Source organism: Suncus etruscus, chromosome 17 (genome assembly GCF_024139225.1).
Source record: "Suncus etruscus isolate mSunEtr1 chromosome 17, mSunEtr1.pri.cur, whole genome shotgun sequence".
Classification (NCBI taxonomy): Eukaryota; Metazoa; Chordata; class Mammalia; order Eulipotyphla; family Soricidae; genus Suncus; species Suncus etruscus.
The window spans coordinates 1886185-2030363 of NC_064864.1; the positions used below are offsets into that span (position 1 = coordinate 1886185).

The 144179-nt window shown below is 43.3% G+C and overlaps 3 protein-coding genes across 4 annotated transcripts in view; 2 read left to right on the forward strand and 1 right to left on the reverse strand.

Moving 5' to 3' along the window:
• Positions 1-1111: 1111 nt before the first annotated feature.
• On the forward strand, positions 1112-92498 carry HERC4 (HECT and RLD domain containing E3 ubiquitin protein ligase 4). 2 transcript variants are annotated; one of them, XM_049790478.1, is made up of 24 exons: positions 1112-1407; positions 22007-22166; positions 35356-35432; positions 37514-37735; positions 40656-40747; positions 41620-41750; positions 44818-44978; positions 47603-47679; positions 47921-48045; positions 49405-49464; positions 49563-49674; positions 50160-50349; positions 51845-52017; positions 63281-63400; positions 69838-69861; positions 73225-73323; positions 76494-76661; positions 76866-77009; positions 80905-81071; positions 81891-81957; positions 85786-85868; positions 88580-88763; positions 89677-89779; positions 91264-92498. In XM_049790478.1, exons 1-24 carry the CDS (start codon positions 1182-1184, stop codon positions 91470-91472), a joined length of 3174 nt encoding a protein of 1057 aa, XP_049646435.1. In that variant the 5' UTR covers positions 1112-1181; the 3' UTR covers positions 91473-92498. The 2 variants fall into 2 exon arrangements, with proteins under 2 accessions (XP_049646435.1, XP_049646436.1); XM_049790479.1 differs by lacking the exon at positions 69838-69861.
• A 2535-nt stretch (positions 92499-95033) lies between these two features.
• SIRT1 (sirtuin 1) lies at positions 95034-120216 on the reverse strand. The gene is made up of 9 exons (XM_049764557.1): positions 119758-120216; positions 117983-118099; positions 113930-114171; positions 110893-111045; positions 104740-104887; positions 103721-103800; positions 102467-102653; positions 100498-101061; positions 95034-97119 (listed from the first exon to the last, which is right to left on the reverse strand). Exons 1-9 carry the CDS (start codon positions 120209-120211, stop codon positions 96773-96775), a joined length of 2292 nt encoding a protein of 763 aa, XP_049620514.1. The 5' UTR covers positions 120212-120216; the 3' UTR covers positions 95034-96772.
• A 21482-nt stretch (positions 120217-141698) lies between these two features.
• Positions 141699-144179, forward strand: part of DNAJC12 (DnaJ heat shock protein family (Hsp40) member C12) — a 20951-nt gene continuing 18470 nt past the window's right edge. Inside the window, exon 1 of the mRNA XM_049790505.1 lies at positions 141699-141837. Coding sequence (XP_049646462.1) covers positions 141760-141837 — 78 coding nt within the window. The 5' untranslated portion in view covers positions 141699-141759. The remainder of the gene's footprint in view (positions 141838-144179) is intronic.

Sequence of the window (144179 nt, forward strand, 5' to 3'; positions counted from 1 at the left end):
GGGGAGAGGGAACCCTGATCACTGCAGATGGCATCTTTTCTTTTGCATTCTGGTTAGGTCCCTTCGCTTTATCTGGTGGTGAGTGGTGTTGGGATTTGTTCAGATCTGATCTCCGGAGGTCTGTTTTCAGATCTTGGAAAGTGACTGACGAGTAGGCTGCTTTTTGTTTCCCCCTGTCCGAGGCCCTATTAGAAGCGTCGTTGAAGTTGTAGTTTCTATTCTTGGTTTTGTTTCTGTCACGTAAGAATTTCACTTTTCTGTCGATGTGGTATTTGAAAGTTGGGCGGTGTGATTTGAGGGAGAGTGCCAGGCTTTGGTTGGGGGCTACACCCCGGGATGCTCCAGCGACTCCTGCTCTATACTCTGGAATCACTCCCGGAGCTGGAGAGACAGACAGGACAGCGGGTTACGGCTGATCCTAACCTTGCACGTGGCCCACCCCAGGGCCCATATATCTCCGGTGCCTGGTGTCAACCCAGGCAGCTTTATGCAAAACAAACCTTCCCTGAAGGACTGTCTCTTAGGCACCCAAGATTGCTGGGTTTTTATATTTCTGTCACTGACTAAATGTTTCATTTTGTTTGCTTGGGGAGGGGAGGGTTAGTGGATGACGTGTTATTTCTTGCCCCTTGAAATTATTTAAAGTGAAAAGCGAAAAATAATACGATTTAACTTCCTGGCGGCACTTAAATATGTCTGTGACCAGTTAAGAAAAAGTCAAAGCAAAGAATCGCGGAGAATGGTCCAGATCTCAGGGTCTCCTCTGAATTATTTAAGCCATCGTGTAAAACATCCACCTCCATGTTTGCTTGTTTGTTTGCTTTTGTTCCGGGACCGTACCTGACTGCTCAGATCACTCCTGGCAGTGGTCAGTGAGTGTGCCAAGGCCACCAGACTCCTTGGGAAGGGAACCGGGACTTGCCCTGTGCTTAACCCTTGTACTATGTGTCTGTTCCCCTGGTCAGTTTTTGAAACTAAGTAGACAAGACACATTCTAAATTAGATTTAATGGTTACGGTGTAATTACCGGAGCATAGCTCTTGAAAGAGCCATGATGTATTTGTTTCTCTCTGGTGATACTAACTTTTTTCTTCTCCTCAGACATAGGAATACCTTCCAACTTTCCAGTGTTTGAGAAGAGAATCCTTTACTGAAGCTGGAAGACCAGGAGGATTACAAACATGTTGTGCTGGGGAAATGCATCTTTCGGACAACTAGGTTTGGGTGGAATCGATGACGAAATTGTACTAGAGCCCAGGAAAAGTGACTTTTTTATAAATAAAAAGGTCCGAGATGTAGGATGCGGACACAGACATACTGTATTTGTTCTGGATGATGGAACAGTATACACTTGTGGATGTAACGATCTAGGACAATTAGGTCATGAAAAGTCCAGGAAAAAACCTGGTAAGTTGACAATTGGTTTGCTACTTCTGTATGTATTTAAGTTGGGAATATCAAATAATTTTCTCTGTTCTGAACTTACATTTTTTTTTTCAAGTAAACATTAAAAAGAAGGCTGGCAATTAAGTATGTCTTACATTTGTATGCTAAGTACTTTATTTTGTGGTTTCTTTTAACTGCTGCTATTATAATGTCCTAATTGTGCGAGCTTTTGGTATCAACATATTATGGTGATGTAAATCAGAAAAAATTGTTTATGGTATATAGATTTTCTTTGGTGTAGAATATATAGGTTTTTGTAGTGAATAGATTCCTTTACACATTAAACTAATTACTGTTCAGTTACCTAGGGCAGATTTTAAATGCATGATTTACTGTATTTTCCTAATTCGGAAAGGAAAAGGGATGAAAATTCTTTACTCATGAGCTTAAAATAATCTTAAAATAATTTGAGCCACACCCAACATGTTCAGGGCTTACTTCTGGCTCTGTGTTCAGAGATCACCATTGGTGGGCTCTGGTGACCAGATGGGATACTGGTGATCAAATTTGGGTTGGCTGAAAATGCCTCACCTGCTGTACTTTCACTCTGGTCCCCCATAATCCTAAATCTTTTGCTGTTGTTGTTCACTTGTGGTATTTTAAAAACAGTTTTATTGGACTTAGTTGAATACAATCTCTTATTCTGCTGATCTTTTACTTTGATACTGTATCACTGGCTATTCAATGCTTTATGTAATTCCTGGTTTGACCCCTGACACTAAAAGGAAGATATAAATATAAGATGTTTTGATTCTGCAATAACATTCAAGCAAAATTTAAAATAATTTTTAAGGTAATGAAAATTTTGAGGGGATTTGGCCACATTTTATGTTCTCTTTATTGGGTAAATCTTTTTTTTATTGTATTAGTGACTTTATTGGAGATACAAGAGTTTTCACAAATATACTTGGCTACTGAACTTTTTCTTCTTTCTTTTTTCTTCTCTTCCATTATTATTTCTTATTTATTTTTTTAATTTTTATTTTGACCAAAGTGGGTAAATCTTTTTTTCAATTATAACTAAAAATTCTTATGGAAAAGCTGCTGCTGAGTAGATTTACAGTTCCTTTAACAAGAATGGCATTAAATATTTCCTGTGGCATTGTTTTTTAACCACTCTATTTAGTGTCTATAAGTCAGCTCCTGAGAGGTTGATGTAGGTTGATATATAAAAATAAGGTATAATGTATCTATATATATGAATGATATATGAATAATATAACATATTTTTATTTTATACCTTAGTGTTTTGTAGCATCTCACCACTGTGCCAACTCTCAACTTTTCTAACTTGTAAATAAATGTTGTGCAATTTTTATTTTTTCTTGTTAAGGTCTTAAATCTCTTTACTTCTGACTTAATTTGAAATTTAGTTTTATTAGATGAATGATGGGGGTTCTTAATACAGTAGCTTTGATTACTGCAGTACTCAAAAGCATCTTTCTTGTGCTCTACCAAGAATACTTTACGGAATCTTAGTAGATTTTCATCCTTTCAGGCACTGAGATTGTCATATTGGCAAAAATCAAGGTACAAGTTATTGATCATGTGTGTGACCACTATTCAGAGGCAGGAATGATCTTTTTGCTTAGCTTGGAATGCTGCCTCAGAATGAAATCTTCATGATATTGGGGCTGTTATTTTTATACTTCACATACCCCACAGAAAACAGCTGAACAACTCTTGTGTATTGCTTTAGTAATATCTAAGAGGCCATAGGGCAAGTTGAAAGTATAAAGCCAGCAGAGAAATTGCCATTATAGTTATTAAAATTCAGTATAGATTGAGGCCAGAGAGATAGCTGGAGGTTGGGCGTTTGCTTTGCACACAGGACCGTGGTTTGAATCCCAGCATCCCATATGGTCCCCCAAGCCTGAGCGTAGAGCCAGGAGGAACCCTGAGTGCTGCCGGGTGTGACCCAAAAACAAAAATAAAAAAACCAAATTTGCTACAGTTTAAGAATTTTTCGTGTTATCCAACACTTACTCTGCACTAGAACAGGCATAGGCACTGCATGTTAATACTATAATGATTATATTCCAGGGGCAGCTTTTAACATTATAGACGAGTTTCTGAGAAATTTAACTAGCTCTTCGGGGTCTTTTTTTGTTTTGTTTTGCTTTTTTTTTTGTTTGTTAGTTTTTGTTTTTGTTTTTGACCACACTTGGCAGTACTCAGGGTTTACTCCTGGCTCTGTGCTCAGAAATGACTCCTTGCAAGCTTGGGGGACCTTATGGAATGCTGGGGATCAAACCCGAGTCTGCCACATGCAAGGCAAATGCCCTTCCCGCTGTGCTACCTACCGCTCTGGCCCCATTATGGTGGTTTTGATATTGTGATGATTGCATTGTAACATCTATATTATCCTTTTGATTCATCTTGGAAGCGTTACTTGGTGATAAGATTGGAAGAGTTGGTTTACGTAGCTCATGTTTAACCGAGTCGATGTTACTGTTCCTGGGAGGACAGAACTGCTCTAGGGACCAGTAAGAAACCTTAAGCACAAATGGGGAGACTTTCTTTTGTTTGCTTTAGAGAAGAGACATTTCTGGGGTGGGGAGGGACACTGATTTTTTTTTTCCTCATTGTTAGCCAGGTTAGGTCATCATCTGTGATAAAGAAAAGTGAATAAAGGCAGATATGAGTAATTGGAGAATTAAAACAGTATACTATGTACTTATGAAATAGGTTATTGAAATGATGAAATGTACCATGAGTCACATCTAAAAATTTTGGGGAGAAAACGAAACTTTAAATTTGACTCAGTCACCGATCCTGTCACCAGAGGGATAAACCTGGAGCTGTAATAGCCTGTTTTTATTGGGGTTGTGATTCCGAGATTGTGTGAGCCTTTTTTTTCTCACAAGTCCACGTCCCGAGAGACTAAAGTGCCACCTTGAAGAGGGAAGAAAGGAAAAGTTCCAGCGGAGCTACTTGCTGTGAAAGTGGTTTCACGTTTGCTTGTATTGTCCCCTGGTGTTGCTGAGGGTTTCTCACACTTGAGGGTTTGTTCCCCTTGGTCCTTGGGGGAACTGTGCGGTGCCAGGGGACAGAAAAGGGTTGGGGCTTCCCCATACCAAGCCTGCCTCCCAGTCCTTTGAGCCATCCTCTTCCCAGCCCTGGGATTTGTATCTTTCTGTCTCTGTTTAGGTTTAAGATGCTTTAGTGAAAAATTTTCGTGATGAAAATGAAGGGTAAAGTTGTTAACTTTTTTTTTTTTAAAATAATTCCTCTCTCTCTATATGTTATACTTTTTTTTTTTTTTTTGGTTTTGGGGCCATATCCAGTGGCACTCAGGGATTGCTCCTGGCAGGCTTGGGGAACCAGATGGGGTGCCACAAATTAAACTTGGGTCCAAATTGAACCTGGTTCCGAAACAGGTCAGCCGTGTGCAAGGCAAACGCCCTACCGCTGTGCTATGGCTCCAGCCCTGAGTGAAATCTATTCTTTATGTTTACATAAAGTTTGAGTTTGGTTAATTTTCTAGACACACGTCATCTACAACATTGATTCAGACACAGTGAAGGGAGTGAACAATTGTTTTCTTACAGAGCTCAGTCTTTTTTAATTGTTTTAATATCTTTATTTATTTAAACACCTTGATTACAAACTTGATTGTGGTTGGGTTTCAGTCATGTAAAGAACACCTCCCTTCACCAGTGCAACATTCCCATCACCAATGTCCCAAATCTCCCTCCTCCCCCCAAACACCCCCACCCCCGCCTGTGCTCTAGACAGGCTTCCTACTTCCCTCATTCATTCACATTGTTAGGATAGTTCTCAGTGTAGTTATTTCTCTAACTACACTCACCATTCTTTGTGGTGAGCTTCATGTAGAGAGCTGGAACTTCTAGCCCTCTTCTCTTTTGTCTCTGAAAATTATTGCAAGAATGTCTTTCATTTTTCTTAAAACCCATAGATGAGACTATTCTGCATCTATCTCTCTCCCTCTGACTTATTTCACTCAGCATAATAGATTCCATGTACATCCACGTAGAGGATCTCTTTATCTCTCTTGACGGCTGCATAATATTCCATTGTGTATATGTACCACCGTTTCTTTAGTCACTCATCAGTTGAAGGGCATCTTGGTTGTTTCCAGAGTCTTGCTATGGTAAATAGTGCTGCAATGAATATAGATGTGAGGAAGGGATTTTTGTATTGTATTTTTGTGTTCTTAGGGTATATTCCTAGGAGTGGTATAGCTGGATCTTATGGGAGCTCAATTTCCAGTTTTTGGAGGAATCTCCATTGCTTTCCGTAAAGGTTGCATTCCCACCAGCAGTGGATAAGAGTTCCTTTCTCTCGACATCCCTGCCAGCACTGCTTGTTCTCATTCTTTGTGATGTGCGCCCAGAGCTCAGTCTTCTAAGCATATAAATACTGTGTAAAAGGAAGTAAAAGATAAAGGTAGCCATGAAAGAATGTCTCTAATAAATTGAGAATTCATTTGAAAGGGTTTTCAGCCACACTCAGTGGTGTTCAGGAGATACTCTTGGCTCTGCACACTGGCTGGAATTTGTCCTGGAGGTCTCAGGAGACCATATGGAATGCTGAGGTTCAAACCCTGGTCAGCTTTGTGCAAGACAAGTGCCCTACCTGCAGGGGTTTTCAAACTATGACCCTCGGGCCACATATTGTATTTATTCCCATTTTGTTTCTTCACTTCTAAATAAGATATACGCAGTGTGCATAGAAATTTGTCCCTAATTTTTGTTTTTACTATAATCTGGCCCTCCAACAGTCTGAAGGACAGTGAACTGGCCCCCTATTTTAAAAGTTTGAGGACCCCTGCTAGGTTTGCTCCAGCCCCCAAGAATGGTGGGTTGTTGTTTTGTTTTTTTGATTTTGGGGCCACAACAACAATTATTCCTGCCGCTGCTTGGGAATCTCTCTTGGCGGTGCTAAGAGAATCTAATGGGGTGCTGGGGATCAAATCCAGGTCAGCCACACGCAAGACACATGCAAGCCCTGCCCATTGTACTGTTTCTCTAGCCTCTAAAGAACGTTGTTCTTGAAAGTTGTGATAACCTACTGAAGGGTTAGTAGGTTAGCACTTTGTTTTAGTTTTAGTTTTTGGGTCACACCTGGCAGCGTTCAGGGGTTTCTCCTGGCTCTATGCTCAGAAATCACCACTGGCAGGCACAGGGGACCATATGGGATGCCGGGATTAGAACCACCGGACCATATGGGACACCGGGGGATCGAACCGCGGTTCGTCCTACACTAGCTAGCGTTTGCAAGGCAGACACCTTACCTCTAGCGTCACCTTCCCGGCCCCCAGGTTAGCACTTTTAATATTTAAGACTAGCTTTAAAAAAAGAACAGCTTGAGAAGAGTTTCTATTCTTGATATTTCTGAACAATATAGGTGTGTTTTAGCTGATTTCCATTATATCTTTTTTTGTTTTGTTTTGTTTTTGTTTTTGGGCCACACCCGGCATTGCTCAAGGGTTACTCCTGGCTGTCTGCTCAGAAATAGCTCCTGGCAGGCTCAGGGGACCCTATGGGACAGCGGGATTTGAACCAACCACCTTTGGTCCTGGATCGGTTGCTTGCAAGGCAAACACCACTGTGCTATCTCTCCGGGCCCCCATTATATCTTTATACTACGTACAGATTACGATAATTTTCATCTGCTTTCATACACATATATGCCTCTTGTTATCACTTCTAGCCCATTTTTACTTCCAGTGAAATGTAGTTCTCTTTTTCTTACGCGTGTATTTTTCCTTCATCGGAATTTTTTTGGAGGAAGGACTTACATATGGCCATCCTCAGTTCATGCCTGGGGATGCTGGAGGGACCAAATCTGATGCCCAGGGTTGAACCTGGGTCAGCCACTTGCCATCTAGGTCCTTTGACCTCTGTACTATCTCTAGACCCTATACAATTTTAAATCTTATTTTTATTTCACCTTTGGGCCACACTCCGCAATACTTAGGACTTGCTCCTGCCTCTGCACTCAGGGATCACTCCTGGGAGACCAGGTCGGTTGCTAGGGATCAAACACAGGTCAGCCACATGCAACGCAAACACCCTATCAGCTGTCTTGTTGCTTTACAGGACCTCATGAAAAAATATTTGATATAGTGTATATTTCCCCCCACAGTTGCGATGCTCAGGCTTTGCACTCGGGGATTACTTGTGGCAGTGCTCAGGAAACTGGGTGGGATGTTGGGGATAAAACCCAGGTCATCTGCTTGGATTGCAAATACTTAACCACTGTACTATTTATTGCTTTGGCTCCCACCCGACTTCATGAAAATATTGAATACTTCTGTTGGAATGTTTTTTTATTTGTTTGCTTGCTTTTGGGCCACACCTGGTGACATTCAGGGGTTACTACTCCTGACTGTGCTCAGAAATTGCTCCTGGCTCGGGGAACCAAATGGGACACTGGGGGTTGAAGCCAGGCCTGTTCTGGGGCAGCCACTTGCAAGGCAAACGCCCTACCACTGGGCTATCTCTCTGGCCCCCTGTTGACCCACAAAATTTGCGATGCACAGGCAGGGTTACTCATGGCTTTTTGCTCAGCAGTTACTCTTGATATGCTCAGGGAACTGTATGGCATGACGGGGATTGAACCCGGATGACTTTATGCAAAGCACGCCCCCTACCCGATTATTGCTCTGGTCCCTATAGGGCTCTCAGTTTCTTAATTCATAGCAAAAAGGTAAATACACTCGATTTGCTCTGCCAGTCCATCTAAGTGGGTTGTCTAAGGTCCTTGTTTCCAAATTGACATCAAAAGGTTTTAAGTAGCTAAAGGAAGTGTCTATAACATTGTAATTTACTTGCTGTTTATCTTGCTGAGACATTTACTGACTCCCCATGAGTATAGGTATAATTTGGTGACTAGTTCTAAATATATGGCTTGTACATCTATTTCTGTTTTTCATGTTAGAAACAATAATATTTTGTGATCAAAATTTATTTAAAAAAAGGGTAAATTCTAAGCATAACAGTTTAGGTTTTTGAGGTTTATGAAGTTCTTTTTCTGTTTGTTTCTTGTTCTTGTGTCATGCCCAGTGTCCTCAGGTTCTACATTCAGAAATCAACTCCTGGCAGCCTTGGGGGGGTGGGGGTTCCAATGCAAATGCCTTACCCTCTATGCTATTGCTCAGGCACCAAGGAGGTTCTTTTGCATTGGTGATCCTATTTAATCCTTAAGGATGACAGCTAGGGCAGATCTTGCAGTTCCCATTTTATAGATCAGGAAACAGGTTAAATGAGATTGAGACAAATAGTTATTAAGCTAGGAATGTTGAGATCATTGTAAATACTGTGATTTTACTTCTCCCCCACAGTTTCCCTCCCAGATATATTTAGAAGGTAGGTAAATATTTATTCATGAACAAAACTATATAAAAAAAAAACTGGTAGGAACCACATAAGATTGGGAGTACTATTTCCGAAATGTAGCATGTAACAAAACAAACTGAAGTTTCAGATATATGTAGGTTATTCTTAACTGAAGATCACTTGGTTAGCAAAGCTTGCAAAAGATAAAAGCCTTGAATAGTATGATAATATTTTTGGTAACTCAGATCCAACTCTTCTGTAAAAAATTTAAAGAATGAAATTTGATTCATTTTTTCTGTCTATAAAATAGAAATTTCTACTATTGGGCCATTGCTTGTGCCTGTTGACATTTCATTTTCTGAACCTGCTCCCTGTCTTCATAAAACAAAACCTTATGTACAAATTCCTTCTAGTTGAATTTTAAAACATAATATAGGACAAAAGTCTAACTATGAGAAATAAAATTATTCACTTAAGGCAGGGGTCTCAAACTCAATTTACCTGGGGGCTGCAGAAGGCAAAGTCGGGGTGAGGCAGGGCTGCATAAGGGATTTCGCTTACCAAATATTCGCAATAAAAAATCGCATTAGTAAGAAAAAAATCGCAAAAAATCGCATTAAACATTTGCATACCCCGAAAGGAACTGCTCGGGGTATGCGAATGTGTAATGTGATTTTTTTTTCTTACTAATGCGATTTTTGTTGCAGTTATTCAGTAAGCGAATAATCGTGAATACTGCAATATTTGAAGGCCAGCCTCGGGCCACAAAATGTTGTACGGAGGGCCGCGAGTTTGAGACCCCTGACTTAAGGGGACTGAAATGATCCAATTATCACACATTTCTTACTGAACAAAAAGCACCTAATACCAAAGTTTTATAACACATTTGAAAGGAAGAGAAGGCTATGGATGTTAAGACTTGGAAAAGAGGAATTTCTTGGGTCAGGAATGGCTTGCTTTGGACTCCTCACTTTGAGGAAGGTTAGTGCCCAAGAATCATTGTGTCAAGGGTAGGGAAAAAAGATCATAATGCAAACAGGTAACTACTGTCAGAGAGATGTGTAATAATACTTTACTTTGTGTAGGACCCTACATCTGAGGAATTTCAAGAGCATTACACAATAACTCATGGTTCCTTTCCAATGCTCGTGAAACAATTTGCAAGAATTATCCTCACCTTAGGGGATAAATTTACGGAGAAATGGCAGCACAAGTTGGTAAGTAGCTTGTCTCAAAAAGTAGGTGACTGGGGGCCGGGTAGGTGGCGCTGGAGGTAAGGTGTCTGCCTTGCAAGCGCTAGCCAAGGAAGGACCGCGGTTCGATCCCCCGGCGTCCCATATGGTCCCCCCAAGCCAGGGGCGATTTCTGAGCACATAGCCAGGAGTAACCCCTGAGCGTCAAACGGGTGTGGCCCAAAAACCAAAAACCAAAAAAAAAAAGTAGGTGACTGGTAAACTTCTATAACTTGAATCTGAAAATTTGTCTACCAGTCTTCTACCTTATTCACTAAGTTGTGCTTATGTTTAGAATTATTTTCAGTAATATAATCTGTTCAAGGCAGATCAAAATAGCAATGCACAAAGTATCGCTTTGCTATTCTACTTAATGGCTTATTCAAGTAAACATTTTATAAGATGGTCACATTTTGACGCCATTTTGGTATTTCCTAACAACCACAGGTAGTCTGAAGAATATCCAAACAATATTAAAGGATATTTAAGCAAAAACTTACTGTGGTAACTCCCAGTTTTTCTTTTCTCTGATATATATCATATTTTCCCCCCTTATCTGTTCTGTGCTGTGCAACTATCCATGCTTAGTAACTGCAGTACCCAGTTGATTTGGAGGCATTTGATCTTGTGTTATCATGTTGAACCTGGTCTGGCTTGTCTCTGCAGGTTGCATTGGTTTGGTGACGGCTTTAGAAAAACTGAACCTCAATTTAAGACAGTACTATCAGTAGAGGTTGTATCTTTGCAGACCAACAGAGACTTCTTTAAAGGCTTTAGGATGAACAGTTCTTCTCTTTGTGATTTGTATGTTAGCAGTTTTTACCTGATTGAAAGTGTGGCGCTTTCTTTCTTGGAAAGAGCAGAAGTGTGGCCTCTGTTGGTTGCACAGTTTGAGCAGTAACTAAAGGTTCTTGTTACAGACACTACCCTAGACAGTCTAGTAGTCTGTCTGGCATCTTACTAAGATGTCCTTAAGTTCCATGTCTGGATATATTATGCCAGTTTAGCACTGTGGTTCAGATTCATTTCGAGAAGACTCATACAAACATTTATGCCTTTAAACATGATCTTTCTTCCTATATAGGGTATTGAATTTTCTTTTGGGGGAGGACACATATCTGTCAGTGCTCAGGCCCAAGGATTACTCCTGGTTTTGCACTTAGGAATCACTCTAGCAGGCTCAGGAGGACCATATAAGATGCAAGGGATGGAGATCAGGTCGACTGCATGCAAGACAATGCCCTATCTGCTGTACTATTGCTCCAGCCCAAGGATATTGCATTTCTTCCTGGTCAAACATTGTTTTGTTATCAAGTCTGAAATAAAATTCACCGACCAGACCCTTTGCCTTCATTTCCAATTAGAAATGGTAGGTCTTTGTAAAGGAGGAAGGATAATTCAGAGTTAAAGAAATTACCTATAAAATCTTCAAAACAAATTGATCAAAGAGAGTCGATCAAGGAGAGATTAGGAAGACAGAATGAACTGACTCTACTAAGCAGATGAAAGTAATGAAGGCAAAGGGTCTTATCCTAGGTGGAATTAGAAATTAATGGAAATAAAGAATACAAAAAGATTGATACAGTTTTGTTCTCAAAGAAGAAATAAAAGTCTGGTCGGTGAATTTTATTTCAGACTTGATAACAAAACAATCTTTGACCAGGAAGAAATTCAATATCCTTGGGCTGGAGCAATAGTACAGCAGATAGGGCATTTGTTTTGCATACAGTCGACCAGATCTCCATCCCTTGCATCTTATGTGGTCCTCCCCAGCCTGCTAGAGTGATTCCTAAGTGCAAAACCAGGAGTAATCCTTGGGCCTGAGCACTGACAGATATGTATCCTCCCCCAAAAGAAAATTCAATACCCTATATAGGGAGAAAGATCATGTTTAAAGGCATAAATGTTTATATTCAGTTTTGTTTTATCTTTAGTTCTTATTAGGTCAACTTTCCAACTGTAATTTTCTCCCTGATTCCACAATTCATGTAGTTAATGATCTATTAACTATACTTTTGTGGATCGGGGAGACCATTCAGAGTTCCTGGGCATATAGCACTCTTTTTTTTTTTTTTTTTTTTTTTGTTTTTGGGTCACACCTGGCAGTGCTCAGGGGTTATTCCTGGCTCCAGGCTCAGAAATTGCTCCTGGCAGGCACAGGGGACCATATGGGGCGCCGGGATTCGAACCGATGACCTCCTGCATGAAAGGCAAACGCCTTACCTCCATGCTATCTCTCCGGCCCCGGCATATAGCACTCTTACAAATTTTTTTTTTTTTTTTTTTTTGGTTTTTGGGCCACACCCGGTAACGCTCAGGGGTTACTCCTGGCTATGTGCTCAGAAGTTGCTCCTGGCTTGGGGGACCATATGGGACACCGGGGGATCAAACCTCGGTCCGTCCAAGGCTAGCGCAGGCAAGGCAGGCGCCTTACCTTTAGCGCCACCGCCCGGCCCCGCACTCTTACAAATTTAAGGTAATCTAAATGATTGCCTTCTCTCCCTTTGTTTTATAAAGTTGAAGTTTTATATATAGATAAAATTAAAACATTTTCTTTCCACCTCTTATTTCTCTGGATTTTGTTTAATAGGTTTGCTAGTTTTTGCTTAACTGACACAAATATGTTGGTTAATTATGCCCAACTTGATGACTTCTAAGTTTTATTGGAAACAAAATTTATGAAGGCACAAGTGTGATCAGATTGAAGTTGCTTTGGGTTCTACTGACAGCTGAAATCATTGTAGTGATAAGTTCTGAGAAGTGCTGGGATGTATGTAGTCAAGAGCCTGTAAAAATGCGCCTCGGATAGTGGAGTTGCTTCTTTCCAGTTGCTCCTTTTCTAGGGAAACGGAGTGGGCCCCCGGTAATGTTGTAGGTTCTAAGGTGAAGAATTAGGATCATCTAAAAACAGTTGAAGGAATGGTTAGTCACCTTAACTGTAAGTTGTTAGAAGTTTATGATTTTCTCTACAGATGATCTGTGGGTTTTTTTGTTTGTTTGTTTGGGGACCATACCTGGTTCTGTTAGGGGCTTACTCCTGGCTCTGCACTCAGGAATTACTTCTGGCAGGCTCAGGGAACCATTTGGAAGCTGGGAATGGAAACCAGTCAGCCTCGCACAAGCAAACATCTCTCTGGATCCCTTGTTATATTTGAAAGATTTAGACAAATGTGTTTTTTGTGAACTTTTTATAAATATTTTTGGCATGGAAAACAGTTCTTTCATTTGAAAATAATAATGAATTAAAAAAAGCAGGAACTCCTAAATTTCAAAATCAGGTTTATATGTGATAGACTATCCAGTGGTCCTCAAACTACTATTGTATTTGTTCCCATTTTGCTTCTTCACTTCAAAATAAGATATATGCAGTGTGCATAGGAATTTGTTCGTAGTTTTTGTTTTTAGTATAGTCCTGCCCTCCAATGATCTGAGAAACAGTGAACTGTTGAACTGGACCCCTGTATAAAAAGTTTGAGGACCACTAAGACTGTTACTTCATTTTTATGAATTACCTTTTAAAACAAATGGTAGCTATAAGATAACTTGACAGGAATAATTTGAATATGAAAATATCATTGTCCAGTATGTTTGTCTGCTAGAAAACAGAATGAGAATATTGTAAACAAGCAACAAAAAAGAGCATTCTTTGCTGCTACATAGTTTTCTTTGTTTATAAGGTTCTCAGCATGTTGTTATGGATAATTATATCTTATTATCCGATTGAAACCCTGATTTTCACAAGACCCAATAGGCCATTGTGTATATTTTGTGACCAGTTGTTTAGACATAAAGCAGGTTTGTTTGTTTTTTAGTTTTTGTGCCACACCCGGCAGTGTATTACCCGGCTAGAGTTACTCCTAGCTCTGCGCTCAAATACTGCTCCTGGCTGGCACAGAGGACCATATGGGATGCTGCAGATCTAACTCAGGTTCCTCACGGGTCGGCCGAATGCAAGGGAAATGCCCTACTGCTGTGCTATCACTCTGGCCCCTAGAAGTAATGTTTAAAAGTGTTTGATCAGTGCTCATAGGTCTTTTCTTTGTCATTCTTGGACATACATATGACAGAGCTTCAGAATAGTATGTCTCTGATTTGTACATTCCTGGCTGAAGTTCAGCAAACAGTGCTCTGCTTTCTTGATTCAAGTATAAACATAAGTGTCCCTCTTGCTGTTGATTTCCTGTGTTTTCATTTTTATAATTGTCATTAATTATTTCACTTTCTAAAGTGCCCCTGGAGAGTTCTCAGCCACCAGCGTGCAGGGGTTAGGTTGGAAACCTCTGGCACACTCGCTGCCTTATTGAAAATGCCCTGGGGGAGTGGAAGCAGGAGTCTAGCGGATCCTATTGCATGTGGCCTACCCAGAAATGAGGAGGGGAGAGCGGGCTAGAGGGTATATAGAAATTTAAACCATGGCATTTATTTTAGTTTTTATCATAATTTTTGGGTCTTCCTAAGCAGCGCTTAGGGGTCTGTGGGCTGCTGCTACTGTGATGGTGTTGGGGTTATTCTTGCCTGTGCTATGGATCAGAGTTCTCTTCTGGAAACGACACCATTTTTTATTTTTTATTTTTTTTGGGTCACACCCGGCAGCGCTCAGGGGTTACTCCTGGCTCCATGCTCAGAAATCGCCCTTGGCAGGCACAGGCAGGCATATGGGATGCTGGGATTCGAACCACCGTCCTTCTGCATGAAAGGCAAATGCCTTATCTCCATGCTATCTCTCCGGCCCCTCGACACCATTTTTTTATAGAAGAGATTTGAGCGTTCTTTTCATTGGTTTAGGCCACCTGTGAGTGCCCTGGGGTTTCTCATCACCAGGACTTATCAGTTGGAAACCATGCAGTGAGCCCAGAGCCCAGGCCCCCTGAACGAGCTCTCTGGCCCTTCTTGACCATCCTAGATTTTATTATCTATCACTCCCATAGATGTAATGGGAGTAATAGATGACATATATGTTTGAGATAATATATAATTTATATGTAATTTGTACTATATTACATATAATAATATATATGTATTATGGTCAGAGATTTTATGACAATTTTTTTTGCCAGGCAAGTATGTTGCAGCCACTATGTTACATTTTTTAATTGAATCACCTTAAAACACACATAAGACTGTGTAACCATTATGGGCTGAACAAAGTTCCTGAGAATCTCACCATCAGTAACTGGAATCGATTGTGTTCCCATCTGAATGTAAATGGAAAAAAACTCTAATTTGTTTCTTTTTGCTTGTTTGCTTGTTTGGGGGCCACATCTAGTAGTTTTCAGAGATTACTCCTGGCTCTGCACTCAGGAATTACTCTTTGCACGCGTGGGGGTCCATATGGGATGCCCGATCTAACCCGGGTTGGCTGCTTGTAGCAGAAACTTCAAGCCCCAGTCCCCGGGGATTGGGGCTGACGCTGGTCTGGAAACAAAGGCCGACACAGGAAACAATCCACACACGGTTAAGGAGATAAAACAGGCTTTTAAACCTGCTCCTAGCGCGAAGACCCGCAAGCAGACAGTGTAGTCGTGGAAACCGAAACCAGGAGCAATTTTCCCATGAGATCTGGGGTCTCTATTGGGAAGCGCGATACCACACCCTGTGATGGAAAAGAGGTGGCCTATGAGAACATCCAGAGGAGGCTTCTAGCCGTTGGGGCTTCGGTCCAGGGAGTAACAAGCACCTCCCGAATAAGATGGAAACCGATCAACTCAGCAGTTGTTTGCAAAGCAAGCATCCTGCCTGCTGTACTATGATCATTCAGGCCTTAAAATCTGATATTTTAAGTGGATAAGATGATAGAATTTAAGTGGAATGAATCGTTAATATGTAGCATTTGGTTTCTTTTTTGTTTTTTGTTTTTTTTGTGTTTTGGTTTTTGGGCCACACCTGACATTGCTCAGGGGTTACTCCTGGCTGTCTGCTCAGAAATAGCTCCTGGCAGGCACAGGGGACCCTATGGGACACCGGGATTCGAACCAACCACCTTTGGTCCTGGATCGGCTGCTTGCAAGGCAAATGCCGCTGTGCTGTCTCTCCGGGCCCAGCATTTGGTTTCTATGTGTGTGTGTGTCCTGGGGCTCTAACCCACACCATATGAGCTTTGTGCCTGACCTCTCGGCCTCACACCTATGCCATCTTTTTTTTTTTTTCTTTTAATGAATATATTTCAGCACCATGATTACAAACGTGTGTAGTTGTGTTTCAGTTATAAAAAAGAACAACTTCCCCCCCAGTGCTATGCCGTCTTTGAAGAAGACAGGAAATTAGTGTGTGTTGCTGTCTGTAGCTTTTAGTGACCATGGCGAAGAACTCAGACATTTCTTTTTGTTCACAGTGACAGTAAAATAAATAGAAGATAATGTTTCGCCATTACTAGATAAATCAGGTGAATCTAGATCGTCTGATCTCTGTTGGTAGTGATTACTAATGATGTTAAAATTGATTGTGTAGACGTTAAACGATGAATCTGGAACTGACGCTCTAAAATTGTAGGCTGAGAGTTGATTTCTAATCCGGAACTTCCAAGAAACTCTTCCAGCTAGTGATTCAACAGGAACTTGAGCCTGAGAAAGCAGGTGATTCCCAGAATGGGGAATCAATACTCCGTCGAGGACATGCAGTAGAATTCTTAACTTAATCATGTTGGAAGTGAACAAAAGTCATTTGTATGCATGTAGAGGAAATAAACATTTAGAAATGAAAGCTATCATTAGGTTGAACATTTTAATTTATTCTGATACGGAGAAAGCAGGCTTACATCACACCATAGAAAATGGTCTCTCTTTGCTCAAGAAAATGATGCAGATTTTTTTTCTTGTTGTTGATCACATCCAGCTGCACTCAGGACTTGCGCTGCTCAGGTATCACTTCAGATGACGCTCCGGGGACCATGTCAGGGTACCAGGGGTTGAGCCCAAGGCGCCTGCAAACATCCTATCCGTTGATCTTAAGATAATTTTCATCACTTTATCTTGTCTTCGCGTTTTTGTGCCTCCTAAAATGAAATGTTCCCCCATCTTCCCCCGAAGTTAGATGTATGAGCATAAATACTGGTATGAAAATAATACTGTTTCTCTTAAACTTTGCTTTTGTTTCTGTTTTTATTTTTATTTTTTTCTTTTGTTTTGGTGCCATACCTATCAATTAGGCTCAGACTGCACTGAGGGATCACTCCTATTGGGTTTGGGGGACCATATGGAATGTTGGGCTCAGACAGACAACTGCAAGACAAGTACTCTACCTGCTGTACTCTTGCTCCAGCACCTCTTTCAGACTTTTATTTTATTTTTGGGTTTTGGGCTATGCCCGCCAGTGCTCAAGTGTTACTTCTTCCTCTGTGCTCAGAAGTTGCTCCTGGCAGGCTCAGGGGACCATATGGGGTGCTGGGGTTTGAACCTGGATCGACCTTGTGCAAGGCAAAAGCCCTATATTTTGTGCTATCACTCCGGCCCCCATCTTGAAGCATAAAGAAGAATTGACAGAACAGCACAGTAACCAACAGCTAACATTTTTTCCCATGTCTTTTTATCTGTATCAGTAGTTTTATAAAAAAGAATCAATTGCCTTATTTTTAAATTATAATGGACAGTGATGGCTATCTATAGTTATTAAGCCTTTTCTATCAAGATGGCTGTTATGAATTCTTAATTCTGATATATCTCTCCTCCTCCACCCCCTGTTTAGGGGCGACCACAGCCAACCTTATTCAGGGACTGTTTCTTTGTGTGCTTGAAAGGCAAATAGAGCTGATTGAAATATAATGGTGTGATGTAGTGTAGTTCAGTGGTAGAAAATGTGCTTCACATATATGAGGGCCTGGGTCCAATCTCTGACACCAAAAAGAAGTAAATATATAGGGGCCGGAGCGGTAGCATAGTGGTAGGGTGCTGGCCTTGCACTTGGCTGATGCAGGACGAACCTTGGTTCGATCCCCGGTGTCCCATATGGTCCCCCAAGCCAGGAACTTTTTTTGAGCACATTGCCAGGAGTAACCCCTGAATGTCACTGGGTGTAGCCCCAAACCCCCCCAATATATATATATATATATATGTATGTGTGTACGTACGTATACATACACACACACACACACACACACACACCCTATCAAGTGGGTTAGTACCTTTACAAAGTGAATACTTAAACTTAGCTCATGTCTTTCTCATATAGAGAGTCACTGAGCTGGGCCTTCTAGTAAATTTTGGTTTGCTGAGTATTTTTATTCCCCTTCCACACTTGCTTCATATGCTTCGTATTATTTATTGTCTTTTATTTGGCTCTTGAGACACACCGGCAGTGCTCAAGACTGCATCAGAGATCCCTCCTGATGGGGTGGGGGCCAGCGATCGGACCAGGGCCATCTGTGTACAAGGCAAGCATTCTCTCTGTCTCTCCTTGTTCTCTTTTAAGCCATGTTATTACTGGTATTAACCAGCATTGACTTAATATTTTGTTGTATCGTCGATCTAACTTTCTAGCAGAAATAACATGGGGGAATGGTTGAGGCTGGCCTGTTCTCATACTATTGCAAAGATATGTAGCTGTTTTGGGATTGAGGTGTTTTTTTTTTTTTTTTTTTTTGTATTGTTTTAATTTTGGATTTTGGGCCAGACTCGGTGGTGATATGGGGTTATTCTTGACTGCACTCAGGAATAACTCCAGGTGGGCTTAAGAACCATATAGGATGCCAGGGATTGAACTGCTCCCTGCCAGGCAAAAATGTCTTACCTGTTGTATTATCTCTCTGGCCTTGTTTCTTTAATAATCTATTTATGAAAGAGTTTTTTGTTTTCAATTAGGTATCATTTAATGGGACTAAAGTTCTAAAAGAACCAAAATGACTATCTAAAATTTTCTTATGTAGAAGCCAAAAAAAAAAAAAAACAAAAAACAAAAAAAAATTGGCGGCGAGGTGGCGCTAGAGGTAAGGTGTCTGCCTTGCAAGCGCTAGCCAAGGAAGGACTGTGGTTCGATTCCCTGCGTCCCATATGGTCCCCCCAAGCCAGGGGCAACCCCTGAGCATCAAATGGGTGTGGCCTGAAAAACCAAAAAAAAAATAAATAAATAAATAAAAAAAATAAAAAAACAGGGGCCCGGAGAGATAGCACAGGGCGTTTGCCTTGCAAGCAGCCGATCCAGGACCAAAGGTGGTTGGTTCGAATCCCGGTGTCCCATATGGTCCCCTGTGCCTGCCAGGAGCTATTTCTGAGCAGACAGCCAGGAGTAACCCCTGAGCACTGCCGGGTGTGGCCCAAAAAACATAAAAAAAAAAAATCAGAAAACAAATAAAATTTTATTATGTAGAAGCTTATATTGATTTCAAAGTAAAAACATTATTTATTTTAGTGTATTGCTTTCATCTATTTTTACAGTTTTTGTTTATGTTTTGAATAGACAATACATTTACATGGTTCAAAAGTAATATATATATATATATATATATATATATATATATATATATATATATATGTACTGAAGTTGTGATATATCTTACATTCCTATGTTACCCCACATTTCCTGACTTATTTTTGTATATATCTCAAGTCTTTTGGGGGGGGCGGCCCACACCTGGCGGTACTTCTGATTCTGCACTCAGAATCACTCCTGGCAGACTCAGAGCATCCATAGGTAGGTAATGTCCTGTTCCTGTCCATAACGATTATTTTTTTGTACTCCAATTAAGAGTCAGTATTGCTTTTTCACCAACAAAACATTCTCAGACTTTAGGAATTTTAGCCAGTGAAAGGTTATTTTGGTGTTTTATTAAATAAATGGAAGCCTTCTTATAAACTTTTTATTTGAAGTTTTAGATTCAGAGCTGTATTTTTTCAGTAAGTTGAGTATGACATATGATTGATTTCTTTTTTATTAATCATTGTTTCTGTGAATAGCATACATATTTGCCAAAATTTCTGCTTAATTGTTTTTATTTATTAATGAATCTTTAACAATTTTTTTGAGATAGAGTGTTTTTTTTTCTTGTTTCAGTTCTCATCGTCCAGTTATCTTTGTTTCTGCTGTAATAAAATTTGCATTTTTCTCAGGTGTTTACTTGTTTTTTCTTCCTCTTCCTTGTCAAGACTTAGCTTAACTGAGACTGTCGTCCAATGTCTATTAAGATTTTAGTATTGCATGTTCCTAAGGTACTTTTTAATCCATTTTTATATCTTATCTCACCTGTTTTTCTTGAACTATCTTGCCTGTAGAACCAGCTTGTCTTTTGACATCATGTGACCTGTTTTTCTGCTCTTTCTTTGGGGATAGTCTTAGAGAAGTACTGAATTTCCTGATGGCTTTTTTGAGAAGCAACACATCTTTTGGGGTTTCTTTGTAATTAAGATTTATTGGAATGTTTTCATGGAAACATGATGACCTAACTACAAGTAGTTTATTTTGTTCTTTAAGGGGGGACGGTGTTAGAAACAAGGTGTTATTTTGTTTGCCTTCTGTTGTTTTTATGTATTTCTTCTATAGAACTTTATGAAAGGGTATATTAAAGAGAAAAAGTGAGCTTCTACTGTTGACCAGCTTCAAGTGTTATTAAGCTCATAGTATAGAAGGTAAGTACTGAAATAGCTTATTGTTAGAGGTGTATGAATTCCCAGAGGCTCTCTGGAAATGGAGGATAGTCATCCAACAAATAATTTTTATTTCTCTTTATATAGGAATTTAAAGCTTCTTGATGTCATCTGTTTCATATTGAACATTTGTTTTTGTCTTTTAAGCTTTAAAGAACCCCTGATGATTTGGTTTTAATGACTCTTCAATAAGGCTTTCAGTGTATTGGATTGTTTTGTTTTGTTTTACACTAAGAAAATTTTGTTTTAAACAGTATTTTGGGCTGGAGTGATAGTACAATGGATAGGGCACTTGCCTTGCTGGTGCAGTTCAATTCCAGATAGCACATGAGGTCTCCTGGGCCCCGCCAGAAAAGATTCCTGAGCATAGAGCCAGGAGGATGAAGCCTGAGCATGGATGGATGTGGTCCAAAACCCAAAACCAAAACCAATCCAAAGAACAAAACACACAATGCTTTTAGGGCCGGGAGAATGAGTGGCTCAGCTGGTACACACATGCCTACTCTCTGTGAGACCGAGTTCAGTCTTGGGGGGTGGGGTGTTCCTTCGTGATTCCCAAGTGCTTACCACATCACAGAGCTGAGATAAAAAGAAAACTGTAGCAGATACTAGTAAGTAGTTGGCCCTCCGTACATTTTGTGGCCCTGCCCTAGAGGAATCTTTTTTTTTATTGTGTTTTGTTTTAGTTGTTTGGGTCAAACCCCAAATGTTCAAGGCTTACTACTGACTTTGCACTCAAGGATCACCCCGACTTTGCCTCCTGCGGCCCTCAGGTCAATTGAGTTTGAGACCCCTGCTACACCATGAGTTTTATAAAAAGAGTTTCACTCATTTTTTTTTTTTATTATTCATCATTTTCTTTACTGAGAATCTTATGAAGGGTCAGTATTTCACATTTATTTTTGGTTAAAACTTGATCACATTTTAACCACATAGGTGTGTTTTTACTTTGATGTTAAAACGGCAGCTTATAAACCAAAACCAATTTATTGTGGTCACATTGGCTTTCAGTTCTCTTCTCAGTATATCCAATTGATGCTTTGTTTATGAGATCTGAAAATGCTTTCTGTCAGAAATTTACAATTTAGATTTAAATAATTCCCGGTAGACGTTATGGTAACGGTCAAGTCTGATTTTTATACTCAAGGCAAAGTGCCCAGGTTATTTAAATATACTCTTTTCAGCCATACTATTCCTTTAGTGCCAGCTTTAAATGAGAAGTGCAAAATGTTCACGTTACTTGCTAATGTGAATCGCTTGTTCCTTATGGTATATGACTGTTTTTATGCCCTTGGGAGTTGGTATGAACCTGTCTGTTAGGTCTCTCAAAATAAGTGAAGCTATCTTGGTCTCTAGTATTTCCTTTGCCTTTTCTGGGTACAAAATGCAGACTGTAATTTTCTCTTGGGTGTTTGAAACTGGACCATAATGCCTTTCTTCTTGATTTCTGTAGAGCAGGTGGTTGCACTGGATGCTCAAAATATCGTAGCTGTTTCATGTGGAGAAGCTCACACGTTAGCACTAAATGACAAAGGCCAGGTGTATGCTTGGGGTCTGGATTCTGACGGACAACTTGGCCTGCTAGGATCTGAGGAATGTATCAGAGTGCCCAGGTAACAAAGGTGACCAAAAAGAGGTCCTGCTCTCTCTTTTATAATATACGTGTTGTCTAAGTTACTGTTTACTTTGAGTATGTAGTAGCTGACACTTCCTTATTTTTCTCTCGGGTCTGAACCTTTTGAGTTGAAAACCATTTTTATATGCTCCCTATTTCCCCCAAAATTGTCAAGAAGGGATGGAAAGTACATATTCTTGTGAAAAAACTTTAAGCGGGTTAAACTAATTCCACTAATTTCTAAAATGTTAAATATTTTTTAATTTCCCCCCCACCCCCCATTTTGGGCCACACTGGTGGTGCACAGGGGTTACCCCAGGCTCTGTACTCGGGAGTTAATTTTGCTGGTGCTCGGGGAACCATAGGAGATACCAGGGATTGAACCTGGGTTTGCTGCAAAGCAAGCATCCTACCCACTGTATAATCTCTCTGGTCCTAAAAGTAGTTCATTCTATCTTGAGTACCCAAATTTGGTTAAAACTAGGTTGTATGTCACCTGTTTTTTTTTTTTTTTTTTAAATCCTTCATTGGATAAAGTACAGAAGTCATGCATACTTAATGTTACAAGAATTAAGTCTTTGGACTGGAACGATAATACAGGGGTTAAAGTACTTGTCTTGGAAGTGGCAGGCCCCAGTTTGATCCCCAGCACTGCCAAAAGTGATGCCTGAGCACAGAGCAAGGAGTAAGTTCTGACCTCCACTGGGTGTAGCCCAAAAACAAAACAGCAACAACAGAAAATTAGTTCTGTGTTGTGGATGTAGTTGTTTAGCACTTAACTTTCATGTGTAAAGTGCTGTGTTTGATAACCTGGCATTGAAAAAAAAAAACAATTTACTCTCCTTTTACTTTTGTTATATAACAATGGCCAAACCACAGTTAAATTTGTTAGTAAAGAATGATCACAAAATTATTTCATTTCAGAATTCAGAAATGATGTTTCATCAATGCTGTAGTTTCACAGATTTACAGAGGGCTTAACTTTTAATATTATGAACTTTTATTTGTAGTATCAGGGGTAAGGTGCTGGCCTAGGTGCAGCCAACCCTGGCTTCATTCCTGTTATCCCTTAGAGTTCCCTGAGCAAATCAGGAGTAAGCCTTGAGCACCTCTGGGTGTGGCTCACACTCCCTAAAAATAAAACCATTAAGAACATAAACGGGGCCAGAGAGATAGCATGGAGCTAAGGCATTTGCCTTTCATGCAGAAGGTCATTGGTTCAAACCCCGACATCCCATATGGTCCCCTGTGCCTGCCAGGAGCCATTTCTGAGTGTGGAGCCAGGAATAATCCCTGAGTGCTGCCGGGTGTGACCCAAAAACCAAAAAAAAAACCAAAAACAAAACATAAACACATAGGCTAAAATATGACAAATTAGAGAAAGAAGTGTTTGTAGTAATTGTAGAATTTGTATTGTATTGTATTGTATTGAAATTGTATTGTAGTAATTTGTAGAAATATTTGTAGTGTTTATAGTAATGCACAACTCCGGTCCCCAAACTTATTTGACCTACTGATTCCTCTTTAACAAAACACTCAGTGTCCTTTGGAAATCTTTTTTTGTTTACTTGTCTTTATTTGTGGGCCATACCTGGCAGTGCTTTGGGGTTGCTCCTGGCTCTGTGCTCAGGAATTACTCCTGGTGGTGCTTGGGGGACCATATGGGATGCCGGGGATTGAACCTCAGTTGGCCATGTGCAAGGAAAACATCCTGCCTGGTGTACTATCATTCCGTCTCCTCCTTTGGAAATCTTTGAAAAGACGGGTGGACAGATAGACAGAGAGACAAAGCATTTCCCAGTTGTACTGAGGGTGCTATTGCCCATGGGGTCATTCCAATGTCCACCTAGAGGTAGCATCATCTGGTCTTAACGTTATGCTAAATCATACTTGCAAGATATCTTCGCCGTTATCTTGGCTGGGTATTTGTGAATCCAAGAACAGTCCCCAGAATGAGAAATTACTTCCCATCCCCTTGTCCCCTTTCGGGGGAAGACCTTGGTAATATTTATCCGCAGCAAGTAATAATCCACACAGACAAGAACGATAGGGTTTAAAAGATCGGGCAAGGAGAGCCAGAGAATCCTCCTGCAGCCAGCAGCTTTTCACAGAAGGACCTCTCACTCCTGTCCCTCAAGCTGTTTATTGCCAACTCCACAGCGCCCCACCTGGAAGGGTTAGGTGGGGCAAAAGTCACAGAACAATCCTAAGGAAACACTTTTATATACAATTCCAAGAATCATCTTATGGAAACTTTTTCATATGCTACAATACTTAATTTTTAAAATCATGCAGAGTCTAACTTTCTTAAACTTTTATTCTGTCTAGTGTTAGTTATAGGCACAAAAGAGACTTCTCTGTGGAACTAAGGTTTTAATCTAATTTTAGATTTCTTTCAGCTAGCATAGGATTTAACATTACAGTAAGAAAATGGAACAGGGCCCACACCTGACTGAACTCAGGACTGACTCCTGACTCTGCTCAGAGATCACGTCTATTGAGGACCATTTGGGGTGCCAGGGATCAAACACGGTTGGCCACGTGCAAGTCAAGTTCCCCACCTGCTGTACTATCGGTCTGTTGTCCTTTTATTTATTTTTTAATTTTACTTATTTCTTTATCTCGATGCTCAGGCACTCTTCCTGACTTTGTGCTCAGGAGTGACTCCTGGCAGTGCTCAGGGGGCCACAGGTGATGCCAGGGATTGAATCAGGGTCGGTTGCATGCAAGGCCAGCACTGAACCTCCTGTGCTCTCTCTCTGACCCTCTACTGTGCTTTTAATATCTCTTAAGGTTAGTGTTATTGCAAAAAAACAAAACAAAACAAAACAAACAACAACGTTTCCCTTAAGTTGTCTGATATTTTAGTTTTATTTCTTTTAGATAATCTGAAAGTAAAACCCTTATTGACTAGATAATACAAAGAATTTACAGAAAATAATTTTCACATTCTTTTGCTTTTATGTATTTCTCACAAGTAATTTAGAGTGACATTTTTTATTTTAGAAGTTTTGTGTTTTAGCATTCAGAAGAGACTCAACACTCAGATTTTATCACCAGCAAAAGGTTCCTTTATTTGTACTACACTGACTTCCCCCCATACTGTATTATTACAGTTCACATCTGATATAAAGGATTTTTGTTAGTAATCTGCAGATGATTAGTCAATTAAAATAAATGAAGTTTTTTAATTTTTTCGGTTTTTGGGTCACACTCGGCAGCGCTCAGGGGCCACTCCTGGCTCTACGTTCAGAGGCTCGGGGAACCATATGGGCTGCTGGGATTGGAACCACCGTCCTTCTCCATGCAAAGCAAACGCCCTATCACTGTGCTATCATCTCTCCAGACCTAAAATGAAAGAAGGTCATATCACATTTTCTTGAAAGGTCATTCAGTAGTAAATTATGTGTTTGTGGCTTTAACGTTTTCATGAGAGATTTTACTGAGCCCCCTTTGGTTTTAAACTGGTTTTGTATTTGTGATTCATTGTATTGCTTGTTGGTGCCCGAGACTGAACCCCATCCATATTCACACATGCAAAGCATTCTCTGATCCCTGAGCTTCACCCCAACCCTTACACATCTGTATTGGCTTTGAACTTTGTGCCAAGGCGTTTCTACAGTTCGGCCTTCTCAGGTGTTGTTTCTATTTCTTTTTAATAAGAAATAAATAGTACTTATTGGAGGAATTAGAACTTTCCTATAGGTTTATGACTCTTAATATTTTGGCGGCAGTCTAATTTCAAAAAGGAACTTAAGATTGTGACCATACTATTTAATTTATGTTTACTGAGAAATTTTTTTAAAAAGGATATCTCATTGAGACTCAGAGTTGAAATGAAGTTTAGTCTATCTATAATATTTAGGCCTGTGATCACTTAGCTATTCGGGTTACTTTTTTATTTCATTTTTTTCTGCAATTGCAACTAAAATTTAGAAATTTTTGTTTGTTTTGGGGCCTCACCCAGTGATTCTCAGGTTTTTCTTCTAGTTTAGCTCAGGAATTACTCCTTGGGTTTTATTGGGGGCTGGGGAGACCACACCCAGAGTTTAGGGGTTTACCCAGTGCTCAGGGGCTTATTCTGGCTCTGCACTCAGGGATCATTCCTAGCTGTGTTCAGGAGGCATATATGGTGTGCTGACCTGGGTCAGCTTCATGCCGGGCAAACGCCCATCCATGTGGCTCAGGAATTATTCCTGGTGGTGTTTAGGGGATCGTATGGAATGCCAAGGATTGAACCTGGGTCAGCTGTATGCAAAACAAACAATTTAATCCACTCTACTATTTTGCCCCAACTTTGTGTGTGTGTGTGTGTGTGTGTGTGTGTGTGTGTGTGTGTTTTTCCCAGTAGCCTACTTCTTAATCTCACTGAGACCCAATTTTCTTGTACAAACCTTTAGGTTTAAGTGGACAACACGATCTCCATAATTCATGAGACAACAAAATCACTGTGTGCATAATACAAATGGCAGTAATCTCAGTTGAAAATGAAAAGATTAGGGCCAGAGAGATAGCACAATGGTAGGTAGGGTTTTGCCTTGCATGCAGCCAACCCAGGACGGACCTGGGTTCGATCCCCAGCATCCCATATATGGATTTCCTGAGCCTGCCAGGAATGATTTCTGAGTGCAGAGCCAGGAGGAACCCCTGAGTGCCACCAGTGTTTCCCTCCCCCCCCCCAAAAAAAAAACAACAACAAAAAAGAAAATGAAGACATTGTAAGTGATCCCAGATGGGTTATTGGCTAAGGATTAAAATGTTTAGAATATTGGTTGAGAATGGGCAGAGGCCTCAGAATGCTGACTATACATGAGGGAAAGCAGAGGCAGCTCGTCAGTGCTTGCAGTCTTGAATTCTTAGTGTCACCTATCTTCTGGGCAAGGTTTTTCTTCTTGGAAAGAAGCCAGAAGGGAAGGCTTTGATGCCTTACATTACTTCTGAACGTTTCAGGAGTTGCTGAGGAAAGAGCCTGCAGCTGTGGCCACCCTTTTGAATTCATGGCTTTGAATAAAAAAAAGTAAAATAAGGGGCCAGAGAGATAGTATGGTGGTAAGGCAGTTGCCTTGCATGCTGAAGGACAGTGGTTCAAATCCTGGCATGCCATATGGTCCCCCGAGCTTGCCAGGAGCCATTTCTGAGCTTGGAGCCAGGAGTAACCCCTGAGCGCAGCTGGGTGTGACCCAAAAAACGGAAAAAAAAAAAAAAAGAGTAAAATAAAAATTAAGCCAATATGCTGCCAATATGCTAAAAATGGCAGAGCTAAGATGGGACTTTGCTGAAACGCTGGGCCACCAAGTAGATTTGAAACTGCTTACCTGTAGACTCCCCTTAAGCCCACAGTCAATGTTCTTCTGTCACCAGTCTTAACACTGAGGCTTCCAGTACTTAATGTTCTCTGTTGGTTAAACCTGAAAGCTGAATGGCACTGGATGTGGCATTTTTTCCCGGAGTGATTCTGGAAACACCGTTCCAGTGTCCTACACATAAGCTATTATTTTCCTTCTGCCACAGCCGTGCCTGTTTTCCAGCACTGGTCTGATTTTTGTGATATACAATTGGTCTTCCTGTCCTTTTCATGTTTGTAAAGGCCCTGAGAACGTGTCAGTGGAAATCTGTTTTCTGTGGACCACTTCTGTCTATGGCTGATGAGGAGGCCACATTCCTGGTGACTTTTGACCCAGTGGTTCAGTGCTCAAGGACCATCAGGGCTGCCCTCAGCACGTCGGGGCTACCATGCCATACTGAGCATTGAAATCAGGATCTTGTAATTCTGCCACATGTTCCACTGGTTGAGGCATGTCCCATGTCCAGAAAAAAAGGTTGTTTTTTTGTTTTGTTTTTGGCAGTGCTGGCAGTGCTCAGGACGGACTTACTCCTGGCTCTACGCCCAGGGATGACTCCGGGTGGACTTGGGGTACCATATAGTGCTGGGATCCAAACCTGGACTTGGCATGTGTAAGGCAAGCGTCTTACCTGCGAAACTACCTCTTCGTCCCAGAAATACTGTTTCTGAAAGGCTGCCAGTGATCTTTTTTCATTTGCATTTGAGTTCCAAGTCATTTCTAAGAGACGGAACTTTTTCTAGATGCTTAGAGATGTCATCAGACTTTCACAGACATTTAAAACAGGAGGAAACTATTAGTAAGCTGCTTTTTAAAATGTTAGTGTTTAGCCGAAGTGGCTCAGTATTGAGCACATACTTCTGAATTCAAATCTTGTCGCCAGGTGGGGAATACCAGTTCACTCCACGTTGGTGTGTATGGCTTTCACAAGAGTGGTTAGAAAAGTAAAGATTCACATAGGCTGTACTTTATTTCTTTGGGGGGGAAGGGCTTAGGGTTTGGGGCCCGAACCTGGTGGTGCTCAGTACTTGGGATCAAGCTTTAATTCTGTCTTAATCCCTGTATGGTCTTTTCAGCCTGACATTGTAGTTTGTTTGTTTGTTTCTCTCTTTATTTCTCTCTTTCTCTCTTTTTCTTGTTTTCTTCCTTCCTTCCTTCCTTCCTTCCTTCCTTCCTTCCTTCCTTCCTTCCTTCCTTCCTTCCTTCCTTCCTTCCTTCCTTCCTTCCTTCCTTCCTTCCTTCCCTCCCTCCCTCCCTCCCTCCCTCCCTCCCTCCCTCCCTCCTTCCTTCCTTCCTTCCTTCCCTCCTTCCCTCCTTCCCTCCTTCCCTCCTTCCCTCCTTCCCTCCTTCCCTCCTTCCTTCCTTCCTTCCTTCCTTCCTTCCTTCCTTCCTTCCTTCCTTCCTTCCTTCCTTCCTTCCTTCCTTCCTTCCTTCCTTCCTTCCCTCCTTCCCTCCCTCTCTCCCTCCCTTCTTCCTTCCTTCCTTCCTTCCTTCCTTCCTTCCTTCCTTCCTTCCTTCCTTCCTTCCTTCCTTCCTTCCTTCCTTCCTTCCTTCCTTCCTTCCTTCCTTCCCTCCCTCCCTTCTTCCTTCCTTCCTTCCCTTTTCTTTTTCTTCATTCCTCTTTCTTCCCTCCCTTCCTCTTTCTCTTCCTTTGTTCTTCCTTTCTTCCTACCTTTCTTCTTTTAATATTTTTATGAGACCATTGTGAATTACAAGTCCTTCATAGTTGTATTTCAGACATTGTAGTTTCTTGAGATCAGAATTCACTGTTAGACCAATGGATAAGGAATATTTGAAGTTCTTAATTGTTTGCTGATCTTTTTCCCCTGCTTTTAATTTTGTGGAATTATTACAGTGGGTTCTATAGGTTCATAGGTGGTGTGGGGATCAAACCAGTGTTGTCTGCATACTAGGCAAACATATCTCCTGTACCATCTCCCCTGCTAATTTCTCTGTTTTAAACATATTTTAATTTCTCCCTGGCATAAGCATCTCCAAGTTAAGAACATTTTAGATTAAAAAGGGAAACAGTTTTTTTAGAGTGGGCCATTCTTGGTAGTACTCGGGGCTTACCCCTGGCTCTGCTGTCAGGGATCACTCTGGCAGTGCTCAGGGGACCCTATGTGATGCCAGGGGTTGAACCCATATCAGTTGCATGTAAGACAAGTTCCCCTACCTGCTACACTATATGTTCCTGCCCCCAAAAGGCATTTCATAATAGTATAGGTTACATAAGCCATCAGTTTACATCTTTTAAAATTGAATAAAGAGGGCCCAGAGAGATAGCACAGTGGCGTTTGCCTTGCAAGCAGCCGATCCAGGACCAAAGGTGGTTGGTTCGAATCCCGGTGTCCCATGTGGTCCCCTGTGCCTGCCAGGAACTATTTCTGAGCAGACAGCCAGGAATAACCCCTGAGCACTGCTGGGTGTGGCCCAAAAACAAAAAACAAAAACAAAAAAAAATTGAGTAAAGAATGTGTTAATACATAACTCACTAAGAATGGTATGACTGAACTGGGAAATGGAATTGTTAATTGTGTTTAATTGCCCATATATGTATATCTATATATATTTTTTATTTTGTTTTGATTGTTTTTTGGGCCATACCCAATAGGCTTACTCCTGGCTCTGCACTCAGGAATCACTCCTGGCTGGCTCAGGAGACTATATGGGATGCTGAGGATTGAATTTAGGTCTGCTCTGTATTTGCTGTCCTATTGCTCCAGTCTGCCAAAGACAAACTTTTTGTTTGTTTGTTTGTTTGCTTTTACTTTTTTGAGTCACACCCATCAATGCTCAGGGGTTCCTCCTGGCTTTACGCTCAGAAATCGCTCCTGGCAGGCTTGGGGGACCATATGGGATGCCGGGATTCGAACCACCAATCTTCTGCATGCAAAGCAAATGCCTTACCTCCATGCTATCTCTCTGGCCCCTGCCAAAGACAACTTTTAAGCTACCTTTGAGGCATGATTGACATACTTTGAGAAGTATTTAATATATATGCTGATAATTTTTGAATTTTAAAATGTTTAAAAATTTTAATGGAATGAATGAAATATTTTTAACTTAAGTAATGTAAACTTTCCACTAGCCTCAGTTGGTTGTGTTTTTGCTCTTAATGCCTCGTAACTTTTAAAAATAGAAGAATATGGAAGCACACGTATTTAACGTTTTGGCAGACTTACGTAGGGAAAGGAGTATAAATTCTGTTTCTAAGTTTCTGCACTGGTGGTATTTTTGTTTGTTTGTTTCTGTCTTGTTCTTTTTTTTTTAATTCAAACATCTTAAAACTCAGTAAAGGGGGATGGAGTGATAGCACAGTGCGGTAGGGTGATTGCCTTGCACACAGTAACTCATGACAGACCTGGGTTCAATCCCTGGCATCTCAGGTGGTCCCCCAAGCCTGCCAGGAGTGATTTCTTTTTTTTTTTTTTTTTGGTTTTTGGGCCACACCCGGCGGTGCTCAGGGGTTACTCCTGGCTGTCTGCTCAGAAATAGCTCCTGGCAGGCACGGGGGACCATATGGGACACCGGGATTCGAACCAACCACCTTAGGTCCTGGATCGGCTGCTTGCAAGGCAAACACCGCTGTGCTATCTCTCTGGCCTCGAATTCTTTTCATTAAAATATTTTTGTGATATGTTACCATATAATGACTCTTTTGCACTGCCAGCTGGTCAAACACTATTGGGTAAGCCCCTAGTTGAGGAGCAGCAAAGGTAGGGTGCTTGCCAACACAGACCTGGGTTCAATTTCCGGCATCCTATATGGTCCCCTGAGCCTGCCAGGAGTGATTTTGTTTTTCTTTCTTTTTTTTTTTTGGCCCACACCTGGTGACACTTAGGGGTTACTCCTGGCTATGTGCTCAGAAATCCTGGCTTGAGGGACCAAATGGGACGCCAGGGGATCAAACTATGGTCCATCCTAGGCTAGTGTGGGCAAGGTAGACATCTTACTGCTTGTGCCACCACTCCGGTCCCAAGGAGTGATTTCTGAGCAAAGAACTATGAGTAATTTCTGATTGCCACCAGGTGTGGCCCAAAAAAACTTAACTCAATAAATAAATAAATAAATAAATAAATAAATAAATAAATAAATAAATAAATAAATGGAAGAAAATTAGGGCCAGAGAGATGCTTTGTTGCTGATTGACCTAGGTTTGACCCCCAGCATCCCATAAACTTCCCCGGAAGCCTCCAGCACTGATTATTGACAGGAAAGGCAGAAGAACAATTAAGCTTTGCCACGGTGGCCCATAAACAAGCAAACAAAATGTTTGGGGTTTTTTGACTGCATGACCGAGTTTAGGCTTTTACTCCCTGCTTTGTGGTCAGGAATCACTCCAGGCAGTCTCAGGGTGCTAAGGATTAAAATCAGGTCATTTGTGTACATGGCGAGTATATAGCTGCTGTCGTATCTCCAGCCCCAGTTTTTTTTTTTTTTTTTTTTTTTTTTTTGTGGTTTTTGGGTCACACCCGGCAGTGCTCAGGGGTTATTCCTGGCTCCAGGCTCAGAAATTGCTCCTGGCAGGCACGGGGGACCATATGGGGCGCCGGGATTCGAACCGATGACCTCCTGCATGAAAGGCAAACGCCTGGGGCCGGGCGGTGGCGCTAGAGGTAAGGTGCCTGCCTTACCTGCGCTAGCCTTGGACGGACCGCGGTTCGATCCCCCGGCATCCCATATGGTCCCCCAAGCCAGGAGCGACTTCTGAGCACATAGCCAGGAGTAACCCCTGAGCGTCACCGGGTGTGGCCCAAAAACCAAAAACCAAAAAAAAAAAAAAAAAAAAAAAGAAAGGCAAACGCCTTACCTCCATGCTATCTCTCCGGCCCCTCAGCCCCAGTTTTTTAAAAATTATTCAATACAGTTTATTGTTCAGCATACCTAATATGCATAAATAAGGTGATGCCAAATATTTGGTAACTTCTGTTGCTGTTATCTATATCCACGTATTATTTTATCCCCATTTTGCATTGCAAAGGTCTGATTTTGCAACGGCAGAGAAATAGTATATTTACTCTGTTGGAACATCTGAATGTGCATTGGATCCTGCTAACTTAAATTGTACTAAACTACAACCCCAAATTGTTGCGATTTATGAATAACATAAACCCACTAGATAGAGATAGTTTTTAATATAGCAGTATGGAATTAGAGTAACTCTCCTTTGTTTTGCTCAAAATTTGATTTTCTGAAGCTGCTTCCGGAAAAACTTGTGTAGTGACACTCTGGTCGGAACTTGCTTCGGACTCTCATTTGGCAGAATCAGGTCAGGTGGCAATTATCAGGTAAAGGGCAATAAAAGCATTCTATTTTCACCTCTCCCCTCCTCCCCATTTTTATTGAAGACACTCATTCAGGAAGAAGTTTTCAGGTAAAGGGATCTATATAGAAAAAAATTGGAAGATTAAACAGTTACTTGATTTTTACTGGTAAACTTATTATTTTTGTGTGTTTGTTTTCGGTTTTGAGACATAACTGATAATGCTCAGAGGTTACTCCTGATTCTGTACTCCAGAATTTGTCTGTGGGGCACAGTGGTACCAGGATGGCCGTGTTTTTGATCCCCACCGTCCCATATGGTCCCTGAGCCAGGAGCGATTTCTTTTTTGTTTGTTCGTTTGTTTTAAACTTTATTTTTATTTATTAATTGATGCATTGATTGGTGTTGGGCCATACCCAGCGGAGCTCAGGGTTACTTCTGGCTCTGCATTCAGAAATCGCCCCGGCAGGCTGGGGGAACCATATGGGATGCCAGGAATCGAACCGGTCCTTCCTGGGTAGGCCTCATGCAAGGTTAAAGCCCTACTGCAGTGCTATCTTTCTGGCCCCCGGGAGCAATTTCTGAGCACAGAGCCAAGAGTAACCCCTGAGCGCCACCAAGTATGGCCCAAAGAAAACAAAGTAAAAAAAAGAAAAAAAGAATTAGTCCTGGCAGTGCTCGGGGAACCCTCTGGGATACCTGTGGTCGCACCTGTGTCAGCTGTAGGCAGTGCAAGTCCCCCCACTGACTGTACTCTTGTGCCAGTCCTGATTTTTGTAATATTTAGCTAAAAATCAACCTCAGCCAGAGCACTAGTACAGAAGTTTTCCTTATCCACAGCCAACCTAGGCTCAATACCCGGCACCCAGTAGGGTCCCCCAAACCGTACCAGGAGTGATCCCTGGGCATAGAGACAGGTGTCAGCCCCTGAGCACCACTGGATGTGGCCCCCAAACTGAAAATAAGTGACTCAGTTTTTAAAAATGAGCCCTTTCAGGGGCTAGCCAACAAGTAGTCAGCAGGTAGGATGCTTTTCTTGTATGCGGCCAACCTAGGTTTGATACCCAGCACCAGACAGTCTTTTGAGCCCTCATGAGGGATCCCTAGTGAGAGTGCTAAGTGCAGAGGGAGGAGTAACTCCTGAGCATTCCTAGGTATGGCTCCGAAACTAAATAAATACATAATAAAAATTAGCCTACACAGTTGCATTGTGGTTCAGAAGAGAGAGAATGTGTGTAATTGCAAAAATGAGGACAAGGGCCAGAGCGGTGATACAGCAGGGAGGGCGTCTGCCTTGCACGCGGCCAACCTGGGTTCACTTCACTGGCATCCTATATGGTCCCCCACCCTCCTCCAGGAGCAGTTGCTGAGCTCAGAGCCAGGAGTCAGCCCTGAGCATCACTGGGTGTAGCCCAAAAACCAAACATAAAGAGACGGTAAGGGGCCGGAGCAGTGGTGCAAGCAGTAGAGCATTTGCCTTACACGCGCTAACCTAGGACGGACTACAGTTTGATCCCATATGGTCCCCCAAACCAGGAGCGATTTCTGATTGTAGAGCCGGGGCCGGGAGTAATCCCTGAGTATTACCGGGTGTGGCCCAAAAACCAAAAACAACAAAAAAAGAGGGCAAGACTAATGGCATAGGGGCCAGAGAGATAGCATGGAGATGGGGCATTTGCCTTGCATGCAGAAGGACGGTATCCCATTTGGTCCCCTGAGCCTGCCAGGAACGATTTCTGAGTGTAGAGCCTGGAGTAAACCCTGAGCGTTCCCGGGTGGACACAAAACCAAAAAAAAAAAAAAAACGAAACAAAACAAACTAATGGCATAAACTATAAGTACGTTAGTGATTGTAATTAATGTGACTTGATATTATTTGCCTAATAGGTAATATCACTGAGATGCAAAACAAAAACATAAACTCAAAAGCAATAGATTTTACAATTGGTGAACTAGTAGCTCCACATGCTGGCAATCTCCATTGACTCTTAAATAACTAATAACTAGTAATCTAGGCCAGGCATCAATTTTAGATCAATTAGATTATGTTTTCCAAATGATTTCCAAATTTCACACCTAAAATGTTTTTAATTTTTGATGATGAAGCCTTCTGCTGTGGGACCACTTTGAGGAGGACCTGATGTGAGGAGGAACTTAGTTTACTTTGCTTAAATATTGTCCTTTCAAAGTAATTTCTCTTTTTTTTTTTTTTTTGGTTTTTGGGCCACACCCGGCGGTGCTCAGGGGTTATTCCTGGCTGTCTGCTCAGAAATAGCTCCTGGCAGGCACGGGGGACCATATGGGACACCGGGATTCGAACCAACCACCTTTGGTCCTGGATCGGCTGCTTGCAAGGCAAATGCCGCTGTGCTATCTCTCCGGGCCCTCAAAGTAATTTCTCATCACACCTCTTAATTTTTTTCACACTTAGATGTTGTTTACTGATCTTAGCATACATTTTTGATATTTGGACTATATATTAAGAGCATGAATTATTAATGACCAGTAAGTAGTATAAATAATGTCTGTGATCCGTTTCTGAAGTATAATTAATTGAAGCTGATTTCTCTGTTTTCTAGAAATATAAAGGGTTTATCCGATATCCAGATAGTACAAGTTGCCTGTGGCTACTGTCATTCACTTGCACTTTCTAAAGGTAAGCTCTTGGGGGATAACCGTTCTGCTGGGTGATTGGTTTCTGGGGGGGTGGGAGGGGTTGAAGGCTGCCACCCGATGTTTGTCATGCTTGTGTTCAGACCGGCCCTGGAACGAAGGGGTCGGCAGCAAGGAGTGGCGCCCAGGAAATGAGATGGAGTCGCAGGAGGAAATGCCAGGGGAGTCAGCAGCCTCTTGGATCTTACTGAGCCGGCCCAGAAACTCCAGCTCTCTCTCTGCTGCTTTCCCTGCCACTTCGTTAGTCAGGCTTCACATTAATCACCTGAGGGGCAGGGTTGTTCTAATTAACTCAAAAGGTGAAAGGAAAACGAAAAAGGGACTTTACAAGTGTATGACAGCATAAGATGCTAATTATTTTCTTTTTTTTTTGGTTTTTGGGCCACACCCTGTGACGCTCAGGGGTTACTCCTGGCTATGCGCTCAGAAGTTGCTCCTGGCTTCTTGGGGGACCATATGGGACGCCGGGGGATCGAACCGCGGTCCGTCCTAGGCTAGCGCAGGCAAGGCAGGCACCTTACCTCCAGCGCCACCTGTACAAATTTTTTTTTTTTTTTTTTTTTTTTTTTTTGGTTTTTGGGCCACACCCTGTGACGCTCAGGGGTTACTCCTGGCTATGCGCTCAGAAGTTGCTCCTGGCTTAATTATTTTCTTTCTCTTTTTATTCTTATTTCTTGGTACTTTAATTGGGCAAAAATTTCTCCAGCTTTGTATTTAAGATTGTCTTGGGTTTTGTTTGGTTCTTTTCATTGTGTTTGGTCTTTCTTTCCTTTTTTTTTGGAGGGTGTAGACTTTTTGGGTAATTGGGGTACTCGGGGACTCTCCTGTCTCTGCTTAGGGATCACTCAATCCTGAGGGGATCTTATGGGTTGCTGGGGAAGTGACTGAGTTTAGCCACTTGCAAGACAAACAACTCAATCACGGTGCTATCTTAGGTTTGTAGGGCTTAAAAACAAACAAACAAAAAAAATATATCACCTTTTTTTTTCCAAATATATTTAAAATTAGCTTTTCAGTTCCCAGACACGCAGATTTTAAATGGAATTGTGTTGTCTTTATATACAAATCAGTTTGTGAACAGAGAGTAATAGAAACCAGGTTAGATGGTGGGAAGATTTATTTGCCATATTTTATTTAGAAAGAAAACTCCCTAGATGCAGCCTGAGGGATGACTAGAGTCAAACTCAACACGAAGCGGGCCCGGATTCAGCCCCTGCTACTGCATGGTCCCCGGAGCACTACCGGGAGTGACTTCAAAATAACACTGAGTTTGGAGTAGCCCCTGGGCACTCTTGTGTGTGGCCAAAATTAAAAAAAAAAAAAAGAGAGAGAAGGGCACAGAGAGATAGCACAGCGGCGTTTGCCTTGCAAGCAGCCGAACCAGGACCAAAGGTGGTTGGTTCGAATCCTGGTGTCCCATATGGTCCCCCGTGCCTGCCAGGAGCTATTTCTGAGCAGACAGCCAGGAGTAACCCCTGAGCACCGCCAGGTGAGGCCCAAAAACCAGAAAAAAAAAAAAAAGAGAGAGAGAATTTGAATATAACTTGGGTGTTAGATAATAGGTTGTTGTGTTAGGGTAAAACCAAGAATGACTGTTCCTGACTTGTTGCTGATCAGCGATCTCATTCACTGAGTTGAGGAATACTGGAAGAGGTGTAGGCATGAGAGTTGGCTTGTAGGGCGACATGAGCAAGAGTTTCAGGCTTTTGCAGATGACCAGTTTGTGCCAGTAATAATCAGGCATATATCATTTCAGCATATAGTTAATAACTGGAGCCTTAAACTTAGAGAAGTAACTCTTGAAAGAAATCACAAAATAAAAATGAGCCAAGTATATTAAAAAGAGACCATCCTGTCTGGAGGAGGAGATGGAAATGGGATTTCTCCCGATAAGTGTCAGCCTGCAGTGAATCAGTGCACTAAGAGAGTGTCCTTCAATCTCGTGTGTGTTTCTGATGAGAAATCTGATCAGAGGATGAATGCCCCCCCACAAATAATTGACGATCCTTCAAATGGAATTTTTTTTAATGTGTGAAATTTTGATTTTATGTTTTGTTTTTACAGCAAGTGAAGTCTACTGCTGGGGACAGAATAAATACGGCCAGTTGGGCTTGGGAATTGACTGTAAAAAGCAGACTTCCCCACAGCTGATTAAATCTTTGCTTGGAATCCCTTTCATGCAAATCGCAGCAGGAGGAGCCCACAGCTTTGTCCTCACCCTTTCTGGAGCTATCTTTGGGTGGGGACGCAACAAGTTTGGTCAACTAGGCCTGAATGATGAAAATGGTAGGCTTTCATTATTCATTGATAATTATTCTTTCAAGGAGAGATGCTTGGGGAGAAATGTTCCCCAAACTTGTTGACATGGGAGTGTGGGTGAGAAATTAAGAGTTACATGTACTTGTTGCTATATTAGGCGATTGAACAGCAATTATGATCATTTTACTGTAAAACAAACTCCAGAAATTTAATCTGGGTAAAAATCTTATTGTTTGTTGATTATTTTAAGCAGGTTTGATAAATTATGTTTTTAGCCACCATTGTTAAAAATAAGCTTTAAAAGTATTCTAGAAATTTACTTGAAGTACTAGTCTTACATGTACTCATATTAATTTTTCAAGGAATATTTTAATAATCTAAGTCACTAAGTTAAACCGGTTTAAACTTCACTTTTAGCCCTGATACTCTAAAAGAAAAAAATTCAATTTAAAAATAAAATAAATTATTTATTTATTTTTTGGGGGGCAAATCTGGTGACGCTCAGGGGTTACTTCAGAAATGCTCCTGACTTGGGGGACCATATGGGATGCCAGGGGATTGAACTGCAATCCATCCTAGGCTAGCGTGCTCAAGGCAGACAACTTACCACTCTGTGCCACTGCTCCGGCCCAAATTATTTATTTTTTAATAAATTTATATATATAAATATATTATAAATAAATATACTTTATTAAAAATAAAAATAAATTTGGGATGAGGTCCCAGGGATCATACTTAAAACCTCCTATTTGTGCTGCACGCACTTCACTGTCCTGTGTCCCTGATGCCCAAAATAAGCATTTGGAATTTTTTTTTTTTTTTTGGCTTTTCGGACCACACCGATTGATGCTCAGGGGTTACTCCTGGCTAAGCGCTCAGAAATTGCCCCTGGCTTGGGGGGACCCTATGGGACGCCGGGGGATCGAACCATGGTCCTTCCTTGGCTAGTGCTTGCAAGGCACACACCTTACCTCTAGCATCACCTTGCCGGCCCCTCATTTGGAATTTCTTAAAAACAGGAAACTGCTGGTGCTGGAACAGTAGTATAGCAGGTAGGGTGCCTTACATACAGCTGACCCAGATTCTATCCCAGACACCCCATGTAGTCCACCAGTTAGACTGATCCCTGAGCACAGAGCCAGGAGTGAGCCATGGACACATTGTGTCTCTCTCCCTCCTCCCACAAAATGGAAACTTTTAAAAAATTGAAATCTTTGGAAATGAAATTTTTTATGACTACCTTGGGTTAAATACCAGTACTTGAAATAGACTAATAAAGTTCAGTATATCTTTAATTATTTAAAAGAGCAAAAGTGAGTTGTTGATCTTGTAATAGCTGGGGTAATATTTAGCAAATAATACTCTCAAATTTTTTTAAACTTTGTTTTATATTAAAAATATAAACCAGGGCCCGGAGAGATAGCACAGTGGCGTTTGCCTTGCAAGCAGCCGATCCAGAACCAAAGGTGGTTGGTTCGAATCCCGGTGTCCCATATGGTCCCCCGTGCCTGCCAGGAGCTATTTCTGAGCAGACAGCCAGGAGTAACCCCTGAGCACCGCCGGGTGTGACCCAAAAACAAAAAAAAACAAAAAACAAATTAGGGGCCGGCGAGGTGGCGCTAGAGGTAAGGTGTTTGCCTTGCAAACGCTAGCTGAGGAAGGACCTCGGTTCAATCTCCTGATGTCCCATATGGTTCCCCTAAGCCAAGGGCAATTTCTGAGTGCTTAGCCAGGAGTAATCCCTGAGCATCAAACGGGTATGGCTCAATAAAACAAAAACAAAAACAAAAATAAAATATAAACCAAATTAGAACATAAAACTTTCTTGCTACAAGAGAGCAACAAGTATAGTTTTCCAATTATTTTAAGAATAGAATCCTGGGCCCGGAGAGATAGCACAGCGGCATTTGCCTTGCAAGCAGCCGATCCAGGACCAAAGGTGGTTGGTTCGAATCACGGTGTCCCATATGGTCCCCTGTGCCTGCCAGGAGCTATTTCTGAGCAGATAGCCAGGAGGAACCCCTGAGCATCCCCGGGTGTGGCCCAAAAACCAAAAACCAAAAAAAAAAAAGAATAGAATCCTGTATACATTGTGAGAGAATTTAGGAGGTGTGTCAATGTAATTATGCTCGGCTATGCTATCTTGACTTTTTTCTATAGGGGGTTTTACCTGGGGTGAGTTGAGTTGGTAGATGTGAGACACCTAATTGTCTCGGCTCTTCTTTCTTTGCCCTGTGATCAGGGTTACTCCTGGTGGGCTTGGGATCACCATATTTGATGCCAGGGATAGAACTGGGGTTCATGTAGGCAAGGCAAGCATCCTACCCACTATCCTATCACTCCTACTCCCTATAGTGGATGAACCTGTAATGCCACCAGCAAAGTACATCAGAGGTAGACTAGCTCTCTTAGTATGTGGTTTAAAGAAAGCAAGCAAAGGAAGAAAAATGCCAATGAACAAAAATTTGTAGTTTTTTTAGCCACCAAACTGAGGTTATCAGGAGGAGGCTATGTTAGAGAGATAGTGCTATGAAAATCATGTACTCCTAAACCCTGAACATGATAGTTATATATAAAGAAATTAGAAAAACCCACTTAAGTGAATTCTGGTAATTGCTCTGATCTACTATAAATTCTAAATAAGGATTGCCATGTAACATGTAGAGCTAGCAATTTAAAATGTGACTGTTATATGACACGATGTACTGAAATAAGTCAAATGGAATTGAAATTTCTTGATTTGCGTTTTCTGCAAATTGTTAGCCACCTCATCACATTCCTATTTTTAAATTCATAGCAGAAATAGAAAGGCCTGAGAATCTAGATCTATAAAATCATAGTTATTATTTAGTAATTGTTTACTGAGCTTAGAATGTTTGAAGGCTATGCATTTTTAGAATTTTCAGTTTTCAAAAATGCTGCTAATATCTCTTGTTGGCATTTTCAGATAGGTATGTTCCTAACTTACTGAAATCACTAAGAACTCAGAAAATTGTTTATATTTGTTGTGGAGAAGACCATACTGCTGCACTCACCAAGGTACAGTATTTCTATAAAAACTGGTTTTTCAGGCCAAAGAGATAGCACAGCCTTGCACACAGAAGGATGGTGATCCAAATCCTGGCATCCCATATGGTCCCACCGAGTCTGCCAAAAGCGATTTCTGAGCGTGGGGCCAGGAGTGACCCTTGAGCGCTGCTGGATGTGACCACAAAACAAAACAAAACACACATACACAGACACACACACACACAGACACACACACACTGATTAAAACAAAACAAATCACAGACACACACACACACACACACAGACACACACACACTGATTAAAACAAAACAAAACACACAGACACACACACACACACACACACACACACACTGTTTTTTCTCTGGCAATTATTTTAGAATTAGTTGATGTTTTCATTATAGTTCCATTAATGCATGAATATAGTAACAAAGTGAATGAATGAATGATGGGAATGTTGCACTGGTGAAGGCAGTGTTCTTTATATGACTGAAACCCAACTACAACCATATTTGTAATCAAAGTGTATAAATAAAGACATTAAAAAGATGAATGTAGTTGCTATAGGAGTAACAAATTATTACTTGCTGTACCCAAAGCCATTGACCTAGGTAGATACAGAGATGTGGTTCAAGGCAATAGAACACGTACTTGCAAGTATGAGGTTTCTACTTCATTTCTGCCCCTGTCACTGCAGGGGTGTCTTCCCTACCCCCTACCAATGATTTATACCGGTTGTTGCCTGCACAATAATTGAAACAAAACAATGAAGACAAAATTGAGCTTTTAATTTTAATGCTATGACATGTAAAATGTGATCTAAAAATTGATGATTTTTTTTATCTTAGGCATCTAATGTTTTTTTTTTAAACTTTTGTTTAAAGGAAGGCGGAGTGTTTACCTTTGGAGCTGGAGGGTACGGTCAGTTGGGTCATAACTCAACGAGTCATGAAATAAACCCAAGGAAAGTCTTCGAACTTATGGGAAGCATTGTCACTCAGATCGCTTGTGGGAGGTAAGCTGTTCCCCAAAACTATTTTGGGTTCTGTAGTGGTCATTTATAAAGTACCTATATAGTCTTTTTATTTGCCTTAAAACACACACACATACATATGTGTGTATACCTGGCTATGATCAGGATTTATTTCTCTTGGCTCTGCTCACAGGAGCATGTGGTAGTGTTTGGGGGTACCATATGGGATGCCATGGATCAAACCTGGGTTGACTGTGTGCAAGGCAAGTGCCCTGCCCAGTGTATTGTACTATTTTCTCTGGCTCTCCCTAACACATTTTAAGTTAACATGTTCTTAAAGGTGTTTAATGTCTTGCCAAGGGGCTTGCTCTTATTTACAACAGTGCCAGCAGTGATATCTAAAGAGCATTTCTTTTTTAAACACGGCCTTAAAAATTGCGATGGCTCAGTGGTAGGGCATTTGCATGCTGTTGACCTAGGACGGACTGAAGTTTGATCCCCGGCATTCCATATGATTCCCCCTGAGCCAGGAACTATTTCTGAGCACCTAGCCAGGAGTAACCTCTGAGTGTCACCGGGTGTGGCCCTCAACCCCCCCCCCCCCAAAAAAAAAAGTTACTTCCTTGATATTTATCATCTTTTTCTGTATGTGGCCAAAGGAACATTTGTTTTGTTTTTTGTTTTCAAAAGAATAGAGTAAGTAAGGGTTGTTTCTCTCTGTGTGTTGGTGAATTACCTGAAGTTACTTAAAAAAAAACCAAAAAACTCCTCCTCTTCCCTGCTCTCTGTTGCTGTAAGGTTGGATTCTCACACATGCTTAGTTCTGTTGCTCTCTGCATGGGTGAAGGCAGTCCTACACATGGTTGTGGCGTCACGCTGTCGACTTAGCAGGGCTTCTCCTCCTCCTTCAGTGGCAGTGCTTGTGAACACACTCGAAAGCTAAGTCGCACCCTGACTGGACGTGTGTCTGCACATTCTGACGGTAGTTCCCACTCTGTACTTGAACGTGTTAGTTAGCTGTGGAGTGGCCGAAGGCCAGACCCTTTAGCTCTAGTGCTCACACGTATATAGATAGCTGCAGTCCAGAAAAAAATTGCGTAGGACACGAGGAATCAAGACTCCAGGACTGCTTTTATTGCGTGTGTTACCGCTGGAAGTGATTCCTGACCTCTAGCCAGCAAGGTAGGCACATTGACCACTGAAACACCTCCCAGGCCTCCAGAGTCGAGGTTCTTTAAAAGAAAATACACTGTTTAGGATTCTGGTAATATGAAATAGTGCCAGGGATGTAACTCAGAGCCCGAGCAGCACGTTTTCTTGTCTTTGGTCAGTCCCTGGCACGACACACACACAAAAATGTTTCAGTCTCAGTGATTGAAATTCAAAAAGCCTTCTCCATGAAGGCCTAAGTCTGTCTCAGTGGCAGAGCATTCGCCCTGAATGAGGCCAAACCAGCCAGTTTTGCTACTGGCTGTGTGCTCACGGATTGTCTTTGGTGGTGCTCAGTGGACCATATAGGGTGCGCTGATCAGCGACATGCCTGGCAAAGGCCTACCTACCCACTGGACTATCTCTCTGGCCCCACATCTTTGAGTTCTTCTGCTCCAGTGCTGGTTTAATGATGAACTCTCAACTGTTATTTATCTGTGGGTCTTCCTTTTTCCCTCGTATTTGAAGGACAGTTCTGATTGGTAGCTGCTAGATGGATTGCTACTTGAGCACCTCAGATGTGCCTACTGGCTCTGACTCCTGCTTGAGAAATCTGCTGACTCTGATCTTACTGAGAAAGCTTGGTGTGAGACTAGTCATTCCTCTGTTGGTGCTTTCAAGTTCTCTGTCTTGAAGCAGTTTGATAGTAACATGTCAATATGCTTGGTTCATGCTACTTGTTGTTGGGAGGTGTCTGTGTTTGTCTTTTATCAAAGTTGGGGTACTTTTTGGCTTTACTTTTCTCTCTTTATCACCTGCAAGTTCTGCTTATTCTCTTATAGTTTTCTGGATATCTGGGTTCCTTCACTTTGGTCTTTTTTACTTTTTTCTCATGACAATTTTTAATTTTTTAAGATATCTTTTTTTTTTTTTTTTTTTTTTTTTTGTGGTTTTTGGGTCATACCCGGCAGTGCTCAGGGGTTATTCCTGGCTCCAGGCTCAGAAATTGCTCCTGGCAGGCACGGGGGACCATATGGGATGCCGGGATTCGAACTGATGACCTCCTGCATGAAAGGCAAATGCCTTACCTCCATGCTATCTCTCCGGCCCCATTTTTTAAGATATCTTAATAATCTGCCTTTTAAAACAAATTTTAAAGATGGAGCCTACAGTATTTTTTCCCTTAAACTTCAGATTCTCCTGTGTTCTCCCATCCCCAATTTTTGTTTAAAAACTGGCAGTGCTCAGGGGACCGTATAAGGTGCTGGGGTGGGTGGGTAGAACCCGTCAGCCATATGCAAGGCAGCAAGCTCCCTACCTGCTGTGCTGTCTCTCCAGACTCTCAGTCCTGCACTTTTTATGTTTGCCTTTACTCTGGGTTTTGGGTCATATGTAGCTTACCACCTGGCTCTGTGCTCAGGAGTCAATACTGGTGGTGCTTAGGAGACTGTGTGGTGGGAGGAAGCAAACCCTCTGCTGTGTACAAGGCAAATAAAGGTTTTACCCGTTGTACAGTCTCCAATCCCATGTAAATTTTCTTCATCATGCTTATGCTGGCCATCTATGTGATTCAAAATTGGTTTAGTATAGGGTAATATTAGTAACTAATATTTTTATATAGACATTTTAAAACAATATTGATGTTGGTTGTTTTTTTGTTTTGTTTTGTTTGTTTGTTTGTTTTGGTTTTTGGGTCACACCCTGCAGTGCTCAGGGGTGACTCCTGGCTCCATGCTCAGAAATCGCCCCTGGCAGGCACAGGGGACCCTATGGCATGCCGGGATTCGAACCACCGACCTTCTGCATGCAAGGCAAACACCTTACCTCCATGCTATCTCTTCAGCCCCCATGCTGGTTGTTTTTAAAGAGAAATTGTATCAGTTAATATTGCTCACTTTTTAAAATTTCAGTGGTCTGGACGGAGACATTAAGTCTGAAGTTTTCTATTATTTTACTCTAGGCAGCACACTTCTGCTTTTGTTCCTTCATCAGGACGGATTTATTCTTTCGGACTTGGTGGTAACGGGCAGCTCGGAACTGGTTCCACGAGCAACAGGAAAAGTCCTTTCACTGTAAAAGGAAACTGGTTCCCGTATAATGGGCAGTACGCACCAGATATTGGTAAGTTCTCTCATAGTAAAGCCTTGTTAGACTTTATTAATTATTAAAATGCTATTCAGTGGGTAAGGCACTTGCTGTGCATACAGTAGACTCTGGAACAATTCCTGGCACCCCACGTGGTCCCCCAAGATTGCCAGGAGTGAGCCCTGAACACAGATCCAGGAGTTAGCCCTGAGTGCTCAGGTGTGACCCCCCCCAAACAAAAACAAACAAAACAGTCGTTCTTAGATGACAGTGTCCTTCACAATGCTTGTTTCAAATGTAAGACTTCCAGGATGCATTGTTTAGTAAAAATAATGACATACAGTATCTATGTGTGCTTATATGTGTGCAGGGTTAAAATTTATAAGAAATATTGGTCGTGGGGCCGGGTAGGTGGCGCTGGAGGTAAGGTGTCTGCCTTGCAAGCGCTAGCCAAGGAAGGACCGCGGTTCGATCCCCCGGCGTCCCATATGGTCCCCCAAAAAGCCAGGAGCGACTTCTGAGCACATAACCAGGAGTAACCCCTGAGCGTCAAACGGGTGTGGCCCAAAAACCAAAAAAACAAACAAACAAACAAAAAAAATATTGGTCGTCATCCACAGTTCCTGTTCATAGTTTCTAAAACCCTGGGAATTTCCTGAGCCATTACAGCTCTGGGAAGGAACATCTTTGACCTCACAGCCCCCTCAATTCTTGGAATTCCCTGAATGATAAGAACAGGAGGAGCTTCAGACATTTGTCAGATATTTGCTCCTTAGTCCCCAGTTTTTGAGCCTACCTGGGCACGACTGACTTGCATAGTGGTGGAGCGTCTTGTGCATCCTTAACCTGAGAGAACTGATGTCATGGTCAAGCAGATCCATTGAGTTGAATTGTGTTTGACAGAGAAAATTTAGCTTGTGGGGCTGGAGCGAGAGCGCAGCAGTAGGGCGTTTGCCTTTCATGTGGCTGATCCAGGACGGACCTGGGTTTGATCCCCAGTGTCCCATATGGTCCCCCAAGCCAGAAGTGGTTTCTGAGCACAGAGCCAGGAGTAACCTCTGAGCATCACCAGGTGTGGCCCAAAAACCAAAGAAAAAGAAAGAAAATTCATCTTGTGTCCCCCAATTGCTTGGTTTGTGAAAAATGTTAGCAACTTATGTAATAACTAAAAAGTGTCAGGTGTGAAGTCTATTGTTTGTATGAGATGATGGTATGACAGTAAAGGAGATAGATACACGTGAGAAAACACAAGCTGGGGAAGAATTAGATTATCCTCGACTATTTCTCCAGATTGCTTATTTATTTGTAACTGATTATCTCTGAGATTTTTAAATCAATAAAGATTTATTCAATCCTAGGCATATGTAATTGTTGACTTTTGAAGATGCCCTAAAACTTTTTTTTTTGTTTTTGGGCCACACTGGCGGCGCTCAGGGGTCACTCCTGGCTATCTGTTCAGAAATAGCTCCTGGCAGGCCTGGGGGACCATATGGGACGCCAGGATTCAAACCAACCACCTTAGGTCCTGGATCGGCTGCTTGCAAGGCAAACACTGCTGTGCTATCTCTCTGGCCCCAATGCCCTAAAACTTTTTATTATGAATAACCTTGGTTCTTTTCTAGTTTTTGGGTCACACCTGGCAGCACTCAGGGTTTACTCCTGGCTCTATGCTCAGAAATCACTCTTGGCTGGCTCGGGGGACCATATGGGATGCCGGGATTCAAACCACTGTCCTTCCGCATGCAAGGCAAACACCTTAGTTCCATGCTATCTCTCTGGCCCCAAAATTAAAATAAATTTTAATTTAAAAAATTAATTTTTTTATCTTGCCTTCCCAAAATTTATTACTTTATTTAAATACTGTGGTTTACATAATTTACTTTTTATTGCTTGTTTACAAAAAAACATAGTGGAATTAAAAAAAAAACTACAGCAAAAAGAACCGTGAAAATTATTATCTCACAATGAAGTCATTGTCTGAAAGTTTACTAAGCTATTTATTGCTAGTTGATCATTCTTTGAATTTGTTGTGTTTTGTTTTTTTTTTTAACTTTAAGTAGCTTTTATACTATTTTGACTTCTAGTTCTAATTTAGTGTGTTCCTACTGGGTAACTGTATTGAGAAATTTGGAGATCTGGGAATTCCAAGTACTGGGGCAGAAATGGCAGCTGTGGAGCTTGGTTTCCAGGGCCAGGCCTTCGAGCATGAAAAGGCAGGTGGGGTGGGGAAGGGTGCCCAAACCGACTCCAACAAAGTCCTGGAGATCTCAGTTCAGATATTGACATACCTGGTATTCTGATCTGGTAGGCAGCTCTGCACAAATGAGTAGTAAAGCAGTGAAGTTGGGCCATTGGCGTGGCAGCAATTGAGGTTATGGGTGCAACTATCTAGGCTCACTAGAGAAAACACCCTACCGCTTGCGCCATCACTCTGGCCCCCAACCCACCTTTTTAGTATGAATGCAAAAGAAAGAGACTTATCACATTGTTGAATCATTTAATGCTCAATACACTTGGTCAGTCTCATGCCCATAGCAATCAGAATAGTCCAAGTCATTCTCATGTCAGTGAATTTATTAATAAAAACTCAAGTTTACATAATTGAGACAATTTGGTAATACATTTGGTGCTCTGAAAAACACTTTTATTTTTTATTACAGATCCCGATGAATATTTTTGTGTAAAAAGAATTTATTCAGGTGGAGATCAAAGTTTTTCACATTACTCTCATCCCCAGGTAAGTATGGTCAAATATAAAGCCTAAATAATTTTGTGGAATTTTTTAAACTTGTGTTAATACTCTTTGTTGCATAACAGTTGTTTTTTCAAGTGTACAAAACAAAGCTTGTTTTATTTGATAAATGTTTAGTAGAAATTTACTTTTAGTGCTAATACACAAATTAGTAACAGTATATCTTAGCTTTACATGATCTCTAAGAGCTCTTCTCCTTGGCTAATCTTCTTATTTTGACATTTAGAACTGTGGCCCACCAGATGACTTCAGATGTCCTGATCCTTCAAAGCAAATCTGGACTGTGAATGAAGCACTAATTCAGAAATGGCTGAGCTACCCTTCTGGCAGGGTTCCTGTGGAGATAGCCAAGTAAACAAACATACACACTCAATATTGCTTACACAAAGAAATACAAGCATAACTTTTCAACTTAATGGTAGAGCAACCTATGCTTAAGAAATAAATTGCTAAATATTACTATTTTAAATATAGAAGTTTAAATACCTAACATTTTTATTTTAATGGCTTGATGTTTTTATATTTTTAAATATCAAATTTATATTAAATATTAAACTATATTGAATTTATATAAGATGCAACTTATTCAATGACATTGAACAGTAACTTATTCAATTAAAGTTGGGTTTGATTATATCTTTCCAATTTCACGTTGGTCACTGTATTTTATCTTGAACTCCCTAGAAGATTAAAATAATGATTTTTTAAAAAATATATTGCATATAGATTAGTTTTTTTACTATTAAGGGTTTTTCTGATGATATTTGGAATTTGGAGCAATATTTGATTATTATAGATTTTTTTTTTTTCAAATTAAATTTTTTTCTTAAAAACTCAAAATACGGGGCTGGTGAGGTGGCGCTAAGGTGTCTGCCTTGCAAGCGCTAGCCAAGGAAGGACCGGTTCGATCCCCTGGAGTCCCATATGGTCCCCCCAAGCCAGGGGCAATTTCTGAGTGCTTAGCCAGGAGCAAACCCTGAGCATCAAACAGGTGTGTGGCCGGAAAAAAAAAAACAACTCAAAATACTTAAAAAAAAAACAAAAAACTAGAAGAGTATTGGAGAAATAATACGCCAGGTAGGACATTTGCCTTCTCCTATCTACCTGGGTTCATTTCCTGAGATCCCATATAGTTATTAGCCAAGCACCATTGGTGATCCCTGAGCATAATCATGAATCAGCCCTGGGCACTGCTGGGTATGGCCAAAAAGAAAAGAATTCAATAGCTCAGATTAGATTTAACTGCTTATGTGGAATTTAAAAAAAATTAATGTGTGTGTTTATATAAAGAAAAATTTCTAGGGGCCAGTGAGGTGGCGCTAGAGGTAAGGTGTCTGCCTTGCAAGCACTAGCCAAGGAAAGGACCGTGGTTCGATCCCCCAGCATCCCATATGGTCCCCCCAAGCCAGGGGTAATTTCTGAGCGCTTAGCCAGGAGTAACCCCTGAGCATCAAACGGGTGTGGCCAAAAAAAAGAGAGAGAGAGAAAATTCTAACATTTGATTTGTTTGATAAATCAGGAATGTAATTAATATTTGAGAAAAACCATAGTAGTGCCTTTATCAGCAATGTATTTAAATTTAAATATTGCTTTATTAATTTAAAGACTCATTTGTTGAATAGTTTTCTTTAGCTTTGTTAGAGTAAATAGTTTAAAAGACTATTAGATTTTCATTTTGTTACTAGGAATTTATTTTTAATTTCTTTTTAGTGAAATAGATGGGACATTTTCTTCTTCTGGTTGCCTAAATGGAAGTTTTTTAGCTATTAGGTAAGTGGTAATACTTTGGCATGCTCAGTTTTCAAATTATATTAGATATATGTTCAATCAGAAGTGAAATAACCATTGTTATTTTCCCTCTTTTTAAGCAATGATGATCACTATAGGACAGGTGCCAGATTTTCGGGGGTTGATATGAATACTGCCAGACTTCTGTTTCACAAGCTTATACAGCCTGATCATCCTCAGATATCTCAGCAGGTTTGTTTTTAAAGCTTGTTTAGTTGTTTTGTTTTTGTTTTTGTATTTGTATATATATATGTATCTTAGAACCTAATTATAGTTCCAGGCTATTTCTTCTGGAAGTGTATTATATGGTATTCAGTAGGCTAATGTAAGGGTTAAAATAAGCCCTTATCTAATATATTTATAATTTAGCTATCAAGTATCTGTAAATCATACCGGATGTTAGGAGCAAGCCTTTCATTACTTAATAGTACCATGTTGGTTAATTCTTTATATAGCTGTTAGGGTAGAGAGTTTAAATCAGGACCTGCACACAAGATTTTTAAAACTTTTAGAATGATTAAGCATTATTTTTCATTATCTTTTGAAGGACATAAATTATTTCCTTGTAAGACATTGTGTTTTCCATTTTTTCTTTGCTATAGTATCAGGTTTTCTCTCTTTTCTGGAAAGTACATTCATTTTAAATGAAGTAGGTTTTACTTTTTGTCAAAATATAGGTGGCAGCTAGTTTGGAAAAGAATCTTATTCCTAAACTGACTAGCTCCTTACCTGATGTTGAAGCATTGAGGTTTTATCTTACTCTGCCAGAATGTCCCCTGATGAGTGATTCCAACAATTTCACCACCATAGCAATTCCCTTTGGTACAGCTCTTGTGAACCTAGAAAAAGCACCACTGAAAGTACTTGGTAAGTACTTCACTGTTTTTTCCTTTGAAACATTTTCCTGTTGATTGAATATAAGTTTTTTACTGTCATTTGAAATTTTGCTACCTACCCACTATTTCACTCGTCTCAGAAAAATAACAACAAACACATTTTTCCTTTTGTTGCTTTTTTCTAGTTAACTGATGCTAATTTTAAAACTTTAACATAACAGCAGAGTCAGAATTAGAAAAGATAAAGCTATATTTTGCATTCCTCTCACTGACTGCCTTTAGGGTGGTCTTGCTGTTAAGTGCAGGAGGAGCAATAATTCAACCGGTACAAGCATGGCTTTTGAATCCTTCTTGAACTCTATTAACTCTTTGCCTCTTTTTTCTTTACTTGCTTTAATTTTCTCTGCACATAGAGAAGTCTCCTCATATGACCTTACAGTTCTTTATCTTATCTGCTCTGATTTTTTTCACCTTTGATTTTTCTTCCCATACCTTTTCAACTCGTATATATTTCTTCTCTAACTCTTGATCTTTATAGTTAGTTATAAATGAATTAACTGCATTTACCCTAGTGCTTTCCTTTCTAACTTTGTGAGTAGGTGTGTGAAATTAAAATATACAGACACACTAGAATCAGTATAAAATGTTTTAGGCTAAGGATAATCAGAATAATCAAACTAACAAGCGATAGAATTGTGGAATTTGAGGGAATCCCCCAAAATAGAAGACTAAAGCAGAGACTTTTAGAATTATGTTCTTAAATGTCGTGAGGGTTTTTTTGTTCCTGCTGTATAGAATTGTGGTATTTGGGTATTCTAAGTTACGCAAGGGCAAAGAAACATTATTCTTTAATGTTTAGATTCTCTATTTAAATTTCAAGAGTGTTATTTTGTAGGTGCCTAATGACGTCTCAACTTTTTGCAAAGTTGGAAGTAAACTCATAAAGATCATTAAGTGTTAGAGCAATGCAATATTTAAAAATTTATTTAAACATCGGGGCCGGCGAGGTGGCGCTAGAGGTAAAGTGTCTGCCTTTCAAGCGCTAGCCAAGGACCGCGGTTCGATCCCCCGGCATCCCATATGGTCCCCCCAAGCCAGGGGCAATTTCTGAGCGCTTAGCCAGGAGTAACCCCTGAGCATCAAATGGGTGTGGCCTGAAAATCCAAAAAAAAAAAAAATTTATTTAAACATTAAAAAATTTCAGTTTTCAGAACCTTTTTAGTAACTGGGCATATATATATATATAATGGGCATAATGATGAATTTAATAGAATTGAAGAAACAGATTGTAAATTGAATAGATCTTTCTTTTTGCTTTGGAGAGCTTTTGAAATAGTATTCTTGAATTTGAGGGTGGGGCAAAGTCTATAAACCCTAGAAATGTTACCTACAGTATTGTGTTATGTGTATTTTCCTGGAATTGTCCAAGGATTAAGAGCCACTGCTTTAGAAGCAAAATCAGTGTGATTTCGAAAATTGTGATTTTTAAAACTTCATTTTATTTGCATGTTCACCTTTAATAACAGAAAACTGGTGGTCAGTACTTGAACCTCCACTATTCCTCAAGATAGTAGAACTTTTTAAGGAAGTTGTGGTCCATCTTTTGAAACTCTACAAGATCGGCATTCCCCCTTCTGAAAGAAGAATTTTCAACAATTTTCTTCATACCGCATTAAAGGTTTTAGAAATATTGCATAGGGTATGTCCAATAGTTCCTTTATTTTTCCTCTTTCCCCATTGTTACTAATAAATTGATATGTTTATTTTAACAACATTACAATACAGATTTAAATTGGCATAAAATAGAATTATAGAAACTTGGGGAAAATAGATTTTCCTTTTAAAGAAATAATTTATACTTTGGAGCTTTGTTCTTATTTACTTTGTTTGGCCTTTATAGATAACTTGCTGTAGTTGGGCAGAACAATAGCATACTAATGAGTTAGAATTCTTACATTTTATTGTGAAAAACCTAATTTGTCAGTGTCAATACTGTCTTTTATTTATAAATGGTTGTCATGCCAGTTTTATCATGACCATTTAAAAATCACATTCTTTTGCTTTTAAGTACTCGCGACTTTAATTAAAGTAGAACAATTAATTTGAAACAAAGTCACTTTTGACTTCATTGGAAATTGGAACCATATATCTATCTCTCTGTAATTCATTAATATGCCTATTGTTCTTTCCTGCCCTTCTTCCCAGTGTAAGAAATAGTACCTTTTACACACTTGTAGCAGTTCAAAGTTATATGAAGAAGTAGATTCATTAAAGATGGATTTGAGACATCCTTGACAGCTGGTAGGTATATTTCAGTTGTGCCATTTGGTATTTTGAGATGCTATATTGGGAGACATGACCCAAGGGAGAAGCATGTTATTAGCTATGAGAGTAACTGAAAAATCCATATGAACTCACAATCTCATAAGAACTTCATCTTGCTTGGAAAATAAGCTAAAGACAATTGGACAGAAGAAATAGTCCTTTTATGTGAGAAAGAATCCTTGTAATTACTTTTTTTCTTTTATAGGATGCCTACGTATGTTCTTAGCGACTTGATCTTAACTGTTTTCTTTTGTATTTACTCTCTCTAAGATTCCTCAGAAAGCAAGCTCTTTCTCTTATTACAATTGAAGAAATGAAAACTTTTTTCTGGGGAAATGGTTCATTCTTAGGCTTCCCTTTCTCAGAACATGGTTTTGCTGTAGCATTTTATAATTCATTGGACTCTGCAGTTAGGAAGCTCCTCTAATGATGACATAACTCAAGGGGTTGGGGCACACTATATTGTATGTGGGAGCCCTGGATTTGATCCCTGGGTATTGCATTGTCTCCTGAGCAAATAAACAAGCAAACAAAAACTCTTACAACAAGTACTTCTCCTGTTCTGAATACCTTAGATATAATATTCAAAGGATTATTGCATTTTCTTTTTCTCTGTACCTTCCTACATTAATGAGACATCTGTACACAATTCCTAAAGTTGTTCAGTACCTTTTCTTATCTACTTATCTCTATTATTTCTTTTTTTTTCCTTCTAGTTCATTTGCCACAAGTGAACAGGACAATAGATGAGAGTAATACACTGAAGTTATATTTGCTTTATTTAATCTCCTATTTACAGACAGAACTTTAGCATGTGATTTATGTGCCTAGCTCAAAGCCTTGGTCTTGATGAGGAAGAACCCTGTGGAATTCTTTCTCCAGAGATCTTTTTGCTGGACCCATGCTAAATATTCCTGCCTTTCCTCCCTCCCTTCCTTCCTTTTATTTTTGGGCCACATCCAGCAGCGCTCTGGGGTGAGTCCTGACTATGCACTCAGGAATTACTCTTGGCAGTGGTTGGGAGACCATCATGAGATTTTGGGGATCAGACCCAGGTTAGCCTCATGCAAGCACTGAAAGATTTTTTTTAAAAAGTTATTTTTGGGGAGGCCAGAGTAGTGGCATACGCAGTAGGATGTTTGCCTTGCACGCAGCTGACCCAGGACTGACCATGGTTGGATCTCCTGGCGTCCCATATGGTCCCACAAACCAGGATAGTTTTTTGAGCGCATAGCCAGCCAGGAATTACCCCTGAGTGTCACCGGGTGTGGCCCAAAAACCAGAAAAGAAAAAGTTGCTTTTTGGTAGCCTCGATTATATCCATCTTTATGTTAGTTCATGTGAACCCTTTACATATTTTTTAACTGTATATTTTCCCCTTATATAGTCATAAATGTCAGAAGTCATAAGTAGTAGAATTGAAACACAGATCTGCTTCCCCAAATCTGCTGCTTCTTTCATATTTCTACAACCACACGTACTATAGTGTACACTTAAATAGGGGTTTGCTTTAACGTCATAGTAAGAGGTAATGTTTCCATAATTGTCAATAGTATTGCATTAAATTTTTCTTTTATTTTATAGTGGTGTATTTTTAAAAGACTGTTTTACAACAATTTGCTGCTTCATGTCTGAATTTGAAATAGGTCTTCACTTTAGCTCATGCAAATGAGGAATTAGCCATGAAACAGAATTGAAATATTGGCCCAGAATTGATATATTTTAGATGATGCATTAGAAGGTTGTGGATTCATCATCGCATCAGCACTTTGTGAGGAGCTGCTGCTTTTGACTTCCTTTTTTGGTTTATTAGGAATCAGAATTCAAGTTGTTAAAGCAAGCTGATAATTGTATTGACTTTTTTTTGGGGGGGGGCACACATGGTAATACTCAGAGGATACTCCTTTTTTTTTTTTTTTTTTTGGTTTTTGGGCCACACCCGTTTGACACTCAGGGGTTACTCCTGGCTATGCGCTCAGAAATCGCCCCTGGCTTGGGGGGACCATATGGGACGCCGGGGGATCGAACCGCGGTCTGTCCTACGCTAGCGCTTGCAAGGCAGACACCTTACCTCTAGCGCCACCTTCCCGGGCCCCAGAGGATACTCCTTATGGTGAGATGCTGTGGGTCCAACCTGGGTCAGCTACAGGCCAACATTTACCCATTGCACTCTCACACCTGACCTAATAATTGTGTCGATTTCTTAAGCATCTGTTACTAGGGAATCCTTAGGGCAATGGGTATCTTTCTTCTATCATTTAAACTGGGAGAAAATTGTCCCTGGTTCTAATCTACCATAAATCCAGATATGTGGGGCCGGAGTGATAGCACAGGGGTAAGGCATCTGCCTTGCACGCGACGTTCTGGGACAGACCTGGGTTTGTTCCCCGGCATTCCTTATGGTCCCCTAAGCCTGCCAGGAGTAACACCTAGTGGTGCCATATGTGCCCCTCCAATCCATATATGTATGTATTAATTCACACATGATCTATTTTCTGTAATGAAACCCAATTGCTTATCAAAAACGTTCTTTTCAAAGATATTTAGGTCTTAAAGTTGTATGTGTTCTATTTAGTCTCTAGTCCGAAATAGGGACGTTTCCTCAGTTAATTCCTTTTGTGACCTAACCCCGAAGCAAGATTAGGAACCAGAGAATTGGACTCTGATTCCTAATCATTTTGGGATTTATGGATGATCCGTTCCTCCCTCATGTCATGTCTTTTGCAAAGATTTTTGCCTGGAAAACCATTTTTAGTGCTCATCTTTTTGATGAAATGGCATCATTTCAATACCTGCTGTCAGGGATGGTTGTACTGCCAGATAGGTGAATTAGTTGGCTGCCGAGAAGTTTCTGAAGTTACTGTGGAGAGATTGGTAGGACGGGGACATTAGCTCATCTAAATTGCCTACTTGCTACATGTCATGCCAGTCTCCTGAATTGTGGATCGCAAATGCTTTCCGACAAGGAACCCTTGCATGAAAATAAAATATATTTATTTATTATATTATCCCTCTGAACTAGATTAGTAAACCAGAATACTAAGCTGATTAAAATGTGAACTTCATGTTCGTGATCAAGTGGGTTTTATTTCGAACGTTGCAGGCATTAATACTGAACGTGTAGGTGGTTTTTGTACATTTTACGCATTAATATTGATTTCTACATGTGGTTTTATTTTTTTATATTAATTTAACAAATATTTACTGAGTGCCTACTATGTGCTTATCAATTCATGATTATCGTAAGTGATAAAGAAACGTGATTTCTACCCTTGTTAAGATGATCAGTGTAGAGTGGTTGTATACATCCTAATAAGCATTTGTGATGATTATGTGGTGAGTTCTTTCTTAAGCTGAAAGAAACTGTGAGGGTATTATGAGAACATAGAACATGATGAGAATATCATGTAACTCAGAAGGATTCAAAAGGCTTCCTGAAGAAAATACGTCTTACCAGTCTTCCACACAAATGTATTTTTTTTTTGTTTTTTTTTTTTTTTGTTTTTTTTTGGTCACAGCCGGCAGTGGTCAGGGGTTTCTCCTGGCTCCAGGCTCAGAAAATTGCCCCTGGCAGGCTCAGGGGACCATATGGGATGCCTGGATTCGTACTACCCTCCTTCTGCTTGCAGGGCAAACGCCTTACCTCCATGCTATCTCTCTGCCCCCTGTATTTTAATGTGTTTTTTTTAACTTTATATATATAAATGTATGCTTGTCCATTGGGCTGATATATAGTGGTTATTCCTAGTTTTACAGCAATGTTAACTGATTTTCTGTTTAGCTGAGTCATTGCAGCTGAGTTATCAGCAATAATTTCCCTCCAAATCTTAGTTTGAAATTTATTTGTTGAGGGCCGGAGAGATAGCACAGTGGTAGGGTGTTTGCCATGCACGCAGCCAGCCCGGGAGGGTCCTGGTCCTGCATCCCACATGGTCCCCCAACCTGCCTGGGGTGATTTCTGAGTGTAGAACCAGGAGTAACCGCTGAGCACCACTGGGTGTAGCCCAGAAACCAATCAATCAATAAATAAAGTTAAAACAAACAAAAAAATTTGTTTGTTGAAAATCATTTTTTTTTTCAGCATAGTGTTTCTTTTTCAAAGACATGGCACAGTTACTGTTGTTGAAAGAAATTACTATGTGGAGCTCTGGCCCTGAGTTTGATCAGAGAGAGAAGGGGGGAGGAGTGAGAGGGATCTTGAAGAGTATAGACTTGACAGAGCAATAGCACAGCGGTAGGGCATTTGCCTTGCATGTCACCGACCTAGGCCCAACCCAGATTCAATCCCCAGCATCCTATATGGTCCCCCGAGCCTGCCAGGAGCAATTTCTGAGCTCAGAGCCATTCATTAGTAACCCCTGAGTGCTGCGAGGTGTGACCCACAAATAAAACCAAAACAAAGTACAGGCTTTTTCAGTAAAGTGGCATAGTAATAATGATATGTTTTGAAAGCCATGTGGTGGTTTTTTTTATACTTTCAACTGTGCTGTGGATGGTGTATAAAATGGTGGCCTTGGCTGTATTTTCTACAATAGTCTCTGGGCAGAATTTGGCTCGTAGTTTCAATGATAAGTTTTTTGGTTTCCATATGTAGACTTAAGTATCTTTGTTTTCGTTGACAGCAGGAAATAATAGTTTCTCCCAGATAACTTACCTGAGACAAAAAGTAAGGCCAGTGTTGATAGTACAGTGGGTACAGCACTTGCTTTGCGTACAACAAACCCAGGTTTGATACCTGATACCCCATATGGTCACCCGAGCCTACCTCAGTGATCCCTGAGGGCAAAGTCAGTAAATCCTGAACACTGCTTGCTATGGCCCCAAAACAAACCAAATAAAATATGACGAGAAAAAACTTCCAATTTTTATATTTTATTTGTCCATTCATTTAATTCATTTCTGCTTAAGCCATGACATACTAGATCAGGGTTTAAATTTTTCCCACCCAGGACCCTTTCTGCTCCCCACATAGTAAAACTTTCAGTGGTAATAAGTCATTAGTATATATATTAGTTTTAGGGCCACACCCAGCAGCACTCTAGCATTCCTAGCTCTGCGCTCAGGAATCACTCCTGGCAGGCATGGGGAGCCATATGGAATGCCGGGGATCGAACCCAGATCGACTGCATATGAGGCAAACACCCTACGGACTGTGTTATCGATCTGGCCTCAATAAATTTAATTTTTAAAAATGACATGAGCCGGGGCCGGAGAGATAGCATGGAGGTAAGGCGTTTGCCTTTCATGCAGGAGGTCATCGGTTCGAATCCCGGCGCCCCATATGGTCCCCCGTGCCTGCCAGGAGCAATTTCTGAGCCTGGAGCCAGGAATAACCCCTGAGCACTGCCGGGTGTGACCCAAAAACCACAAAAAAAAAAAAAAATGACATGAGCCTATATGGGGCCAGGTTCCATAGTTTAAGAAGCAAGGTTTATGATGATTCTTTTTTTTTTTTTTTATTTTCCAACATTGCTTATGTGATGTTAATTATGACCAATCTCCATATGGAGATTTAGTTTTGTTTTGTCTGTGTGTTGAATCAACTTTCCTTTATATATGGGGAAGGGTCGTAGAAATCATTTTCTGGTTACATCATGCATGTAAGGCATGCACTGTATGACCGAGCCACCTCTATGGTGGCTTTATACCCTTTATTTCTTTTGGTAGCTTATTTTCTTCTAAATATGCATGTCTCTTTAGTGTCTGTATTTGACCCATTTTATTTTACTCTACCTGCCTCTCACCAGCAGCCATTTGTTTTTTTGGTAAAATAATTCTCAGTATATCTTTGAGGCAAACCTTTCATTCTCTGGAGGCTGTCAGCAGATAGTGTTTTGGTTTTATATTTTTAAAAAATCAGGGACTGGAAAGATAGACCAGAGGGTAAGGCACACAGCTGATCCGGATCCAATCCCCAGCACCACCCTGAGCGCTGTCTCATGTGGGCCACCTCCTCCCCATCCCCAAATTTAGGGGTGTGGGTGTCGAGGCATGTCTTAGTACTTTTTTAAAAAGTTGCTCAGGCTTGTTCAAGCTTGAAATGTTGAACTGATCTTTGGCTCTTGTTTTCCAATATGGCGCCTGTACTTTTATTATCTAAATACCTTAAATATTTGTTACTCTAGTTTATTTCCCTCCCTCTAATCTACTGTTTCTTCCTATGGGGTGTGGGGATTTGGGACGGTGGATGGGAATTGAGGCTGTATTGGACAGTGCTCAGGGGCCGCTCCTGGCTTTGTATTAAGAACGACCCCTGGTGGCGCTGGGGATTTAGCTCCTATACTGGCTCTAGCTATGTAGTCATCTTTGGGCATATTTGACTCTGCCAATAGAATTACTATTATGGAAATTTTCATTCTGTATCTGTGTGTCATTGATTGTCTCAAAAACTTAACCTTTGTATCCTTCGTTTCTTGTCACAAGAGTGAAACAGAATGCCCTGAAATCTGTTGCCAAAAGTTTTTTATTCTCGTTCCATATTTATGCAGCTTTCTTACTTTTATTCAGCAGTATTATATTGCTTTCAGAAGTTTTACACATATTTTTGTTAAACTTGTTCCTAAGTACGTGTTTCTGGGTCGGAAGGACAGTACAGGGCCTGGAGTGCTTGCCTTGCCTCCCCCAGCAGCCCCTGCATATGGGCTCCTGGTCCAGGGATGGTCCCAACCTGCCTCCCCAAGAAGAAGAATTGTTTTGGTTTTGATCAAAGTTTACTTCCTATAGTTGTTAGAGAAGAGAATAATAATAGGTTCACTTGGATTTTCCTGTGTATAGCATGTTGTTGCTTTATATTAGTCCTAATGATTAGGACTCCATGTTGATTGTAAGTGGTTGCAGTGGACAGTCTTGCCTAGTTCTTAATGGGTGGGGGGGGGTTAACCAATGTCAGTAAGTATAATGATAAATGCAAGATTTTACTTTTAATTTAATGCAGATGTTTTGCTTGGCTTTATCTCTGAAATTCTTGTATTTTCTGATTTGTTGTGTGCTATGAAGGGGTGCTAATCTTTATGACATGTTTAGATGTTTTCCCTTTTTAAGGTAAATTTATTAAGGTGAACAGATTTTTTTTTAAATACAGTGAAATTTGTTGATATTTAAACATTATACCAACTCAGCGCTCCTGGGATAAATTCTACAGGCTATTATGGTTCTTTAATCATTAGATTTAATTTTCCAAAATTTTTGTTGATTTTACATCTTGTGTTCATGAGGTGTAGTTTTCGTTTTTTTGTACTTTGAGTCAGCTTTTAATATCCTCATGTTATTTTGACTTGTTTTGTTTAGTTTGTTTTGTTTTGGAACCACACCTGGTGGCACTTGGGTTATTTAAAAGAGAAATACTGTGCAACTAAGGGCTTTGTTTTATTTTTTTTTCTCAACACTTTGTTTTGTTTTGTTTTTTGTTTTTGGGTCATACCCGGCAGTAATCAGGGGTTCCTCCTGGCTCTATGCTCAGAAATTGCTCCTGGCAGGTTCAGGGGACCCTATGGGATGCTGGGATTCGAACCACTAACCTTTTGCATGAGAGGCAAATGCCTTACCTCCATGCTATCTCTCCGGCCCCTTTCTCAACACTTTGTAAGATAATCTGTGGCAATATTTTTTCATTACCAATAATGGTAATTTTTTCTTTGTTTTCTCCTGGTCAGTATAGTTGGGGTCATATCAATTTATTGGTCTTACAAAGTCAATCAAATTTGCCTCATTATTGGTTTTTTCTTCTCTTTTCCATTTCTATTTCTGTCATTAATTTCCTTCTCTGTCTTTCTTTTCTCTTAACCTTTTTTCTTTGGCTTTTAAGACTGACAGTGATCATTGGATTTTCTTTTTTTTTTTTTTTTCTTTTATTTTGTGGAAACCATTGTGATCTTGACAGTTCTTCATAGTTGAATTTCAGGTATACAGCGAGTCAGGGCCCTTCCCACCACCAGTGTGGACCTCCCTCCACCAATGGTCCCAGAGTATGTCCTATCCCACCACCCTTTGCCCCCTGGCCTGCCAGTAGAACAGGCCCATTTAAGTTTAGATTGTTAAAGTTCAGGGCTCTTGATTCTGTTGTCACTGAATTTGGCTTGGGGTTTTTCTTTCTTTTTTCTTTTAAGACTGTGATAGTTGACATAAACCTAGTTCTACTTTAGCAGTGTCTGCTGTTGTAAAGTTGATGTTTTCTAGCTACAGCATTTGAAGCATCTCTGGGTCTGACTATTGATGACATGTGTATAGACTTTTGATCATATTGGGCTTCTTTATCTTTTGATCTGCCTCATAATTTTGATTGTCTATAAATATTGGAAGATGACGTGAATAGAGTTCAACCTTGACATAGTTGCATTGGATTTTTCTTCATTTACCCAGATGCCTCGGACCCTTTCTAATGTCATGTGCTTAGGATGGAGTTGAAATGTCAAAAGACTTTTCTCAGTGTTTGTTTCACTTTGCATGTTTGCTCCCCGGAAAAAGGTTTTCTCCTCAATCTTGATTTGACCCTCCTTTGAGGTGGGCTAGTGTTTGTTAGTCACTGGCCTCAAGATAGATAGAAGAAAGCAGAGAGATGGCTCAGAGGGCTTTATGCGTGCTTTGTAAATAGGAACCCAACTGGTTTTGGTCCTCAGCACCACATCATCCCCTGACCAAAGCTTTTTTTTTTTTTTTTAATTTAAATAATAATAATATTATTGTTACCATTATTTTGGATTTAGGCCATACCCCATTTAGGAATCATTCCTGGCAGTGCTAGGATACCCAGGTTATCTTCATTTAAGACAAATGCCCTACCCGGTATATACTATCTCTCTGGCCCCCCGTTTTTGAAACTGATAGAGAAAGGGATAATTTTTTGTTGTGGTCCTTCGTATTGCCTCAGTCCTCAGGATATTGTTTGCCTGTAGCTTAGCTTTGTTGGTTTTTCTTTCTTCTCCCGTAGTAGTAAGGCATCTATTCCTATTGATAAAAGACGTCTTATTATAAGTGGGGACTGTGTAATAATTGGAGACTGCTGGTAGAATCCTATCAGTCTAACCCACAGAGCCTGCAGTTGGCTGCCTTCTGATGGGGTGGGTGGTTTGGGCCTTATTTTTTTTTTAACCCCAAGCTTTGCCCTATATGTTATTTATTTGAAATTAGGCAACGATCTGAGGAGGGGAGTACATTTAGATTTGGGGGCTTGATCTTCTGCGTTCTTTAGGATTTCCTTCTGACTCTTCCCAACCATGTTGTCAGCCACAAGCTATGACTCCTCTTTTAAGATCATTATTTTCTGCTTGACTGTTATCTGTCCCTCGTGCTGATTCAAAAGTATATCCATGGGGACAGTGTTGGTCTCAAATGTTTTCCCCTGACAGTTGGCCAGTGCTTTGGGTAGCTGAGGTTTTCTTACATCATCCATTTTATAATTGCCATTGTCAGGAAGATCATCAATCTTCTGTAAACTCCTCTGCGGTATCCTTTATTTCTTTAACTTGGAACAACTCCCATCTTTTTATTCCTTTTTCTCCCTTTTCTAGAGAGTTCTGTGTGGCCAGTCTTTAGTACAAGTCTTAGAATCTTATTCTTAGAGTCTAATTATTTTTTCAAGATGAAATTTAGCATGCTCTTCTATCACTTGTGTCTTCTTTAAGCTTGGAATTTGGCTTAAAAGACTTATTACATTTAAGGTATACTTTTTATTTGTATCATGCTTTATGTACTTTTGTTTGCATTTTATGTCAGTAGGAACTTAATGACTGCATTGTTCCAAGATTAATAGCTATTTTACTTTGATTACTTGGCTGAGTAAGATAAGGGGCCAGAGAGAGAGCACAGCTTTTGCCTTGCAAGCAGCTAATCTCAGGACCTAAGATCGTTGGTTTGAATCTTGGCATCCCATGTGGTTGCGGTGCGTGCGTGCGTGCGTGCGTGCGTGCGTGCGTGCGTGCGTGTGTGTGTGTGTGTGTGTGTGTGTGTGTGTGTGTGTTACCAGGAGTAACCCCTGAGCACTGCTGGGTGTGGCCCTCCCAAAAAAGATAAGAAGATAAGATGTTCAAAGCTTTGTTTTTACTGTACCAAAAAATACATATCTCCAGGGCTAGAGCACATGATCTGTAGATAGTAACTGCCCCCAGATTGATCTCCATTGTCTTATGCTCCCCTGTGGAATCATGTGACTCCAAGGCACATATTGGGACTAGGAGTGGCTTGCTTTTCACTTTGCCACTAGTATTTCTACCGTGGTCATTAATTTTTTAATGTCTTACCCAAGTATCAACTTCCAGTTTAGTTGTATGTGGGGATATTCGACATGATGACATTCAGCAAACATTGTTAATATTTACTGTTGTCATTAACCAGCCGTTAATGCTTTTGGTTATATAAGTGTGTGTATATATATCTGTATATTATTTATATGCTTTGATGGTATTCATTTCATGCTTTATGGTAATTATATAGAAACGTCTTTTAAGCTGGATTATGAGGTGCTGAGTTCAGACATATTTTAAGTCTGTGTATTTATCATAGCATTTTGCATGTAGTAGACACTCAGTAAATTATTTTTAATTGGGAAAAAATCAAACCATTTTCTATTTAATCATTTTTTCGATCTCTGTTAGAGATCTAAAGGTCAAGTGTAATTAATGTTGATTGTACTCTTTTTGTAGGTAAATGAGAAAACGGGACAAATAATACAGTATGATAAATTTTATATACACGAAGTACAAGAATTGATAGACATAAGGAATGATTATATCAACTGGGTCCAACAGCAAGCTTATGGAATGGTAGGTTTCTTACCGCATTTTATCCCTTTTATGCAGTTTGTTCTTACACCAAAAACCCACACCAAAAAAATAGACTAAACATTGCTTTAAAAATTGGAAATTTGATGTGTTTCCCTGCAATTTTCTAATGGTGAGAATCCTAGACTTGCTGGTCCTGAAGAATACGTCACAGCTGTGACTGTGATCTCATCATGGCCATCAGAAGGGAGAGCACAGGAATGGCGATTCTCATTTCTCTTTTCACCTTTGTATATCATTGATGTCGGATTTCTGGCAAGCATCCACAAATGTACATACTTCTTTCCATGTGACTGTCTCTGATAACTGGACACTTTCTTGTTGTTTTGTTTTATTTTGGGGCCACACCAGGCAGCGCTCAGGGGCTGCTACTGCTCTGCACTCAGAAATTACTCCTGACAGGCTCAAGGCACCATATGGGATGCTGGAGATTGAACTCAAGTCAGCCATGTGCAAGTCAAATGCCCTACACTATGTGCTGTCGCTCCAGCTCCATTAAACACTTGTATGTCACATTAAAGTGGTAGCAGAGGGTCCAGAGAGATAGCACAGTGGGTAGGTCACTTGCCTAGCACTTGGTTCAACCCGACTTACCCCACCCACTTCCCGGCATCTTATATGGTCGTCTGAGCGCCACCAAGAGTAATTCCTGAGAGCAGAGCCAGGAGTATCCCCTGAGCATCTCTGGATTTGACCCCAAAACCAAACAGTTAACAATTAAAGTAAATAAAACAGTATTCTCTTAGGCGCATCATTTTAATGTGGAAATAAATGGGCTAAGTATTAAGTTCAGTACTATGATTTGCCAGCCACTGTCATTTACTTGAGACAAACTTCTGCTCTCTGAGCAGGTCCTTGAATCTGTATCTGTCAGCTGTGGAAATTGGTCCATGACCTTCTGTTTCTTGCAAAGCACCTGCTATATGTTCTTTATGCTCTGATTGTGCCTGGAATATCGAGAAGGCATCAAAAAGTCATTCTGAAGTGTTTTAAAAATTTTAGACTCGTGGCCCGGCAGTGGCGCTAGAGGTAAGGTGCCTGCCTTGCCTGTGCTAGCCTAGGACGGACCGCGGTTCGATCCCCCGGCATCCCATATGGTCCCTCAAGCCAGGAGCGACTTCTGAGCGCATAGCCAGGAGTAACCCCTGAGTGTCACCGGGTGTGGCCCAAAAACCAAAAAAAAAAAAATTTTAGACTCACCTTCTAGGAACTGGGTCACTTCTCAAACTTCTTTAGTTTTCCTGGGTGTTTGGTTCCAGTATAGAAGAGATTTATTTCCCCTGCATGACTGGGGAGGTTCATTTATGTCCCTGGCCATCCTACAGATTTAGGTTGACTCATTTGCTTATTTATTACTTAATAGGGAATCTTTTTTGTTTGTTTGTTTTTTGGGCCATGCCCGGTGGTGCTCAGGGGTTACTCCTGGCTCTGTGCTCAGAAATCGCTCCTGACAGGCTCAGAGAACAATATGGGATGCCGGGATTTGAACCACTTTTGATCCTAGATTGACTGCTTGGGCAAAAGCCCTACCGCTGTGCTATCTCTCCATCCCCTTAATAGGGAATCTTTTACACAATAATCATTTATCTAGCAATTGAATATACAGTGATGAATTGACATTCAAAGACCCCCTTCTCATGGAACTAAATGGGAAAGATTTCCAGCAATCAAATACAAAAATAATGGTAGAAGACTGCATGGTATTTTGCAATTAAATACTCTGATAAAGTTTACCTGATGATGTGTGTGAGCTACAATTAAATGGAAGGCAGTAAGCTTATAAAAGCAGAGCAGAGAGAATTTTTGGAAAAATCAGCATTTAGTAAAGGCCTTGAGGGTGCAGAGCAATGGTGTAGTTCAGGGGTCCTCAAACTACTTAAGTGGGCCAACTCATTGTCCCGCAGACCGTTGGAGGGCTAGATATAGTTTTAAAAAAAGCTATGAACAAATTCCTATGCACACTGCACATATCTTATTTTGAAGTGAAAAAAAAAGGAACAAATATAATATTTAAAATGAGAACAGGCAAAGTTAAATCAACAAACTTGCCAGTATTTCAGTGGAACTATGGACTTGCTTTGGGCAAGCCGCAATTTGAGGACCTCTGAGAGGAGGAGTGGAGACAGAGAGAAGGAGGGAGTCGAGAGTGCATCACACTTTTCACGCCTGCATGGCTGCTGCAAAGCAGGACAGGCAGCGACAGCAAAAACACCCAGCGGACCAGATAAATGCCCTCCTTGGCAAGCCCTGGTTTAAGAACGGATGCAGTGGGCAGGGTGTTCACCTTGCACACAGCTGACCCAGGTTTGGTCTCCAGCCTCCCAAAGGATCCCAGAGCTGGTGGCAGAAGTGGTCCATCCCTGAGTGCCATGCCAGGAGTAAGCCCTGAGCACAGCTGCAAGTTTCCTCCCTCTCCCGAACCTCCCTTTCCTCCAGAATAAAAAGATCTTAAGTGAGAACATACTTCACATGTTCGAAGGATTAGAATAGGCTAAAATAGCTAATACATGATAATGGGAATCCTGGGAAGAATCCAGAAAACGGGTCAATGGAAAATCATGAAGGGCATAATAATGTAGATCAGGAACTCTGATATTTTGTTTGCTTACTTTTTTGTTTGGGGTCTTCACCCAGTGATCCCCACACCTTAGGATGGGGATCATGTAGAATGCCAGGGATCTAACCCAGTTCAGCTGTGTGCTCGACAAGCACCCCACCCCTGGGCTATCTCTCCACCCCTTCTGGAACTTTGATTTTATCTGAAGTGTTATGGTGAGATATTGGAGGGTATTAAGTCAGGAAGTCTACAGTGTGGTTCATATATTATTGACATAGATCCTGGAGTTGAATTTAGGTTCTCCGACATGTGAAGAATGTCCTCTGCTTCTGAGCTCTCTCCCCAAGCCCAGCGATTCATAATTTTATTTGTTTTTGTTTTGGGGTCACACCCGGCAGCACTCAGACATTACTCCTGGCTCCACGCTCAGAAATTGCTCCTGGCAGGTGCGGGGGACCATATGGGATGCCGGGATTCGAGCCACCGTCCTGCATGGAAGGCAAATGCTATCTCTCTGGCCCCGATTCATAATTTTAAACAGTTGCTCTGTCAGATATGTAGACGGTAGATGGAGTAAAGTAAAAGGAGGAGGCTAGAAAGACATTTTTAATAGACCAGAAAAGCAAACAATGAGTTTGACTAGAATGGTAAATTGGAGAAGGAAATGTATTTGGAAAGGGAATAAAAGCTTGAGCAAGTAATTGGCTCTGTAAAGATGATTGGCAACCCCAGCATTGCAAATCTGGGGTAAACTAGACATGGAGAGGATTAAAGAGAGGGGGATGGCCACTGGATTCGAAGGAAAAGAGTTCATTTGTTTTGGGCAGGGGATCGCTGTTTGTGGGCTACAGACAGCAGTACTCTGGTTGCTCCTGCGTCTGCACTCCGGAACTACTCCTGGTGGGCTCGGGGCACCATTTGATGTGCCGTGGATCCCACACACTCAGCAGTGCTGGGGAACGGGGGAGAGCTCCAGGTTGCACCCAAAGATGTTGGAGATAGAACAAAGGTCAGCCTCGTGGAAGGTACCTCTCTTAACCAAGTCCTGCATTGTCACACCTGCCCTTTCAGGACTCATAACTTTTATAATATTTATATTTGGATTGCTAGTTTTGGTGCTGAATGAAACATTTTGCTTTATTTTAAAGAGTATCACATTGAATTATTGAATCTCCAGCACCAACCACATGGTCCTCTGAGCACTGCCAGGAGTGACTTTATTCACTCACTGCCCAGTGTAGCCCCAGAACCCTTAACTAACTCACACTGTGTCCTGGGGCTAGCGTGATTGTATAGAAAGGGAGGTTTTGCCTTGTATGTACTCACCTGGCTTTGATCTCTGGGACCATATAAACTCCCCCTCACATAGAATAATCCTGGAGTGATCCTCACATACCGTAGCACAGAGCCAGAAGTAAACCCAGAGCACTGCTGAGTGTATACTATTATTGAATGAGAATTATGACCTTAAAATAATTATATTTCTTCACTACAGAAGTTTAAAATATCTTTTGGGCCATCGTACAGGGGATAAGGCATTTATGTTTCTTGCATGTGGCCTACTGGGGTTCCATCTCTGGCATCCCATACAGTCCGAAGAACCCACCAGAAATTATCTCAGAGCACCGAGCCTGGAATAAGCCCAGAGCCCCTCTGGATGTGACCTTAAACCAAGACATTAAAAAATTTAAAAACGGGGCCAGAGAGATAGCATGGAGGTAAGGCATTTGCCTTTCATGCAGAAGGATGGTGGTTTGAACCCTGGCATCCCATGCGGTCCACTGTGCCTGCCAGGGGCGATTTTTGAGTGCTGCCGGGTGTGACCCAAAAAACAAACAAAAAAATAAAAACATCAATTCCTCACTAGACATGGGTATCATCTATAAATTTACTAACCTACTTTTGATGATTAGATTATATTACTCTATATAAAGCCATGTTCTGAGAAATTTCATCATGATAATATATGTCTCTTGAATATAGTAATGTTAGCATAATTGCATTATTTTCTTCAGTTTATCTTGTTGTCCTCATTCGTCTACTTTTTTTGGGGTTTTTTTGGGCCACACCCATTTGATGCTCAGGGTTACTCCTGGCTAAGCGCTCAGAAATTGCCCCTGGCTTGGAGGACCATATGGGATGCCGGGGGTACGAACTGAGGTCCTTCCTTGGCTAGCGCTTGCAAGGCAGACACCTTACCTCTAGAGCCACCTCGCTGGCCCCTTTTCTTCTTCTTCTTTTTTTTTTTTTTTCGTTTTGTCTACTTAACCAAATCTTGTGCTCTGCAGCTGCACATTCTATATTGATCTAATTCATTGTTTCAAACCCCTCACTTAAGATGTTTTGTTTCACTGGATATTCCAGATGAGTAAAAAATACCTTATTTTGGTCAGACATGGAATTACCTCACAACCTCTTTTTGTTGGATATTTTGACCATCAGCTCAATATGTAAAAATAAAGGAATAACAAATAATAGAGGGGAAAATACCCGAGGTAGTCTCTACTGAATAAAACTTATTGAATGGATCTCTTTAAAAAAAAAAAAAAAAAAAAAAAAGCTTATTTGGGGCCAGAGAGATAGCATGGAGGTAAGGCAATTTGCCTTTCATGCAGAAGGTCTGTGGTTCAAATCCTGGCATCCCATATGGTCCTCTGAGCCTGCCAGGAGTGATTTCTGAGCACAGAGCCAGGATAACTCTGAGCGCTGCCAGGTGTGACCCAACCCCCCCCCCCCCAAAAAAAAAAGCTTATTTTTTTTCCTCTCAGTTTGTTTCCATGTAAATTCTAATGTACTGCCTACAACAGGTACAGAGGTTAAGATGCTTTGCTTTTCATGCTCACAGCCTCTGTTTTTTAAATTGGTTTCATTTATTTATTTTGTTATTTGAGTTACAGCTGGTGATGTTCCAGGGTTGCTCCTGGTTCTGCATTCAAGATCTACTCCTTGTACTTGGGGGTCCATATGTGATGCCAGGAATTGAACCTGGGCCAATCAAATGCCAGGCAAACATTACATGTGTGCTGTGCTATTGTCTGGCCCCTTGGGCCTCTGGTCCCTAGTGTCATACCGTCCTGAGCACCACAGAGTGGCCCCCAACACAGAGCTAGAAGTGGGCCCCCAAATGCACTGCACTTTCAGATATTTTTAAGGATGACAACCTAAGGTTTTAAAGTCTGGGGAATAGTTCTGTCTCCCAAGTGAGCAACTAGAGCCATATATTCCCGGCTGAGGAGATAGCTTCAAGGCCTGATGTGCATGCGTTGTATGGAAGTGATGTGTCCAGTCGCTGGCACTAGACAATCTCCTGGGCACTCACTGCCCAAGAACCATCTGGTGTGCCCCCCAAGAGATAACTTGCTTGAAAACAAATTAGTTTTGGCATTAGTTTTCCTATCTTACCTCATTAAGCCAATGAGAGACCTAGTTTCTACAGCCAATTCTCACTGTATTCAGTCCTCAAAAATTACGGGACACTTAGAATAAAGGTCCTGACCAGAGCTTTGCATGTAGAAGGCCAGGGTTCCATCTTTAGCATTGTGTGGTCCCCTGAGCACCGCCAGGAACAGCCCTCAGCATTGACCTGGAAGTAATCCCCCCAAATAGACAAACAAAGGTCTCATAGAAGGTTTGTGTAGAAAGGGTAAGTTTTTATGGGTCTAGTATTTTGGTCTACCTCATTTATTTGATTTGCTCTAGCCTATGTCCTTAGGAAAGGAAATAAAAGCCTTTTTCCGTTATCTACCATTGGTGGGAAAGAATATTTTGCTGTTGCAAAAATGCATGCAATGCTACTTGTGTAGAAAGTTAAACTTGGAACTAACATTGCTCTTCCCTCGTTATTATTACATTGCTGTCTTAGGATGTCAACCATGGATTGACTGAGGTAAGTTTGGTATAATAAAATCTTATATGCGGAATAAGCTGTCTGCATTTTTTAAGTGATGAGAGCCAAAGTGTTCCTCTTTTGTGTGACTGGTTATAAGTGAAATGTGTGCTTTTTGAAAGGAGTCCAATTTCTGGTGTAATATTTCATAGAAAGTTTACTGTTTTAATTAACATTATGTAATGTCTTTTAGCATATTTGCTTTAAAATGGTTCTTTCTAAAATCTTGTAGTGTATACTTTAACAAATTCTCACTAAACTTATAAAATTCACAAATATCTCTTTAGTAAAGCAGAAAATACTTTATATTGGAAAATATGAAGTTTACTTTAGCGTTTAAAGTTTTAAAAATATGTTAGTTTAAACTAATATATAATTGAAAATTGGAATAATCATAAAATTAAACATTTTTGTATGGTCTTCCTTACATTGCCTCTTATAGTATTTACTGTATATAATTCTAACACTGGCTTGACTAAACCATTGTAGCTTCATTCATTTTAGACTACAGATTTTTTTTTTTTTGGTTTCTTTTCCTCAGCAATTTGAACCACGAAAACATCTAGAATTAGCTTTAAATTACAGGTTCAATATTGTTCATTTCCTCATTCACAAATAGAAATAGCTCATAGTGTTATGAAATTAATACTGTCTTAGGTACATAGAATACTTTAAAGATGATATATTTTTGTTTTGAGTAGCAAAATGACTTCCTACCATCAATAGGTAGTTTACATACATCAGATATAGCATGGGGGTAAAAGTGCCTAGTGGGAATAATTTACTGTACGGTTAAATAGAGCACAGTATGTTGCCTCAGATGTAAGAACAAAGAGCTGGTCCTCTTGTATTTCCTCTTTTTTGGCTAGGCAGCAGGATTTATTGGGGTCACCATAGGGACTTAGAGGGGCAGCTGAGAGGCTCTCAGGAAGTCAGGGCCTGCCATTTATTTATCCGGGGGCGCACGATTAGGGATGCTTTGACTCCACGGCCACCTGGACTGAGCCGCTTTTCAGCCACTGTCTTCAAACTTCCACGTGAAGCTCGGTGTAAGCACCACTTCTTGGAGATGTGGATGCTACAGCACTCAGGAAACTTAATTTGGTCCCACTAAGGACCTCGGTCATATGCTTCTTGTCCTTCCCCTTGGTGTGAATGGACATGGCCTCTTGGCCACTGTGCCCCGGAACCTAAGACTGGGGCCAGAGGGAGAGCAGATAGAAATGTGTTCCACTAGGACCGGAGTGACAGCACAGCGGCAGGGCATTTGCCTTGAACAAACCCAGGTTCAATCCCTGGCATCCCATCTGGTCCCCCGAGCCCGCCAGGAGTGACTTGAGTGCAGTTGTAACCTTACGTTCTCTAGGAGGTTGCTTGAGGATGGATGTCCACAGAGTTCCCAGGGAAGGCTGTTCAGGTTGTCTAGCTCTACGGTATATAATCCCCACAGACAGGAGGGTCAGAAGAGGCAAGAAGGTAGGACACCAAATCCTTTCCCAGCCGCCAGCTACAGAACTGTCCCCCAGCTTTACTCTTATTTATTAAAATCTCAACAGCGCCCCCTACCTGAAAGGTCATAGGTGGGAAAGCAGGCTGCAGAAATTCCCGAGGAGAAAACAGTTACATGCAGTCACTGCCAGAATCATCGTCTTCACTGGTTAAGAAGTTTTGGATTATTTTGTTTGGTTTTGGTGGCCATAGTTAAATGAAGAAAAATATTGAGGTACATGTAAGATAAAGAAGCAGCTAAGAGGGACCGGCGAGATAGCACAGCAGTAAAGCGTTTGCCTTGCATGCAGAAGAACGGTGGTTCAAATCCCAGCATGGTCCCCCCCGAGCCTGCCGGGGGGCGATTTCTGAGCGTAGAGCCAGGAGTAACCCCTGAGCGCTGCTGGGTGTGACCCCCCCCCCCAAAAAAAAAGACAGCTAAGCTAGAAAAGAACTACGAACTATTGCTTTGAGAATAACTGGGAAAAGTGGAGTGTTTAGGATAGGAATAAAGACAACTTAGAGCATAAAGCTTAAAAATGTTAAAAGAACACACACACACACACACACACACACACACACACACACACAGTCTCCCGCAGAGAGGCAAAGACACTGACATGCAGGACAGGATGGTGATGGGCCATGCAAATTTAGAGAGCGCCACTTACACTCATTAAAAGAAGAGGGCTGGGGCCGGAGAGATAGCATGGAGGTAAGGCGTTTGCCTTTCATGCAGGAGGTCATCGGTTCGAATCCCGGCGCCCCATATGGTCCCCTGTGCCTGCCAGGAGCAATTTCTGAGCCTGGAGCCAGGAATAACCCCTGAGCACTGCCAGGTGTGACCCAAAAACCAAAAAAAAAAAAAAAGAAGAGGGCTCTCCCCTGCCTGTCCCCCCGTCCTGGGTCATAGCTCACTGGTGCTTACCCTGCTGAGTGAGACCCTGAGTTTGAGTCCCCGATGCTGAAATGCGGTTCTGTGGTGCATAAGGTCTCCTGGAAGCCTTATAGCAGAGAAGGGGTTCTTTCGGGACTGTGACACAAATCGTGTTTTGTTTTGTAGATAGTAGGAACTACAAATGTTTGACTGAAAAAATATATCTAGCTCTTACTATTTATTTCTCTGCACCATTAAAATATGTAGAAATTAATCACTGCTTTACCTACTAAGGTCAAAGATCTGACAATAGTGGCCGTAATCTGTTCTAAAGGTCAATGGAATTTGTTGCTTAATCTGTTTGAATAAACAAGTGCTAGATTGCCATCATGTTGGCACCCTTGCGATGTTCAGTGTTTATCTGAATAAATAAGCAGAGAGCTCATCATTAACCTCGATAGCCGTAACTCGTTAGAAGTTCTCATTGTGACTTAAAATGGAGAAGCACCCGATTCTAGCATAAAGTTGGAACCTAAGTCACTGAAATTCAGAAGAGGCAACATGCTAAGCAGAAGATTCTTGTAATTATCGTATTTTGTGGAATTTGAAGTACATAGTCTGCTCCTAAAATTGGAAGTTGAAATTATAGTGCTCACCTAAGTTATTAGGAAATATTGTCTATAAGCAAGACTTCTGAATTTATAATGCCTGAACAACACAAGTGATCAACCTTGAAAGAAAAAGTACAGTTAAAAAATGACAAATCGGGGCCGGGCGGTGGCGCCAAAGGTAAGGTGCCTGCCTTGCCTGCGCTAGCCTCGGACGGACCGCGGTTCGATCCCCCGGCGTCCCATATGGTCCCCCAAGCCAGGAGCGACTTCTGAGCGCATAGCCAGGAGTAACCCCTGAGCGTCACCGGGTGTGGCCCAAAAACCAAAAAAAAAAAAAAAAAAAAAATGACAAATCAATTTATATTAATGTATACTTTCTAATTTTAGTTGGCAGATATCCCTGTTACAATTTGCACGTACCCATTTGTGTTTGACGCCCAAGCGAAAACCACTCTGTTACAAACAGACGCAGTCTTACAGATGCAGGTAATATAATATTGATCTGATTTGTTTGAATTTCTTAAATTTGCCTCAAACTTGTAATCTTGGAGAACCTTCTGTGCCTTTGTGATTTGTCTTTTGCAAAGGACTTTGGCCATATCAAGAAGATTGTTTCTTGTGACACTATATCTTATGTGGTCTTGTTTACATGTCTTTGTTATTTTATTCCTTTTCTTTTCTTTTCTTTTTTGGTTTTTGGGTCACACCAGGCAGCGCTCAGAGGTTCCTCCTGGCTCTACGCTCAGAAATCGCTCCTGGCAGGCTCAGGGGACCATATGGGACGCCGGGATTCAAACCACTGACCTTCTGCAGGAGAGGCAGACGCCTTACCTCCATGCTATATCTCCGGCTCCTATTCCTTTTCTTTATTTCTTCCCTTCTCCATGTTGCCTTCCTTTTCCCTTTATTGTTTTTGTTGATGACAGCAACAACACCATATTGCCTGGGAAGGTCACACACATGCCTGACTGGGTGCAGACACAGACTCAGCTGTGGAGAATGCTCAGGTCATGACAGGGTGTGGTGCTTGGACCCGGGCAGAGTGCTGGGTGTTTGTGCAAGCTGTTGATGAGGCAGCCTGTCTGTGGAGACACACGAGTTATGGCTGTGAGCTTGCTTGGGAATCGGATTCCTGAGATTTTGTTCACTTTCTGGCCAGGCGCTTACACATCTTTTTTATTTGCAGTCTCACCAGTCACCCCTGTGTCACCCACTGAGGCCACACACATACCTGGCATCAATACAGCCAGAAATCATTCTTGGTACTGGGTTTCAGTTGCCTGGAGCATGCTTAGTACATGTGAGGCATTACAGGCTTGAACTGTGTCCCCTTTCTTGCAAGATAGCCAGCCCCTCTGCACCCTGGCACTGATCCTCTGGACCCTGCCCACACACATATAAATGAAGAGTTGATTAAACAAACCATTAGAGCCAGAGAGATAGCACAGCGGAAGGGCATTTGTCTTGCACACAGCCAACCCAGGACATACGGTCCCCTGAGCCTGCCAGGAACGATTTCTGAGTACAGAGCCAGGAGTAACTCCTGAGCGCCACTGGGTGTGACCCAAAAGAAAAAAAAACAAAATAAGTTGTCCTTCTAGGTGACACTTAGCATCTGATTAAGGCCCTGTTTATCTTTAGGATAAAAGATATACCGTGTTCAAATGGGAGGCCTTTGGCTGTTTGTGAGGAGAAAGATGTAAGGTTTCCTTGAAGACGGGTATAGTCACAAGTTATTTTCCTTGAGATGAGTTATTTTGTCCTCCATCTTCTCTCCACCCACGCCTTCTTTTCTGAACTGAACCTTTTGTGTGTGAGGATTGGAGTGTTGGGGATGCCACTCCTTTTGGCTGGTCCTGTGGGCTTTGTTCCTGGCAGTATTTAGGCAGTTCCAGAAATCAAATCTGTCTTTGGCATGCAAAGTATGTTTTCTAGCCCTCTCCCCAATCCCTATCGTGATTATAAAAATTGCCTCATCATTTGAATCTGTACTAAAAAGGTCTTGAGTTTCTTCTTCTGGTACAGAGTACATGATTAGACAGGCTGCAGACTCAACAAGGAAGAGAGAATGCTTTAGGAATTTAATATTGTAAAAATGCTTAAAAATTTTAAACTCGGGCCGGGCGGTGGCGCTAAAGGTAAGGTGCCTGCGCTAGCCTTGGACAGACCGCAGTTCGATCCCCCGGTGTCCCATAAGGTCCCCCAAGCCAGGAGCAACTTCTGAGTGCATAGCCAGGAGTAACCCCTGAGCGTTACTGGGTGTGGCCCAAAAACCAAAAAAAAAAAAAAAAAAAAATTTTAAACTCACTGCCCCATGGTACTGCTTTTCTTTATTGGTTTTGGTTTGGGGGCTACCTTCACTGATTTTCAGGGGTTACTCTGGGGAATCACTTCTGGCAGTTCTCAATGACCGTAATATAGAATCTCTGGGATGGAACCAAGGTCTTCCACATGTGCTATTGCCTTGCCTGCAGAAGGTCGGTGGTTCGAATCCTGGCATCCCATATGGTCCCCCGAGCCTGCCAGGAGCGATTTCTGAGTGTAGGGCCAGGAGGAACCCCTGAGCGCTACTGGGTATAACCCCCCCCCCCAAAAAAAAAATCCTTATTCCGTGTTAGAATACAAGCAAAGGAAATGCATATGAAAAGGACAAAATGGTAAATGCCAGGTGATTGGTTGGTCTCTGGTTCTTCTACTAGGTGACTTTCTTCCTAGCTGGGCTGTTTCTTATTCTCTGTAGACAGGCTTTTTTTTTTTTTTTTTTTTTTTTTTTGGTGGTTTTTGTGTCACACCCGGCAGTGCTCAGGGGTTACTCCTGGCTCCATGCTCAGAAATTGCTCCTGGCAGACACAGGGGGCCATATGGGACGCCGGGGTTCGAACTGATGACCTTCTGCATGAAAGGCAAATGCCTTACCTCCATGCTATCTCTCCGGCCCCAGACAGGCTTATTTAAATGCTGTTCTGTCTTTTTCTTTTTCTCTTCTGATTTTTTTTTTTTTTTTACGAAATAACAGTTCTGCGGCTACAGCGGAGCAAGTAGGGTGCTTCTCTTACACGCAGCCAACCCAGGTTTGATGCCTGGCACCCCTTTTGGTCCCTCTAGCCTGCCAGAGTGATCCCTGGATCCCAAGCCAGGAGTAAAACCTGAACACTGCCTGGTGTGCCCCTCCCCGCAAAATAAAGAAAAAATAGTTCAGGGATTAATATTACTCAGTTTCATGTTTCAGTAATGGTGGTGTTTATATGTCCAGTTCAAAATTACATATATTTAAATTTAAGCACCGTGATTTACAAAGCTGTTAATAACATACTTTGAGACAAATAAAACAAAAAAAACTCCAATTTTCACCAATGGAGCCAAAGTTCTCCCACCAACTTATTTCCCCAGGTTCACACTCTGTAGCCCACCACCTTATCGGGTGCATCGTTAGGGTTCTTGCAATTTGGACTCCATGTAGTTTTGGTTCTTTGGTGGTTTTGAGATTCTTTGTCAAAAGATACTCTTTATGTCTAGAAGCCAGTTAAGCGCAAATGAATTTAGTGACATAAAAACTGTAGGAACTGCGGGATGTGTCCTAGGTGGAGGAAGCCATGTCCGTCCATCGCAGCTTCTCTGTAGCACAGCTATTACACGTTTACCCTTTTGTTTTCTAGATGGCTATTGACCAGGCCCACAGACAGAATGTCTCCTCTCTCTTTCTCCCAGTGATTGAATCTGTGAATCCCTGCCTGATTCTAGTAGTGCGTAGAGAAAATATTGTAGGGGACGCAATGGAAGTCCTTAGAAAAACAAAGAATATCGACTACAAAAAGCCGCTCAAGGTAATTTCACTTTTCCTGTGTGTGATTATTTGCACGCTTATGTCTTAAGTTTCCTTTGTCCATTTTTAGTATGTCTTTGAAGCCGAATAAATCAAACAAAGTTTTAATGTAATTTTTTGCTAAATGTTTAGTTGGAATAAATAACGTTGGTTCTCCAGAATATACTTTTCTTTATATTCAGTGCTTATATTTTGCTGTTTACAGGTTATATTTGTTGGAGAAGATGCCGTTGATGCAGGAGGGGTGCGCAAAGAATTTTTCTTGCTCATCATGAGGGAATTGTTGGATCCCAAGTATGGCATGTTTAGGTATTATGAAGATTCCAGGCTCATCTGGTTTTCTGATAAGGTAAAAAAAGAAAAGTCACCTTACTTTCTTCTATGTAATGCTGTAGTATTTTTTTTTTCTTTTTTTTGGTTTTTGGGTCACACCTGGCAGCGCTCCGGGGTTCCTCCTGGCTCTACGCTCAGAAATTGCTCCTGGCAGGCTCAGGGGACCCTATGGGATTCCTGGATTCGAACCACCAACCTTCTGCATGAAAGGCAAACGCCTTACCTCCATGCTATCTTTCTGGCCCCTATGCTGTAGTATTTATACCATATTTATCAAGTTAATTCAGTAAAGAAGAGGTATTCCTAACATTTTGTACAACTATACATTGTGTACTGTTTTATCGAAATTTGACAGTCATTAATTTTTGGACTTGGCCATCAAAAGACTTAATGCTTGGACTGGGACAGTAGTACAGCTGCTAGGATGCAGCCTGCCCAGGTTCCATCCCTGTCATCCACATGTTCCCCCGAGCCCTGCAGGAACGATCCCTAAGTGCAGAGCCAGGAGGGACCCCTGTGCATTTCCTGGTATGGCCCCCAAACCAACCATTTAGTGATCACCATCATGCTGTAACAGAGTAAAATAAAATATCAGCCTGAGGATGATCTTTCTTTGAATTTGGAATTAATTAATTAATTCTTTGAATTTGATTAATATTTACCAGTTTAAGTTTTCTTTCAGGAATAGTTTTCTATTTGTCCTAACCAATGCAGGCGGGGCTGCCTATTCTGCATGCTCTGTCCGAGCATGCAGAGTTTAGTGCTTTTGACAGAGACTCACGCCAACAAGCTTCAAGTCTTTGCCATCGCTCCTCTTACAGCAGTTTTCCCCATAAAGGACTGGCAGGAAATTCTGTCTGCTTGTACTTTTATTACTTAGTAAAACATTGCCCGAAATATCTGCTCTTGGGCGAGAGAGAGCACAGTGGCAGGGCACTTGCCTCGCATGCAGCTGGTCCTGGACTGACAGTGGTTCAAATCTCAGCATCCCATCTGGTTCCCTGTGCCTGCCAGGTGCAATTTCTGAGCGCAGAGCCAGGAACAACCTCTGAGTGCTGTTGGGTGTGACCCTCCCCCGAAATAATAAAATAAAATCTCTGCTGTTGTTTCTAAGACACTTGATGCATTACTTTATACACTCTTAGGGAAGGCAAGCCACCCTTGATGGTGTTCCTTATCATTGATGGTCATTGCCTCGGCTGAATTAATTTCTGATGGGTTTCAAATGGGTATTATTCTGATTGTCACTTTACTATTTTAATAGCGAGAAAGTGCCCTGATCTGTTTTGTGTGTTTGTCCGTCTTCTTAGTGGTACAATCTATTTGGAAAAGATTCTCTCTCTTTTGTTATCAGCTTATTAAAAGAATGAATCAGTTACCCAAAGAGGCATTTCCCAGGCAAACACAGATTCCAAATTTTCTGTTAATTACAAGTTGCTCTTTGCTCAGAATCACTTGCCTGTGTGTGTGTGTATTTACATGCAACTGTGGAGCAGTGGGTATTTTCCCCGATCACAAATGTCAGTATAAACTGTAATGTGGAAGAAAACAGTTTGGCAGTTGGCAGTAAGCTTAACTGTCCTTTGACCAAAAAAGCCCTCAGTTAAAAAGCAGAATTTTTCCTGAGCTTTCTACACTGTGAAGCAGTGGTACTCAGGAATTACTTGTGGCTCGGTGCTCAGGGACCATTCCTTGAGGGGATTGGGTTTAGGGAACCATATGTGGTGCCAGGGATTGAACCAAGCCAACTGCGCATAAGGCAAGTACCCCACTCTCAATATTGCTTTGAGCCTTATTTTAAATCATACTAAAAAGTTAGAATAACGTGTTGTATGTGTTCCTTTGGGATGCCAGGGATTGAACCCCGGTTTGCTGCATTTGGTACAAGCACCTTACCTGCTGTACTAACTCTCTGGCTTCAGAACAAAGTTTTTTGGTTTTTTTGGTTTTTGGTTCTTGGACCACACGCAGTGATGCTCAGGGGTTCCTCCTGGCTATGCGCTCAGAAGTCGCTCCTGGCTTGGGGATCATATGGGACACTGGGGGGTCGAACCGCAGTCTGTCCTAGGCTAGCGCATGCAAGGAGGTGCCTTACTGTTTGTGCCACTGCTCCGGCCCCCAGAACAAAGGTTTTTACAGAAATCTTGTTGGACTATACCCAGTGTTATCTAGTAATTATTCCTAGCATGATACCCCCTACCCCCCCAAAAAAAAAGATAAACTTTTTTATTTCCTTGATTTTTGGGGGGAACACATGTGGTGATACTCAGGGGTTACTCCTGGCTGTGCGCTCAGAAATCGCTTCTGGCTTAGGGGACTACCATGGTCCATCCTAGGTCAGCTGCGTGCAAGGCAAACGCCCTACTGCTACACCACTGCTCCAGCCCCCCCCCAAAATTATAAATTTTTGAAAAACCTTTTATAAGTATTCCATTGACTCCTATAATGATTATATGAGATAAACATTATTTGGATTTTGATTCCCTCCCTCCCTCCCTCTCCACCAGAGCCAGTAAATTAATCCATTTGATTCCTTTGATCTGATTTCTAAAATGTTTTCCTGTGACTGTATTTTCAAAATTTTACTTTTATATATTGTAATTTGAAGCCATTATAAAGTCAGATTCTTAATGAAGGGATTGACCAGAAGGGAGAACATACTTTGCATGTTGAAGCCCCTGGTTCCCTGGACATGATGCTGGGAGTAACTACTGGACACCAGTAAGATTTCTTTAAAAATTTTTGTTCTCGGGAGCCAGAGCAAAAGCACAGCAGCAGGGCATTTATCGCCCAAGCCCTCCTGTGCAGTTGCTGAAGGAGGCAGTATTAGGCCCTGAGCATGACTTAGAGTGTGCTCTGCACCCCCCCCCAATAGCAGCTTTGTTCTGAGTGTAAAATCTGTGTATAATTAATCCTTAAAACTGCCTGTACTGGTTCCCCATAGTGATGGAAAATGGTGAATGAACTAAAAGGAATCTATATTCTCCAGTTGACATGAGCATTCAGAAGAGAACGCTAGAAAATACTTATGTGTGTTTTCATCTTCTAGCTTCCCCCCAGCTAGTTCATTCACCATTTTCAATTACTCTGGGGACCAGTACAGGCAGTTTTAAGGATTACACACAGATTTTACACACTAGTATTTTCGAGCATTCTCTTCTGAAAGCTCATCTCAACTTGGAGAATATAGATTCCTTTTAGTGATATAGATATGCTACTAGAAAAAAATGACCATTTTGAAGTTTTATGTACAGCAATATCTTAGCTAGACTTTTTAACTTGGAGACTTGAAACTAAAACATTGAATGAAAATGTGGACATAAATATATCAACATATTATCCTGGGAGAGTTTCATGACAATAAACTTATGTCTTACTCAATATTACTTTTGTGTCTTCTAAACTTTCTTCTATAAACTTTTTTTTTTTTTTTTGGTTTTTGGGCCACACCCAGTGATGTTCAGGGTTACTCCTGGCTCTGCGCTCAGAAATCGCTCCTGGCAGGCTCTGGGGACCAAAAGGGATGCGGGGAGATTGAACCTCGGTCCGTCCGAGGTCAAACCATGCAAGGCAATCGCCCTATTGCTCCAGCCCCTATAAACTGTTTTTTTGTTTTGTTTTGTTTTGTTTTGTTTTGTTTTGTGTGTGTGTGTGTGTGTGTGTTTTTGGCCACACCCGGCAGTGCTCAGGGGTTACTCCTGGCTGTCTGCTCAGAAATAGCTCCTGGCAGGCACGGGGGACCCTATGGGACACCGGGATTCGAACCAACCACCTTTGGTCCTGGATCGGCTGCTTGCAAGGCAAATGCCGCTGTGCTATCTCTTCGGGCCTCCTATAAACTGTTTTTATCATTAGAAAAAATATATTGTTTTAACCCAGAGAACAAACCTTTATTTTCTTTCTATTTCTAGACATTTGAAGACAGTGACTTGTTCCATTTGATCGGCGTTATCTGTGGGCTAGCAATTTATAATTTTACTATTGTGGACCTCCATTTTCCTTTGGCTTTATATAAAAAATTGCTGAAAAAGAAGCCGTCCCTGGATGATTTGAAAGAACTAGTGCCTGATATTGGGAGGTTAGTTGAAAAAGTAGCAGTTAAGGATTTGAAAATGGGGGTTGTACTAACGTTTCTGTTTAGGAATAACTGTGTTTGATTATCCTTGCTGAATTTTTGAAATACAGAGAAACCCTTTAATAAAGGAAGATCTGTTGTTTCTTTTTTGCGGTTTTTGGGTCACACCCGGCAGTGCTGAGGGGTTATTCCTGGCTCCAGGCTCAGAAATTGCTCCTGGCAGGCATGGGGGACCATATGGGACGCCGGATTCGAACCGATGACCTCCTGCATGAAAGGCAAACGCCGTACCTCCATGCTTTCTCTCTAGCCCCAGATCTGTTGTTTCTTAGATCCAAAGTTGTCTAGTGAAAGTTTCACCTGTATAAAACAATTAGCTAAATATTTAGTAACTTAACATACTTCGCAAATATCAAATAATGACATTAGGAAGATAGTGTTTCCTGTGAGTAGTTTATTTGAGCTTTTACTTTTGAATTTGTTGTTCCTGGGTGGGCCACATAGGGTTTGCTTATATTTGTTACATAAGAAGGAATAAAAACTAAAAAAGCTATAAATAAAAATTTGTATGAATTTGTAGAGAGTAGTGGGGTGCCTGGTCTTTTTAGTCAGAGGAAAAGAGAGAAAATGTAGTGAATTATTTTTCTCAACATTATTCCTAAGTTTATCATTCTGAAATCAATATGAAAAGTACAGATTAATGAAAGAATTTTGTCATGAATAAAAAAGTATGTTATCCATATACAAAGTAGCCTACTCAATAATGTTTGCCTCAAAGAAAGGCTTTCTTCTGTAAATACGTGTATATATCTTGTTTTGCAGAAGCTTGCAGCAATTACTGGATTACCCAGAAGATGATATAGAAGACACATTTTGTCTTAATTTCACGGTAAGATGAAAAGAGCAGACTCGCCATATACTCACAATTCATTCTTTCTAATAGCTATGTGTATAGTTTTTATTTTCATGGGGGACGTCACGTAGAAAGATCTTCCACATTTATCTGAGCACTTACTTTATGCTAGTCACAGTACCTACATTATTTTATTCAGTCCTCGTAACAGTCCTGTGAGATTGGCATTAGTATACGTCAAGGCAGTGTTTTAATGACCTACAAAAACTTGCTTAACTTTTCCATAAATACAAAGGGTCTTGGAAGTTCAGGCTTCGTTTGGATTTGTGGGGGAGAGGCAGTGGTGTTCAGGGCCTGGTTCCGGATTTAGGAATCTCTCCTAGCTGGCTCAGGAGATGCCAGAGACCCAACCCAGGTTAACTCATGCAAGGCAAACACCCTACCGGCTGTACTACTGCTTTGGCCTAGCTTTTACAAAAATAAAAAAGTCTACAATTACAGGAATGTTTAGAGAAGCAGATGGTGTTATTACAGTGTAAAAATATTCAACAGCCACTTCAAAAATTAACTCCAGGCCGGAGAGCTAGTGTTAGCAGGCAAGTTGCCACACAGTCTGGGGTGTGATTCCCAATAACACTTTTTATGGTCCAGAGTACTGCCAGGAGCAGTGTTGTTTGGGGTGTATTCAGGGCTCCCTCCTTGCTCCCCACTCAGGAATTGTTCCTGGCATTGCTGAGGTGGCCACATGGGATGCTGGTCATTGAATCCTTGTGCAAGGCAAATGCTGTACCCACGGTACTATTGCTCCAGCCCCATTTCTCTTTCTTTTTAAGTTGTTTCTTTTTTTGGGGGGGGGGGGCCACACCCGTTTGACGCTCAGGGGTTACTCCTGGCTATGCGCTCAGAAATCGCCCCTGGCTTGGGGGATCGAACTGCAGTCTGTCCTACGCTAGCGCTTGCAAGGTAGACACCTTACCTCTAGCGCCACCTTCCCGGCCCCTCTTTTTAAGTTTTGTATATTTCTTTTTTTTTTTTTTTTTGATGGGGAGGTCACACCTGGCAGCGCCCAGGGGTCCCTGGCTCTACTCTCAGAAATCCTTACTGGCATGCTCGGGGGACCATATGGGATGCCGGGATTCGAACCACTGTCTTTCTGCATGCAAGGCATTTGCCTTACCTCCATGCCATCTCTCCGGCCCCTCTTTTTAAGTTTTGTATACTTCTGTTCAACCTCGTTCCTCTTTATAATCCTGTGGTCTGTACTGACACGATTCTGCTATTGGTTTGCCCAAAAAAAGTCAAGACGTAGTCTGTTCTTAAAGTTTTGTGTGCTCATAAATCTCACCCCTCTCAATTTTCAGACCCCTTTTCATCCTTTCAGGTGCTTTTCTTTTTTTTTTTTTTTTTGTTTTGGTTTTGGTTTTTGGGCCACACCCGTTTGGCGCTCAGGGGTTACTCCTGGCTATGTGCTCAGAAATCGCCCCTGGCTTGGGGGGACCATATGGGACGCCGGGGGATCGAACCGCGGTCCTTCCTTGGCTAGCGCTTGCAAGGCAGACACCTTACCTCCAGCGCCACCTACCCGGCCCCTTTCAGGTGCTTTTCATGACATTTTCTTCGAGGTCTTTTATACTTCCTTCGATTAGAAGTAATTTTTTTCCTCTTTGGTCTGTTTTTGTTTGTGTCTATTGCATAATTTTGATGAATTATAATTCATAAGTATGAATTATAATATGAAGTGATCATATAATATTACATATAATAATTATATGAATTGTATTAATTGTAATTATGAAGCATATGAATTCATACTTTTTAATTAATTCATAAGATAAGGGATTTATTCAAATCTCTTATTATCCTACTTCAAACCTAGTATTAGCAAAAAAAATAACATTTTAATAGAATGGTATAGAGAAAAGATGCCAAGATGGGAGCAGCAACTTATAGGAAAGGAAATGGTTTCAGAATACCCAGTTTGGGGGGGCCGGAGTGATAGCATAGCGATAGGGAATTTGCCTTGCATGTGGCCGACCCGGGACAGGCCTGGGTTCCATCTCCAGCATCCCAGATGGTCCCCCAAGCCTGCCAGAAGCTATTTCTGATCACCTGAGTGCCACCAGGTGTAGCCCAAAAACTAAAAAATAGAATCCCCAGTTTGTCCAGTCAGGGATGTAGCTCAGCACTAGAGAGTTTAATTCCTGGCACTGCAAAAGAAATAAATAATAAACATCTAAAAATATGGGGCTGAAGAGATAGCTGGAGGTAAGGCATCTGTCTTGCATGCAGAAGGATGGTGGTTCAAATCCTGGCACCCCATATGGTCCCCCAAGCCTACCAGGAGGTGATTTCTGAGCGTAGAGCCAGGAGTAGCCCCTGAGCACTGCCAGGTGTAACCCAAAAACCAAAAAAAAAAATTTTTTTTTCCCAAAAATAACCAAAATGGGGCCGGAGAGATCACACAGCGATGTTTGCCTTGCAAGCAGTCAATCCAGGACCTAAGGTGGTTGTTTTGAATCCTGGCATCCCTATGGTCCCCCGTGCCTGCCAGGAGCTATTTCTGAGCAGACAGCCAGGAGTAACCCCTGAGCACCGCCGGGTGTGGCCCAAAAACCAACAATTTACAAGAGGAATTAATGGCGTAACCCTGAAATGTAATCAAATGTATAAAATGCAGATTATATGGAATATAGAAAGTAACTTCTGTTGGAAAGAATGCATTCGGAGTCTTGAATTCTATCATTTGTCTAAAAATAGCATTGTTTCTAATATTTTTTTTTTGTTTTTTTGTTTTTTTGTTTTTGTTTTTGGGCCACACTCAGCGGTGCTCAGGGGTTCCTCCTGGCTGTCTGCTCAGAAATACTCCTGGCAGGCACAGGGGACCACATGGGACACCGGGATTCGAACCAACCACCTTTGGTCCTGGCTCGGCTGCTTGCAAGGCAAACGCCGCTGTGCTATCTCTCCGGGCCCATGTTTCTAATATTTAACTGCTATCATGTCACCGTAACGTTTTTTGTACAATCAACATTCATCTCCTGTTCTTAACTAACGACACTCCTGGAAATTTAAAAGTAATTGGAAAGCTGAATTTAGAATTTCAGCTTCTGTTTGTAGACTCGTGCAAAATTCACGATCGCTTATGGTATCAGAATTCCATGAGGGTATCTGCAGTGTATCGCGCTGAGTGAATGCAGTTAGTCCGGGAGAGACCGACACAGAACAAACCTTCTCGAATGGGAGATGGGAAGAAGCATAATGGCATAAGAGCACGAGAATGGTGGTCTGGAGCAAGCATGCCTGTGGCGGGGGCGACGTCTGTGATGGTGGGAAGCGCTCAAACGGGAGGGCTAGGTGGTGCTGCTAGGACCCAGACTTACACCTGAAACCCGCTCAGCAGCAGGATGAGAGACCAGAGTGCAAAGCTCAGTTTCTTATTTTTATTTTTTAGAGTGGAGAAGGTGGGGAAAGAGGGGAGAGGACAAAAGGGGAAGAAAGGAGAGAAGGAGAGGGGGAAAGAGGAGAGAGCCTGCCTCTCGCAAAACTTATCTTTGAAACAAAAACAATCCTCGGACTAGCAGAACTGGGGGAGGAGGGGCGGCCACTGTGGTGGGGCCAGGCAGAGAGAAGTGGGGTCGGGCAGAGGAATCAGTGGGAGACATTTTGTGCCTCAAACCCAGTCCTGAACACCTCTCATTTCTCACTGTCTGAATAAAAATGATTTTTTTTACAGTGTGCGGTAGCAGAATTTAACCTTAAATATATTCGCTTTATTTCTTCTTAGACTTAATGATAAAGTAGGTTGAATTGGTTATTAAAGAAACCTAGTAAATTTTGGGTCTGACGTGGATATTTTTTTAATAGATCACAGTCGAAAACTTCGGTGCCACAGAAGTGAAAGAGCTGGTTCTAAATGGCGCAGACACAGCTGTTAACAAACAAAATCGGTAAGCTAATAGTTATAAAAGAATCAGTGGCAGCGAGTGATTTAAGAGTCATTGGGCATTTTTAATTATTTAGAAATATGTCAACTCTACTCACACTCATGTGGTTAGTAAGGAATAATCTATAATTTTCAAGTGAAATCCCTTTAATCAGTAAAAGGGATAAAAAAGACTGTAACAGGAGCAATAGCACAACTGTAGGGCATTTGCCTTACATGCAGACGACCCAGGACAGACTCGGGTTTGATCCCTGGAATTCCATATGTTCCCCCGAGCCTGCCAGGAGTGATTTTTTGAGCGGAGTCAGGAGTAACCCCTGAGCGCCGCCGGGTGTGGCCCAAACACCAAAAGGAAAACCATAACAGAGCTGAGACAGTGATTCAGTGATTTGTAAAGCATAGACCTGGGTTTGGAAATCACAACACCTAGAACAAGGTAAGGGGAGTGGAATGATAGTACAGCTGGTAGGGTTCATACAGGCTTTGCACCGTGAACCTGAGTTCAGTTCCCGGCATATATGGTTCCCAAGCCCAGTCAAGAGTGATCTCTGATGCAGAGACAAGAGTAACCCCTGACCATTACCAGGGCATGATCCCAAAAACTAATATACAAATACTCAAAATCCTCATACCAAGCATAAAGTGAAGGGAAAAGGGAAAACAGTGAAATGTTTCTGGAAGCTCCAAAACCATGGCATCAGCCAGAGAAGGCCACATCAGAAAATACGTTGAAGGAACCAAGGAAGCAGCCAGTAGAGAGCACTGACAGTCACAAAATGTTAGAAAGTGTGTGGACAGCTGTAGGGCATTTGCCTTGCATGCGGCTGACCCAGGAGGAACCCGGTTCATTTCCCAGCACCCATATGGTCCCCCTGCCTGCCAGAGTTGATTTCTGATTGCAGAGCCAGGAGCAACCCCTGAGCACAGATGGGGTTGGCCCAACACCCAATCAATCAATAAAGAAAGTTTAAAAAAAATTTTTTAGAGAAAGTGTGTGGCATTTAGGAGAGTGTCAGGACCAAGAGGGAGTGGGAAAGCAGTTAGGATCCTCTTTTCTGTAGCTGTACAAGCAACTCAGAAAGTTGCTTTCTTAAAGACTGAATTAAATGGGATAGGTAGGCACAGCCCAAGACTGAAGTAAAAGGAAGACAGAGTCTACAGTTCCCTCCATTCTATGATATATGAAGTTGTTTTGTTCATGAAAAATAACTTTTAAGTTGGATGAATGGGCCAGAGTTCATTGACATTGAAGGAAGGATAAGAACAAAGAGAAACCAAGGAAAGATGCAGAACAAAACTTGAAAAGAAATAAAAAATCAGTATACTCACAAAGAGAAGTACCATTCATATTAAAAATTACAAAAGGGGGGGCGGAGAGATAGGACTTTTGCCTTGCATGCAGAAAGATGGTGGTTCAAATCCCGGCATCCCATAGGGTCCACCGAGCCTGCCAGGAGTGATTTCTGAGTGTGGAGCCAGGAGTGACTCCTGAGCGCTGCCAGTGTGACCCAAAAACCAAAACAAAACAAAAATAGAAAAGGGGCCTGAGCGAAGGCGCAGCAGTAGGGTGTCTGCCTTGTACGCAGCTGACCCAGGACAAAGCACAGTTTGATCCCCCGGCATCCCGTTTGTCCCCTGAGCCAGGAGCGATTTCTGAGCACAGAGCCAGGAATAACCCCTGAGTGTCACCAGGTGTGGCCCAAAAACCAATAAATAAATAAACAAATAAAAATTTTAAAAAACTTTACTGGGGACCAGAGCAATAGCACAGCAGGTAGAGAGCATTTGCCTTGCACACAGCTGGCCCAGGTTTGATGTCCGGCATCCGGTATGGTCCCCTGAGTCTGCCAGTAATAATTTCTTTTTTTGGAGGGTTGGGATTTTGTGTCACTCCTGGCAGAACTCAGGGGTTACTTCTGGCTCTGCGTTCAGAAATCGCTCCTGGCAGGCTCGGGGGAAACAATATGGGCTGCTAGGGATTGAACCTGGATCAGTCCCAGGTCAGCCGTATGCAAGGCAAACGTCCTACCTCTGAGTTATTGCTCCAGCCCCTCTCAGTAGTAATTTCTAAGTACACAGCCAGGAGTACCCATGAGAGCTTCTGATGACCCAAAAACCATAAAAGAAAGGAAAAAAGGAAGAAAAAGATTTTGTGGCGGAGATCAACTGTCTCTGAAATAACATGATTATTCTCTTATAGTTGATAAAGAACAAAGTTGATTGGCTCTAAGTACTAAACTGATGTCATTTTTCCCTCGTAAGAAAAGTTCACTTGTTTCCTAAATATTCACTTAGGAATAGCCTAATACAGACTATAAGTGATAAGTTCTAGCACTGGTTTTTTTTTTGGGGGGGGGGGGGGGGGGGCATACCTGGTGGTGCTCAGGGGTTCCTCCTGGCTCTGTGCTCAGAAATCACTCCTGACTTGGGGGACCATATGGGATTGAACCGAGGTCCATCATAGGCTAGCATGTGCAAGGCAGATGCCTTCTCACTTGCACTACCACTCTGGCCCCTCAGAGATGCACTGGATTTTTAATCGTAACAGCTGATAAACTCCTCCAGACTGTCTCCCCTTTGATTCCCTTCTCGGATTTTTCTGTTTCATAAAAAGCTCTTCGCCTTCAGAGCGTGGAAGAATTTTAAGACAGCCACAACATGCGTTCTCCTTAAATAATACTTCTGGGCCTTGCATGCGTTTCTTTTCACTTCCAGGCAGGAGTTTGTGGATGCCTACGTGGATTACATATTCAATAAATCAGTGGCCTCCTTGTTCGATGCCTTTCACGCGGGCTTTCATAAGGTCTGTGGAGGCAAAGTGCTCCAGCTCTTCCAGCCCAACGAACTGCAAGCCATGGTTATTGGAAACACGAATTATGATTGGAAGGAGCTGGAAAAGGTAAGAAAGCAAACCTGTGGAGAAAAGTGTTGCTACAGTTCTGGCCTCATTTATTAAACCTTACTGTCATTTTATGTGACAGCACTGCCCCGTTCTGATCCACAAGGAGTCCATTTCCTGTGAACAAAGGGCAGCGTTTTTCTTCTCTTGTGGCTGTGCTTGGGCAGTGCTCCGGCTCTAAGTTCACAGATCGGTCCTGGCGAGCTCCAGGATTGAACCTGGGTCAGCTACGTGCAAGGCAAGGCCCTGCCGGCTGTCCCCACTCTCCAGCCCCAAAGACAGCATTATTCTCTTTGTGGGATTAATAGTGATCAGAGAGAAAGTGTCATTTTTTATCAGTGGTGGCCGGGTAGTAGAAGATTGACTTGGTTAACTTGAATGGGTTTTCATTCTGTCTCAAAACTAGGAAACCCACATAATGAAAAATTTGGTCTTCTTTTTTTTCCCCTAATTTGTCAAAATGTTAAACTTTTTTTTCAGCAGAATATAAATAATACATCTGTATTCTTCATTATGGTACCTTAATAAAGGAAATTAATTATCTTTTTCTTCTTTGCTATGCAAATGATTCTCTGGTAATTCTAAAAAAAAAAAAGGTGCTAGTTTGGAGCAAAGACCTAGTCAGGTCCCGGGGACATGGTACCCCCCAACTTTAACTTTAACTTAATTTTGAAGGTCTTACAATTGTATGTTCTGTTAAGTGATGGGGAGAGATTTCTGCTGATTTGAACATAATTTCTTTCCTTTCCTTTCAAAATTAATAGTTCCAATTGCAAAATGCCCAGGAAAGTAAACTGAATCACTGGAGTGATTTCCTCGAAAACTTTAGCTTCGTGTACAAAGGTAGCCGTTTTTCAGATTCAAGATGAAACTAATATCCTCAATATTAATAAAAGATTATATTGTCTTTTAGAATACAGAATATAAAGGGGAATATTGGGCAGAACATCCTACAATAAAAATATTTTGGGAAGTATTTCATGAATTACCACTGGAAAAGAAAAAACAATTTCTGTGTAAGTAATTCTAATTACTATGTTTTGTTAAGAATGAAATTAAGCTTATTCTCAGAAAATTGGTTCACTGTGACAGGTTTTATTTTCAATTAGAATTCAAAACATGGGCCCGGAGAGATAGCACAGCGCGTTTGCCTTGCAAGCAGCCGATCCAGGACCAAAGGTGGTTGGTTCGAATCCCGGTGTCCCTTAGGGTCCCCCGTGCCTGCCAGGAGCTATTTCTGAGCAGACAGCCAGGAGTAGCCCCTGAGCACCGCCGGGTGTGGCCCAAAAACCAAAAAAAAAATTGGGAGGGGGGCGGAGAGGTGGCGCAAGTGGTAAGGCGTCTGCCTTGCACATGCTAACCTAGGACGAGTGGCAGTTCCATCCCGTGGCATCCCATATGGTCCCTCAAGCGGGGGGCGATTTCTGAGCGAAGAGCCAGGAGTAATCCCTGAATGTCACAGGGTGTGGCCCAGAAAGCTAAATAAACAGACAAACAAACAAATAAACACAATGAGGTGGGAGACCCACACCTGCCGCTCCTGACTCTGCACTCTGGAATGACTCCTGGTGGTGCTCAGGGGACCAGCTGTGCTATCTGCCACTCCAGCACAAACTAAATATTCTTAAATTATTTTATTTAAACACCGTGGGTCTAAGGTTGTTCCTAATCCAGTTGTTTCTCTCTCATACTTCTCTCCCCTCTCCCTTTTTTTAGACACTGGTTTACAGTATTGTTATGAAGGGGTATCATTTCACTTTACCTCCTTTTCCAGCACCCAGTTCTTGCTCAGCGGTCATTTCCGTCTGTCACTGTGGTCCCTTCTCTGCCCTCACTGCACCCCCTGCTCTTTCCTGGCCCTCATCTCTACTAATAGTCTCTGGGTACTGTCAGCATGCTCATTTTTTATATTCCACAAATGAACGATCATTCTGTGTCCCCCCTCTCCCTCTAACTCAGCATAATACTCCATAATATCCATCCTGTATAAGCAAATTTCATGACTCCCCTTTTCCTAGCAGCTGCCTGGTATTCCACTATGCAGATGTACCAGTTTCTTTAGCCGCCCCTCTCTCCTCGGGCACTTGAATTGTTTCCAGCTTCTGGCTCTTCGGAGTGGTGCCAGAAATGGAGGCTGTTCCGCATCATGTCTTGGGCTCCTACAGTATATTCCTAGAAGTAGTGCTGCTGAATCCATTTCTAGTTTTTTGAAGACTATCCTTATTTTAAAAAATTCTCAAAAGGGCACTTCATAGTTGACTTATAGTATTTGGGGATCATAGGAAATGTTGACTTCATAGTCATTAGGTATCACTTAGAGGCCCTTAAAGAAAAAATAGGTTTTCTTCGTTCTGATCAGATAAGATGTGCCATCATGAATAAGCTTCCCCAGTGAGAGCCAATGTCCGGTGTCAAGGCTTGCGGGGTGAGTGGGCCCCAAAACCTGTCCTTGTGCTGTACTGGTGAAGCGATCATGCACGTGACTTTTTCCTCTCGGCAGTATTTTTGACAGGTAGCGACCGCATTCCGATTCTCGGCATGAAGAGCTTGAAACTCGTCATCCAGTCAACGGGAGGTGGTGAGGACTATCTCCCCGTCTCCCATACCTGCTTTAATCTCCTGGATCTTCCAAAATACTCAGAGAAAGAAACTCTCCGGTCTAAACTGATCCAGGCCATCGATCACAATGAAGGCTTCAGTTTGATATAACCTGGGAGTCACCACATCCAGTGTGTTGCAGAAGCATTAAACTAATTATTTGTGTTTTCTTGTGATGAATTCAGCAAGGTGACAAGAGAAGAGGTACTACTATAATTCTTACTTATGAAATGTCCAATACTGAGAATATTCACGAAAGCCAAAAATATTAAAGGAAAATGAACAAACTGTGTTAATAGTTAAACTCATTGTACAGAACCATGAATTTTTTTTGCCATATTCGAATAAACTGCAAGTATTGTGAATACATTGAAGTTTTGCTAACATGAATTTTAAAGAGTTTGCCTATTTCACGAGTGATCTGATTGGTGTGTGAGTGCATGGAAACGTGGCTTAGTTTTTTTTCTTCTTCAATCACTGGGTAAAAAGTCTAACTCTGACCTGCAATAGTCATTTGATTATTTTTTCATTTTGTAAATAATGTTAAGTTTTGTAATAAAATAGTTATGTTCTGATACCAGTACAGTTTCTATGGTTGTAATTGAGCTGACCTTTTAAGGTTTAAAATCATGATTTAAATCTTACACTCTAAGAATCTCTAAATACAAAAAATCAGCATGGTGAAAATAAAAATGTCTTTGCTTTTTTGCTAGAATTAACGTCCTCATGCAAACCTAAATAGCTTGAGTTCTTTCTCCTCCTTGTGAATCTTGAGATGCTCCTGTCTATGGGACATTATCAGAAAGCCTAATATTTCCTAACGGGAGAACTTTGCTCTACAGCCGCCAGGGATAGAAACAGACTTCTCAGAGACCAATCACTGGACCCTAGCTTTCAAAACATGAATGCCACAGGCTGGCATTTGATCCGAACCTTCAGTGCTGTGGAACTACTTCCTTGAATTTTAAACCAATCTAATGGTGCTGATGCCTAGTTACCTTGTGTCATGAAATTGTAAAAGTCGGAGTTGATGCAACACCTGTGACTATGCTACAATGCAAATATTTATTTTTTAAATTTATTTTAAAAATGATGTGAAAACTTTAAATAATAAAGATTATTGATTTAATAATTAAATGGTCACTGGCTCTCATGTAAGGTTCCAAGTCTTCAAGCAGTCATTTCCTCAGGGAACACGTCTTGTATTTTGGGTCGCTACGCTACCACCGCCGTGCAAATTAAGTCTTTTATGGAGGCATACACATCGACTTAGAATTCAGAATCCACAACTTTGAATTCACACCCCTTCTGCATCAAAACCTGTTCTGAATTTGGGAGGCTGTTAATCGTATGAAATGAAACTACATACAGGCCAACCTCGTTTTATGACGCTTCACAAAAATATGCCACTTGTTATGTGAAGATTCATGGCAAACCTGCATTGAACAAGCTGTTGGTACCAATATCCAGGCAGCTCGTGGGATTCGCATTTCTTAGCAATAAAACAGTTCGACTAGAAACGTGCATCTGTGTGATATAATGCTGTTACACTTAATATTGTATAAACATAAACCATGTGAAGCGGGAGGACGAGACTTTTTCTACCATTTTGCAATGCTCTCCTGAAGCTACACTGTCCCTGAGGATTGAGGTGGCTGCTCCGGGCCCCTGGGCAGTGCTCCGTGGTACTTGTCGTAAGGGTGTCTGTATACAGGAGCCTCAAGAGGCATTCTCCTCACCTCCTCTTCCCCCAAAGCATGTTCTTCCTTCCTCTGAAACCTGACAACTTTCCCCGTGCAAACCATTCCTTGGAGGCAGTGATTGTCCTATTTTAAATGAGCTCTTCTGTCAGATGCTTGCTTTAGTCACCTCGTGTGCCCTTGCTGATCTGAAGCTGATCTGTGAATTAATAACTACTTGAATTAAAAGATGGGAGTTTTTTAACAGACGTTTAGAAAGAGGGCCTACTATTCTAGGAACAAATACAAAAGACTTGATTTAGCTAAGTGTGGTATTACTTTCCTCCCTGTATTGATGTGCGTGTGTAGCAGATTTGTGATAAGGAGATTCAGAATTACAGTACTATCGACCATTTTTCAAATTGTCTTGTTTTTTTTTTAATGGCACTTTTAGGGGCCAGATAGCATGGAGGTAGGGCATTTGCTTTGCATGCGGAAGGACGGTGGGTTGAATCCTGGCATCCCAGGCGGTGCCCCGAGCACTACCGGGTATGACCCCCCCCACCACCAATAATAAAAATAAAATGGGCACTTTTAAATGGGGGACAGAGAGAACAGTGGGTAGAACATTTGCCTAGCACAAAGCTGACCCATGTTCAATACCGAGCATCATGTATAATCCCTGAGCCTGCCAGGTGTGATTTCTGGGTAGAGAGCCAGGAGTACCCCATTACTGGGTGTGGCCCCAAAATTCACAATGTCTGTCAAAGGCAAGACTGGAGCAGTGGTGCAAGCGCTTGCCTTGCACGCACTAACCTAGGACGGACCAGGCATTCCACATGGTCCCCCAAGCCAGGAACGATTTCTGGGTGTAAAGCCAGGAATAATTGGGCATCACTGGGTGTGGCCCCAAAAAAGAAAAAAGGCAACTCTTAGTTTTTATTGTAGAAAATCGGCGAATCCTAAAGATCATTGAAAAGTATTTGAAAGACACCTATAGGTCGTATAGGGCCAGCCAGAATGACAGCCTTGCATGACTCAGGCCCAGGTTCGATGCTGGCGTTCTCTATGGTCCCCCAAGCCTGCCAGTAGTAACCCCTCAGCACCACCAGGTGTGGCCCAAAAATTAAGAAAATAAAGGCATGTTGCTTATATCCTAAGTAAAATGCTGACCTATTAAATGACGAGCACGTTAATTCAATACGTATCCTGTTACACTGGTGCCTTAAGTGGGTGAAGCTGAAGAGATCACAACAGCATTAAATGCTAATTGGGGGACAGAGGGGTCTGAGCAAAGTGGTGGGCCATGGGGTGTGCTGCCGACCATGTTTCCAGCCCCTCCGTGCCAGTTTTGAGTCAGGCCAAGATGACATTCCATCCCTTCCTTGCCCTTTTCCCACCTGACGCGTCCTGTCCTCTTAGACGTACACTGAGTATCTTGTCGCTCAAGCCTTTTAAAATCTGCACTACCAGGATTCACTGGAGCGGTCACATGTCTATCAGTGGTCCTCAAACTATGGCCCGCGGGCCACATTTTGTATTTGTATCTGTTTTGTTTCTTCATTGCGAAATAAGATAGATGCAGTGTGCATAAGAATTCGTTCGTAAGTTTTGTTTTTACTATAGTCAGACCCTCCAATGGTCTGAGGGACAGTGAACTGGCCCCGTTTAAGAAGTTTAAGGACCCCTGATAGATGTTAACAGGTTTTGGGGCCCGTGCGGTGCTCAAAGCTTTTCCCGACTGTTCTAAGGGGCTCGAGGGACCACACATGGAGTGCCAGGGACGGAACGAACCCAGGTTGAGCACACGCAAGGTAAGAATCATAGCTGCTTCACGATTTCTCCAGCCCCCTTCCCGTTTGGGAGTTGGGGGGGACCCGAACTCTTGAACCTCTCCATTTCCACCATTTCCTGTGGTGTGCTTTTCGGTACTAACTGGTAATAACCCGGTACACAGGTACAAAAACCTGCAAGGTTTCGAGACTAACCAATGTAACAGGAAAAAGTCAAATGACAATTTTAATAGACTTTGAAAACAGTGTACAAGTATAAAACACTGGTTTTGTATTTCAAAAGTTGGAGGAAGAGATCCAGTCATCAAACAGTCTACAAAACATATGCCGGTAGATTACATAAAAGACTATGTACAATATAAAAAGAGCTGAAAACAGTCTTCACTGTAAAAATAATTTAAAACAAAGTTTTCGATTTAAAATATCATCTATAGCACATACACACATCATGCAAACAGAAAGCTAAATGCACTGCGTTCTCTGTAGAATAGCCAGATAAAATTCAGATGAAGTCGAGATATCGAAGGTAGGAAATGGCCTTTCGCTGAAACCTGTCTCTTCTGGTAGTCACAACAGTCCCAGGTCGCGTTCATGCTTCAAGAACAGCCGGATTTCAAACCTTTTTGGAGCTGTAATAAATAACTAAAGCGACGTGAAAATACTTTGTCATCTGGTAGTGATATGGAGAAAGGTCTGGAAAGTAAAACTGCCTACTGTGCACTTTCCGTGAACTTTTTGAGAGGCTAGAAGCTTCTGGAGCTGAGCAAGTCAACTGAGTTTTAAGGCAGGCTAAGCTTTTAAATAAAGACACGTTCCTCACAGGGATTCGTTTCATCCATTAACTATTCTTCATCTCCGTAACACTAAGCTAGGAGTTTGGCATTTATTCCTCCACCTCTTCCCCACAGGAGATGCACTTCTGGCTGAGGTAGGGTGAACTCCTCCTCACTTTGGAACCATAATCAGGAGCTGTTGCCCGGTCGTTAAGGGAAGGAAAGAAAGCAACAGTGCAAAACATCACACTCACTCTCCCAGCTGAAGTACCTTTAGCTTAGCTCCGTAGACTTTGCATCTTCGCATCTTGGCAGTTTCATACTCGTGGGAAGGACCAACGCAAGCTCTACCACAGTGACAGGTATTATTAAAACAATGGAAGGAAAATACTCTCAAAGCTAAGGGGATCTGAGCAGGCACTATTGTTCTCTAAAGCCATCCAAACATTCCGAAGCATTTATTTGTTTTGCAGTCTGGTTTTATGAGCCGAGAGAGACATTCCCATCTGTCCACAGGAAGTACAAAAGCCACCACCCGACAGTACAGCGTGCCTCAAACGCTCGGCACCGAGGCTCACTCGAGCCGCGACCGAGGGCTCCCCACACGCTGACTTCCTTCCACTCACATTGCACGTCAGGTTTTTAGAAAGTTAGCTGCCACAAGTTTTGGAAAATGCCAGTGTTTCAAAATAAGTCGTTATGCGAACAATGAAGCACAAGGTTAGCAGAGCAGAGCTCTGAGGATTTCAAACCATTCATGTTACAAAGGAAAGTGTGAAAATACCATTCTTTGGTCTAGATAAGCTGTTCCCTTTCCATTAACTTAACATTCCCATGGCTTTTGGATAACTTTAAAACGGTGGAACTCACTAAGCAAAAAATATATATTTACATATTGATGTATCATACAATGAAGCTTTAAAAGAAAAATCTTTAACCAACAGCTGATTAAAAGATACTTAGTACCTTTGTTGTCTTAAAAAAAAAGTTAGTGTTGTGTGTACAAGTACAGAAATGAAGTTAAAAATTAAAATTATTTCGCCAGTTTATAAATATCACACCTTTCAGGTTTCCTTGTTCTATCGAGTTCGCGAGTAAACATTCGTTTTGACATGCTCAAGGTCCTAATGCTGGTGGAGCAATTCCTGTACCCGACAACAATCACATTAGGATTTATCTGCTGGATAGTTTATGTCTGTCGGTGCCTCTTGCACGGGCGTCGCCTCGTGAACAGCCTCGTGATCAGCCTCGTGATCGGCCCCGTCAGCCTCCAGTCCGTTGTCCCCGGCTCTCTCGTCGGCCTCGACTTCGACGTCGTCCTCCAAGCCGTTGTAAAACTCCTCGATCTCGCTCTCGTCTTCCAGGGGCTCTCCCAGGCTCGGACTCTGGTAGGTGCCGCTCTCGCTGTTGCTGCCGCAAGAGCTGGAGGACAGCGCGTCGTCCTCCGAGTCTGAATAGACCTCGGCACCGTGGAAGATGTACCGGTTCGGTGGCAAGAACAGGTACTGATTACCTGGAACACAACAATGACCAACAAGAACGGTGAGCCTTTTCCAAAAGGACATTCCAGACTGACGGCAGAAGGTTCCAGCTCAGCCAGAGCATCTGTACTGAGAGGTTACTATGGAGGGGGAAAAGCGGCTCTTCCTGAGACGCTGTGCTACTTTTAAACACAAGCTCTAGAAACCCGTGAGGTCACGAATCTTCTTCGTTCTGCCAAACGCCCTGTAAGAGCAAGTAATGACCTCCTCCCTCCTCTTCCTGATCTGGGGTCCACCCCTGACCTTGCACCCTCCTGGCCACCTATTTCACTGACCCCAGATGTCTTACTCTTTAGGAACAACATTCAGCCTCTGAATACTAAAGTTATTTTTAAAAATCCTATTTTACGGGGCCAGAGAGAGAGCACAGTGGCAGGGAGTTTGCCTTGCATGCAGAAGGACGGTGGTTCGAATCCCGGCATCCCATATGGTCCTCAGAGCCTGCCAAGGGTGATTTCTGAGCTTAGAGCCATAGTAGCCCGAGTGCTGCCGGGGATGACCCAAATGCCCCCCTCCCAAAAAAGGTCCCATTTTGCATTTACGCTCACAAGAACAGTAATGGCTAACTGAAGTATGTTTTCATACAGAATGATTTTTGGGCCACAACCAACAGTGCAACGGGGGCTAATTCTTTTTGTTTCCCCTGGTTTTTGGTTTTTGGGTCACACCTGGCAGTGCTCAGGGACCATATGGGATGCCGAGATTCAAACCACCAACCTTCTGCATGCAAGGCAAACGCCTTACCTCCATGCTATCTCTCTGGCCCCGTGTGTGTGTGTGGGGGGGGGGGGGGGAGCTAATCCTGGTAGTGCTGTGGAAGGTGGCTCAAGCCCAGGCTCCCAACGCAGGTCTTATGATCGTGCCACACATACCTGTTCTGGCTTTCAAATTTCCTATCGCATCATTGCCCAAACTCAACCACCTCTAAGAAACTTCTAGCAACCCCATTTCTCTTAAATTTTTGGCCCATGCTTCTGATCATGAATCCACTCTGCATGAAGAATTAAAAACACTAAGAATTTTACCATTCCCCCGTGCGCAGGAGTACAACACAGGATGCTGCCTTGCACCCAACATACCTGGTCCAGCAAGCCCCACCTGGAATGGCCCCTGAGCACAGGAAGCCTTTGAGAGCTGCTGGGTGTAAACCCCCCAAAAAACAAAACTAATGAATGAACCCTCCTTTTAAACCTTGACCTCACAACCAAATGAGTGGGAAAAAGTTTAGCCCGTTTGGTTTCGACATTCCATTAGCCTCAGACAGAGCGAGAAACAGCGACAGCGAACAGGCTCCTCCTTTGAGGCCACAAGTCTGGTGGGGCCAGAGCACAGAAGGGGCGGCATTGGCCTTGCACACGGCCAGCCCGAGGTTCAATCTCCGGAATCCCTTTGGGTGCCTGGAGCCTGCCACGCTGCAGGGTGTGGCCCAAAGTTCAGTCCAGGTTTGATTTCCCCACCCCTGCAAGGGTCCTGAATTACAGAAGTGTCACAAAAGCAAACCAAAAAGAAAAAAGTTATAATATAAATAACTTGACTCAAGACAAATTTGAGGGCAGAACAAAGGCAAAGTATTCCACACCAAAGGGACCTTTCAAAATCCAACCTAATCACTCCCCTCTTCCAAGCACTATATTCTACTTTTTGACTAGCTATAATACTTACCATGGAAAAAGCTAAAGATTTATTCAGCAAAAGATGAAATTCAGTTCTAGTATATCACCGGAACAATGTGTTTTGGGGCTAGACCTAGCAGCACTCGTATCCTGGGCCTGCCGAGGAGCGTGGATGCCAGGGATTTGACCAGTTAGCCAGAGGCAAGGCCAAGTGCCTCCTCCCTCCCCCCCCCCCCCCCCCCGCCTCCATCGGCCCTCTTCAGGTTTTTGGGCCATTCAAATCACTACAAGCAATGTTGGGAGACTATGTGGGACGCTAGGGTTCCATCTTGTATAAAATTTTGTCATGGAAAGTAGGAAAATAGGACTTAGTAGCAGCTTGTTGCAATTAGATAGCCTGTGGTTTCAATGTATGGGGTGTTTGGAGGCTGGCTTTCGTTCTGCAGTGCCAAGGATAGCTAGCACCTACGGCCTCACACATACACGCAAGAGCAAGAGCTCTTACAGATCACAAACATTAAATTTGCACATTGGACATGTAGGTCCTTCTTAGAAGAGGACTGCTGAGGAGCCAGAGCAATAGCACAGCAGTAGTACATGCTGGTTTCGATCCCCGGCATCCCATAAGGTCTGGGATTTCTGAGCGCAGAGCCAGGAGTAACCCCTTACGATCTGCGGTGTGACTCAGTCCCAGCTGGGCTAGGACAGGTGTGTGTTGTGCCATGCAATGGAAGTTTCATGTCCAGGCTGAATCTCATCTTGAGCGCTGGGACAGCATCTAACCACTCAAGCCTGAACTGGAATACTCAGTTTTGGGGGAATGAGGGGTGGAGTGGGGGAGTGCATTATGCCCAGGAGTGCCCAGGAGGAGTATTTGAATCATCAATTCTACTTGTTTCGTATTTTTGGTGACCTAATAAGAAAGACTGCTGAAATTTTTGGTGTTTTGTTTTTGGTAAAACTGGTTTTGTTGCACCTGTTCACCTCAGTTCTGTTTCCTGGAACCTCGTGCCAATGCCAAGTCCTCAGCAGGGAAGCCCCAAGAGCCAAGTCTGACTGGAATCCAAGGTTACCTATCCTCAGAAACAGGATTTTCAGTGGTGCCAGGGATCGAATTTTCAGCAGGGTCATTAAGTTAGTGTTCATAAGAACGGTAGTAAAAAAAAAAAAAAAAAAAAAGAGGTCAAAACAACCCATCTTGGAGCTGGAGAGATAGCAGGAAGTGGAGCGTTTGCCTTGCATGCAGAAGGATAGTGGTTCGAATCCCAGCATCCCATATAGTCCCCCGAGTTTGCCAGGAGCAATTTCTGAGCGTAGAGCCAGGAGTAAACCCTGAGCGCTGCCGGGTGTGACCCAAAAACAAAAACAAAAAAAAAAGAAAAGAAAGAAAAACCCATCTCCAATTAAGAACACAAATTTCGAACATCTTTTCTACCAGATAAAGTAATTGCAAGAGCACAAAATTCCCCAGTTTGTACCATCTGGTTCCCTAGAACTGCACAATAAGCAGCACATTTAAAATAATAAATCATTTCTTCCCAGGCCATGCAAAACACTGTTATGTTCCTGGAACTTATTCTCAACCTGGCCATTTCTATCAACTAGCTAACCTGCCGAAGCTGCTCATTTTCTTGTTGCAGACATGTTGTTAAAGAATCACACTTCAAAGGTCCAGACAGCCCTCCTTCCTTCCTTCCTCCTTCGATCCCTCCTTCCCTCCCTCCCTCCCTCTCTTACCATCAAGCCGCTTGCTGATCTGCTCCTTCGCCAACCTGGCGGGCCAGCACTTTCTCACTGTCTCAGCAACAGCAGTCCTTTCGTTTTTCTCCACGGTACTGGGGCCGACATTCTTCATCTCGGGGCCCTCCAACTGCTCGCTCACTGTCTCGGAGCTCCGAGCAGAAGTCTGTACAGCCTGAGGCTTCTCTTCCACGACCCCCTTTGAGACCGACGCAGTCAGCTCTTCCATACTGCTCCTTATTGCTTGGTCTAAAATGGCACCGATGACGGCCGGATCCGGTAGGACAGTTCTTTCTGGTGACGTGGACTCCTCAGAAAGATTAAGAGGAGTGGGTGGTAACTCTGACAAGTGAGTCAAATCTCTTTGTGGTCGTGGAGGCTTTTCAGTAATTTCTGAAAGCTTCACGGGGTTGCAGCACAATTTGGCGTATTCGCCCCCCAACCGATGACACAATTCATTAATGATGACATCACAGTCTCCAAGCAGCTCCACGTCAAAATGCAGATGAGGCAAAGGCTCCCGATTGATCAAGATCTGAGGCACTTCGTGGGGTATGGAACCTAGAAACAGCAGAGAGTTAAGATTAGGAAAAAGAGAAAACGAGAGAGCAGTTCACGAAGCCACAACAGAAGCATCAGGCGACAATCCCACCTGGTCCCCAGCCAGGGAGAAACCTCTTGTGAAGAACACAGGGTTCACCCACACTCTGGTTTATGATAGTGAACCAAGCTGTCAAAGGACAAAGCAGCTGAGCTGTTTGAGATTCTGCTCCGGGCCTGGAGAGATAGCACAGCGGCGTTTGCCTTGCAAGCAGCCGATCCAGGACCAAAGGTGGTTGGTTCGAATCCCGGTGTCCCATAGGGTCCCCATGCCTGCCAGGAGCTATTTCTGAGCAGACAGCCAGGAGTAACCCCTGAGCAATGCTGGGTGTGGCCAAAAAAAAAAAAAAAAAAAAGAGAGAGAGAGAGAGAGAGAGATTCTGCTCCGATCCCCTGGCTTTCTCTTCGGCTTTTCCAGTCTGTGCCTGGAAATTTCCTGGTCTATATAATGGGAATGACAGTGCCCATACAAGAGGCAAACATTTCTTACCATACTGAAACCTCCTGATAAAGAGTCTGCGACAACTCAAACATAAAGGAGCCATAAATTTAATATTTGTGTTTAAGGCAAGTTTTTCTATATTGCACTTTAATAGAATCTCAAGGCAGATTGAGTTATACTGGTCTTAACTTTTGGAATAGGAAAACAAAAATGAGAGCAGGAGTTGGAGTATCCCCTCCTCCTCTGGCAACCTAATTTAATTGCTAGCATAAAGGTCTAGTTTAATTCTCTAAATCTGTTAAGTTCTAAGATGGATAAGGATATTCTCTCCTGTCCTTCCTTGACCTTTCTTGAGGCAGAGGGAAGGGGAGTGGGGAGGGTTAAGCCGCACCTGCAGTGCTCTGGGGACCAGATGCCAGGGATCGATGGGGCTCAGATGTGTGCAAAGCAAGCACCTTAAAGCCTGCACTGTGTCTGACCCAAGCCAGTTCCCAGCCCTAAATTCCTCTTACAAGCCTTCATTACATATCTACCAAGCAACACATTTGGTTATTGAACCTAACACCAATTAATTTTGAAAGAAAGTGCAACAGCTATGCAAACTGAATTATCCCACTGAAGGGGTCGTGGTTCATAAACATTAGGATTTGACTTGACTTCTGTTTTTACCTTCATAAGGAAGTAAAGTTTGGCTCTCTGCCACTTTGGGGGTTTTTGGACCACACCGTGAACACTTGGGTGACTTCTGGCTCTGCACTCAGGAATCACCCTGGGGGACCGATGGGGCACTAGAGACTGACCTAAGTCAGCCACGTTCCTGACAAGCACAGTACCCCAGAAACAAGAGTCCAATCACTCGGGGCTATTTACTGACCCGCAACCCGTAGCAACGGACATCCAGGCCCTCCAAGTATCCCGACTTACTCGGAATCAGCGCTACTGGTCTCACTTTCAGGGAAGACCCAATAACAATGAGGAGATCAACTTCGTCTTTGTCGTATTTCATGGCTCTGTGGAACTGTTCGGGTAGATTTTCACCGAAAAAGACAATTTCCGGTTTCATGATGGCCAGCGGCTCGTCAGCGGGGCATCGAGGACAGCGGGGAACCACCTGCAGGGGCCACATTTGGGTGGATGTGGAAGGAGAATGGGAAAGCCATGTTAAATAAGCTGCATCCGTGTTTCGAAGAACCTTTTCAGAATTCCCAGGGAGATGAAAAGTTGTGGTACTTAACCACCAAGGAAAACTGGATGTGCCCGAAGTCTGCTTTCAGCCTCAAACAGTATTTTCATCTGTTTTCATGTGTTTGCGGAGTCACAGTCCTCAACCATTTTTCCACCAAGGCCCTCTCCTGACTTTGTCTATCCTGTACCTCCCATATAAGAGTCTTAAATGCAAGTAGTGGCCTCCCCGATTATAAAATGTTATACCCGTGTCCCACCTGGAATATTCTGGAGGCTCATGGGGGACAAAATGGCCACTGGGACAGACTACCTGTTGCATGAGTGAAACCAAGAGCACTGCAAATGCGCTTTGGGAGAAGGCCAGGCCATTGTAGCACTGGTTTATGTTGGGACAGTCACTAGAAATTTTTTCTCCTTGGTCTCCTATTGATAGTATTGTATGCAATAGTTTATATATGCGTAATATCCATCTTGTATTGTGACCTTGATACTGCCCTACAAAGCTCATTTCTAATCTTTTACTGCCTCAGTCCCAACCCTATTTCCCCCCATCTTCCCATGTAGGTGCAGCTCATGACATGAAGCTCACCACATAGAGTGATGAGTATAGTTAGAGAAATAACTACACTGAAAACTATCATAACAATGTGAATGAATGAGGGAAGTAGAAAGCCTGTCTCAAGTACAGGTGTGGGTGGGGTGGGGAGGAGGGAGATCTGGGAAATTGGTGGTGGGAATCTTGCACTGGTGAAGGGGGGTGTTCTTTACATGACTGTAATCATACAACTACAATCATATTTGTAATCACGGTGTTTAAATAAAGATAATTTTAAAAAGTTATTAAAAAGCTCTTAGGCCTATCCACAGAATTCCCAAAACTAACTCTGGATCTTTCCAACACTTCTGTGGGGATGAGGGTGTGGGGAGGGTTTAAGAAGCAGAAGGAATGACAAAGAAAAGAAAGCACAATTCTCAAATGTGTGACAAAATTACCTGGTTGAAAATATCTCCACGAACGGCTTCACAGTCCACTTTGTACTTACAAATCAGGCAAGATGCTGTGGCAAAGGACCCTGAAAGCAATAGGTGCCAAGTGTTACGAAGGTATTTTCCACACACACTTGTTCAAGCTTTAGAATACCAGAGAGAGCAGGGAAATTTTTAAGACCCTCTGCAGGAGAATCGAGGGATGGGTCGTGTCTACACAGTCATGCATCTCAGGATCATATGTGATACATATATGCACAGACGAGTGAATCTAAACCTCAACTGACTTACACGGCGGTTTTTAAAAGTTTAGATACACCGGGGCCAGAGCAATCGTCTGGTAACAGAGGGCATCGGCCTTGCTGTCTGTGGCTGACATGGGTTTGATCCACAGCAACACCGATATTCCCACGAGCCCTGCAAGAGGAGCCCTGAGACAGAGCCAGAGCCAGGAGTAAGACCTGAGCACTGCCAAGTGTGGATCCCAGATCAAAAAAAAAAAAAAAAAAAATCGAAGTTTAGATGTAAGAAAATGGCTGGCACAAAGCTGAAATCACCAAGAAGGGAGGCTAAAGGGGCCGAGAGAAGAAGCCGGTGACCTGGGACACTGAAGAAGGGCACAGTGGGCAGCTAAAACGTGCCTTTAGTCGGGGAGTATACTCGGGGAATATTTTTGAAAGAAGCCAATCCCTCTGGCTTCAAAAACGATGTCATTCACAGATCCGTACAGATAATGCTGCTTTGGCTATTACCCGACTAACAAGAATAAGCTGCAGTTCATAATCCAAAAGTGCATCAGTATCTGATGACACGCGTCTGCACTTTTCGTCTAGAACCAATCGGATAACGTGATCAATAACAGAGCCTGATTCTTCCCTGCTGGCCGGCAGCCTCCTCTCCACCTGGTCTGGGCCCAGGCCTCTGGCTCACAGGGCAGGCAGGCAGGCAGGCACTCCACCTCAGCCTGCTCTCAAACCCAGATTTCATCCCTGGGAAGCTAAACGGACACAGAAGCACTCACTGACCATGGCACTGAATTATCCTCTGGATTCCTGCAACCTGTTCCAGTGTGTCTATGTTCTGCGTATAGTTGCGAAGAAGTTTTCCTTCCTTATCCGACAAGGCTATGAATTTGTGGCACAGAGATGGTTGAAACTGTCCAGGATATATTTCCTATATGACACAAATGATAGAAACATAGATTATTTAAAAAAAAAAAATCAGTGAAGCACCTTGTATTTAAGTATGACAAGCAAAAATTTACTTGTGATCACCCCACATGTAAATGTTTTTAAAACGCACATGCACTTTTATGGCTTTAGATCGCCTTGTCTGCTGCTAAGAAATATTATTATGTGTTACAATCTCGGGACTTGAGGGACAAAGTAATTGTACATGGATTCTGTTTTATTTATCTTAATGTTCTTTGGCTGAAAGTTCAGATATCAGCAAGGGGACTTCAGAGAATTATGTTATGGGTGATTGTCCTTCCACTGTAACGTCACCTTGTCCTCTTTCTTTGCATCTTTGTTCTCATAATTAAAAAAAAGTACATGCACATCTCAAAGCATCTAGCTGGGTACAACACACACCTATAAAGATTGCTGCAATATGTACATGACTTGACAACCGGTGAGTGTTGGTCCCTGAGGAAAAAGATATGATTGAACCACCAAAGTATCTAATAAGAACTTAGAGATATCTTGATAAACTCACAAGAAATACACACCTTGTGATATATCAAAGTTTGGCTGGCTGTAAATTCAGGGATTTCTTAAAAAGGGAAACAGAAAAAAAATTTAAACTCCAAGTTATCAGAAGTTTGGTGATCTCTCTTTTAAAGATTAAAAAAAAAAAGCACTGTCAACATACTAATTTTTTTAATTTATTATAAATATCAACCTGTTGGGAGTTAATTAAGGTTCAGTCCTTACCAAAACAAAACTGGTTTCCTTCCACTGCAAAGGCACATACTGGTATAGTGCAGAGTTGCTGGATGATGTGTGTGTGTTTTTCCCCCCAAATAATGCTTCAATGCTGTTTCTTCTTTAAAAAACAAAGAATTCAGAAATACACTTAAATTATCAACTCTGGTCTTCTCAACTGTTGACTGCTGTTAAGTTTTGCTTAGCAAGGAACGTTTCTCATCTACTTTCTTCCTTAGGGCCATTCATTAGTCTCCAACCTGTTTTAATTCCAGCAAAAGGCCAGACACTGCCAAAACCAATAAAAGGGGACTGGCTATAGAAATATCATACACTGGGGCCGGAGAGATAGCATGGGCGTTTTGCCTTGAATGCAAAAGGACGGTGGTTCAAATCCCGGCATCCCATAGGGTCGGTCCCCCGAGCCTGCTGGGAGCGATTTCTGAGCGTAGAGCCAGGAAGAACTGAGTGCTGCCGGGTGTGATCCAAACAAACAAACAAACAAACAAAAAAGAATCTAAACCAGGAACCAGAGAGATAGCATGGTCAAAAGGTGTTTTCCCAGCATGCAGAAGAACAGGAGTTGGAACCCTAACACCCCATATGGTCCCCTGAGCCTGCCAGGAGCTAAGCGTAGAGCCTAGAGGAACCTCTGAGCGCTGCCGGGTGTGATCCCCCCAAAAAGAAAAGAAGTATCATACACCCCTCACAGTGAAATATGTAGCCATTTAGTATGAACGTGGCTAATCTAGACACAGTGACCTAGAAGATGGTCCATTATGGATGTAAAAAACCAAGTCGGGCTGGAGCAATAGCACAACGAGTAGGGCATTTGCTGATCCAGGGAAGACAGTGGCTCGAATCCCAGCATCCCATATCGTCCCCCGTGCTTGCCAGGAGCGATTTCTGAGTGCAAAGCCAGGAATAAACCCTGAGTACCACCGGTGTAACTCAAAAAATAAATAAATAAAACAAAAAAAGGGCAACTAAATCACCAATGTGTAGTTTTGTTTTTGTTATTAAGCAAAAATGGAAAACTATGCACATACATATAATAACAACAAGTCAAGAAGAACACAAGCTATCAACAGGCAGAGAATTTCCCTTATACGTGGCTTGATTTGATTCTTTGCTTGTTTGGGGTCCTACTCGGCTCGCTCAGGGCATAACTCCTGAACCTGTCTCAGGCTCAAGCCTCGGTCAACCACTTGAAAGCAGCACCCACCAGCTGCACCATTGCTCCAGCCCCTCATTTCACCACCAGAAGCCTGCAATCCTGTGCTCTAGCACTGGAGTCAGAACCCTGGTGCTGTGTGGCCTATCTTTAAACCTGTTCGGTATTTCCAATTAAAGATTACAAGAGGGTCAGAACAATACAGAACAGTACAGAGGAAAAGGCTCTTGTCTTGCAGCAGCTGACCCAGGTTCAATTCCCAGAATCCCATCGGATATCCCAATTCTTCTTTGTGTGTTTGTTTTTGGGTCATCACAACCAGCGGCACCCAGGAGTTACTCCTGGCTCTGTGCTCAGAAATCACTCCTGGCCGGCTTGGGGTCCATATGGGATGCCGGGATTCAAACCGTTGGTCCTAGGTTTGGGTGTGTGCAAGGCAAATGCCCTACTGCTGTTATCTCTCCAGCCCAGAAGAATACAATTTTGGGCAAAAAGAAAATGCAAATCGATCTCACATGTCCACATGCTGAAAATCTAGTATTTAAAAAATCCAAAATCAGACAAGAGCCATAGCACAGCGAGTCGGGCATCTTGCCTCTCACACAACTGAATCCTAGCATTCATTTCACATGGTCCCCTGAACCTGCCAGGAGTAATTTCTGAGTAGAACCAGGAGTCACCCTTGAGCACTGCCGGGTGTTGCCCCCAAACAAAAACTAAAACAAAACCATCCAAAATTCTGCGTCATACTCAAAATGTGTCGTGAACCTCATGAACTTTGCCAATGCAGAAAGTGTGTGTGTGTGTGTGTGTGTGTGTGTGTCAGTGTGAGAGTGTGCGCGCTCGCAAGTGCAGAGCTAATTACTATTAAGGCCCACGAAAAACCTGCTCCAGACCCCTGCTTTCTTCACAGGATGCCTTGCTCAAGTGCATTTACATTCCTAGGAGTAATCACGGGATCTCACTAAGCAGCTTAAAGTAGTCATAAATATAAGAACCGTGTCTTTGAATATACCGTATGCTCAACGACACCCTCACCCCAGCAACTCAGGGGTGGCAAAAAATAAATAAATAAATAAATAAATAAATAATCCAACTAAGCTTACAGTCTTTTTCCCATGTGTTCCTGATTACTACATTTCCCCATGTGCTTTGCAAAGAAATTTAGTCTATACTTAGGAGTTGTGAAGGCCCACCCGAACATGTTTACTTTTCTCCCAAAATACAGAATTGACAGCAAAGGTCTTGTAGGTGTTGAAAACATGCCAAGACAAACAAGCTCTAACTCCCTATGGTGTGTTATATCCAGCTCTGGAAAGCGATCCCCCACTGGTCTTCCAAATCATCCAACAGTCCCACCAGAACCAGGATGCTAAAACTGGCCATTTTCCCTCATGTCATCTGGTGATTCAGAAAAACCAGAGAAGCAGCTCACAGGGTTGGGAGGACATATGAGGGTAGCATGGAGGCTCCCCAGGACTGAGCAGCACCTCACAGGGCCAAAGCACTGCAAGCTGACAAGACTGGAAGCACCCAGTGGCCCCTGAGCACTGCTGGGAAAATAAAAAACAGTCCCTTTAGCCAATGCAATGTGACCAAAGTGAGGCAACGCGACCATCATCGACTAATAGATAAAATGCAGCTAAACATTTTTGGGCGACTGAAAGATTCAAAGTTCTCAGTAAACGGACAAATTCAGGGGTTTTATTCAAGGAATTAAGTCGTGTCCAGAAGTGCTGGCGTCACTTCCAGCTCCTAGCCCAAGAGCCAGCCAATTCAAATGAGACCAGGGCCAGATGCCATGCTCTGCACCCGAAAACCCAGATTCAATCCCCGGCAGAACGAGCAAACTTCTACAGGGGAGAACCCCCCAAAACAAGGGAATGAATACCAATTGTTCTGAGCTCACAGAGCTTCTGTTTATGATTGCTAAGTGCGTATGGTTACCCCTTCGATTAAAATCCAGGTACTTATAAAAATCAAGATTTCAACTGAAGAATAGTCATGAAATATAAAAGGTACTTTCAGGTACACTCATCTTCAGCAAGAACATTTTTACGGCTTTCTTTAAGACTCTAAGGTGAAAAACATCTCGAATGAATTTTAAACTTGAACCCAGAAGGTCCGACCACTCCCCCCATGTTTCAGGAAAAAAAACTTAGTGGCTCCTTAAAAAAAACCTAAAAGGGAACAGAAAGCACCCACACCTCAACTGCAACTGAAAAAAACTACAACTGTCCCCAGGGTCATCCCCGTGCCCTCTGGGGGGAGGCATTGCTCACTTTGGCACAGCTGCAGGGGAGAAAACTTCCCAGGAGCTACGCTGGATCTGGAGATCTGGAGATCTAACTGGGCAGCCGGCCACACCTCACACTTCTCACTTCCCTCCTGGCTCTGGGTCAGAGCCCAGTCACCAATCCAACGGTTAAGTAAGAGTCTTGCTAGTTATAAATGACACTATCGCATTCTTATCACTTAATTTTCTTCCACAGGTTTCCCAAAGCTGGGATGTCTTCCACACTCACAGATCTCACCTCATGAGCGTTCTGCAATCACCCGTGCCTCGTGGGTGTGAAGTGAACAACCAAACCCTCAAACTCTCAGCAGAAAGCAACCCAGACCAGCATGCAAGTTCAGACCCCTCAACCCTCATCACACCCTTCAGGCACCTTTTCCTATCTTAAAATCTGCCTACTGGGAGCCAGAGATAGCCAGAGCAGAGAGGTTCAGGTAAGGCACTTGCCTTGCCTGGAGCTAACCCCAGTTTGAACCCCAGCCAGCCCAGCATTCCCCAAGCACCAAGCTAGGAGTAGTCCTCAGCACTGATGAAAGGGGAGGGGAGGGGAAGGGAGAGAGGGGGGGGGGCAGGTCATTATAACAAATTTTTCAAAATTAAGGCACAGAGTTGGAAATGGTGGAAGGAAACGGGCCCTGGGCAAAGTCATGGTGCTGCAACTCCATTCTGCAAGAAGGCCTACCGTGAGTGATTATAAACCACAGCGCCTAAAAATAAAAATTTTAAATGGAAGCTGTATTTACTTTCATTACGATCCCATCTCTTTTTTCGTTTCCGTTTTGGGCGACACTCCATGCACTCAGAGTACCCCTGGGTCTGCCAACGGAATCACCCTGGTGGCATTTGGTGGAACCATAAGGGATGCTGGGGATCAAATCCAAGTCAGCTGCAGGCAAGCTAAGGCTCCAGCCACTGCGCCACTCTCCGCAAGGCTAAAGAGCTCTGTGTATGAGGGTTTGCAAATATGGAGAATATAAAATTGTCTCTTGAGAATAAGCTCAATCTTAAAATGGAAAAAATTAAATGATTAAAAAAATGATAAGGGCCAGAGGGATAGCACAGTGGGTAGGGCATTTGCCTTGCACACGGCCAACCAGGGTTAGATCTCTGACATCCCACATGATCCCCAACACCTGCCAGGAACAATTTCTGAGCACTGGGCCCAGAATAACCCCCTGAATGCCACCAGGTGCAGCCCAAAACTCAAAATAAATTAAGTAAAAGTGACATGAAAATAAAACCCCATTCTGGAAAAGTCTTCACTTTACTCTGTAATGCTAGCACCCAACTTACTAGAAAATGAATATCAGCATTAAAAACATGTACAAGAGGACCCAGAGAGATAGCACAGCAGCGTTTGCCTTGCAAGCAGCCGATCCAGGACCAAAGGTGGTTGGTTCGAATCTCGGTGTCCCATATGGTCCCCCGTGCCTGCCAGGAGCTATTTCTGAGCAGACAGCCAGGAGTCACCCCTGAGCACCGCCGGGTGTGGCCCAAAAACCAAAAACATGTACAAGAGGGACCGGAGTGGTGGCGCTAGAGGTAAGGCCAACATCTGCCTTGCGCGCACCATTCTGGGACGGACAACGTTGGATCCCCCAGCATCCCTGATGGTCCCCCAAGCCAGAAGCAATTTCTGAGCTCCTAGCCAGGCGTAATCCCTGAGCGTCAACAGGTACGGTCCAAAACAAAAAAAACAAACAAACAAACAAAAAAAACCTGTACAAGAACAATGTCTTTTTGATTAAGAGGCCAAAGGACCGAGAGAGTCCACGCATGGTACCTTTGCGAATTTGAAGAAGGGTCTTGGGTCTTTCCTGAAATACTCAATATCAAACATCGCTTGAGGATCCGGAAGGTCGGGGAAGTCCACGGCAAGGCGCGCGTAAATGCCACCTCTGGACCTGAAGTCGGGGATCCCGCAAGATACAGACACCTGAAACAGAGATGGCGCATGTTGTACTTCTCCCTCTGCCTTTATTAGCTCAGATAGGGAAGGTCAGAAAAAGATTGTAGTTCGAGACTTTGGGGCATCAGAAACCGCCCAATTTCTAACTTCAAACAGAAATACAACAACCTAAAAACAGAAAATTAAAATCTATTGCATAATCCATTTGGAACAGTAAGGAACTTTAAGTTAGGAATAAAATTTTCAGTACTTGGGGCCGGTGAGGTGGCACTAGAGGTAAGGTGTCTGCCTTGCATTCGCTAGCCAAGGAAGGACAGTGGTTCAATCCCCCTGCGTCCCATATGGTCCCCCCAAGCCAGGGGCAATTTCTGAGTGCTTAGCCAGGAGTAACCCCTGAGCATCAAACGGGTGTGGCCCGAAAAAAACAAACAAATTTCAGTACTTGGTTGGAGAGCTCAACAGGCGGAGCGCATCCCCGACTCCCAGAGTCCTGAGTATGTTCCCCAAGCACCCCAAAAAAGAGCCGTACATGCTCAGCACAGAAAAACCCACAATATCCAAGGTGTGTCTGTAAAACACTGAAAGACAGAAGCATTCTACCAACAAACAGCAGCAAAATGCAAGGTGACTGAGGACGCCTTCAATTCCTTAAACTCAAAACACAGGCAAGAAATGATAGTTATGGGGGACAGAGTGGTACAAATGCTAGCCAAGGACGGACTGTGGTTCAATCCCCGGGTGTCCCAAACGGTCCCCCAAGACAGGAGAGGATTATGGGTGAGGTGGCTGAAGTATTTTAGAGCAGCCTCCTTCAAACCATTTATTTATTTTTGGTTTGGGCCCACACTGTGGTGCTCAATGCTTACTCCTGGCAGGCTGAGGAGAACACAATGGGTACTGAGGACCGAACTTGGGCCACATGCAAGACAAGCGTTTGACCTGGTACTCTCTCCAGCCCCTTCTTCGATCTTTGAACACCAGCACATGTACTGTGTCCTGTCTACTGGCCCTGGGCCTCCCGTTACCCTTGTACACTGCGGCAGCCCAGTGCTTTCCCTGGACACCAGTCTGCAGGCCATCGGCTTAGAGAAGGGTCACACGCCACATCGCTGGCATCCTGAACATGAGCGGGGGTAACCCTGGCCATCATTAAGAGAGCCTGGTGGCTCTATCTCCTACAGTAACTGGTGCCCCACATAATTTCCTGCACCACAGCCAGATGTGTATGAGTGCTACAGAAAGGAGAGAATTCCCCTCACTCTCCAGTAATCCACAAGCCGCCAGGACTGAATGCCAGGAGTGATCTGAGCCGCAGAGCCAGAAACAAGTTCTGAGCATCAGTGGGTGTGGCCCATAAAGAATAACAGATAAAATTTAAAAATGAATTAAACGAACTAACTTAAGTCACATCTGACTGGCCAAAGTGATGATCAATTCCCTTCATCATTTTAGAAATGACAACACTGGGCCTGGAGAGATAGCATGGAAGTAGGACATTTGCCTCGCATGCAGAAGGACGGTGGTTCGAATCCCGGCATCCCATAGGGTCCCCCGAGCCTGCCCGGAGGATTTCTGAGCGAAGAGCCAGGAGGAACCCCTGAGCGCTGCTGGGTGTGCCCAAAAACCAAAAAATAAAAAAAGAAATGACACCATTGAACTCAAAATCATAGAATTTGGTCTATGCTCTGGTCACTAGTAAGTAAACACTGAATATTAGATATACAAAATGCAATGAACAGCCTTCAATAGTTAACTGTGACCCTAAATTGGATTTTGTGAATTTGGGGACTTGGGGAACATTCAAGGGCACTCAGGAATCACTCCTTGATAATTGGGGGACCATTTGGGCTGCCAGGGATCAAACACAGGCCAGCCGCATACAAGGTAGGGGCCGGAGAGATAGCATAGAGGTAAGGCATTTGCCTTTCACGCAGAAGGTCACTGGTTCGAATCCCGGCATCCCATATGGTCCCCCGAGCCTGCCAGGAGCTATTTCTGAGCAGAGAGCCAGAAGTAACCCCTGAGCGCTGCCGGGTGTGACCCCCCCCCAAAAAAAAAAAAGGCAAAGCACCCTACCCTCTGCTATCTCTCTGGCCCCCTCAAATGCCAATCTTTCAATCCTACCCTAAGGCACCAAATACAATCTGAATCCTCTGAGACTCCTTTAGGAGCTGAATAGTAGTATAATTCTGTTTTGTTGGGGTGGGGGGGATACTTGGCGGCATTCAAAAGGTTGCTTCTGGCTCTGAATTCAGAGAATTTTATGCGTTGCCAGATAGTAAACCTGGGTTGGCTGTACAACGCCTTTCCACTGTCTTATCTCTCCTGTCCTAGTTTTGCCTGTTCCACTCACCTAAAAAACAGAAGTAAATTTAAAAAATTGTTTTTTGGTTTTTGGGTCACACCCAGGGGCACTTGGGCTACTCTTGGCTGGCTTGGGGGAACCACATAGGATGCCAGGATTTGAACCACTGTCAGTCCTAGGTTGGCTATGTGCAAGGCAGATGCCATACTGCTGCGCTATTGCTCTGACACCGACAATTAGGTTTTTTTTTGTTTTTGGGTCGCACCCAGCAGTGCTCAGGGGTCACTCCTGGCTCCATGCTCAGAAATCGCTCCTGGCAGGCTCAGGGGTGCTGGGATTTGAACCACCAACATTCTGCATGCAAGGCAAATAAATGACTTACCTCAATGCCATCTCTCCAGCCCCTAAGCCACTATTTTTAAGGTTATTAAAATTTTTTAAAAATGAGTTGCTGCACCATTTCCTCTATAGCAATTTCCAAACAAGTGTTCATTAGCATGTTCATTAGCATTCTTCTACACTAGAGAAAACATTGAACCTTTTTTTACCAAAAAGAAAAAGAACATTCCCACATTGCGCTTTTAACTAGCGTTAGATCTTACATACCCCAGCTCCAGTTAGAACGATTATTTTTTTGCACTCTTGCAGTAATTTCACAGCATCTTCAATGGTGTTAATATCTTTCCTTTTTTTCCTTTTTGGTGGCTCTGAAAGTATATTGATCACAATCTGCCACAGCGTCATGTCATCCAATTCAGGTGGAGGGATGGTTTCCGGCAGTAAGTCTTTCAGAATCGTCCGAGGGTCGGTGCCGATCATGAGGTGCTGCTGAACAAAGGCATACGGACCTGTGTGCAGAGAAAGGAAAATTAGGTCAAGTTCACTGGCAAGGGACTCAACCTTTTGGTTTTTCTTTTTTTTTTTTTGGCTTTTGAACTATACCCAGTTGCCCTCAGGGGTTCCTCCTGGCTCTACAACACTCAGAAATTGCTCCTGGCAGGCTCAGGGGACCATATGGGATGCTAGGGTTTGAACCCAGTCAGCCACAGCCCAGGCAAACTCCCGGCTGTGGCCACTACCACTCTGGCCCCTAAATTAACTATTTCTAATTGAAGGCTTTCTTTACCGAGTTAGAAAATACAACCTAAAGATATTTTCATGGGACTAGAGAGCAGGGGTTGGGCCTTGCATAAAGCTGACCTACACTTGAGCCCCGACATTCCAGACGGTCTCCCCAACTCCACCAGGAGTAATTCTTAAGTGCAGAGCCAGAAGTAACCCGAGCATTGCCAGGTGTGGTACAAACACAAAAACAAGTTATTTTCATTTTCTCCTCATCTTCAGAGATAACGGTGTTTTGTCTACCAAGGATGGGAGATTAGGGAGATCAAGGCAGAGTTGGGTCTGTGCATTAAGGTGAAAGATAACAAGTATGGATTCTTTCGTTATCAAAACCAAATTCCTTGGCTAAAATGGTTAATTTAAAGTACGTGCAAAACATGTCTACAAATGAATCCAAGGAAGATTTCACTGTGCCACTTACCAGTACAGAAAGTTAAAAGAGGGCCCGAGAGACAGTACACAGCTCGGGGACAGTGGGCATGCTCTGCATGCTAGAGACCTGCTAAGTCCCGAGCACCACCAGCTACCCCAGCAAGGCCAAGCAGCGACCCTAAATAATGGAAAAGGTGGGGCCTGAGTGATAGCACCGCAGGGAGTTTCCTGCACGGGGGCCAGAGGACGGGCCCAGGTTCAGACCTCGGCACCCCATATGGTCCCTTGAGCCTGCCAGGAGCGATTTCTGAGCCCAGAGCAAGGAGTAACCCCTGAGTACTGCCGGTGTGGCCCAACCCCCCCCCCCAAAGTGAAAGGTATAGGCGACCTGCTATAAAAAGGAAACTTATGCATAGCTACAATTTCTTGTAGTAATAATCTTCGGGGGTGGGGGGAGGTGAGGAAGGTGTGGGTCATACCTGGGGGTAGCTGCCTGCAAGGCAAGTGCGTTACTCAACCCCTTCACTATTTCTCCAACCCCCCAGTTACACCCTTCAATTTGATCTTAATCTCACACCATGAAAAATACCATGGTGTCATTTTGAACCTTATTCATTTTTAGTCAGAAGGGACGAGGATATAGCTAGAAGCAGTTGCATTGCATGTCTGAGGTTTGGATCCCAGGCAACACAGAACAAGAAAAAAAGAGAAAAGCAATCAGGATGCAGAGACCATCTATCTAGGAGCTAAGGCGCTTGCTTGCAAACAGTCCCTTCTGGCTCGATGCATGACAACACACATGGTCCAGAGCACAGGGTGTACTCCTAAGTAGGAGTCAGGAGTCATCCCTGAGGGTGACTCCCAGCTCTACTTTCGCCCCATGCCCTGCGTGAACTTCTTGGTTTGTGTTCCATTTAGGAAAATACACACTGCTATGCTCTGTGCTCAGGGGTCACTCCTGGTAAGAACCAAAGGAACATATAGGATGTTGAGGATTGAACCCAAGTTGACAGTGTATAAGAATACCCTAACCCCAGCCTCCAAAGAATTATTACTAAGTTTCCTACCTGAAGAAAATCATATATGTATATATGTGTATGTATATATATTTATTATCAGAGACAAAGGAGAAACCAAATATCACTACATTTTAATAACTAAAGCATGTTCAAAGAATGAGAGCTTATTACTAAGATTATTTCCAAGTGGCTACATTAAATTTGGCATAAAATCTGATGGTGGGGCCAGCACAGTGGCGCTAGATCTGCCTTGCCAGCGCTAGCCTAGGACGGACCGCGGTTCTATCTCCTGGAGTCCCATATAATCCCCCAAGCCAGGAGCGACTTCTGACCGCGTAGCCAGGAGCAACCCGAGCATTACCAGGTGTGGCCCAAAAAACAAAAAAACAAAAAAATCTGATGGTGGGGGGCTAAGAGCAATAGCACAGCAGGAAGGGCATTTGCCTTGCACGCGGCCAACCAGGGTTGGATCCCCAACATCCCATATAGTTCCCAGAGTCTGCCCAGGGTAATTTCTGAGCAGAGTCAGGAGTAACCTGAGTACTGCAGGGTGTGGCCTAAAAACAATAAAACGATAAAATCTGACCGTGTGCTCTATTTTAGAATATTATCTGACAAGGATATTGTTTGAGTGGTAGCACATACGCTGCAAGGTTCCAGACCCTGGATGTACTCCATCCCCACAAACCCCACAGAACTCTCTCTCCTCTTTGTCCTCTTTCAAATATACTTAGAAACCTAGAAAACAGTTCTCAGGCTTAAGAGAGTACCTGCCTTCGGAAACCTATGGTCGCAAGTTCCAATCCCTAGTGCCCCACACGAGCCAATTATAACCCAGCAGCTCTGCTCCCTGATTTCTCGTGCCACGTCCTTTCCACTCACGCTGTGCCAAGGGTGTGATTCTTGGAGAGAAGGAAGGAAAATCGTACCACTTCTGCGAGCAAGCACTGCAGTGAGCTTGGCGGGGAGACAGCCCTAGCCTGTGCGCCTCACCTGGGAGTGTGCACAAAAGCTGAGCGCTGTGGCTGGGAGTGTAAGTACTGCACCTGCTAAAGAAGCCCCGACAAGTGCAACTGAAATGGAAGCTCCCCAGCCAGGCAGACATGTGACCTGGCCATCCCAATAATTCTCAACAGTGGGGGGGGTGGGGAGGCAAAGAGTGAAGGAAAGGAAAGTCTGTAGGGGAAGCCCTGGTGGCCTCCAGGGCAACTAGCTATGGTCATCCTTGTCCCTTGAACACTACAGGCCTGAGCCCTACTGAAGAGAGATAGCATGGAGGCAAGGTATTTGTTTGCCTTGCATGCAGAAGGACGGTGGTTCAAATCCCGGCATCCCATTTGGTCCTCAGTGCCTGCCAGGAGTGATTTCTAAGCGTAGAGCCAGGAGTAACACCTGAGCAGCACCAGGTGTGACCCAAAAACCAAAAAAAAAAAAAAAAAAAACCCAAAAAATTAAAAAGGGGTATAAGGGCCAGAAGGAGAGCACAATGGATAGGGCACTCGTTCCGCATACAGCAGACCCATAATCAATTCCAGGCATCCCATATGGTCCCCCCAACGCTGCCAGGACTTAACACCTAAGCAATGCTGGGTGTGGCCCAAAAACTAAAATATTAAAAAGGGATATGCTAAAAAAATAAAATAAACCAAAACACTTGAAACAGAAAAATTGCAATCTCTCTTCAGATGGTACAGTGAAAAGAACCTGATGTAAATAAGGACTGGTTGCAAAGTACCAGTGCCAGGTTTCATGAATCAGATCTGTTTAAAAACAAAGAACAATGCACTATATCTCATAAACATACATAAACAAGACAAACCAAAAAAGAAAAGAATTTGGAATTGGAACCATAGTACAAGTGGATAGGACGCTTGCCATGCACACGGCCAACTCAGGCTCTATCCCCGATCTCCATGTTCCCCTGAACCCTAAGCACAGAGCCAGGTGCGGCTCAAAAACACACAAACAAAAAGTACTTCCTTTCTAAAGTTGTGTGACACCAGTGCCAGGGATGCAGGTCAACTGCATCTCAGGTGGGAAGCCCTGGGTTGGATTCCCAGCATGGGCAGAAAAAGAAAAAAAGGAAAAAAAAAAACAAAAACGAAATTTTCTTTACTGTCCAGAAAATAAAGCTGTGACACCGTACCTATCCGTGGCCTGGGCGTCCAGTCACTAGAGCTGGCATGGGAGGCTCTATCATCTTCATCACTTTCACAGGAATGAAAGCCATTGGTGACTATCTCATCACCAAACAGAAGGTCATCTGCAAAAGAAACCAGAAGGAACTCAAGGCCACTGGCAAACAGGGTCTCCCTGTGGGATGGAGCTTGGGGAGCTCAGTGGGAGGGCATAGGCTGTATCTGTGAGGACCGGGGTCCCATCAGTGGCACCAAAACACGAACACCTGGAATGGTTGTACCGCGATGATTTTTCACTAAATGAAGCCCTCTCCGCTCATTCCTACTGCCCATGTAAAAGCTGGCTATGCCAGTTGCACGGACTGATCCCAGGAACAGTTATCATTCCGCACAAGAACCTAAAAAGTTTCAGTTCACCGAAACTCAAATGCAAAAGACAGTTATCTAATTAGGCAAAGTTCCTTCATCAGAAATCATGGAGCGCAGGAAACTTCTCAGAAATTCACTGTGAAAAGAATCATTCACCTTCACCTGGAGCAATTTTCAGTCCTATGACATTACATGCAGAGATAAATTCTCTGTATTGGCTCCCTCAAAGACCTTTCTTTTCTACCAGCCGACTCGAATGCACAAGCTGGTTTTCTTTCTATAAATGGGTACTCGTTGGATACAAGCAAATACTGATACAGAGGCATGCCTATGCAGGGCAGAAGCTCATCAGGTCAAAAAAAATCATAAAACCCTTTCAAGAGAAGAAAGAAAAGCAGCCTGAAGACTAGCTAAGGCTATGCCTCCCCTGCACCGCCCCCAACTCCCCAAGGCCAAGGAGACTGGGGCAGTGTGAGAGCTCAGTGATTTCTAATGAAGGTGGCTCCTTCCCTAGAGGGGAAGAAGACAAGCCACCAGTGCTAGGAATTCTCAACCAATTGTTATTAAGGGCTGGAGAGGGAGAGGGGGAGAGGGGGAGGGAGGGAGGGGGAGAGAGGGAGAGGGGGAGAGGGAGAGGGAGGGAGGGAGGGAGGGAGGGAGGGGGAGAGAGAGAGAGAGAGAGAGAGAGAGAGAGAGAGAGAGAGAGAGAGAGAGAGAGAGAGAGAGAGTGAGAGAGTGAGAGTGTGTGTGTGTGTGTGTAAATGCTTAGTGATGCGAGCACGCCTGCTGAACGCTGCCAAGTGTCAAGTCGCATTCCAGGACCATACACATGGTACTTACTCCAGAAAAGCACTGAAAGAACACGCTTAGAAACCACGGAACTCCCTCCTATCCTATGGGGACGGACTTCTAACGGCATCCCAGATAGAATGAGTGAATGAGTGAATGAATGAATGAATGTCACCTTTCCAATCCCCCGGGGGAGGGACACTTCTGGCTACGTGCAAATTCTTTCCAAGCTGACAAACCAAACAATCAATAAATAAATAAACCGTTGCAAAAACATCTCAGGGACCATTTCTGAGCGCTTAGCCAGGAGCAACCCCTGAGCATCAAACGGGTGTGGCCCCAAAATAATAAAGTCACACATTGCACGGGAGCCTGCGAAAAGGAGAGAAAGGAGGAGAAGTGCAGCAGAACAAAACCCGTGTAGCAGCCAGGTGCAGACGCTGCGTGCTGAGTGTTGAGGGTGCAGGGAGCGCGTTGCAAGGAAAAGGAGCGAGCCAGCCCTGCAACAGAAAGCGGGAAACACGCCAAGCGGTGAGGAGGGCCCCAAAGCCCGACCCAGGGCCAAGGGACCCCCCAGCCCCAGCCCAGCCCAGCCCCGGGAGATGCGCATCGCGGGCCCGCGCACCTCGGTACCCGATCGCCTCCGCGTCCGCGTCCCGGCCGCCCCGAGAGGGCCCCTGCGGGCTGGGCCCGGGGTCGGGGTCGGGGTCGGCTCCGGCCTCGTCCTCGTCCTCGTCCTGGGCCTGGGCCTGGGCCTGGGCCCGGGCCCGCGCATGCGCAGCCGCCGCCACATCCGGGGCCTCGCGACGCTCGCGCTGCTGCTGCGCCGCCGTCGTCGCCGTCGTCGCCGCCGCCGCCGCCGCCGCCGCCGCCGGGCTCCGGCTCCGGCCGAGGTGGAAGCCCAGGCCCAGCCCCGGCCCCGCGCCGTCCCTCCGCGCCCGCTTACGCAGCGGCTCCCCGGCCTCGGCCTCCCGCTCCTCCGCCGCCGCCAACGCCGCCGCCGCCGCCGCCTCCTCCAGCGCGGCCGAGGGCGCCGCGCCGCCGCCGGGCTGAAGGGCGAGCGCCGCCTCGTCCGCCATCTTCAACCGCCTCTCGCGCGGCTCTGGCGCCCCCGAGGCGCCGCTGCGGGAGATTTAAAGCCGTCACGTGACGCGGCGTGACGCACGCACGCACGCTCGCTCACGCCGCCCACGCCGGCCGGAGCATAACACGCCGGGTCACGTGGGGCGCTCCGGCCACGCCCACACGCTCGCGCGGCCCTTGCACGAAGAGGCCCGCGGCCACGCCCAGTCGCTCGCAGCCTTCGGCGGCCACACCCACCCCGCCTCGGCACACGCCCGCCGCCCTGTGGCCACGCCCACCGCCCGTCGTCCTCCTCCCCTCCACTCCCCTCCCCTCCCCAGCCCCCGACTGCGCCTGCGCGGGCGAGTGGCGACCCGGTGCCTGTTCCGGGAGGCCGGTTCGACTCCCGAGTCCCGCCAAAGTCTGCGTGCAGCACTGGAGAGCGAGTGACAGCCGCCCCCCCAGATGTGACCTGAGCTAGGGAGGGGTTGTTACTCCTCAGCTCTTGCCCGGGTGTGGCCCCAAAATTATTTTAAATATATATACTTATTGACTGAATGAACAAGGGCACTGTGGGAGCTTAAAAATGAATTTTTTTTTACAGATTTAGATGAAAGAAAATAAATAATAATGTCTTGGGTAACTCTCTAGCAAATGTATGCTGGGCAGTTATTTCCTCTCATTGAATAAACTGCTTTTTTAAAAAAAATGAATTTTAAAAATAAAGGCAAAATGCTACACAAAATTTCACTTGTCAGCTCTTAGGAAAGTTGGAAGTTTGGGGAACTTCAATAGGAGGCTTCAGGAATCGGGTTGGAGAGGAGAAATAGGGGTGCACTCAGCTGGAAAATGTTTTTTTCCAATACCAGCCACCTGCTCTTATCATGCCACTCAGTATTGGAGTTGATAAAGGCCCCCCCTTTCCAGCCCAGCACCCCTTAAAACCTCAATCACACACACACACATTGGAGTTGGTAAAGGCCTCCACTCTCAGCCTCCCTTAAGGCCTCAATCACACACACACACACACACACAGGTGACAAGTCCCAGGCCTCTTGTTCCAACGACCCCAACGAATGTCCCTGGGAGCCAGAGGTCCTAAGCAGTACAACAGCGGGCTTGCCTTGCACACCAGTGACCCGGGTTCAAGCCTCCCTATCCCTTATGGTCCCCCACAAGCCAGCCAGAAGCGACCCCTGAATGCAGAGCTAGGAATAAATCTCTAGCATCTCAGGGTGTGGCCCCAAACAAAAGCAGACAAGGAAAAGAAATGTCCACAGGCATCCTGGAAAGAGTCAGCAATTTCCTTGAATGGCTCATCCAGGCTGCTAAGACATATTACTGAACACAAGAAAGTCCATAAATCCGAAGGAACGAACCGTAGATGGGATGAAGAGGTGCTAAGGGGGAGATCCAAACCAGTTTTAAACTCTGCAGCTTCAGTGTCTATGGAGTTGGGGGGTGGGGTGGTTTGAGGGGACCATCCACCCTAACCCTGGTGCTTTCCCCCATCAGAAGCTGGACCATCCAGCTCACAGAACTCGCGGGTTCCATGGATTCCATATCTCGTCCCAAGTTCAGGAGGACAAAATAGCAATGCTCTGGTCACTTCTGGTGTCCACGTTCTCCCAGACACTATTACTAGTGGCCTCACCCTACACTACTTCAATGAAGGACTCCAGGGAGAAGGAAAGGGGCTCATCCAAAAGATATTTCTGCGGCTGAAAAAATTCAAAGGGATTCAAAATTCAAAGAGCAGTGGCACAGAGGGCAGGTCACTCGCCTTACCAGCGATGGCCTGACTTCCATCTCCAGCACTGCCAGGAGTAACCCCTGAGCATAACCGAGTGTGGCTCAAAAGCAGGAAAACAAAAAAGAAGAGAAAACTCAAAAGGTGTTGGGAATTTTAAGTTTATTTATTACACCAAAGATTTATTTTTATCATCAAAACTTATTACACCGAAAAATGATTTTTTTGGTTTCTGGGACATACCCAGCTGCATTTATGGCTCAACTCTCAAAACTTGCTCCTAGCAGGCTCAGGGGACAACATGGGATATCAGGAATCAAACCCGGGTTCATCCTGAGTTGGCCACGTGCAAGGCAAACACCCTATAACTGTGCTATCTCTCAGACCCTACACCAAAATTCTGATCACAATGATCTTCAGACTTACTTTCTAACTCTGTCATCAAAACCGCAATGATAATTTGGTTTTCTGTATAATCTTGCCATCTGGGAAAGCTGTTCAAAGAGCCAATAGTGACATTCTGGTCAAGTTCGGAGTTCTAACAATGCATAATGAAATATAGGTAGAAAGAACACTTTACAACTATGAAGTTCAGAGTGAAGTGTTAAGAGAATACAAAGAAAAAGAAATAATAATTAAAAAAAAACAGAGTAGAGTGTTTGGCTGTTGTTTGGGGTGGTGCAGATGTGATGCTGGGTCCAACTGGCCCTCCAGCATGCCAAGCATGTCTTCAGTCCCCTGAGCATCTCTGAGGACCCAAAGGCTCCTGACTTTTGTATCAGTCTAGAGTTATGACAGTTTAACACTGAGGACTCGAAAATAAGAATTGGCAAAATCTGGAAATTAAGGTGGAAAACAAAACAGGCTTGCTCTTCAAGCCTGTGCTCTTCCTTAAATACAGTCTTGCTTACTTGTCTCTGTATCTGTGTATCTTTGCTTGTTTTTTTTTTTTACTCTGAAAAAGCCTGTTTTCTCTCTTGAACACCTCTGTCTCTCTCTGTCTGACTATCTCTTTGTCTCTCTCTGTCTCTCTTCCCCCTCACAGCTTTCTAAGGACATTTTGTATAATAAAAACTATCTTGCTTCATTCACTAAACACACACGTACAAATCTTTACCTCATACAGAGTAATACTAGGTACTAGAAAGTAAAATATATAGAGTCAAAGAAATGACTCAAAAGGCTTGTGCATAGGGGCCGGAGCGGTGGCGCAAGCGGTAAGGCATCTGCCTTGCCCTCGATAGCCTAGGACAGACCGCTGTTTGATCCCCTGGCGTCCCATAGGGTCCCCTAAGCCAGGAGTGATTTCTGAGTGCATAGCCAGGAGTAACCCTTGGGTGACAAAAGGGTATGACCCAAAAACCAGGAAAAAAAAGGCTGTGTGACCTCCAATTCACATGGCACCACATGATATTCTCAGGACCAATGGAATTCATCCTTGCATCCCATCTGGAAAAAAATAGAAATCCATGACAGAGAGATAGTAGAGGGTTAAGGTGCATACCTTGCATGAGGCTGACCCAGTCACCCCAGCATGATATGATTTTGGTGTGACCTGGCTCATGTGCCCCATGAAACAGGGAGTGGCTTCTGAGCTCCCTAAACACTGCTGGGGAGACCCAGAAAACAAAACAAAACAAAACAAAAAAGGCCAATGGCATACAAGGCCAGAGAGATAGCGCATTTGCCTTGCACGCCAGCTGAACCGGGTTCAATCCCTGGCATCTCATATGGTCCCCCAAACCTGCCAGTAGTTATTTCTGAGTGAGGGGCCAGGGGTAACCCCCGAGCACTGTTGGGTGTGGCCCAAAAACTTAAAAAACAAACCAACCAAATAAGGCCAAGAATATAGTTCTGTGATAGTGTTGGGTTCCACCGTATTTTACCCCAAACAAAGATCATCCCTGGTTTCTTTGAATGTTTGTTTACAACTTGGAATTACCCCCAAAGAGATTGTCTTACTTATAAACCTGGGTGGGTTTACTGCCCCACCCAGGGGTGATCTCTAGAGTCAATAAAAATGTTAGTTTTGGCAGGCAGGAAGAGCTCCATACTAGGTAGAAGACTGCCAGGCTACACGTGTTTCCCCCTCAGCCTGGTCAGAAATATTTCTTGTGCCACCCTGATTCAGAGTCATTTGCCTGGGCTTGGAGATACAGCGTGTGGGGTGAATCTACATTAGAGCACAGCTGTCCTTGCCTTATCAAAAAGTTCTTAGGGAGTTGTGTGAAGCTGCAACTATAGACAATAGATAGTTTGTTCGTGTAGCATGTCTTCCTAGCAGAAGAGTATCGAGATTGGACCAGTAGTTCTCATCAGGAAACATTTTTGTCCCCCTCCCCCAGGGAACGCAATATTCTGAGAACAGTTTTCAGGTGACACAGCTTGGGGGGTCCATGGCAGCATGCAATGGACACCGCTAACCCTTTTTCAGTGTGGAAGGCAAGTAACAGGTCTCAAGTGTCCACTGTATTGTACTTGGAAAACTGGCCAAGAATTTTAGCCATTAGGGCCGGAGAGATAGCATGGAGGTAAGGAGTTTGCAGAAGGATGGTGGTTGGAATCCCAGCATCCCATATGGTCCCCCGTGCCCGCCAGGGGCAATTTCTGAGCGTAGAGCCAGGAGTAATCCCTGAGCACTGCCGGGTATGACCCCCCCAAAAAAAAAAAGAATTACAGCCACACAGGGCCAGTGGTTCTGTTGGGGTTCCTTGTGACATAAACTCCCAAGGAACTAAGGAGTGGGTCCTTGTTAATAACTGCCAGACATTTATTTTCAAAACAAAGAGCAAATGTCATGGATTCTATGTTTTTTTTTAATTTATTTTATTTATTTTGGTTTTTTGGGGCCACACCCAGAGGCAATCAGGGGTTACTCCTGGCTCTGCATTCAGGAATCACTCCTGGCAGGCTCAGAGGAACCATGTGGGATGCTGGAAACTGAACCTGGGTCCATTCCAAGTCTGTCGCTTGCAAAGCAAACATCACACCGCTGTGCTATCGCTCTGGCCCCCTGGATTCTATATTTTTTAAGATATAAAAGCTGAGGGGCCAGAGTGATAGTACAACAGGGTGGGTTGCTTGCCTTGGATGTGGTCAGCTTGGATTTATTCTTCAGCCTCTCAAAATGGTCCCCTGAGCACTGCTAGGAATAATTCCTGAGTGCAGAGCCAGGGGGAGTAAGCACACACACACACACACACACACACACACACACACACACACACACACACACACACACTATTGGCCAAGTAACATCTGCCGAGTGGTTTGATGGTTCAGTTTGTGGAAGTGACATTCGTACATCTCTCTCACATTCAACTACTCAGAAACCGAGCTGGTGGGACTGATTGCTTTGTGGCAAAAAGCACCAGCTGTGGAAGTGCCAGCCTGTGAGGGCAACCCTTGTGCCACTATAGGCCTTGAGCAAGTTCGTGGCAGTTCTGTTGATTGCCCTCCACAACCCCCAAAATGGATTCTAGCCACACCACAGTCTGGTGGTTCGAGCACCCAAGGAATGTGTGTGAAAGGATGGAGTGGGAACTCAGAAGTCGGGGACACTTGATTGTGTGAGAAACGCCAGGTCTGGTTCCCCCAGAACCTTGAGAGTGGATCCCAATAGATGTACTGGGAGTAACTCACCCAACTTAAGAAAAAAGGTATGCCACCCTAGTGGGTACTAAAGGACCCTAAAGGGAGCACCAGGAAGGAAAAATGGGCCCTGGGAGCAGGGAACCACCAGCAAGGACGAAGTCAGAATGTCAAGGGCAGGGCCAGAGGGGTGGTGCAAGTGGTAGGCCTTTTGCCTTGCCCTCGCTAGCCTAGGACAGACTGCTGTTTGATCCCCTGGTGTCCCATATGGTCCCCCAAGCCAGGAGTGATTTCTAAGTGCATAGCCAGGAGTAACCTGAGCGTCAAAAGGGTGTGGCCCCAAAAAAAGGCTGTGTGACCTCCAATTCACATGGCACCACATGATATTCTCAGGACCAATGGAATTCATCCTTGCATCCCATCTGGAAAAAAATAGAAATCCATGACAGAGAGAGAGTAGAGGGTTAAGGCGCTTACTTTGCATGAGGCTGACCCGGTCACCCCCAGCAGGATATGATTTTGGTGTGACCTGGCTCATGTGCCCCATGAGCCCAGGCAACACAGGGCAGTGCAACATGGCATCTCTATCTCAGCATTGAACTGCCAGTCTTGTTGGCAGAGAAACAGGAAGTGGCTTCTGAGCTCCCTAAACACTGCTGGGGAGACCCAGAAAACAAAACAAAACAAAACAAAAAAGGCCAATGGCATACAAGGCCAGAGAGATAGCGCATTTGCCTTGCACGCCAGCTGAACCGGGTTCAATCCCTGGCATCCCATATGGTCCCCCAAACCTGCCAGTAGTTATTTCTGAGTGCGGGGGCCAGGAGTAACCCCCGAGCACCGTTGGGTGTGGCCCAAAAGTTTAAAAAACAAACCAACCAAATAAGGCCAAGAATATAGTTCTGTGATAGTGTTGGGTTCCACCGTATTTTACCCCAAACAAAGATCATCCCTGGTTTCTTTGAATGTTTGTTTACAACTTGGAATTACCCCCAAAGAGATTGTCTTACTTATAAACCTGAGTGAGCTTACTGCCCCACCCAGGGGTGATCTCTGGACTCAATAAAAAGGTTAGTTTTGACAGGCAGGAAGAGCTCTATATTAGGTAGAAGACTGCCAGGCTACACGTGTTTCCCCCTCAGCCTGGTCAGAAATATTTCTTGTGCCACCCTGATTCAGAGTCATTTGCCTGGGCTTGGAGATACAGCGTGTGGGGTGAATCTACATTAGAGCACAGCTGTCCTTGCCTTATCAAAAAGTTCTTAGGGAGTTGTGTGAAGCTGCAACTATAGACAATAGATAGTTTGTTCGTGTAGCATGTCTTCCTAGCAGAAGAGTATCGAGCTTGGACCAGTAGTTCTCACCAGGAAAGATTTTTGTCCCCCTCCCCCAGGGAACGCAATATTCTGAGAACAGTTTTCAGGTGACACAGCTTGGGGGGTCCATGGCAGCATGCAATGGACACCGCTAACCCTTTTTCAGTGTGGAAGGCAAGTAACAGGTCTCAAGTGTCCACTGTATTGTACTTAAAAAACTGGCCAAGAATTTTAACCATTGGGGCTGGAGAGATAGCATGGAGGTAAGGAGTTTGCAGAAGGATGGTGGTTGGAATCCCAGCATCCCATATGGTCCCCCGTGCCTGCCAGGGGCAATTTCTGAGCGTAGAGCCAAGAGTAATCCCTGAGCGCTGCCGGATGTGACCCCCCCCCCCCAAAAAAAAAGAATTTCAGCCACACAGGGCCAGTGGTTCTGATGGGGTTCCTTGTGACATAAACTCCCAAGGAACTAAGGAGTGGGTCCTTGTTAATAACTGCCAGACATTTATTTTCAAAACAAAGAGCAAATGTCATGGATTCTGTTTTTTTTTTTTTTTTAATTTATTTTATTTATTTTGTTTTTTTTTTTTTTGGGCCACACAGAGAGGCACTCAGGGGTTACTCCTGGCTCTGCATTCAGGAATCACTCCTGGCAGTTTCAGAGGAACCATGTGGGATGCTGGAAACTGAACCTGGGTCCATCCCAAGTCAGTCGCTTGCAAAGCAAACATCACACCGCTGTGCTATCGCTCTGGCCCCCTGGATTCTATATTTTTTTTTGTGGTTTTTGGGTCACACCCAGCAGTTCTCAGGGGTTTTTCCTGGCTCTGTGCTCAGAAATTGCTCCTGGCATGCACGGGGGACCATATGGGACACCGGGATTCGAACTGATGACCTTCTGCATGAAAGGTAAATGCCTTACCTCCATGCTATCTCTCCGGCCCCTGGATTCTATATTTTTTAAGATATAAAAGCTGAGGGGCCAGAGTGATAGAACAGCAGAGTGGGTTGCTTGCCTTGGATGTAGTCAGCTTGGAATTATTCTCCAGCCTCCCAAAATGGTCCCCTGAGCACTGCTAGGAATAATTCCTGAGTGCAGAGCCGGGGGAGTAAGCATACACACACACACACACACACACACACACACACACACACACACACACACACACACACACACACACACTATTGGCCAAGTAACATCTGCCAAATAGTTTGATGGTTCAGTTTGTGGAAGTGACATTCGTACATCTCTCTCACATTCAACTACTCAGAAACCGAGCTGGTGGGACTGATTGCTTTGTGGCAAAAAGCACCAGCTGTGGAAGTGCCAGCCTGTGAGGGCAACCCTTGTGCCACTATAGGCCTTGAGCAAGTTCGTGGCAGTTCTGTTGATTGCCCTCCAAAATGGATTCTAGCCACACCACAGTCAGGTGGTTTGAGCACCCAAGGAATGTGTGTGAAAGGATGGAGTGGGAACTCAGAAGTCGGGGACACATAATTAGTGTGGGAAACGCCAGGTCTGGTTCTCCCAGAACCTCGAGAGTGGACCCCAAGGGATGTACTGGGAGTAACTCACCCAACTTAAGAAAAAAGGTATGCCACCCTAGTGGGTACTAAAGGACCCTAAAGGGAGCACCAGGAAGGAAGAATGGGCCCTGGGAGCAGGGAACCACCAGCAAGGACGAAGTCAGAATGTCAAGGACAGGGCCAGAGCGGTGGTGCAAGTGGTAGGCCTTTTGCCTTGCACAAGCTAACCGGGCGTACCATATGGTCCCCTGAGCCAGGAGTGATTTCTGAGCGCAGAGCCAGGAGTAACAACACCTGAGCATCATCGGGTGTGGTCCAAAAAAAGAAAAAAAGAAGAATGTCAAGAGCACCAGAACGAACAGGGTTTGACCCTGGAAGTACCACGACCAAAATGCCAAAGCACTGTGTGTGACCTCAGTCATCATAGCAACAACAACAACTAGTAAGAGAAGGAAAAGGGGGAAATTAAATAAATAAGTAGCAACAAAGTGACGAGGCTACACATAAAAAGTTTGGGAAATTATAACAGAGTCAAGAGTGACCAAACTTGAGGACAGACCTAAGTAAATGCAGTTTTACTGTCACTTTCCAAAGCATTCCTTTTTATTTATTGTTTGTTTGTTTGTTTGTTTTTGGTCACACCCAGCAGCACTCAGGTGTTACTCCTGTCTCTGCATTTAGAAATCTCTCCTGGGAGGCTCAGGGGATCACGTGGGAAGCCAGGAATCTAACTCAGATCCGTACTCCGTACTGAGTTGGACACGTGCAAGGCAAGCGCCTTGACACTGTGCTATCACTCCAGCCCTCCTGTGTTCTTTTAAAAAAAATTAACGGGTCGGAGCAATAATACAGCAGGTAGGATGTTTATGCCTTGCACACTGCACTGCCAGCCCAGGTTTGATCCCCCACATCCCATATGGTCCTCTGAGCACCTCCAAGAAAGACCCCTGAACACCACAAAAAGAAACAAAAACAAAATTAAGATAGAACTAAGGCCAGGGGTTGAGTCAAATGGCTGAAACACACGCAGAGACCAAAGTTCAATCCCTTATGACCACATGGCCCCACACCCAAACAGAGAGGGATGCAAACCCTGGTACTACCAGACTAGGAGTAGCCCTGAGCACCACTGGGTGTATTTCAAAGTATGAAGATTGTTATCATTGGTATGTAGATCTCTGTTTTTAGGTATTTCACAATGATTTTATCTGTGTATGTCCTGTAAATTATTACTAGAACAAATTTAGTAAATGCCATCACCACACAGAATAACAAATTTGTGTGCCTAACGATAACATTAAAAACCTTTCATTTGGGGCTGGAGAGATAGCATGGAGGTAGGACATTTGCCTCGCATGCAGACGGACGGTGGTTTGAATCCCGGCATCCCATAGGGTCCCCCAAGCCTGCCCGGAGGATTTCTGAGCGAAGAGCCAGGAGGAACCCCTGAGCGCTGCTGGGTGTGCCCAAAAACCAAAAAATAAAAAATAAAAAAATAAATGACACCACTAAACTCAAAATCATAGATTTTGGTCTATGCTCTGGTCACTAGTATGAAAACACTGAATATTAGATATACAAAATGCAATGAACAGCCTTCAATAGTTAACTGTGACCCTAAATTGGGTTTTGTGAATTTGGGGACTTGGGGTAATATTCAAGGGCACTCAGGAATCACTCCTTGATAATTGAGGGACCATTTGGGCTGCCAGGGATCAAACACAGGCCAGCCGCATACAAGGCAGGGGCCGGAGAGATAGCATGGAGGTAAGGCATTTGCCTTCCATGCAGAAGGACCTACGGTTCAAATTCCAGCATCCCATATGGTTCTCCGAGCCTGCCAGAAGCGATTTCTAATCATAGAGCCAGGAGTAACCCCTGAACACTGCTGGGTATTGCCCCCAAACAAAAAAAATAATTTTGGGGGCTGGAGAGATAGCACAGAGGCTTTTGCTTTGCAAGCAGCTGACCCAGGGCCTAAGGTGGTTGGTTCGAATCCCGGCATCCCATACGGTCCCCGTGCCTGCCAGGGGCGATTTCTGAGCATAGAGCCAGCAGTAACCCCTGAGCACTGCTGAGTGTGACCCCAAAACAAACAAACAAACAAACAAAAAAGATGTGTTTTAGTGGGTTTTGTTTGTTTTTCTTGGGCATGCTACCTGTAGACTATCTCTCCAGCTCAGCCTATTTTAGCAGTGAGACAAGTGCTTAAACGAAAAAGCTTGTTTTAAATAGAGACAGAAGAATCAGAGAAAACATGTTGATGGAGAGTGATTTGGGGGAGTTGCTTGACGAGAATCTCGAAAGGCCGCTCTGAGTTAGTGGCCTGTGAACTTAGGCACCAGAGAGGAGGATGTGGGTGGAGGGCGTGGTCTGCAGGATGATGCAGAGGGCGTAGAAGGCCCGAAGAAGGAACAGGCCAGCAAGTTTGTAAGTAGAAAACAGAGGGGCTGGAGCGAAAGCAGAGTGGAAGGGTGTTTGCCTTGCACGCTGAAGACCAGGGACAGACCCAGGTTCAATCCTGGCATCCATATGGTCCCCTGAGAGATTTCTGAGCACAGAGCCAGGAGTAACCCCTGAGCACCTCTGAAAGAAAGAAAAAGAAGAAAGAAAGAAAGAAAGAAAGAAAGAAAGAAAGAAAGAAAGAAAGAAAGAAAGAAAGAAAGAAAGAAAGAAAGAAAGAAAGAAAGAAAGAAAGAAAGAAAGAAAGAAAGAAAGAAGGGAAGGAAGGAAGGAAGGAAGGAAGGAAGGAAAGAAAGAAAGAAAGAAAGAAAGAAAGAAAGAAAGAAAAGAAAGAAAGAAAGAAAGAAAGAAAGGAAAAGAAAGAAAGAAAGAAAGAAAGAGAAGAAAGAGAAGAAAGAAAGAAAGAAAGAAAGAAAGAAGAAAGAAAAAAAGAGAGAAAGAGAGAAAGAGAGAGAGAGAGAAGAGAAGAGAAAGAGAGAGAGAAAAGAGAGAAAGAGAGAGAAGAGAAAGAGAAAGAAGAGAGAGAAAAGAGAGGAGAGAAAGAAAGAGAGAAAGAAAGAGAAAAGAAAGAGAGAAAAGAAAGAAAAGGGGGCCGGGAAGGTGGCGCTAAAGGTAAGGTATCTGCCTTGCAAGCGCTAGCCAAGGAAGGACCGCGGTTCGATCCCCCTGGTGTCCCATATGGTCCCCCCAAGCCAGGGGCGATTTCTGAGCGCATAGCCAGGAGTAATCCCTGAGCTATTCTGAGCGTCAAACGGGTGTGGCCCAAAAACCAAAAAAAAATAAAATAAAAAGAGGGGGGGGCAGAGAGATAGCGTGGAGGTAAGGTGTTTGCCTTGCATGCAGAAGGTTGGTAGTTCGAATCTCAGCATCCCATATGATCCCCCAAGCCTGCCAGGAGCGATTTCTGAGCATAGAGCCAGAAGTAACCCCTGAGTGCTGCCAGGTGTGACCCCAAACCGCCCGAAAAAAAAAAAAAAGGAAGAAAGAGAGAAAGAAAGAAGAGAAAGAACAAAGAAAGGAAGAAGGAAGGGGAATAAGAGAGAGGAAGAAAATAAAGAGAAAGAAGGTAGAAAGAAGGAAGGAAGGAAGGAAGGAACAGAAAGGAAGGAAGGACAGAAGGAAGTAAAGAAAAGAAAATACGAAATAGATCCGCATAGCAGACTACAAAGTTGTTGGGTCTAAATTTAGAGTGGTATCTGAAGAAATCATGGATTTTCTCTTTCTTTTTGGGGGGTCACACCCAGTGGTGCTCAAGGCTTGCTACCAGCTTTGTGCTCAGGAATCCGGGGGCCATAAGAGATGCTGGAGATCAAACCTGGGTTGGTCTCCTGGGCACATGCAAGACAAGTACCCTACCCAATTAAATTGCTCTAATCTCTCTTTTTTCCTCTGGAGAGGAAGGGCAAGGCCAGCTCTGCTCAGGGTTTACTCCTGGCTCCGTGCTCAGGGACCACTCCCGGCAGTGCCAGTGGGCCATATGGGGTGCTGGAGATTGAACCTGGGTTGGCTGTGTGCAAGGCAAACATCCTCCCTGCTGTGCTCTCTATCCAGGCCCCCTAGACTAATATTTTAAATGTGAGTTTTACTATCACTTAGGTAAGGTGCTTACAGTAGTGTCAATGTTTCTGGTATCGATGGACAAAGTTTCTGCCTCCCTCCCCCTTAGAGTCAAAGTGTCCACATTGGCCACCGCTGTCCAGATGTCACCTCGGCCCAAACTTCATTCATCCACTCAGCGTTGTGATCCAAGGCCCAGGGTTTGCCATTGTTGGGTGCAGACTCTTCCCTCATTTTGTCTTTCTATTCCAGATGAGTGAAGAGGTCATGTGATCTTTAACCTCCTTTTGGCTTACTTCACATAACATGATCCACTGAATGGTCTTCAAGTCATAGATTTTTTTGTGTGTGTGTGGTTTTTGGGTCACACCCGGCAGTGCTCAGGGGTTACTCCTGGCTCTACGCTCAGAAATCGCTCCTGGCAGGCTCGGGGGACCATATGGGATGCCGGGATTCGAACCGATGACCTCCTGCATGAAAGGCAAATGCCTTACCTCCATGCTATCTCTCCGGCCCCTCAAGTCATAGATTTATATAGAAGAATATATTGAAAGTATCTGGGAGGATATGTCAGAATCTGACTAACTTTATTACGGGGTACAAGTTGGGAGATGAGACCCAGTGGGACGAGCTGCCTTTGCTAGGCAGTGAGGAAGGGGTGAGGGGAGCTGGTGTTTGGGGGCCCACATAACCTCCCAGATGTAAAGCATTTGCCCCAGTCCTTTATTTCCTTGTCTCTCAGAAAGACTATTTTATTTTTTGGTGGGGGAGGGAATCACACCCGGCAGTGCTCAGGGGTTACTCCTGGCTCTACACTCAGAAATCGCTCCTGGCAGGCTCGGGGGACCATATGGGATGCCGGAATCCGAACCACCGTCCTTCTGCATGCAAGGCAAACGCCCTACCTCCATGCTATCTCTCTGGCTCCCTGTGTTTGATTCTTTTTTTTGGTTCTTGGGTCACACCCGTTTGACGCTCAGGGGTTCCTCCTGGCTAAGCACTCAGAAATTGCCCCTGGCTTGGGGGGACCATATGGGATGCCGGGGGATCAAACCGCAGTCCTTCCTTGGCTAGTGCTTGCAAGGCAGACACCTTACCTCCAGCGCCATCTCTCAGGTCCTGTATTTGATTTTTTTTTAAGTTTATTTATTGATTGATTGGATTTTGGGCCATACCCAGAGGCACCCAGGGGTCACTCCTGGCTCTGCACTCAGAAATCACCCTGGCAGACATGGGACCATATGGGATATCAGGGATCAAACCCGAGTTTGTTCTGGGTCAGCTGCATGCAAGGCAAATACCCTACCACTGTGCTATCTCCCTGGCCTCTGTATTAGATTAGATTTTTAATATGTTTTGCCTATGCTCAGGTCTTATTCCTGAAGGGAGTGTGTGTGTGTGTGTGTGTGTGTGTGTGTGTGTGTGTGTGTGTGTGTGAGGAATCAAGGCAACTAAATATTTTATCTAGAAGCTGGATCATTTCTTTGGCTCGAGTGTGTGTGTGTGTGTGTGTGTGTGTGTGTGTGTGTGTGTGTGTAATCAAGACAACTAAATATTTTATCTAGAAGCTGGATCATTTCTTTGGCTCGAGTCCCTCTAGTGGTAATCCTGAGATAGTGTCGTGACTGTGACAGGAATTGCCTCAGCAATAAAACAGCCTAAACCAGGTTTCCAATTGCAGACTCAAGCCAGTCCCCGGAAATTTCCCCCTCTGGTCGGTCAGAAAGGTATTGTCACTTACCACTAGTTTTCAAGCACCAGCCTTCAGAAACACAAAAGGTTGAAAGAAAATGCTAAAGAGTCTAAAGGGCAGCGAGTAGACAGAGATACAGGCACACACACAGAGACACACAGAACAGACAGTGATATATAGCGCTTGCCATGCATAAAGCTGACCCGAGTTCAATCCTTGGAATCTCATCTAGTCTCCCCAGCACCACCAGGGAGCAATTCCTGAATTGGTGTGCCCCCCCCCCCAAACAAAAAGACATGAAGAAAATTAATTTCTATGATTGGGTGTAGAAAGAAGCTCAGTGGCAGTGCAATTACTGTATTTTTTTTAAGGGGGTATTGCTCTGGCCTTACTCCTGACTGTAATCTCTGAAATCACTCCTGGCAATGCACTGGAAATCATGTGGTGATGGGGAATGATCCCAGGTTGGCCATGTGCAAGGCAAGTGCTATGCCTGCCGTTTTTATTTATTTATTTTTGGTTTTCGGGCCACACCTGGTGGCGCTCAGGGGTTACTCCTGTTAGGCTCGGGGGACATATGAGATCAAACCTGGGTCCATCTCAAGTCGGCCACATGCAAGGCAAATGTCCTACTGCTGTGCTCTCTCTCCAACCCCTATATACCTGCCTTTATATTGTTGTACTCCCTAAAAGTTTGAATTCAAAACTTTGAATTCAAAACTTGAATTCCTTGAATTCCTGAACTTACATAACCCTTCCCAGTGTGTGGAGAAAAAAACATTACAGTGATTGTTACCGTCTGTCCACCTGCTGTGAATCATGAAGCAGGCAGCAGTACAATCTTTTTTTTTTTTTTTTTTTTTGTGGTTTTTGGGTCACACCCGGCAGTGCTCAGGGGTTACTCCTGGCTTCATGCTCAGAAATTGCTCCTGGCAGGCACGGGGGACCATATGGGACGCCGGGATTCGAACCGATGACCTTCTGCATGAAAGGCAAATGCCTTACCTCCATGCTATCTCTCCGGCCCCAGCAGTACAATCTTTATTTTACTACTATTTTAGACACACTGCTGGTGCTCAGGGCTTACTCCTGGCTCTACAGTTAGAGGACATTCCCGGCAGGCCTGGAGGAACATAAAAGTATTGAACGTGGTTTGGCTGTGTGCGAGGCAAATGTCCTACCCACTGTACTATCTCCCCAGGCCCCTCAAATATAATTCAAAATGAAAACATCTAACTCCCAGAATGCATTGCATCTCCTGAGGGAAAACATTAAAACATGTTGAAAACTTCTCTGAGGCTGTCATACTAACTGGGAGGCTAAAATGTCCAGACTCTGGCCATATCATCTCTTCTCAGCCTTGCTCAGGGGCCAATTTCCTTGTCTTCTCTCCCATGGCTTAGCTACCTCCATCTTCCTTGTCTGTTCATCCTTCTTTTCCTCTTTTTTTTGTGCCATACTTGGCAGTGCTCAGGGGTTTCTCCTGACTCTGTGCTTAGAATTCGCTCCTGGCAGGCTTTGGGGACCCTATGGGATGCTGGGGATCAAACCCAGGTCCATCCTGGGTCAGCCATGTGCAAAGCAAACGCCATTCCGCTGTGCTGTTGCTCTGGCCCCACAAACTATATATTTTCTCTAGTTGGAGCCTCACACAGCTCCCTAAGAATGATTTGATAAGGCACGGCCAGTTTAGTTCTGTAGGAAACTTCCATTTGTATCAAACCCAGCACTCACTTGCTTACATACATGCAAGTACTTTCTTCTTCTTCTTCTTCTTCTTCTTCTTCTTCTTCTTCTTCTTCTTCTTCTTCTTCTTCTTCTTCTTCTTCTTCTTCTTCTTCTTCTTCTTCTTCTTCTTCTTCTTCTTCTTCTCCTCCTCCTCCTCCTCCTCCTCCTCCTCCTCCTCCTCCTCGGGGGACCATATGGGATGCCGGGATTTGAACCTCCAACCTTCTGCATGCAAGGCAAACACCCTACCTCCATGCTATCTCTCCGGCCCCTGAAATATATTCTTGACTTTATTATTATTATTATTATTTTTTTTTTTGGTTTTTCGGGCCACACCCGTTTGATGCTCAGGGTTTATTCCTGGCTACGCACTCAGAAATTGGCCCTGGCTTGGGGGGACCATATGGGATGCCGGGGGATTGAACCGTGGTCCTTTCCTTGGCTAGCACTTGCAAGGCAGACACCTTGCCTCTAGTGCCACCTCGCCGGCCCCTATTTGGTTTGTTTTTTAAGCTTTTGAGTCACACCCGGCGGCCCTCAGGGGTTACTTCAGGTTCTGTACTCAGAAATAACTCCTGGCAGTTCAGGGTACAATATGGGATGCCAGGGATTGAACCTGGGTTGGATATGGGTTCTCATGTTGGCCACATGCAAGGCAAATGCCCTAGAACTGTGCTATTGCTCCGGCCCCTTATTGCTCAATTGTTGGTGGATGGGAATTGTTGGGCCACACTCCCCTTTTCTCAGGGTTTACTCTTGACTCTGTGCTCAGGGATCTTTCCTGGAGAGGCTGGGGACTATTTGTGAAGGTGTTGTACTAAGTGGGATGTAACTTAGTGCAGGAAAAGCAACTTAACATCTGTACTATCTCTCTGAGTTCTTGTATATAAAATAAAAGCTATATATATATATGTATATATACATACATATATATTCTTTTTTGTTTTTGTTTTTGTTTTTTTTGGGGGGGAGAGGGGTCACACCCAGCAGTGCTCAGGGGTTCCTCCTGGCTCTACTCTCAAAAATTGCCCCTGGCAAGCTCGGGGTATCATAAGGGGCGCCGGGATTCGAACCACCATCCTTCTGCATGCAAGGCAAAAATGCCCTACCTTCATGCTATCTCTCCAGCCCTTAAAACCATATTTTTAGGACCACTTCAGGATCTCCTGAAATGTAAAGTTCTTATTTAGCTCCTCACCTCACACATAACCTCCACACTATTAGTGTTTCTGCATCCTATTACTTGAAAAAAATTTTTTTTTGCATCAAGGAACTCAATTCTGGGTCTGGGTCTCCCTAGTCCACATAGTAGGAGGCCTTGTCTACTGGGAGGATGCAGTGCTGCAGACTGTTTCGTTACAAAACCAACTCCCTCCCCTCTCCACCATCAGCATGGCCCCTGTGAGCAGGCTCTCACAACCTCCTGGGACAAGGCTGAGGCAAAAGCTTTGGTCTCTTCTCCCCAGACCATCCCTCTCCCTTCTCATGACCACTTACTTACTCCCCAGCCATGCTTCTCTCTCTCTCTCTCTCTCTCTCTCTCTCTCTCTCTCTCTCTCTCTCTCTCTCTCTCTCTCTCTCTCTTTCTCTCTCTCTCCCTTGCCCTATGCCCTGGCCCACATATTGTGCCTTATTTATGCTGCAAATATAACATTAACTGGTCAAGAGAAAACATAAATAAATGAAAGGAATTACTAGCACTTGTCACGGCACATGGAAGCTTCCATTCTTCAAGAAGGAATCCCCACCACCACACATCTCCCTAGCCCAGAAATGGACCCACGGGTCTCCTATCTAACAAACTGGCCTGGGCTCTGCTACTGTGCTCCATCGTGGGCCCCAAGGAGACTTCAACAGCCTTGAAGGAACCCTTTGCAAATCCCATGTCTGATTTAAAAACTCCACTTAACAAATATCTCTGCCTTCGCAATAAGGAATGGATCTTCCACAAGGACTTGGCAGGGGTAGGGCCTACCTCTACCAGGATTTGTACAAGCCCTGTAGCCAAGGGCTTGATATCTGAACCTGGGGCCCAGGACCCCAACCTGAGCGGTGTCAGGGGCGGGCAGGGCCCAGGTTGGGGGGAACCAGAGTGAACTAAAACTTAGGCTTTGCTTCCCGCAAGTTTGTGTTTATTATGTTTTAATTTATTTTTTAAGTAACAATACCTTTATTATGGCTAAAATCAGTATTTCATTATTTTATAATCAACTTAATTTTATAGTAAAACTATTTTATGTATCAACTGTAAATAAATGGCTGTACAGATGAGCTCCAGTATAAAAATGGGTTGTATTTTAAAAGGTCATTGAGTTGTGTGATACATAAATTGGAAAATATTTTCTCTTGTAGAAATAGTAAAAAAAAAATAAAAAAATGATGACATCTCCCAGGCCTAGTTAAACCAAATAGCTGGATGACAGTAATAAATAGGGTCTGAATTCTGGGATCCAGAAAGACTTTAGCTTCCCTTATCACGAGCCATTTTTTCTTTAAAATTAAATAACACAGAGAAACTTTATCAATCTTCCCCCTTAGCTCTTGATCTACGAGTCTTATTTTTGAGGGTGGACGTTTGGAGCTAGGGAAAAAAAAAGAGCAAGGAAATTCAATTCTCTTTGGAAGAAAGAGCGAGAAGCAGGAGAGAAATATCCCAGAAAGACTCAGAGCCACTTATAGGGCGCGTGTAGACTCTGCCCTTCCAGAATTCCCCCTTTAAAATGCCATTTTAGCAAAGGCTGCTATTTTAAAGACATGACTTCCGGGACCGGGTCTCTGGCGACAGAAAGTGACATCATACCCGAGCGCGCTTTACTTCCTCCCGCTGTGGCTTGTGGGAGTTGTAGTCCGACACCCTGTGGGAACTGTAGACCGGAGCCCATTGTAGCCCGGTGCCTTATGGGAATTGTAGTCCCGGCGGGTGGTGACACTTGATCTGGGCATCTGCTGAGACTTTGAAGCTCAAAGAGCACTTCTAGGACCAAAGAGAGAATTCTGGTGTTCCTCCTGGCTCTACGCTCAGAAATCGCTCCTGGCAGGCTCGGGGGATCATTTGGGATGCCGGGATTCGAACCACCATCCTTCTGCATGAAGGCAAACGCCCTACCTCCATGCTATCTCTCCGGCCCCTAATTTTTTATTTATTTTTACATTTTTCTTTATTTTTTTTCATGATCGTCTCTATTTTTGGTTTTGGCTTTTGGGCCACATCTGGAGCGGGGGACCTCATATGTGATATCGAGAATAAAATCTTTACTGGCCAACCACCTGTCCTGTATTATCTCTCTGCTCCCTTCCCCCATTTTGTTTTGTTTTGTTTTCTTGTGTTTTTGAGGTATACCCTGTGATATCTGGGAATTATTCCTGCTTTGATGTTCAGGGTTTTATGCAGTGCCAGGAAATAAAGCCAAGTAGGTGACACACATGTACGGCCAAAGCCCTACATTTCAGGTCTGAAAGGGATTATTTTGTTTGTTTGTGTTGGGCCACGTGCTGTGGTGCTCAGAGGACACCTCCTGGCTCTGTTCGGGGATCATGTGATGCCAGGGATTGAACCCAGGCCTGGCGCCTGCAAATCATTAACTTCAGTCCTTTGAACAATCTCCTTCAACCCACCCCACCTTTCAAGATGATTTTTTTTTTTTTTTTTTTTTTTTTTTTTTTTTTGTTTTTTTTTGTTTTTGGGTCACACCCGGCAGTGCTCAGGGGTTACTCCTGGCTGGCTGGCTGCTCAGAAATAGCTCCTGGCAGGCACGGGGGACCATATGGGACACCGGGATTCGAACCAACCACCTTTGGTCCTGGATCGGCTGCTTGCAAGGCAAACGCCGCTGTGCTATCTCTCCGGGCCCTCAAGATGATTTTTTTTTATCTGATCATAAGGTCACAGAAAACTCACTGAAGTTTGTAATCATGAAATCAAAGTCACAAAACTCACCAAAATCAGCATTTTTTTTATTTTGGGAATCTGATCTCAAAACAGAACCAGTTATTATTATTATTATTATTACTAATATTATTTTATTTATTATTTTGGTTTTTTGGACCACACCGAACTGTGCTCAGGGGTTACTCCTGGCTCTGCTCAGAAATCATTCCTGGGAGGTTAGGGGTCTATATGGGATGGCAAGGATTGAACCTGGGTCAGCTGCATGCAAGGCTAATAAATATCCTACCCATTGTATTATCTCCTCAAACCCAATATTGTTATCGAAGAAAAAAAGTTCTCAGAAGTTGTTTTTTTTTTGGGGGGGGAGAGGGGTCCACACCCGGCAGCGCTCAGGGGTTCCTCCTGGCTCTAAGCTCAGAAATGGCTCCTGGCAGGCACAGGGGATCATATGGGATGCCGGGATTCGAACCACCGTTCTTCTGCATGCAAGGCAAACACCCTATCTCCATGCTATCTCTCCGGCCCCCAAGTTCTCAGAAGTTTAAAACAAGACAGGAAGAAACCTTTTATTGACTTCTACTGATAGTGAAAACAAAGGTGCCTATATTCCAAAATGAGAAAAAAAGCTATGTCCAAACCTCTAACACCTAATTATGTAGTAAACTTATTTTTTGACTTTTGGGCCACACCCAGCAGTACTCAGAGGTTACTCCTGGCTCTGCGCTCAGAAATCGCCCCTAGCAGGCTGGGGGACCATATGAGATGCCAGGATTGAACCCGGGACCATCCCGGGTTGGCAGTGTGCAAGGCAAACTCCTTACCGCTGTGCTGTGTCTTCAGTCCTGACATCTCATTACAATGATTTTTTGTTTGTTTTGGGGCCACACCTGGTGATATTCAGGGGTCACTTCTGGTCGTGCTCAGGGGACCATTTGGGATGCTAGGGCTCAACTCCTGGTGGCCATGTACAAAGCAAGTGCCCTACCTGTTGTGCTCTCACTCCAGCTCCAGAATCTTTTTGATTGGATGACTTCTGAATTATCTTTTTTTTTCTTCTGAAGTTATCTTTAAGGAGCAGAAATGATTTGTTTGTTTGTTTGCCTTCATTCTAGGTTTCTTGCGTGAAAATCATGCTTCCTACCACCAAGACCCATTCCCTGTTCCAGAAACAGAAATAATTTGACATACCCTACCATATTATCAGCTTTAAAGTGTACATGTGTGGCTGGAGCAATAGGACTGTGTCTGGGGCGCTTGCCTTGTAAGGGCTGATCCAAGTTTGATTGCTGGCATCCCATGTGGTCCTCTGAGTAATTCCTGAATGCAGAGCCAGGAGTAATCCCTAAGCATCACTGGGTGTGACCCAAAACAAACACAAGAGGGCCCGGAGCGATAGCACAGCGGGAGGGCATTTGCCTTGCAAAAGGCCAACCTAGGATAGACCTGGGTTCACTCCCTGGCATCCCATTTGATCCCCTGAGCTTGCCAGGTGCAATTTTTGAGCACAGAGCCAGGAGTAACCCCTGAGAGCTGCCGGGTGTGACCCCAAAACCAAACCAAACCAAACCAAACCAAAACAAAAAGAATAAAAACATTAGATGGAGGCTGGAGCCATAGATCGCACAATGGATAGGATATTTGTTTACCTCGCACGCAGCTCACTTGGGGTGCTGGGGGATGCATGGAGCCAAAAGTCATTTGCCAAGAGTCATTTGCCAGGAGTGACCCCTGAGCAGTACCCCTGTGTAGCTTACAAACCAAGCCACCACCATAAAAAACACATAGGAGTTGGAGAGCTGGTGAATTGGGGTTTGGGGGACCCAGGAAAAGCAGCCCCCCCTAGGCTCAGACTACAAGTCCCGGGGAGCCCCGCGGCATGTGTGTGAGCTGTGACAGCCAATGACAGCCAGAGTCTGCAAAGGTCTGGGCAGCGATGGCCTTAAAAGCAGGTGGCATGTGGGGAGGCCGGGTTGCAAGGGGCGCCCCGTCCCCTGCCGCTCCCCGACTCTGTCCGGCCTCCGAGCTCCGCAAGAATTCACTGAGCCCTGGGAATGGACTCGATCCTGGACTACAGTCCCGGGGAGGACGAGGACTTCTACGCGTTGCTGGGCTGCGACGAGCTGGCCTCGGTGAGACCCTGGACTCGACCCTTCCTGGCTGCGACAATGTTCCGACTTTGCATTTGCAACCAGGGTTTGGTTTTCTATTAAGACCCTGGAACCTGTTCTTACTCGCCACAATGTTTCCCATTTTTTATTTTTTTTCTTACTTTGTGACAATTTTCAATTTCTGTATTTGCGGGGTGTAAGGCGTTTTTGCCCACAAACCCGATCCTGTATTATTTTAAAGCCATTTGGTTCCCAGCAAGTGAAAGTCTTTAAATATATATTTATATATTTTATATAATAGAGTAATATATATTAACATATATTATATATTTATATATACATATGTGTATATATATATATATATGCTGAGTTTTGGCATCCTCTTTGATCCACACAAAAAATTCTATTTTATTTGCTGTTGGCTGTTTCGTAGTTTACACGAGTAATATGTTGTAATTGAGAAATATATGTTATGGTATATATTATAGTGTGTTATAAATGAATGACAGATACATACTATGATATAGTGGAGAAAAAGGTCATTTCTAGTCAGTAGTGATTTTAGAATTTTTATTTTTATATGTGCGCATGTAAATTTTATAAGTCAAGACACATCTCTTTGCTTTCATATGCCATATGTGTAAGAGACAATATTTCACCAAGGGGCAGTCTCTGTGAAGTAAGTCAGAAGTGGGGAGCAAATACTGCGTGATTTCACTTCTGTGGAAACAAATAAAGGAGTAGCTGGTGGCCAAGAAAAGAAAATCTTGGACTCAGAACACAGAACCGAGGTTCCCAAGGGGAAGGAATGGGCTGAGAGGCTCCCTGTGAGTTCATAAAGTGTGGTGTTTGTGTTTTGGCTTATCACGGTAGCCTGAAATGCATACACATTTACAGTCCTGTATATCAGTTTTAGATCAAATGAAAAAAAAACTTTTTTTTTTTGTTTTTTGTTTTTGGGCCACACCCGGTAACGCTCAGGGGTTACTCCTGGCTATGCACTCAGAAGTTGCTCCTGGCTTGGGGGACCATATGGGACGCCGGGGGATCGAACTGCGGTCCGTCCAAGGCTAGCGCAGGCAAGGCAGGCACCTTACCTCTAGCGCCACCGCCCAGCCCCGAAAAAAAAAACTTAAAGTATAGATTCCGAAATAACTTATGTTAAAACAGTCTTGGTTCCTTGATCTGTAGATCTGTCTAGAAGAACGTATTTACAATTCCAGAAAGACAATTATAGAGGTTATAACTTTTTGTTTATTTATTTATTTATTTATTATTTTGGGGCCACACCCTGCTGCGCTCAGGGGTCACTCCTGGCTCTGCACTCAGAAATCGCCCCTGGCAGGCTTGGGGGACCATGTGGGGTGTTGTGGATCGAACCTGGATTCATCCTGGGTTGCCTTTGTGCAAGGCAAACATCCCACCACTGTGCTAACTCTCCGGCCCTAGCTATATATTTTTTGATTTATGGAAACTCACATGATTCTGCTTCTCGAGGGTAATTATTCATGTTTGAACTATTAATTCTTCACCCTGTATTTTTATCTTTGAAGGTGTTCGGGAGAATATAAACCTGTTGATTCTTGCTTTCCTTCACTTTTTTTTTTTTTGGGGGGGGGTCACACCCGGCAGCTTTCAGGGGTTCCTCCTGGCTCTACATTCAGGAATCGCTCCTGGCAAGCTCGGGGGACCATATGGGATGCTGGGGTTTGAACCATCGACCTTCTGCATGCAAGGCAAACGCCTTACCTCCATTCTATCTCTCTGGGCCCTGAAAATCATTTAAAATATATATATATTTTATTTTGGGGCATATCTGGCTGTGTTCAGGGTGCTATACAGTTTCAGGGATCAAACCTGGGCCTCTTGCGTGCCAGGCACTCACTCTGGCTCCCTGAGACATTACCTGACCTGCACTGAAGCATTCAATAAATAAATCCCTTTCCCACTTCTGATATCTAGATGAAATCATGTCTAGAAATAGAAATATTTGATCAAAGCATAACAATTAAATATCATGTGCATTTTATGTTATGTGGGCCTACGTATGTATGTATGCATCCTAACTGTTTCCTAGAAAATGTGAAATTACTTATAATCTTATCAGGGGTGCGACAGGAAGGAAGACGCACGTCTTTGTGCCCACAATTACAATGTCATTACACGATGATATTCTTGAATGTTCTCTTTTGCTTCAGCAGATTATGTCCATTAGGTCGAGAACTTTTACATGATTACTTGTTAACCTGGTAGTAGTTTTCCAGTCGGCTGGACATTACTGGACCTTGACGTTGAGGGCCTCAGCTGCCCATGGGCTGTGCTAGAAAGGGTATTGCAGAAGATAAACAGATGAATAAATAGAT

What these genes read in the sequence shown, in the direction of transcription:
- HERC4 (XM_049790478.1), top strand. Translation starts at nt 1,182, where the DNA reads ATGTTGTGCTGGGGAAATGCATCTTTCGGACAACTAGGTTTGGGTGGA. An exon ending in CATTTTGTCTTAATTTCACG is followed by an intron (nt 81,958 to 85,785) that starts GTAAGATGAAAA and finishes TTTTTTTAATAG; the next exon opens with ATCACAGTCGAAAACTTCGG. An exon ending in AAAGAAAAAACAATTTCTGT is followed by an intron (nt 89,780 to 91,263) that starts GTAAGTAATTCT and finishes TCCTCTCGGCAG; the next exon opens with TATTTTTGACAGGTAGCGAC.
- SIRT1 (XM_049764557.1), bottom strand. Translation starts at nt 120,211, where the DNA reads ATGGCGGACGAGGCGGCGCTCGCCCTTCAGCCCGGCGGCGGCGCGGCG. An exon ending in GACGCCCAGGCCACGGATAG is followed by an intron (nt 114,172 to 117,982) that starts GTACGGTGTCAC and finishes CTCTGCACACAG; the next exon opens with GTCCGTATGCCTTTGTTCAG. An exon ending in ACCAGTAGCGCTGATTCCGA is followed by an intron (nt 101,062 to 102,466) that starts GTAAGTCGGGAT and finishes TGCTGTTTCTAG; the next exon opens with GTTCCATACCCCACGAAGTG.